At 49.7% G+C, this 119,463-nt stretch overlaps 6 protein-coding genes across 13 annotated transcripts; 3 read left to right on the forward strand and 3 right to left on the reverse strand.

Annotated features, from left to right (window-relative positions):
- Nucleotides 1-3,568: 3,568 nt before the first annotated feature.
- Llgl1 (LLGL scribble cell polarity complex component 1) lies at nucleotides 3,569-18,476 on the forward strand. Of its 4 annotated transcripts, none has more exons than XM_036196582.1 (22): nucleotides 3,569-3,842; nucleotides 6,679-6,776; nucleotides 8,559-8,640; nucleotides 8,741-8,871; nucleotides 9,826-9,981; nucleotides 10,063-10,225; nucleotides 10,312-10,444; nucleotides 10,619-10,673; nucleotides 10,828-10,982; nucleotides 11,057-11,280; nucleotides 11,419-11,486; nucleotides 12,388-12,541; nucleotides 12,626-12,730; nucleotides 13,245-13,537; nucleotides 13,808-13,955; nucleotides 14,106-14,259; nucleotides 15,543-15,838; nucleotides 16,307-16,571; nucleotides 16,702-16,816; nucleotides 16,935-17,041; nucleotides 17,236-17,359; nucleotides 17,449-18,476. In XM_036196582.1, exons 1-22 carry the CDS (start codon nucleotides 3,762-3,764, stop codon nucleotides 17,525-17,527), a joined length of 3,186 nt encoding a protein of 1,061 aa, XP_036052475.1. In that variant the 5' UTR covers nucleotides 3,569-3,761; the 3' UTR covers nucleotides 17,528-18,476. The 4 variants fall into 4 exon arrangements, with proteins under 4 accessions (XP_036052475.1, XP_036052473.1, XP_036052474.1 ...); XM_036196580.1 differs by having other exon boundaries at nucleotides 3,570-3,842; nucleotides 10,309-10,444; XM_036196581.1 differs by having other exon boundaries at nucleotides 3,570-3,842; nucleotides 10,309-10,444; nucleotides 17,239-17,359.
- On the reverse strand, nucleotides 18,461-32,560 carry Flii (FLII actin remodeling protein). Of its 2 annotated transcripts, none has more exons than XM_036196579.1 (30): nucleotides 32,219-32,560; nucleotides 30,726-30,836; nucleotides 30,394-30,465; nucleotides 28,259-28,339; nucleotides 27,888-27,973; nucleotides 27,639-27,800; nucleotides 27,346-27,449; nucleotides 26,743-26,918; nucleotides 26,507-26,664; nucleotides 25,682-25,766; nucleotides 25,253-25,400; nucleotides 25,021-25,154; nucleotides 24,642-24,854; nucleotides 24,292-24,471; nucleotides 23,604-23,686; nucleotides 23,411-23,485; nucleotides 23,150-23,233; nucleotides 22,890-23,061; nucleotides 21,586-21,690; nucleotides 21,280-21,471; nucleotides 20,787-20,975; nucleotides 20,556-20,695; nucleotides 20,245-20,479; nucleotides 19,971-20,125; nucleotides 19,835-19,895; nucleotides 19,628-19,756; nucleotides 19,451-19,557; nucleotides 19,177-19,282; nucleotides 18,915-18,980; nucleotides 18,461-18,776 (listed from the first exon to the last, which is right to left on the reverse strand). In XM_036196579.1, the coding sequence occupies exons 1-30, from the start codon at nucleotides 32,279-32,281 to the stop codon at nucleotides 18,642-18,644; spliced, it is 3,807 nt and encodes a 1,268-aa protein (XP_036052472.1). In that variant the 5' UTR covers nucleotides 32,282-32,560; the 3' UTR covers nucleotides 18,461-18,641. The 2 variants fall into 2 exon arrangements, with proteins under 2 accessions (XP_036052472.1, XP_036052471.1); XM_036196578.1 differs by having other exon boundaries at nucleotides 25,021-25,157.
- Nucleotides 32,561-33,508: 948 nt separating this feature from the next.
- Nucleotides 33,509-39,150, forward strand: Mief2 (mitochondrial elongation factor 2). 2 transcript variants are annotated; one of them, XM_036196585.1, is made up of 4 exons: nucleotides 33,509-33,697; nucleotides 35,686-35,838; nucleotides 36,220-36,382; nucleotides 36,937-39,150. In XM_036196585.1, exons 2-4 carry the CDS (start codon nucleotides 35,692-35,694, stop codon nucleotides 37,989-37,991), a joined length of 1,365 nt encoding a protein of 454 aa, XP_036052478.1. In that variant the 5' UTR covers nucleotides 33,509-33,697; nucleotides 35,686-35,691; the 3' UTR covers nucleotides 37,992-39,150. The 2 variants fall into 2 exon arrangements, with proteins under 2 accessions (XP_036052478.1, XP_036052477.1); XM_036196584.1 differs by lacking the exon at nucleotides 33,509-33,697 and having other exon boundaries at nucleotides 34,295-35,838.
- Nucleotides 39,151-44,250: 5,100 nt separating this feature from the next.
- Top3a (DNA topoisomerase III alpha) lies at nucleotides 44,251-88,057 on the reverse strand. Of its 2 annotated transcripts, none has more exons than XM_036194872.1 (19): nucleotides 88,045-88,057; nucleotides 72,137-72,196; nucleotides 68,855-68,928; nucleotides 67,836-67,911; nucleotides 64,850-64,958; nucleotides 63,722-63,865; nucleotides 63,451-63,621; nucleotides 63,088-63,188; nucleotides 60,748-60,822; nucleotides 59,202-59,284; nucleotides 57,639-57,846; nucleotides 56,243-56,428; nucleotides 55,990-56,119; nucleotides 54,749-54,862; nucleotides 54,485-54,650; nucleotides 51,119-51,262; nucleotides 48,922-49,044; nucleotides 46,958-47,646; nucleotides 44,251-45,261 (listed from the first exon to the last, which is right to left on the reverse strand). In XM_036194872.1, the coding sequence occupies exons 3-19, from the start codon at nucleotides 68,917-68,919 to the stop codon at nucleotides 45,083-45,085; spliced, it is 2,763 nt and encodes a 920-aa protein (XP_036050765.1). In that variant the 5' UTR covers nucleotides 68,920-68,928; nucleotides 72,137-72,196; nucleotides 88,045-88,057; the 3' UTR covers nucleotides 44,251-45,082. The 2 variants fall into 2 exon arrangements, with proteins under 2 accessions (XP_036050765.1, XP_036050764.1); XM_036194871.1 differs by lacking the exon at nucleotides 88,045-88,057 and adding an exon at nucleotides 87,489-88,027.
- Nucleotides 88,058-88,092: 35 nt separating this feature from the next.
- Smcr8 (SMCR8-C9orf72 complex subunit) lies at nucleotides 88,093-97,544 on the forward strand. Of its 2 annotated transcripts, XM_036194874.1 has the most exons (3): nucleotides 88,106-88,266; nucleotides 88,565-90,914; nucleotides 94,715-97,544. In XM_036194874.1, the coding sequence occupies exons 2-3, from the start codon at nucleotides 88,570-88,572 to the stop codon at nucleotides 95,166-95,168; spliced, it is 2,799 nt and encodes a 932-aa protein (XP_036050767.1). In that variant the 5' UTR covers nucleotides 88,106-88,266; nucleotides 88,565-88,569; the 3' UTR covers nucleotides 95,169-97,544. The 2 variants fall into 2 exon arrangements, with proteins under 2 accessions (XP_036050766.1, XP_036050767.1); XM_036194873.1 differs by having other exon boundaries at nucleotides 88,093-90,914.
- Nucleotides 97,545-100,078: 2,534 nt separating this feature from the next.
- On the reverse strand, nucleotides 100,079-112,661 carry LOC118590220 (serine hydroxymethyltransferase, cytosolic). Its single transcript, XM_036198109.1, has 9 exons — nucleotides 112,547-112,661; nucleotides 112,054-112,214; nucleotides 108,465-108,546; nucleotides 107,271-107,483; nucleotides 104,752-104,868; nucleotides 102,815-102,937; nucleotides 101,492-101,608; nucleotides 100,991-101,101; nucleotides 100,079-100,747 (listed from the first exon to the last, which is right to left on the reverse strand). Exons 2-9 carry the CDS (start codon nucleotides 112,156-112,158, stop codon nucleotides 100,575-100,577), a joined length of 1,041 nt encoding a protein of 346 aa, XP_036054002.1. The 5' UTR covers nucleotides 112,159-112,214; nucleotides 112,547-112,661; the 3' UTR covers nucleotides 100,079-100,574.
- Nucleotides 112,662-119,463: the final 6,802 nt, after the last annotated feature.

A 119,463-nucleotide genomic window follows, 5' to 3' on the forward strand; every position in this document is an offset into this window, starting at 1 on the left:
GAAAGCTGAATGAAGGAAATTGGGGAGATTGACCTCTCAGGGCAACCTGCTTGTAGGAATGCAGCACATCCTTTATATAAACAAACATTTTTGTGTTCTTAATTGTTGTTGTTGTTGTTTTTTTCCTTCCTAATTTTTTTTTTCAAGACAAGGTTTCTCTGTGAAACAGCCCTGGCTGTCCTGGAACTTGCTTTGTAGACCAGGCTAGCCTCAAACTCACAGAGATCAACCTGCCTTGGCCTCCAAAGTGCTGGGATTAAAGGCGTGTGCCACCACTGCCCGGCACAGACTTTTTTTTCTTCCTAATTTTTATGTGCATAGGTATTTTGTCTGTGTACCACATTGTGCCCATGGAGGCTGAAAGTGGGTGTCAGATGCCTTAGAACTGGAGTTAGCACATGTGAGCCACCATGTGAGTGCTGGGGATTCAATCCCATCTCTCCAGCCCCAGGTAAAATTTTTGCCTACACATGAGCTGGAGAGATGGTCCAGTGGTTAAGAGCACTGACTGCTCTTCCAGAGGACCTGAATTAAGTTCCCAGCACCCACTTCAGGTGTTAGACAACCACTTGTAACTCTAGTTCCAAAGGATCCCAGGCTGTCTTCTGGCTTTAATGGGCACCCATTATACATGATAGGCACGTGCACATTCATGCATGCAGGCTCACATACAGACACACAAACATACACATAAATAAAAATTAATCTTAAGCCAGACAGTGGTGGTGCATACCTTAAATCCCAATACTCAGGAGGCAGAGGCAGGCAGTTTCTCTGTGAGTTCGAGGGCAGCCTGGTCTACAAAGGGAGTTCCAGGACAGCCAGTACTATACAGAGAAACCCTATCTCAAAAAAACCAAAATAATAATAATAATAACAATAATAATAATAATAATAATAATAATAAATTAAATAAATCTTTAAAAAATTGAATTCCTTTGCATGGAAGCCTTAAAAAGTGGGGGAAGATTTATAGTATATTGGTCCTTGGCTGGCCAGCCAAGTTTATTTTTATTTGTATTCATTTGTCTTGAGTTTGCCAAGGGGGTCAGAAGAGGGTGCTGGACCCCCTGAAATTGTAGTTACAGGTGGCTGTGAGTTTAGCAGGGTGCTAAAACTGAACCTGCTCCAAACTCTCCAGCCAGCTTTGTCAAGAAAGACAACCGTTTCTCATGCCTGGGTTACATGAGATGCTGTGTCATTTAAAAAAGAAAAAAAGAAGAAAGAAGAAAAGAAAAAGAGAAGCCAGGCGGTGGTGGTGCAAGCCCAGCACTCAGGAGGCAGAGGCAAGGTGGGTAAAGACCCTGAGTTTGAGCTCTGGGACCCACAGTGGAAGGAGAGGACCAGCTCCCTAAAATTGTCCTCTGACCACACGATGTGCTGTGGAGTGTAGCCACCCTGGCACTCATGAGCTTGCACCCCAAATACATCTCTCACACACAAATAAATAAACTTTAAATTAAAAAGTAAAAGGGGGAAAAAAAACGTTTAAGCTGTGCCTGGTGCTAAACATCTGTAACAGCAGCATATGAGGAGGCTGAGGAAGGAAACCCAGGAGACCAAGGATAACACGGGATATATAATGGGACCAGTCTCAAAAACAAAACCATAGGCCAGGTATGGTGCCAGGTGTGGTGGCACACATCTTTAATCCCAGAGCTCTGGAGGCCACTCAGAGTGTAAGGCCAGGCTGGTCTAGGTAGTAAATTCCAGGTCAGTCAGGGATACACAGTGAGATCATATCACAAATAAATAAGTAATGAATAGATAAATAGAACATTAAAAAAAATGAAATAAAAGTCATTGATGCCAGGAGGTGGTGGCACACGCCTTTAATTGCAGCAACTCTGTGAGTTCGAGAGGCACAATGCAGCACTGGAGGCAGAGCCAGGTGGATCTCTGTGAGTTCGAGGCCAGCCTGGTCTACAGAGCAAGATCCAGGACAGGCACCAAAATGACACCGAGAAACCCTGTCTCGAAAAACCAAAACCAAAACCAAAAAAAAAAAAAAAAAAAAAAAAGTTATTGGCAATCAAACAACAGAAGTTATTAGGGTTTTGTTTTGGTGTGTGTGTGTGTGTGTGTGTGTGTGTGTGTGTGTGTGTGTGTGTGTGTGAGAGAGAGAGAGAGAGAGAGAGAGAGAGAGAGAGAGACTGTATGTCAAATTCCTGGGGTTTGATTACCCAGGGATCCTGCTAAACTTTCCCCTCAGCATTGAAGGCAGAGAGAGACAGACAGACATTCAGACGACGCTGCTGGTGAGCGTGGCTTGAGCAGCCGCAAGCTGGAAACATAACCTGGGGCATGACAAAGACTTCAGCCTAAGCCTCTGAGTTGCTTCTAATGATGGCTGGTGACCAGTGGGGTCTGCTCTTGGTCTGTGCTGGTTCTTCCAGTTTCATCCTCTGTGAACCTGGGGAGATTGTAAGACGGTGTGATATCTGTGCCTCTCTCAGGGAGCTCTTAAAACCATTAAGCCTGGTGAGAGCCCGAGGGGCCCTTTGCTGTCAAGCCAACCGCTTTAGCAATAGCACGGGAAAGATCTGTGAGTAGTGAGCCCCAACTTACAGGGCGGGCTGAGCAAAGCTGGTCTTGGGCAGTTTGGTGGTAGCCAAATCCCTGTTGCAGCAGAGCAGCTACCTCAGGGTTAGAGGTCAACTCCTCCTCTCTTGACACAGCTGGTGGTGGTGGTAGGGGAAACGGGGCGGGCCGGGGTGGGGGGGGGGGAGGAGATCTCTCCCAGCATTGAGCCCCTCAGTCTGCAGGAAAAGGTTCCGCTTAGAGGCCATTGTCCAGATGAGAAAAGTCTTGGGAGGTGGGTGGGACAGGAAGAAAGTAGAGGCGGGAGCAGCTTTGTTCTTGGTGTTCCCTGTCGAGATGGGAGGGGGGCGGGGGAAAAGCCGGTATCCAGCTCTAGTTCAGCCCATATGCCACCTCCTGCAGCCCTCCGCCCCTTTTCTTTGCCTCACGTCCCTCTCAAGGATCTTCTGAGCTGTGCTAACCGAACCCTTTGTGTTGGGTCATGAAGAATGTGTAAGAGTTCCCCAAGGGATGAGATAATTCTTTTTCCTTTTTCTTTCTTTCTTTTCTTTTTTTTTTTTTTTTTTTTTTTTTTTTTGAGACATAGTTTTACTATGTAGCTCTGGCTGGCCTGTAACTCAGAGAGATCCGCCTGCCTCTGCCTGCCTCCCAAGCGCGGGAATTAAAGGTGAGCAGCATTACACCCGGTTCCTAGAGAGGAATTCTTTACTAATCCACAGCTGAGACAAAAAGCATGGCGTGGGAGACACACGGGGGTGGGTGGGGAATAGACAAAGTAGTGATCCGTGAAAACTGGCCACACAGATTTGGTAATCTCTGGACAAAGGCAAAGACAGTGGATGTGGGGCCCAGAGGGGATAGGTAATTGTCTTCGGCATTATGAGAATGTGCACGTAGCTCAGTCGTGAGTGGAAAACAGCCTTCTCCAAACCACAGCCCAGCTTCCCACGCTGGAGACCCACCTCCGGACTACAAGTCCCAGCAGGCCCTGCACAGCTGCGCATGCGTCCTTGGGGCCCCCTGGCGAGCCCGGCGAGCCCGGGGGCCCGGTCCTTGCCCATTGTCTGGCGAGCAAGGGGCGGCGCGGTACGGCGGGCACGCTCACGTCGTGGGTCGGGCGGGCGTCGGTGGCGTCCCGCGCCTCCGTGCAGGCCCCGCCCCGCGCCTCAGGACCGGCGGGGCCGGGCGCATCCCGCGGGGGTGGCGGCGGCGGGCACAAGATGATGAAGTTTCGGTTCCGGCGGCAGGGCGCCGACCCGCAGCGCGAGAAGCTCAAGCAGGAGCTCTTCGCTTTCCACAAGGTGCGGCGGCGGCGGCGGCGGGGGCGGCGGCGGCCCGGGCGGGCCACGTCGGGCCGCCTCTGCCCTGTGAGCGCCGCGATGCTCGGGCGTGCCTGGCCGGGGTCTCGAGCTGTGCCCCGCGCCGCGCCGTGTTCTTTCTGGCTCCTCTTGTTGCTCTGCCCCTGGGTCTCTGAACCCCTGGTGTCTCTCCGGGGTGTCCCTTGGGCTCAGTGGGGTCCCCCACCTATCTGCCTTTCACTCTTGGTCTCTTATCTTTCATCTTTTGGTGTGTGGCCCTGCTCGGCCGAGGGGCACCCAGGGCCAGGTTTTGTTTTTCTTTAACTCCCGGGCGGGCGAGAGTAGGAGAAGTGGGGGGTGGGGCTGGGAAATCCCAGTGCGGCGCCTCCACCCCTCTCCCCACGCTCGACCCTGCCTTGGGGTTCTAAGTCCAGGGGCTGTGCCGGTCTATGTGCCCAGTTGCATTTCAAACCGTGGTTCCTCAGTTTCCCCCGCCATGAAATGAGGCCAGTTTCCTCTTTGTGGATTCTGGATCTCTCTGCAACCGGGCCGGCCTGACCTTACTAAAGTTGGAAAGACGTGAGGCAGAAGGGGCCCCCGGGAAAGGCCGCAGTCCCCACCTCCCTGGCACTGACCAGTATAGAGCCCTGCAAGATTGCTTCTGATCTGGAGTGATGGGGCTCGGGTTGGATGTTACTTTTATCGCAGAGCTTGTGCGTACCCCCGCCATTGAGGATTCGATTTCTCATTTCCTTTACACACGTGAAAAAATTGAGGTTCAGTAAAGGAGTGGGCCGCTTCTTGCCTTGCTGTGTGATCACAATGGAGTAGGAGCCTGGAGTTTGGAAGTAGCTACTACCGACCTGAGCAGAGCTTAGGGACCTTGGACTTCCCTTAGATAGGTTTCAGGGGAGTTCCTGCCGTGGCTCAGTTCTTCCTGTTGAGGTCCCAGGCAGCACTGATGGGGCTGCCAGGATTCACAGACACAGTGACTGAAAGCCTGCCAAGGACCTGGGAGGAGAGGTTCCCCAGCTGTGAGCCTCTGCCTTTCCTGGTGTGACCATGAGGGTGAGCCCCCGAAGCAAGAAGAAGGATGGGTCTTAGCCAGTGAATGGAGGTGTGTAGGGGACCTGCACAGATGGGGTGAGGCTCTGAATCAGCTTGGCTCACCCCGGCTGGCGCTGCCGTGGCAGGAGTTGAGGGTGAGGCACAATTTGAGTGGGCAGCAGTGATGGGAGATAGGCAAAGGGTTTAGTTGCCAAAGTGGCTGTTAGGTCCCTAGGAAATAGGCCCCAGATTCTTAAGTTTGGGGTTGTGGTCCAAGGGGGAACATGGACTTTTTCCTGGGTGTTGGGTTCAAATCCAGCTCAGACCACAAGTTGCCTGTAGAATGTGCATCTCATGCTAGTTTAATTTGCCTCTTTGGGGCGATGGACACAGTGGAATCCAAAAGGGGTAACTCTTCATTGAAAGGGTGGTTTAGTCATTGGGAAGAGGATGAGAACAAAAAGCCAAAACAGAGAAGTAAAATACAGATTAGTTCACGGGGTTGGCTAATGCTGTGGATAAAATATGGTGTGATGAGGACTGGGATGATGATGTAGGCAGGATCAGCTAGGGAGGCCTTTTGGAGCTGGCCATTTGGGAGTGCCAGGTAAAGCACAGTGTGACGGGGGAGGGGCAGGGGAGTGTTAGGCGGCAAAGCCCTAGCAAGTGCTGCCTAGCAAAAGAGCAAAGAGCTTTGGGGTAGGAGTCAGCTGAACTGAGGTGCCCAGAGAGGCGCCACAGGATGAGGACTTGGCTTTCTTTGGCTGTGGATCAGCGGGGAGCTCCTGGAGGGCCCCAAGTGGAGGAGGTAGTGATGGCTGGCTGGTTTTCCTAGGTGCCTTAGTGAGCACTGGTCCAAGCAAGCAGTGAGTAGGCCTGAAGCGGGGTGTGAGAAGGATGACTTCTTTGTGTCTTAAAGGTAAGACAGTAGGGCTCAGGAACTGATCGGATGTGAGGTGCAAAGGACAGACACTAGATAAGGGATCTAGTCTCTCTTCCACAAGATGAGCCTGATGGTGCCTACTCAGGACAGTGGGGACTTGCCATACTGCCATGCCCTAGTGTCTCTGGACACTAGCCTGCAAGCCTGAGGCCAGCTAAAGGAGGTCAGACTCAGACAGGGCATGGCAAGTGCTTGTGGGGAAGGGAATTCCCTGACCAACAGGGCTGGTTGGTGGCCCTGCTCTCTTGGATGGGCTCCGCTGTCACTGCCAAGTGGAAGCAGGGTGGATGGAGTACTGTGATCAGCCCAAGACTGCATAGTTAGGCCCTGCCCCACAGCTATGCAGATGGCTGTCCCCATGTGGATGACCTCTTTTATTTATGTATTTATTTTCGTGTCGGCATCTCACTGTGTGGCCCATGCTATCTTCTAGCTGAGGATCTTCCTGGCTCAGCCTTCCAAATGCTGAGATTATAGCCGTGTGCTGCCAGGCCATATTTGACATCTCTTGAGGGTATTCATGTCCCAGCCACACTTGGGCATGAGTGGAAGCTGCTTGATTGGTGGGCCAGTGGGAGGAAGCATACCAAAGGACGGAATAGGTAGTGAAGCTTAGTGTGTAGGGAAGGGCACTGGACCTGGCCTCACAAAGAGCAGAGAAGCAGGTAGGGAGCATCAGCATCAACACCAACAGTGCTCAGGACCCCAGACGCTATCCCCACTTCTGATGGCCCTGGGATGCTTGTTCTCTGGCTCTCTCCATGTTGGGAGGCGGACAGTACCTTCAGGGCCAAGTGGAAGCAGAAGTCCCAGGGTGTTTTACCCATGTAGTCCTCTCCTCCCTCACAGACCGTGGAGCATGGCTTCCCCAACCAGCCCAGCGCCTTGGCCTTCGACCCTGAGCTTCGCATCATGGCCATCGGCACCAGGTCTGGGGCTGTCAAGATGTATCCTTTGCCACTGTGGTGCTTGGGGATTGTGAGGATGTGCCACCCACTTCATGCTGGGATCCTGGCATGGCAGGTGCTTCCTGGAGACAGCCTGAAGAGGTTGGCTGTGCCTGTGGTGATTCCTTTCAGAAATGATAAGTCTTTTTGTTTGGAGATGGGTGATTGGAGGGGGTCCCTTGCTGTCTTAGATGACTCTACCATCATCTTGGCAGCTGTGACTGGGGTATTTAGGGGTGGCCTGTGGGCCTGATGAGAGGTGAGCATGTGCACACATACACAGATACACACAAATATGGAGATGCATGTGCTCAACCCAGGGGGTGAAGGCAGTGCCAGGCTCAGCATGGTGAGTGCAACACTGCCCCCATCTGGACCCTGCTGCCATACAATGGACTGAGTAAGCTGTACAAAGCAGGCATTTTCCTGCAGTCCAGGGTGGGGGTGGGGCAACAGGCTGCTGAATGTCTCCTTACTCACCCTGGAAATACCACCCTAACCTGCCTTCAAGAAAACTGAGGTGCAGAGTCTGACTTAAAAGTTGCTTGGTGAAGGTGCCTACCCTCCCTCTCCTCACCCAGAGCTTAGGGGCACTAGTCAGGTTGGGGTGGGAATATGGCCCGAGGTTTCTGAGCCGATAGCTTGTGTTAGGGAATGTGGATGGATGGGGATGTCCTTCCCTCTGTTGGGGGCCATTGGGTGTCTGTTGGGACAGTGGCCAGGCCTCCACTCAGCTTGCCACTCCAAGCCCCTGTTGGTGCTGTGTCCCCACTACACTTGTGTTGCTGCAGCTTTGAACTGTGACCACTGGTGTTGGAGGTGTCCACCTCCGAGTCACCCACAGTCTTGGCTGCCAGGTGTTTGGAGCTGCCCTGGTGGGAATTGGTTCCTCGTGCTAGTACAGATGACGGACGGGGCCAAAGCCTAGATCCCCCCTTCTCTTCCCTCTTTCCTTTAAATTCCCACAGCCTTGAGCTCCTGAAGTTGGGAAACTGAGGCTGGAAAGTGCCACGCTTGGTCTCTGAAGCCTCCCCTCCCCCTGCAGGGCAGGCCCCATCTCCTGGGAGACCCTGCTTCCCGCCAGCCGCCCCTGCCAGCTGCCCCTGCCCTCTCTTTGTCCTCCTTGCCAAGCTCTGCAGGGAGTCCCAGCTCGATATCCAGGCAACAACGCCTGGCTTGTCACTAGGACAACGTCACTGACCCATCTCTTAGTCCGCTTGGGCCCCTTCGGGCTTTGTTGGCCGCCATCAATCCTGGAGTTGTGGGTCTCGGGACACTTGTTCATGCAGGTCACCTGTCTTCTGGTCTGTGTTTGTCTGTAAAGTGGGCAGTGGAAGCTGTTGGCTCTCCGCTCTGGAGGGAGCTGGGGGTTCTTGCCCACAGCTGGAGTTGGCTTGATCTGGTGCTGCTGTGTTCTGGCTAGACCTCTTGGGCCGCTGCTGCAAGGCACTTGGTCTGTGCAGTTGTGTCAGAGGCCTCATTTGTACCATGCTGGAGCCACGGTGCTGAGCAGGTTTTTATTCTTATTCCATCTGCACCAGCTTTGTGCATTTGAGTCATTAGCCTGCTGGAGAGATGAGGGCTGGAATGATCTACGGTAGCACCCTACTTGGGGGGCTGTGTGGAGTCTGTGGGTAACTTGAGGGTGCAGGAGCAGAGTTACTTCAGGAAGGGGCCTCATCAGGAGACCGCTGGACTTGTGGATGGAGAGGTCTTGGGAAAGGCCTGTCTGAACTGTCCTGGCTTGGCTTGCACGTGTTTGTCCTTGACAAGTCATCTCAGCTATGGTGCACCTGGTGTGGAATTTACAGGTCTGCATCGGGATGCAGCCACCGTCACCCAGATGCATTTCCTGCCTGGTCAGGTGAACATCTGCCTTTCTCCACCAGCCCCAGGTGGTCCCCATCCCTGTGCCCTCCTCCTCTCCAGACCAGCCCCATTTTGTTCTCTGTTCCCCCCATCAGGGCCGCCTCCTGACCCTGCTAGATGACAGCAGCCTGCATCTGTGGGAGATCATCCATCATAATGGCTGTGCCCACCTAGAAGAAGGGCTTAGCTTCCAGCCACCCAGCCGGCCCAGTTTTGACAATGCCAGGTACTGGACGACCAGGCTGGGTCTAGCCACTGGGCAGGGGTATTGGAGAGGCCCTATGAGCCTGCTCTGCTGAGGCAGGGCAGAGATAGTCAGTTTATGGTTCACGGTGGGGTGTGTGGAGCCCTGCCTGGGTAGAGCCTTGCTTGACAGCCATGTCCTTTGAAGTTAGGGTTAGAGGTATGGCTAGCTGAGTCTGAGGCCAGTAGGCAGGGTCTGTGCTTCCAGCTGTAGGGGTCCCAGTGAATAAATATGCTATAACCCAACTCCTTAGACCTGCAACCTGGCACTGTGCTCTCTAGGGGTTTGGGACAGTTTTGTGCCAAGATGACATCAGCAGTCTCAGGCTAGCCCTGAATTTTCAGTGATCTCCCAAGTGGTATTACAGGTGTGTGCCAGCATGTCTGGCCTTTTTGCTGGTTTCCTGAGTTGGGATGGGAGATAGGCTACTGGTACATTGGCACACAGCAGGTTGATAGTTAGAGAGTTCTCCGGGATGAGCTTGGTGAGGTTCTAGGAGGATGCTCTAGGTGTACACAGCAGGCCAGGCTGCCCAGGTAAAGGACCTTGCCCACAGGTTAGTTCCTGGGCCATCCAAGTCACTATAGGCAGGGACGGTTTGGGCTCCTGAAGTCTGAGATGCTTGGAAGGCTGGTGTTGGGTACCCTGACTGGGGTAGTGCTCTGATTCTGCCTGAGAGAGCCAGAGTGGTAAGAGAACCTGTGAGTCCTTTGAGACCCAGGGAACTTATTTTTATCCCTTCCTTTGCTGGCATGCTGGGGAATAATTGAGTGGGCTAATTACACTGCACATTGCCTTCCCAGGGTGCCAGCCTATGCTGTGAACAGGCCCTGTGAGTGCAGAGGGGCACAAGAGAGGCCACAGCAAGCGCCCAGCCCATCCCGCCTTTCCCAGCAGTAGATGGGCTTGGCCTCACCCTGTCCCTCTTTCCTGCAGCGCCCCTGCCAGCCTTACCCGCGTCACCGTGGTCCTGCTGGTAGCTGGCAACACAGCGGCCCTGGGAACTGAGAGTGGCGGCATTTTTTTCCTGGATGTTGCCACTCTGACCCTGCTTGAGGGGCAGACTATCAGCCCAGATGAGGTTCTGCGCAGGTGAGCAGCAGGTGAGCAGCAGGCAGGAGGAAGCTCCCATTTCTGGGAAGTTCTCCTGACTCTCTGGGGCACTCTCTGCAGTGTGCCAGATGACTACCGGTGTGGGAAGGCTCTGGGCCCTGTGGAGTCACTCCAGGGACATCTGCAAGACCCCACCAAAATCCTCATAGGCTACAGTCGGGGCTTATTGGTCATCTGGAGCCAGGCCACACAGTGTGTGGACCACATTTTCCTGGGTAACCAGGTAAGCGAGTGAAGCCTGCATGCTCCTCATTCTGGGCCCTTGTACACACCTGTTGGCTCATGCCATCCTATCCTCATCCGTAGCAGCTGGAGAGCCTGTGTTGGGGGCGTGGTGGCAGCACCGTTATCAGCTCACACAGTGATGGCAGCTATGCCATCTGGTCCACAGACACTGGCAGCCCCCCAACGCTGCAGCCCACTGTAGTGACCACACCCTATGGTGAGCACTAGGGAGGCTTGAGCCAAGGGTGGGGACTGAAGGGCTCTCTGGCCTTGATGAGGGTACTGCCTAGCAAATCTACAGGAGACTGGGGGTATTGCTGGGTCTGGGCCATACCTTGGGGAGAGGCACATGGAAGAGGAATGGGAGGTCTGACGCTCTCCCCACCCCCAGGCCCCTTCCCCTGCAAGGCCATCAACAAGATTCTGTGGCGGAGCTGTGAGTCAGGGTAGGTAGAGGGGGCAGTATGGGAGGGGGCTTGTCTGGCTGGGGACTAGAGGATTAGGCTCTGGGCATATAGGGGTAAAGCCCTTACTGAGTTATCCAGCATGTGCCTGGTTCTCCAGGGGCTCCTGGTTCTCATGGCATCTTTCCATTTGCAGAGACCACTTTATCATCTTCAGTGGTGGCATGCCCCGAGCCAGCTATGGTGATCGCCATTGTGTGAGTGTACTGCGAGCAGAGACATTGGTGACCCTGGACTTCACCTCCCGTGTCATTGACTTCTTCACAGTGCACAGCACACAGCCAGAGGATGGTGTGTATTTCGCCTCCCTCATCCCAGCCAGCCCAGTGTGGCTTCAAGCTGAGCTCACTCGCCCAATCCCACAGAATTCGACAACCCTCAGGCCCTAGCTGTGCTTCTGGAGGAGGAGCTGGTGGTGCTGGACCTGCAGACACCGGGCTGGCCAGCTGTGCCTGCCCCTTACCTGGCCCCTCTGCACTCATCCGCTATCACCTGCTCTGCCCATGTTGCCAATGTCCCCAGCAAGCTGTGGGCCCGCATTGTAAGTGCTGGTGAGCGGCAGAGCCCGCAGCCCGCCTCCAGTGCCTTGGTGAGTGGAGATGTCTTGGGACTCAGGTGCTGGGGTAGAGGGCAGGGTCCAGCCCAGATGGGGAATGGGAATGTGGTAGGAGAAGGAGACGGAGACCCTAGTCTTAACTTGAGCTCCCATTTTTGTTGTCTTCCTTAGAGTTGGCCCATTACTGGGGGCCGGAACCTGGCCCAGGAACCCTCACAGCATGGGCTGCTACTGACCGGGTAAGTATGGGGTGTGGGTGCAGACAAGGTCCTGCATCTGTGAGGCCTTATTGGTTTCTTGAATGTCTCAGGTTCTTTGGGTGCTGACGTGCTTGGTGATTCAGGCCTAGTCCTAGCAAATCCAGGTTGTTCCTATAAGGAAGCCTCCCTAGATTCTGGCTCAGAGCCTTAGCTCGCACTTCCTCTTGGCCTGGGACTGAGTTCCAGCACAGCCCAGGCTCCACCCACCTGGCTTGCCATGGACTGGAAAATCTGGGTTGGCCTTTGGTGACTCCGCCAGTCAGGTGCTGGAGACCCAGGCTAGGTCTGGGCACCGGTGACTCAGGCCTTACTAAGTGCCCTGCCCCTCCCTCCTGCCTGTGTTGGGACCCTCCGGCCTCTCAAGGCCACCTCCCCTTTGCTGTTGAGAGCCTGCTGTGACCTCAGGGACGAAGGAGAGTGAAGCATCCAGGCGGCTCACTGGGGACCCCTGGGGCTCTGCAGCTGTGTCCCAAGGTTGTACTCTGGTTTTGTCTGCTCCCCTCCCTCCCTGCTTCCCCCGCTTTTGACACCCAGCCTTCCTGCTGCGCCACCTGGAAGTGCCCCTTGGGCCTCTTGCTCTTCTGGGTTTGTGGCACCTTTTGTGATCTCGGGGAACCCAGTGCTCCCCTCTGTCATCTGGTTATCCAGGTGGTCATTCCTGTACCCTCCAACTTGTTCAGAGGGCTCGGGGCGTGTGGTGAGTGTAGCCTGACATGCAGTTGGCACCAAGTACCTGTTTATACCGTGGAGCAGGTACTTGGTGCTGTACGCAATACATTCTAGTTAAGTGTTCGGCATAAGCCTATAGTGGCCACTGAAAGAATAATTGAGGGGGTGTGGATCTCCCAGTAGGGGGCTCTGACACCAACCCTCTCTACAGCCATGAGGATGGCACTGTGCGCTTCTGGGATGCCTCTGGTGTGGCGCTAAGGCCACTCTACAAACTGAGCACAGCTGGCCTCTTCCAGACGGACTGTGAACACGCTGACAGCCTGGCCCAGGCTGTGGAGGATGACTGGCCACCCTTCCGCAAGGTGCCTCTCCCCCCTTCCCCCAGGCTTGGCCTTTGAACCTGATAGGGTTCTGCCTGGTGTCATCATTCCATCTTGTCCCCTCAGGTGGGCTGTTTTGACCCCTACAGTGATGACCCCCGCCTGGGAATACAGAAGGTTGCACTTTGCAAGTACACAGCCCAGATGGTGGTGGCTGGCACTGCAGGCCAGGTGGGGTTGGTGTCCCCAGATGTGGCTATTGGGGAGGTTTTCTGCAGGAGGTGGCCCTGAAGGGTGGTGGTGAAGTAGAGAAGCTGACATGGGCTGTAGGTCAGAGAGGGAACGGAGCACCAGGAAAGGTTGGCCAGGGTGAGGACAAATGGAAACTGAGGGGTGCTCCCACTTGAGTAAGGCTAGGGGAACCCCAGAGGCCAGAGGCTGGGAGCAGGAGTCTGGGCGTGAGGTGTGCTCAGCAGAGCCTAAGGGGTTTAGTCACAGATTCCCTTTAGTGCTTGACTGTCTGCGGAGGGCTTAGTGTTTGCTCAAGGCTTAGTGGGAGACAGACGCAGGAAAGAGTCAAGGGCTCCAGGAGGGCAGGGCCAGTAGATTATGTCACCACGGTTTCTTGGCGCTCAGTGAAAGCTTTTGTATATAGTAGGTATTCAGAGGTTACTTGCTCTGGCAGTGTCTGGAGAAGGTCCAGAATGCCCCTCTTCATCTGAGTCCTCTGCCTCTTGTGGCCCAGGTGCTTGTGCTGGAGCTCAGTGATGTGCCAGCAGAACAGGCTGTCAGTGTGGCCAGTGTGGATCTCCTTCAGGATCGGGAGGGCTTCACATGGAAGGGCCATGAGCGGCTGAGCCCGCACACGGGGCTGTTGCCTTGGCCTGCCGGATTCCAGCCCCGGATGCTGGTACAGTGCCTACCACCAGCTGCTGTCACCGCTGTCACACTGCATGCTGAGTGGAGCCTTGTGGCCTTTGGCACCAGTCATGGCTTTGGCCTTTTTGACTACCAGCGCAAGAGCCCTGTGCTGGCCAGGTATGTGGTCTGAGGTGAGCAGTTAGGGACCCAAGGCCCTGATAAGATGGTCTGGTATTCAGTTCCTCTCAGAGGTTGGTGTGGCATAGGCAGGCTGATTGGGAAAGCTCTTATAATCTCCTTTCATCTGCGAGACAACTGGTCAGCCCCTCCAGCCTTAGGTCCTAGCACCAAGTTGCTCTGGTTCCCTGACCTGGGCTCTGATACCTGGCTTCAGGCTGGCAGGAGTGCAGTTTAGCTCCATAGCACGGCTGGCCCTGTCATCCCCAGGTGTACCCTTCACCCCAATGACTCTTTGGCCATGGAGGGGCCGTTGTCTCGGGTGAAATCCCTCAAGAAGTCATTGCGACAGTCATTCCGGCGCATCCGCAAGAGCCGTGTCTCAGGCAAAAAACGGGCCCCTACTGCCAGTAGCAAGGTGAGCTGGGACTGGCTCCACGCCTGTGCCCTCAGTTGCCATGCTTCCTGGTAGTTAACTGGGAAGCAGATGCTTGGATGCAATGCCTGCTGGGTACTGGGCAGAAAGGGCTCTTGAGAGAGCATACCTGAGATCCTCTGGCCCTTCCAGTTACAGGAGGCCAACGCACAGCTGGCGGAGCAGCCCTGCCCCCACGATGTGGAGATGACACCTGTGCAGCGCCGCATCGAGCCCCGGTCTGCTGACGACTCCCTTTCCGGTGTCGTGCGCTGCCTCTACTTTGCTGACACGTTCCTTCGAGATGGTGAGACCAGGGTAGGGACGGGATTGGAGAGGCTAGATGGCCTTTGTACTGGTGGGGGAAGTGGTGTTCTGAGCACCTACTGTGTGCTGAGCTATACTTTGGGATACCTTGGCCACCCGTATAGCCCAAAGGGGCATACTTTGAGGGTTTGCTGAGTGGGCTGCACAAGCCTTGTAGAGTTGAACAAGAAGCAAGGGAGTGTGGTGAGGTGGGCAGCGAGGCCAGGATGGCCGAGGCCCTGTGGTGGGCAGGTTGTAGAGGTGTGGGGGCAGATCAGGCAGGGACTCGTCATCGACTCTGGTAAAAAGTCCCCTCTGTGCCTTAGGTTTGTTGGTGGCTCTTTTGGATTTTATGTGTATAATGATAGTTTGAAACACAATAGTGTACAGTCACCCACATACTGTAGTTGCCACCCCCAGGCATCTGCTGCCATGTGTGCCCTCTCCACACCACACTTTACTCTTTTTTTTCCCCCTCTGAGACAGGGTTTCTCTGTTTAACAGTCTTGGCTGTCCTAGAACTCACTCTATAGACCAGGCTAGCCTTGAACTTATGGAGATTCATCTGCCTCTGCGTTCCAAGTACAGAGATTAAAGATGTGTGCCACCATGCCCAGCTCACACTTTACTCTTTTTTTTTTTTTTTTTTTAAGATTGTATTATTTATTTGTTATATATACAGTATTCTGCCTTGCATGTACGCCTGCATGCCAGAAGAGGGCACCAGATCTCATTATAGATGGTTGTGAGCCACGATGTGGTTGCTGGGAGTTGAACTCAGGACTTTGGGAAGAGTAGCCAGTGCTCTAAACCTCTGAGGCATCTCTCCAGCCCCACATGTTACTCTTGTATCTTTGTTTTTGTTTGTTCCTTGCTTTTTAGATAGGGTCTCACCACATAGTCCTGGCTGCCTGGAACATGCTATGTAGATCACGCTGGCCTCAACTCACAGAGCTCTGTCTCTGCCTCCTGAGTGCTGGGATTAAGGAGTGTGCTACCATGCCCAGCCTTGCAGGAGGGAGCTACATTTACTGGATTGAGTTGAGGGTGCAGCTTGATGGGTTGGTGGTATCAGGGACCACCTTGCAGATGTCCTCAAGGTGGCTTATGCCTTTGCATCAGAGCTATTCTGGTGTCTCAGACTGGTGAGTTGAGACCACACAGCAGGCGTGAGATAGGAGTGAGCATGAGTTCCTGAGATCTGGTCCCTGCACACCAGTTAGGAAATGAAGTGAGAGAATGGGGTTCCTTAGGAGGCCCTCCTCACTGCACCTGTCTCCACAGCAACCCACCACGGGCCCACCATGTGGGCAGGGACCAACTCAGGCTCCGTATTTGCCTATGCGCTGGAGGTTCCGGCAGCAACAGCAGGAGGTGAAAAGCGGCCTGAGCAGGCAGTGGAGGCTGTGCTGGGCAAGGAGGTACAGCTCATGCACCGGGCACCTGTGGTGGCCATCGCTGTGTTGGACGGTCGTGGCCGTCCACTGCCTGAGCCCTATGAGGCTTCCCGGGACCTGGCACAGGCCCCCGACATGCAAGGTGGGCATGCTGTGCTCATAGCATCTGAGGAGCAGTTCAAGGTGAGCTTCCATGGGTGATGGAGATCCATCCAGGCTCCATCTTGGACCCTTTAGAACCTCTGCTTTGCCCTTTTCCCCTGCCTGCTGAGACCTAAATCCCTCCTGTTCCTTCAAAGCCTTCAGCCAGTAGAGGCCCTTGAAGGACCTGGGTGTACCCTAGGCCTGCCAGGACCCCCTAAGGCCTTCTACTTCATGGCCTTCTCCAAGAGCCCCGTGTGAAGCCCTTGAACCCAGTCCCCAGGGACTTAGGCTGGAAGGGATACCAGGCATAGAACATATGAATATGTCTAGTTAATCGACCATGGGTAGAGATGAGGCACGCCATGAAGCCTGGGCTGAGGGGGATGGCTGGTTTGGTGTCACTTGGACATGCACGGTTGGGTTGAGGCCTGCAGGGCCAGTTGGGGGTCTGCAGCTGAGGGAGGCATGGATGGGACAAGGCCTAACTCATAGACTGTCTGTCATCAGGTGTTTACACTGCCCAAGGTGAGTGCTAAGACCAAGTTCAAGCTAACAGCCCATGAAGGCTGTCGTGTGCGGAAGGTCGCTCTGGCTACGTTTGCCAGCGTGATGTCTGAGGACTACACTGAGACCTGCCTCGCCTGCCTCACCAACTTGGGCGATGTCCACGTCTTCTCTGTGCCTGGCCTGAGGCCTCAGGTGCACTACTCCTGTATCCGGAAGGAGGACATCAGTGGCATCGCTTCCTGTGTCTTCACACGCCATGGTCAGGGTGAGGTGGGACAGTGGCTGGGAACAGATGCTGGGTAGAGCAGAAGGTGCAGGCTCTGCTGAGGAATGAGGTGGCCAAGGGCTGGGCAGGGACCAGCCCTCCTTACATGCTCCTTTTCTCCTGCTCGCAGGCTTTTACTTGATCTCCCCATCGGAATTTGAACGCTTCTCCCTCAGCGCTCGCAATATCACGGAGCCGCTCTGCTCTCTGGATATCAGCTGGCCTCGAAATGCCACCCGGCCCAGGTGTGGGAGGAGTGGGCTCCATCCACCGTGGCTCCTGCACTCCCTGGTGTTAATGCCTGTTCCTGGTTTGGGGATGGGAGGTAGCTAGTCCCCATCACACTCCCATCTGTTTCTGTAGTCTGCAAGACTCACCCAAGCTGAGCCAGGCTAATGGGACCCGAAACATCACCCTGGCCCCCGAGAGCTGTGAAGGAAGCCCTAACTCTGCCCACAGCAAGCGAGCCGGTGAGAGGTCACAGGGTTGGGGCAGACATTGGCTTGAGGGTACCTTGGGGAGAGGTCAAGACATAAGCTCAGTGCTGCTGAGCCAGGGCTGGAAGCTGCCAGCGGAGGCCAGAGTGCCCGTGTGTGCACATGCATGTCAGCTGCGGGCCAGTCTCTAGATGCAGAGAGTGGGTGCTGAGGGACGCTTCTCCCAGCAGACACCACAGAGCCACCCGAGGCCACACTCTCACCCGTGTCCATTGACTCGACAACTAGTGGGGACACCACACTGGACACAACGGGGGACGTCACAGTGGAATGTGTGAAGGATTTCCTGGGGTGAGGCCAGCTGCTCGTCCCCAAGCCTCCATCCCCAGGGCAGTTGGGGTCTTCCCGCCCCAGCCCTTCTGATTGCTGCCCCTCCCCAGCTCGCCTGAGGACTCCGAGAACCACCTTCGGAACCTGGAAGCAGATGAGGCCCGGGCCTACACCCTTCTGGTTAAATGAGGTGCTGTGAGGCAGCCACGCCTCACCATGCAGCAGCTGCTGTCCCTTGCCCCAGCTAGGGCCCTGGCAGGCCTCTGTGATGGTGTTACTCCTGGAAGCCTAGCTGCCTTCCCTAGCTGTCAGAGGCTGTCAGAGGCTGTCAGAGGGGACCCACAGTCACGATCATCACAGTTCAGTGCTAGAAAGGGGATGGATGTCCTGTCAGCCGTGAGGTCCTGGGCATTTAGAAGGCCACCTCTGACTGGGTGTAGGAACTGAGGCTCATCTGTTCAGTGTGCCCATTTCACAGGACAGTCACTGAGGCTGATAGGTCCTGTCTGTTGAGCCAGCACATGGAGCTTATGTGCCTACCATATCCTGCTATGGACCCACCCTAGCTGGAGCCTGGAGCTATCTGAACCTTGGTAGCTAGTGCCTCTGTACCCCACATTGAGCATAGATTCTCTCCTACTTGGTACCCTCCTAGATCCCCAGCAAGCCCATCTCAGGCTATCACTGAAAGAGCCTGGGTTTGCTCCCCTAGCCATCACCATCTGCTTATCCCAGCCCCACTGTCTGCCTTGCCTAGCTCCTTAACATTGAACCCACACCTGTTAACCTGTGGGATCATCTTACTGATGCTGGGCCCTAAGACGCCCCCAGCTTGAAGGGCAGTTGGAGGGCGTGTGCTAGGATCCTGTCTTGCACTCCATACTGTCCTTTATTTCTCCTCAAGCAGAGTATTTTTCTAACGCCTGGACTGCGCTGGCCAGTCATTTCTAAAGCAGTTTTGGTACATGCTCCTGGCCTGTGTGTATGCTCACGTGACTGGAAACTGCTAGGCACTGTAACTGGAGTCAGGCAGGTGTGTGCATGTGTGGGGCAGTGAGGATGGGCTTCCCTGTAGACTCCACCTTGGGCTTTTCTGTCTTTTTTTAAAAACTAGTTTTAATATTAAAAGTACTGATTTTTTAATACTGAAAATAAAAGCATTTAATATCTTTTAAACTGCGTCTGCTGCACACATGTGGACACACTGGTGGGGCTTGCAGGATGTGGGCAAGACTGGTGGGTAGCTGAAGCAGGTGCTGGGAGGCCTCTTCTTCCTCACCGAGTCTGAGGTCATAGGTACTGCCTAGGCTGGGGCTTGGCGGAAGGTGCTCCAGGCATGGAAGCAGCGGGTAAACGGCCGTTGCTCATTGCCTTTGCGGACCAGGCGCAGGCGGCGTGGCCGCTCATTTTCTTTAGAGCGGGTGTGCTGGATGTATACCTGGTAAGGAAAACAGCGGGCCTGGGTAGTCCTCCGAGTCCTGCTGGACTGCCCAGTGACCCTTCCCATGCTTCTGCCCAGGATGATGGAGGGGGCAGGTGAAGTCATCAGGCTGGCCTTAGTATGTCCCTTTCTTACCTGGCAAGCCTTCAGACTCAGTTTGATCTCCACTTGACTTGTCTGGGTCCCAACCCACATGTAGACCTGAGGATAAGGTGGAGGAAATGGTCACATGGATGTCTTGTCCTTTTTGGTGTTTTATAGTGGTAGAAATTGAATCCAGGGCCTTTGTATATGCTACTCAAATGCTCCACATGTGGCTGGTGGGAATGCTTCCCTCGGGCCCCCCTATTTCCATCTACAACTCTAGCAGGCAGGGTCTGAGGGGGGACTGACTTACTTCCTGGCCATTGTCTAGCAACATGATGTCATCATCTGCCAGGTCATCTTGGCAAAAGTCAGAGCATTTCTCAGTCACTGCGAAGTAGCCCTTCTCATTGGAGCACCTGGAGGGCAACGGTCAAGGTGAAGGTGGGTCAGAACTAAAATAGCCGGAGGGGGGCTGGGGCACCCACCCGAAGAGCCTCGTGAGCTCCAGGTACTCTACGCCATCGTGTCACAGGGCTTGTGCCCCAGTGCCTACACAGAAGCCAGAGGAGGGCTGGGGCACTCACCTGAAGAGCCTCGTGTGCTTCATGTACTCTGCGTCATCGTCATAGGGTTTCTGTGCACCAATGCCTACCCAGAAGAAGTTCTCTGGCTCCTCACCTTCGTTGATGACCTGTGGAGAGGGATGGTCAGCCAGGGCCCTCACCTGTTCCCACCTTCCTGCCTGTCCCCACTTCTGTCACCTGTTTGCTGTAGGAAGCGTCAAACATGGTGTTGAGGATGTCTTCTGCCAGCTTGGCTTCATCAGGGTCTGATGCCCGGCCTACCCAGGCATACACAATACCTTGGTTGTCCTCACTTTCAAAAGGGACCTGTGGTGTGCACAGGGGCTTGGGTCAGGTCTAGATTCTTGCCCACCACCTGCTCTGCTATCCTTCCCACAGCCTCACCTTGAGGATGAAGCAGAACTCAGAGTTGAGAAGGCTGGAGTCAGTGTTGATTTGGATACACCTAGGGAAAGGGGGGACGGATCAGCAGTGTCACCCCACCATGGAATCCTGCGCTCTCCCCAAGCCAGGTACCCACCGAGTGCAGAGGGCGCTGCCATTGGTACGGATCTGATAGAGGCTCGGCTGAAGAGTCCCCTGAACTACCTTCCTCTTGCCCCGGTGGATGATGAACTTCCTTTTAAAATGGGACAGGAACTTGGGGTTCTCCTGCTGCTGTGTCATACGTACTACCTGGGGATCAGAAACAAGTTCTGGGTAGTTCTCTAGATCCTACCTGCTCCTCAAGGGTCAAGACTCCTCAGGTCTGGTTTGCTCACGCTGCCATCCCAACCATAGGCTACGGGGCACACCTCCAGCTTGCCGGGGAAGAGGCTCTCAAACTTCTTCTGAAGGCTGAAGGTGAACGTGAGCCAGCCCATGTTGGAGGCCTCCCGGCCCTGCCAGAAGTAAACGATGCACTGGAAATCCTCCTCTGGCTGCTTCTCCTCTGCCTCGGCTACTGCTTCCGCCCCTTCCGTGCCCTCCGCCTTCCCCTCCTTGTCTTCCGCCTTCTCTTCCTCCTCATACTCCACAGGGACCCAGTACCTGTGAATCAGACAGTGGTGAGCAGGGGGTGCAGAGGAAGGGCAGAGGACAGACGGTGACAGTGGTTCTGTGGTACCTGCAGAGGAAGACATAGCAGTCCTGTGTGTAGAAGTGGCCAAACTCCTCCTCCGGCAGTCGAGTGAACTTCCTGCCTTCCAGCACGAAGCCTTCCATGCCATCCAGGTCCTCGTTCCATTCCTCCATCAGCTGCTCTGCCTGTCATCCCGTCGTCCCCAAGTGAGGTCTGAGCATCATGCCGTGCAGCACCCCCACCTCTCAGACCCCCCCCCCACAGGCTTCCCCCTACCTCAGCCAGTGCCATCGGTGGCTGCCGAGGTAGGAAAAGCGCAGTGAGGTCAGCCTTCATCTGGTCTTTCTTCTCAGTGTCACGCTTCACCTTCCCAGAGAGGCCCTGGCCCTGCAGCACGGCCTCTGCATTCCGAGTGTAGTCTACAGTCAACACGTCGTCCCAGTTTTTGAACTTGGCCTTGAACACCTGTGGAGAACAGTATAATACCGTAACTGGAGAGAGGTACAGCACAGTTAAGGTGGAGGCCGAAGGATTCAATTGAGGTTTGGAAAAGCTGGTCAAAGCTCAAGGGTGGGGTCCAAACAGGAGCTGGAGAGGACTTGGAAAGGTGGAGCGTAGCAAAAAGAAGTGGGGACAGGCTACAGAGTGGACAGTTTTGCAAAGACAGGTGGACTTGGGCCCACCTCTGCAGCACAGTAGCGCCAGTAGAGGGGTTAGGACATGGTGGGCAGTGGGAAGCAAGCCACTGGCTGTGGGTGTGGGGACACACCTGAGCCTCGGTGCCCTCCAGGCTGCGGCTGACCACTGCATGGCGCGGCCGGTGCAGCATCCCACACAGCTCCTGGCCCAGTTTCAGTGCAGCAGCACGCACTAGTCGTGGGGACTTGCGGCCAAGCCAGATGAATACATCAGACCAGCAGTCCAGGATGTACACGCACCGTGTGTCTAGTAGGCTCTGCAGCTGCAGACAGAGGTGAGAGGTCAGCACCCGGCCTACACACAGACTGGACCAGGCCCACCTCTTGCCTCCTCACCAGCCTCACTGACCCATGATGCCCACCTCCTGCCTCCTTACCAGCCTCATTCCTGGCATCAATTCCACCTTGGGCCGTTTCCTGTGTTCCACTGAGAGCTTGTAGTTGATTTGGGGAAGCTCCAGGTAGCCCAGGCCTAGGCCCACCTGGCAGGAGAAAGAGATGGGTATGGCAGACCCCACATTTGCCCTGGTTTGGGGCCTGGCTCCCCACCTTGCTATTTGGACCTGTTTCCCTCCGAACTGAACCATATTTTAAGGACTTCTTACCAGTGGAAGGATCTAGGGTTTGCTAGGCTTTTTTCTTGTATAAGGAGCAGTACCAGGTTTGCCCACACCAGGCAAATGTTCTACTACTGCAAACCAGCAGAAGACTTTAACTTTTTTTTTTTTTTTGGAGCTGAGGATCGAACCCAGGGCCTTGCGCTTGCTAGGCAAGCGCTCTACCACTGAGCTAAATCCCCAACCCCGACTTTAACTTTTTAATTACTATTTTTAAGTAGGCATGTTTTGCCTGTATGTAAATATGTGAATCACATGTATCCTTGGTGCTTATGGAAGGAAGGCAGTGTTGGATCCTGTAACCAGAGCTGCCATGTGGGTCCTGGGACTTGGATCCAGCTTCTTTGGAAGAACAAGTGCTCTTAACCACTAGACCATCTCTGCAGTCCTGGAATTGCTTGTTAGGTTTTTGTCTTTTTGAGACAGGGTTTCTCTGTGTAGCCTTGGCTATCCTGGAACTGGATTTGCAGACCAGGCTGGCCTTGAACCCACAGAGATCTGCCTGCCTCTGCCTCCCGAGTGCTGGGATTACAGGCGTGCACCGCCACTGCCCAGCTGGAAGGGCTTTTATATGCATGTTTTCCTTGCTTGCCCAATTTGGGTCCTTACTGTTGTTTCTGATTTTTTTCTTTTCTTTCTTTCTTTTTTTCCTTCGGTTTTTCAAGACAAGGTATCTCTGTGTAGTTTGGTGCCTCTCCTGGATCTCGCTCTGTAGACCAGGCTGGCCTTGGGCTCACAGAGATCTACCTGGCTCTGCCTCTCGAGTGCTGGTGGGATTAAAGGCGTGTGCTGCCGCCATCCTGCTGTTTCTGATTTCTTAACTTGTCTCTTTCCTGCTCATAAGAACTGTAGTCTCCTACCACTCATAAAACTAAGGCCAAATTCTCAGCTCTGGTACCCAGGAGCTTGTGGCCCACCTTCGAGACGAGTGTGCCAGCTCCATCCTCAAGGCTGGCTTCCAGACTGAGCTCCTTGTCCAGAAGAATGCCCTCTTCTCCCAAAGCCCATAGCACAACCGACCAACTGCAGTCAGGCTTACTCTGTACCCCAGCATCGCGACTCACCTTGTATAGCTTGGGTTGGGGTGGCCAAAAGTCATCAGGCACATGCTTCTTGATCTCAGAGGGCTCCCCACCCAGCACCTCCCAGAACTCTGGGGGCTCTTGGCCCTGCACCAGGAGTGTGATCTCGGCTTTCCCTTTCCGTTCATTCTTGTTAATTTTCTCTGCAAAGAGCCTGAGGACAGATGCAAAGCCCTCAGCAAGGCCATGTTATTCTTAGGAATACCTTCCTTCGCCTGGAACATTCCATAAGACCCACCTACCTGGCCTTGGTGGTGTTGCTCAGTGTGGCCTGGGTCCCCCGCCACACGTAGATGTCCAGTCCTCGGTCCAGGAGGAACACAAATCTGGATAGGACAGCAAGAGCTGTAATGTAACTCCCTGTGCCTGACCCGTAAGGTGGGGCTCTGGCCCTTTTTGGGTAGACCCCAGGCTTTTCTTCCAAGCTCTGAGGGGAAGTTAAGATTGCGTTTTCATAGGTGGGAAGGCAAGTACCCTACTTCCTCCCCTATCAGGGTGCTCACCTTGGATCCAGTGAGGCCCCCTTGAGGGGCACAGGCTCCAATTTGATGTTCTTCTTCCCATATACACGGTACATCCTGGGGGTCAGAGCAAGAAAGAATTGATGTGGGTGCCCAGGGCCCCCTGACCTTATCACCCTTGCCTGCACCCATTCCCAGCGGTGCAGGACAATGACACCCATCTCTCCATGCTTACCTGGTGACATAGTGTGTATCTTCCACAGTATAGAAGCCACTGGCTGTTCCGCCTTCAATGTAGGAGATGTCATTGTCAAACACCTATTGTGAGAGTATGGTTCTTCATCACTGAGTTGTTCCCTGCCCCCACCAACTACCCTGTCAGGCTTGGGAGAGTTCACACAGCTGGAGTGGGGGGTACAGACCCACAGTGATTCTGAACAGGATGGAGCACAGGGCTGAACAAAATGGTATATACAGATGGTGGGCAGTCTGAGAGGTGTTTATGGAAGCTTGCAAACCTGGGTGGCCTGGGGTAAACTCTCCAGCTGCATGCCATTTCTAAAGGTAACCCAACTGACAGAAGGGGGAAGGCCATTTTGCCAACTGGCTTTGCATTTCTTAGGCTGGGCCCTGACCTTAGCCCCAACAGCTATAGGTCCCAGCCCCATCTCTCAGCTACTTTCCTTATCCTGTCCACCAGTTCCCATGCTAATCGGCCAGCCCCTCTCCCTCAGCCATGGATTTCAGGCTCTCACTACCCGAGGCCTCCCCAGACCTCACCTTGCTGTGTGCGGTTTCTTGTTCCCACCTCTCCTCTCGGCTCCCTGCCCCACCTCTGCACATCAGGCCTACGTCCCCCTGTCCGTCCGTCCCTGTCCCTGTCCCCCCCCCCCCCCCCCCCCCCCCGTGTCTGCTGGCTGCACCTGCAGGAACTCCTCGCTTTCATCACCCATCTCCTCTCGCACAGTACGGCACTCAGCACCCAGGTAGTTGCGCAGGTTGACAGCGTGGATGGCAGAACAGGCTTTCTTGTCAAGTGTGGCCTCCCCACCAATCCAGTAGTAGATCTCCCAGTTCAGGGAGCCACTGTCATCCAGGAAGGTCTGAGGAGACCAAGGCATCAGTCCTAAGAGCCTTCATGGAATATTCATGGTTCCCCAGCCCCAGGAAAGCCACATGCATGGTGTCCATTGCCTAACTACCAAACTCAGCCTGCCACCTGCCCCTGGCCTCACTGAGCCACACCATGCAGAACACTAGGAACCAGCCCCACCTTGAGCACAATGTAGCAGTCAGCCTCGTAGAACTTGCCATGGAAGGCTTCCTCCACCAGCACAGGCACAAAGTTCTCAATTTGCCAGATGGTCAAACCAGGCAGCTGGCCCACGTCCTCCGTGAAGAACTCTGAGTAGTCAAGGCGTGGTTTCTCCAGGCCCTGGTCCCAGCGCCTCACCTTCCCCCCAGGTGCTCGGGCATCTACGCTTTCCTGGGGACATAGGAGCAGTACTTGACACTACTGAGACACTAAGGCTGGCCTTTGCCTGCCTTCACCACAGGACCTTGGCATTAATTAGCCACTCTCTCTGCTTGGGGCCCCTCTTACTCTTGGGAGGAGTCCAGACCTGCCCAGCCCCAGCCCTGAGCTGATTTACCTCTTGTTTTTTGTTTTTCTCCTGGGCAACATCTGACATGCCCTTTAGCACTTGCTTGGCCTGGTCATCCTGGGCTGAGTCCTTCCGCCTCCGTAGCCGCATCTTGCGAGCCAAGGGGTCCTTGGGCCCGCTCCCTGCTTATGGGAGGTGCAAGCATATGAGCCCTTGCAGATGGGTAAGCAGAAGTCCAGAGGAGTGCCCTTGCTCCCAGGCCAGACCACAGTCTACTCACCGGCCGCAGCAGCAGCCACCGTGGCAGGGGAGGCACCTGCCAGCCTCAGCTGGTTCTGTAGTGAGAAGTCAATGTTGTACCACTCAGCAGTTCGGTCAGCAGGTTTGGGTGGCATGACCAGGCTGGGGTTTTCTCGCACATCCAGGACCTGTGAGGTGAGCAGAGATGGTGCTGGGCTGGGCACTCAACTCCAAGCCACGTATCTGGCCTCTAACTTTGGTCTATAGCCGGGACCAGGAACTAAGTTCCTATCCTGGCCACCCTGCAGCTGCTTGTGGGGCTTCAGTGACCTTACAGTGTGCTGAGAGAAAATGCTCTCCCCAGTGGCACCTGGGCACTGCCCCTAGAAGGCTATTGCTAGATCTCACTCCAAAACACAGGCACACCCTCTGCTCCATCTCTCTTGATACCCTGTCCCCACTGCCCGACCTCAATCTCCGTCAGGAAGTGGATGGCCTCTGGGAGGGTCACCAGACGGTTCTTGTTCAGGACGAGTTTCTTCAGCTTTGGGCACCTGTAAAGACAGGGCCAGACAGAGCCTTAGGTGATATGGTGTTGCAATCAGGGCCAGGGGAAAGGGGTCTTCCCAATTCAGAGCAAGGCATCCACGTGATCCTGTTGTTGTTTTCTGGCTCTTTTGGGGGGCCCACCACCCAGTTCCCAAATCAATCAGCTTGGTTTAGTTTCTAGCCAGCTTTCCTTTACTTAATTTATCCTGTCTACCTTTTGCTTCTGGGTTTTTCCCATTCTCTTACTTCTGTAAATCTTACTCCATGGCTCGTTGTGTAGCTGGCTGACTGGCCCCTGGAGTCCTCCTCTTTCTCTGGCTACTTCTTCTCTCCTCCCAGAGTTTCCTATCTATGCTCTCTGCCTGCCGGCCCCACCTATCCTTTCTCCTGCCTCAGTATCAGCCATACAGATCTTTATCAGACCATCAGGTGTTTTAGACAGGCACAGTAACACAGCTTCAGAGTTAAACAAATGCAACATAAACAGAAGTAATATACCTTGATATAATATTCTACAACATGATCCACATGAGGGTTAGTGATTTTCAGAAAAGGATAGGAACCACAAACTTCTATGATGCTGGACCCCTCTGACCTAGACCCTAACATTATCCTCCTAAAAGGTGCTCTGGGAAACCCAAGTTGGGTGTGGGATGGGAGGGGTGCCTCATCCCTGAGGGCAGATCACTGAGCTGCAGCATCAACTCCAGCTTGAGTTCCCACCCCGGCCCAGCCTGCCCAGCACCTGCAGAGACTCTCAGGAATCAGCTCCAGGTTGTTGTTAGCAGCCATGAATTCCTCCAGGCTGCTGAGCTTGCCAATGCCAGAAGGCAGCCCGTCAAAGTCCAGCTTGTTGGAGTTCAGGTACAGCTTCTTCAGCTTGGTCAGCTTGCAAATGGCTGACTGGAGAGGCAGGACATCAGTTAGGGCAGAGCACAGCACTTCCGCCCAGCCCACCCTATGTCCCAGGCAAAGGCTCACAGGCAGGGAGGTGAGTTGGTTGCGGGACAGATTCAAGGTCTCCAGGTGCACCCACTGGTCAATGCACAGGGATAGCTCTGCAATCTGGTTGCTACTGAGGTTGAGGCGGCGCAGGCTGGGGAGGGTGTACAGGCACTCTGGTACCCTTGTCAAGTCGTTGCATGAAAGGTCCACATCTGGGGCATTGTGGGGGGCACATCAGTTAGGACCCACACAACAACCACCAGAAGAAGCAAGCCTCACTGTGAATCCCTGTTATCTATTCTAGGACCCGATGTGTGGTCTTAGGCAAACCTCTTTGACCTTTAGTTTCTATGTTTGAGAAACTCCCTCACAGAGGGGGTCTAGTGACAGAAACCCAGTGTAAACCGACCGTGGTGTATGGAACTGTAATGCCAGCACTTGAGAAGCTAAGAGAGGGGACTGCTGTGGATCCAAGGCCAACCTGTCTGCACAGTGAGTAGTAGCCAGGCCAGGCAGCCGGAGTCACACAGCAAGGCCCTACCTAAACAGCGTTTAAACAGGAACCTAGCGTATCTGTGAGAAGTGATTGAAGAGGCAGGAAGTAGACAAGCTCAACGGGGCTCCCCAGACAGTCCAGACCTGAAAGATTGCTCAAGCCCTCCAGGCTAGTGGGGAGGTTGCTCTGGGTTCGCTGAGTGTTCCGAAGGTGCAGGGTCTGCAGGGCCATCATGGCTGGGAGCTGCCTGTGAGGAAAGGAGTGGTTACCCTAAGGCAAGTCCACTCAAGGGGTATAGCTGGGGATGACGTGGACAGAAGGGCGAGACCAAAGAGTGGGGCATGATGTTCAGTAAGCACAAGCCAGTGCTGAGGCCCGAGGCCTAGGGTGGGAAGAGCCAGGACCCCTGGGCTGCAAGGAAAAGCATGGCACCTACCGGAGCTGTGCATGCAACAGCGGGTTTCCATTCAGCACCAGGGTCTGAAGGTGCACTAGGCGGCGCATTTGAGGCGGAAGGCTCTCTAGGCGGTTCTCACTGAGGTCCAGGTACAGCAAGTCCGTAAGATTGATGAACAGCTGGTTGGGGATGGAGTCGATGCTGTAGTCAGAGGGAAAGACTGAAAGTCAGCACTCCATCCCACCTGGCTCCACGGCCCACCTACTGCGCCCTCAATCTCCCCGGCACCTGTTATGGCTGAGGTTGAGCACCAGCATGTTCTTAGCATTCTCCAGCTCCCGTGGGCATTCTGTCAACTGGTTATGGCTCAAGTCCTAGGGAGAAGGGGCAAGGTCAGTCCAGGGTGGTCCCACCTCATGCCTCTGTCATACTCAAGGACCTGGCAGAACCCTGAGCAAGGAGTGACAAGCATTCAAGGCCAGAGGGAAACAGAGACCCTGAGTGGAAGGGGGCGGGGTTAGGGAACTGATTCCATGAGTGATGTTGGCCCAGCACTGTCTATTTAAGGGACGATGATGTCTTAAGACAGAGACTGCTGTCATGAGTGAGGACAGAATGACTGGGCATCCTAGGGGCTAGATGGGCAGGTAACCACTGACCAGAACTGAGAGATCATCCAGCTTGAAGATATCATCAGGGACTCCAGAGTTCTTCAGGCTGTTGGCCCGAGCTACAATGGCCTAGGTATACAGGAAAAATTTGTGATCCTTACTTTTTGCCCTCAGGGAGAAACGGAGGCCAGGTGGGGAGCTTCTTCAGAAACTGGAGGCCAGGTCTGAGGACTCTCCCACCTCTGACCTTTGCTCACACACTCCATCTGGTGGGCTCTTCCTATTCTTCTGGTGAATGTCAAGCTTTAAAACCCAATGCCAATGTGCCTCAGAGCTCACCTTCGGAGTTGTGGTACTGGGATGGAAGCCCAGGGCTTTGCAAGTGACAAGCATGCACACTGTCACTGGACTGCATTCCCATCCACTTCTGTTTCTTTTTTCCAGGGACAGGATCTCACTACATAACTCTCGCTGTCCTGGAACTCACTCTGTAGACCAGGCTGGTTTCTGACTCACAGAGATCCTCCTGCCTCTGTCTCCTGAGTGCTGGGATTAAAGGTGTGTGCCACCTCCTTCATCTCCACTTTTTACTTCGTATTTTGAGTCAGGGTTCCCCTTGCTTGTCCAGCAGAACTTGAACTCTCTCTGTGGCCCAGGAGCGTCTCGAACTCTCCATTGATTACTTTAGCCTCTCATAGCTGGGATTGCAGTTTCTGTGCCACTGGCTCACAAGAATACACATCCTTTCTTTCTTTTTCTTTTATGTGCATGTGTGGATGCCTGCATGGATATATGTGCACCATGTGCAGCTCAAGGCAGTTAGGGCAGGCTAGTCATGGCCCTGACAGACTGGGGCAAGCCTGCTAACTCCGCAGTTATGTGATACTAGACAAGTCACCTCATCACTGTGTACTTCTGAAACCTGACTTCACAGACGTGTGGAAGCTTGAGCAGAAGGCTGGAGCTAGGGGAAGGTGAGATGACAAGAGCCACATCTGCTGTTTTCCTACATGCAACCTACCTGCTGGAGGGAAGACCTGTCCAAAGCTACTCAGCCAGTGTGGTAGTGTGAATGAGAAAGCCCCCATAGGCTCGTATGTAGTGGTATTGCTCTGCCCATGACCCTGGGCTATAGGGCCCAAAGGAGGCGGTGCTTCTTGTCATGGCCCGTGACCTCATAAAAGGAAAGGGAGAGGGGTCATGTGGGTCCTTGCTTCCTTTTTTTTAATAATCCTGGTGTGATTGGACACTGGATGTCCTGGAAATTGAACCTGGGTCCTTTAGGACATCAGTCAGTGCTCTTAACCGCTGAGCCCCCCCTCTCACTCCACATGAGTCTATTTACTGGGTAGTAGGGGTTTATTAAGATGTAAATTGAGGAAATACACTCACGAATACAAAACTGAGGAAACAGCTGAAGTTGTCCTCTGTTCCGAACGGGAGTGAATCCACCTGGCGGTTTGTTCAGACCAGGAAGCAGGCAGCACCCCCTTCTCACTTTCCTTTTAAGAGGTCATGTACCATGGCAAGAAGCACCACCTCCTTCAGGCCCTATAGCCCAGGGTCATAGGTGGAGCAAATACCACTATACTCATACATTTGAATGCTTGGTCCCCTGTTGGTGGAACTGTTTGGGAAGGGTTAGAAGGTGTGGCCTTGTTGGAGGAGGTGTGTCACTGGGGCCAGCTTTGAGAATTCAAAAGCCCACACCATTCCAGTTAGCTCTCTCTGCTTTGTGGTTGTCTCAACATGAGTTCTCAGCTATTGCTCAGCACCATACCTGCCTGTCTGCTGCGTGCTCCCCGCCACTATGGTCATGCACTCTAACCCTTGGAGCCATGAGCTCCCAAATGAAATGCTTTCATGTTTTGTCACAGCAAAAGTAAAGTAACCAAGACAGCTAGTCAGTGGCAAGGCCATGGTTTACCGCCAGGAAGCCCAGGTCAAGAGCCTGGCTCCTTGACATCTAGGGGTTCTGGCCCTGCAAAGATAGCCCTGGCTGAAGCCTGTAAGGCTGGCAGGGGCCGGATTTTCAGGCCACCTTCCAGATCCAGTCATACCAGCTACACTTCTGAAAAGTCACCTGCCTGTGTAGCCAGGGGTCTTTAGACGTTAGAGGAACATGACAAACACACACGGACTAGCACCATGTTCCACCTGCACTGGCTGTGTTCACAACTCACCCGAAGTGAAGGCAGGCTGGACAGCTCCCCATGCAAGGTAGTCAGATGGTTGTGGCTCACAGACAGGTGCTCCTGGACAGGGCAAGAGTCAGAGGCTCAGGTGGGGACCTAAGATGTGCAGTCCCTGTCTGCTGGGAAGGCCATTCCAATAACCCCCTCTCCTTTACACACCCTCACCTTCCTTGTATACCTTCCAGGTCCCGTGCCCATTCCCACGCCACCAGCTTTGCCCACACTTATTCCTGTTTTCTATGTGACTAATCGTTTTGGCAGGGTATGCCCACCTGCCCAGCCCTGGTGACAGGGACCCTCCCTCTGCCCACTGCCCTTACCAGTTTCTGGAGAGCCGCTAGTTCTTCAGGCAGGTAGCAGAGGCCTGTGCGGTTCAGCTTCAGCCACCGCAGACTGGTCATAGCCTTAACATTCTCAGGGAAGTAGCCACCCTGGTGGGAGCAGTCATGGTGAGGACCATCTGGGAGAGGGCTGCCCCTGCTCCCAACACCTCCTGTGGTCCCCGTGGTGTCTAGAGGCCAGAGTCAACTTCTTAGCCGCTTCACTTTCTATTTCCATTTGCTACTCACAAAATGGGACTCATGAGAGCCCCCAAAGGACAAATGTACCCAAATCTGTCTGTCCTGCTGGAGTCTGTGTTCCAGGGAGGCCAGACAGACCTGGTATGGTTAGTGGCACTCCCGTTGCTTTGCCTGGTGTTCCAGGCAGTTTGGGCTGTCTGCGGTGAGGTTCCCACTAACACTCCCCAGACTGCGCCAAGAGCCCAGCTCTCCATCATTCCTGGCACCGTCTCTTCAGTCAGAGATCCACCTGCCTCTGCCTCCTGGGTGTTGGGATTCAAGGCATGCGCCACACCGCCACCCAGCGGCTAACCCTGGCCATTTTGGCAGCTGAGCAGCTTGAAGCTTAATTGCCTTTTGTTACTGTTGCCTCCTCCAGCCACATTACCCAAGGTGACTCAGACATTCCTAGTCCAGAGAGGACACACAGAGACCCCAGGTGAGGATGGTGGGAACGTGGGCAGGGTAAAGCAGTGACAAATGTGTCCACGTGCAGGTTGAGCCCACCTCCTCCTTCTTAGATCCCCAATCTGACATCTACAGGGAAGCCAGGCCTCTGAGCTGCCCACCGTTCCTGTCCAGCTTTCTTCTCCCCTGAGCCCGCGATCAACCTACATTATTATTATTGTTGTTGTTGTTATTAATTTCAAGACAGGGTTTCTCTGTGTAGCTATGGCTGTCCTGGAACTCACTCTGAAGACCAGGCTGGCCTCAACTCAAAAAAGATCCATCTGCCTCTGCCTCCTAAGTGCTGGGATTAAAAGCGTGCTGGACTATCTTGACTTTCAAGAACTTGGGATGCCGGTGGCCAGTCCCCTGGCATGCCCATCAATCAGTCTCGCAGCTGCGCAGACCACACCGCGGAGGACCTCGCACACCTGTCAGACACTACATACTAACAGATCCCTTTCCATTCCACGCCTCCAAACAGGCTGATCCTAAGTCCCCGGGGCACAGGAGAACCCCGGTGCTGCAAGAGAAGTGACTGGCCCGAGACCACAGGGTGGGGCGGTAGCCGGCTAGGGCGTGTTCCCTCGGTGGCTAGGGCTCCGGGCGCGCGACCTGCGCGCGGGCCCCTCTCCTGTGCGGGCCCTGGTCGCCTGAGCCCCGGATCCGGTCTTCCGCTGCGGGCGGGGCCGGCCCGAGAAGACTCCCGGAGGCCCGCCCGCCCCGCCCGCCGGTCCCGGAAGCGGAGAGGGCGCGGCCCAGAGGGACGGCCGCGGGGGTCGCCCTCCCACTACCCCCCTGCTAACCTTGAAGTCGTTGCCGCTGAGGTCCACGCCGCGCACGAACGGCAGCACCCCGGTGGCCTCCATGGTGGCGCAGCTCTCGGGCGGGCAAGGAGGACGCTGGGCGGCCGGGAGCCGCGGGCTGGGTCAGCGCCGGCCCCGCCCCTTTAACCCGCGCGCGCCTCCTCCCGGCCGCGGCGGCTCCGGGAGCTGTAGGCCTCGCCGGGCGCAGACTTCTCGCGAGTTCGGGGACTGGAGAGGCCTGCAGGGGTCCGGGACTCCCGCTGGAGGCGTTCACCACCTCCAGTCTCCAGTTCGCGGCGTCGAGGGTGGGACCCAGGCACTGTCTCTTGGGCTGCTGTAGCCGCCGAAGCTGGCCGTGACCCCGGAGAGAGTATGGTGCCAACGTCAGGGGCACAGGCAGCGGCTTGTGGGTGACAGATCGGTGTTAGTGAGACTTCCGGGTCTTTGGGACCCAGCCCTTCTGCCTCTGGACTCAACTTTGCTTTTGTGTAACATGCTTCCCAAAGTTGTCAGGAGCAAAGGGGTACTCAACCTGTGGCAGCTTAGAGATCAGGGCGCACAGACACGTCAAAAGAATAACAAAGCAATGTTATTATTCTCGCCTGGCACCGGGACTTCCGCCACTGTTCTCTATTGGCTTGTTTCGTGCTCTAGAAGACCTGTGTGTCTCTTGGGCCGGGCTGTTAGTGGCTGGCGAGCCCACGACAGGTTGCCCATAAGCATGTACAGCTGTTCTGTGGAAGTTCAAGGGTCTGGCATCCGGTGTTACAGGAGGGAAGACAGGACTGGTGGAGTTCGTACAGCTCTTTTGCCATAGTGCGCCAGGCGGGCCAAAAGGAAATGAGACCACCGGGCACTCTAGCAGGGGCGAACTCGAGAGACAGAATGTGGGCCTTTGGGCTAAGTGCAGTTCTGTCTGCCTGGGAACGTGGCTCACCAAGGGAACGTGGGCCCAGAGAGCTTTCTCCACATTACAAGTACACACAAGGTCAGATGTGAGGCATAGACAGAAACCTGCCGAGAATCCCAGGTCAGCCTTGGCTTCAGTGTGAGTCCCTTTCTCAAAAAAAAAAAAAAAACAAAAAAACAAAACAAAACAAAACAAAACAAAAAAGTAAATAATCTCGATCAGGCCCTGAACAACTGTCACTCACTTGCCGCCACCCCCAACTTTGCGCAGACAACATGGCCTTGCGCCTTTAAATCCGGAGTGTGTCTGTGGTTTCCGCCCCCGCCGGTCAAGGGGCGTGCCTGGCGCTCATTGGCTGAGCTGCGCAGTTTTGAGCACGTGTGCGCAGGAGTTGTGCTCGCGGATTGGAGCGAGGGCGTGCTTATCCAGCGTGCCTTTCGGGTCACTTGCGGCTCCGGGCCTCGGCGTTCGGTTCCCGGGGCTTGCACGTTCCATTCCCAGGCGGGTCCTGGGGCTCCAGGTTCCTACTTGCTGCGTCCTCGGGTCGGTGCGCTGACGCCGGGACGCAGGTACGGCTGCAGCACGCAGGGAGGCCCGGGGTCTCCCTGACCTGGGCGTGGGGCACGCGTCCCTATGCAGGTGGAGGCGTGGCTTGTGGTCACACCGTGGTGGGAGGGAGGACTTGGGCCTTGAAGACCTGAGTTCGAATACTGCAGTTGGCCCTTCCCGACTTGGGTATTGCGTGATTTCCATGGCCTCAATGACTTCCTCCTTGAATAGAGTATAAGAGCCGTTTGTATGTGGTTACACGTTTCTGCTCAGCCCTGATCCAGGGTAACCAAATCAGTTTTGGCCCAAGGAGAAGGATAGGTAACAACCAGGCTATGAAGAATCGGGTTATTTTGTTATTTTTGTTTGTTTGTTTTGAGCAACGCCTTTATTATGTAGCTCTGGCTGTCCTCCAACTCACTGTATAGATCAGGCTTGCCTCGAACTCCCGTTGATCTGGCTGCTTCTGACTCTTGAGTCCTGTGGTTAAAGGTTTGCATTGGTTTTTTGTTTGTTTGTTTTGTTTTCTTTCGAGACAGGGTAGTTTTGGTGCCTGTCCTGGATCTTGCTCCGTAGATCATGCTGGCCTTGAACTCACAGAGATTCTCCTGCCTCTGCTTCCCGAGTGCTGGGATTAAAGGTGTGGGCCACCACTGCCAGCTCCTGAGTTGGTTATTTTTAATGACCTATTTTATTTCCTCCTTCCTGGAGTTTGAATACAAGACCCCGCCACATGCAGGGCTGAGTCCCACTTTAGACAAGTGATGCCCCCTTCAGTTTGCAAAGTGGACTCCTGGTCTGAGGCAGTGGTAGACAGTAATGAAGAAGCAGAAACTGCTCTGAGCTTGTGATGGGCCCCCTGGCTGGCCTTTGACCTTGCCAGGCCCCAGAACAGGGTCTTATTTTTAGTCTAGGAGAGGAGACAGGTGTCCCAGCTGAGTCACAACGAGCTTCATTTCAGGCTTCAGCTACTCCAGGCATCCTGTCACTTGGCAGCTGGATCCCAAGGCACCCATGGCCCTGAAGGGAGGGCTGAGGTCCTTGGTGCCCAAGCAGGCAATGACCTTCTGGCTTAGTGGACCGGGCCCTGGGAATTTGTTTCCTTTCCCAGGTTCCTGACCGCACCCCCACCCCGTCCAGCTTTTCTTACCTGTGCCATTGTATGGAAAACACAAAAGCCCTTGGCTACTGGCCTTTCTCTTACCGTCTTCCCATTCCCAACGTTGGTCCAAGTCCAAAGGGCCTGGCCCGCCTCTCCTGACTCAGTGGGCTATTTAGGGTTACTTCACTCACCACTGGACCATGGGGCCTTTATCCTTGACTTGTACATGCACTCAGCCTGGCCTCTGATGGGGTTGCCCAGCCTCTGGAAGTTTTCCTGTCAAGATTTGGAGGGGGGGAGCAGTAACTGGATCCCTGAATTTGCTGAGGGTCTGTCAAAGGCCTGACAGGCCCCACCCAGGCAGGCTTCCTGGAAACTGGCATTGCAAATCTTTCTGATGGGTCTGGGTTCCTCCTGACAGGCCACCACAGGGTGGCTGTTGTGAGTGGGTCCAGATTAGAAGTCTGAGAACCTGACCGGGAGGCATGGGGGAAATAAAAGCGCTCAGGCTTTGAGGGTGGAAGAGCCTGAGGCTGTGCTGTGAGGTCCAGACTGCAGTACTTGTTTGTTTGGCAGCTTGTATCTGTGTAGAGTAAGGGTAGTGATGGTGAGCCCTGTTTCTTGAGGTCCTTGGCAGATGTCAGAGTTACCTTGGAGGGTGAAGCCAGGAAAGAGGCTTGGAGCCTTCCTATGTGAGCCCCCTTCCAGAGGTGGGAAGCTTGCGGGTTTCAGGTAGGGGCCTGGCACTTCCCATACTTCCTTCTAAGAGACCCTTTGAGCAGGCCCTTTTTCACGAGTCCTCAGGAAACTGCCCTCTTGATGATGGCTAAGCACCTGCGCTTGTCAGCCCTGCCAGGCTGGCTGCCCTCTCCCTCAGCCGCACACCCCTCCCTGCCTCTCTTGCAGGCAACCATGGCCGAGTTCTCCCAGAAGCAGAGGAAGCAGCATGGCGGAGAGGGCCTGGGCAGCGTGGTGGACTTCCTCCTGGCTAATGCCCGTTTGGTGCTAGGTGTGAGCGGGGCTGCAGTGCTGGGCATTGCCACCCTGGCTGTAAAGCGGGTAAGGCCAGGCGGGCATGGCCTGCCTGAGACCTCCACAAGAGGAGGCAGGACCAAGGAGCTGGGGGATGGTGGGACTTTTTTGTTGTTGAGTTTTGTTGTTGTTTTTGGAGGCAGGGTTTCTCTTTGTAGCCCTGGCTATCTAGAACTCACTCCATAGACCAGGCTGGCCTCGAACTCACAGAAATCCGCCTGCCTCTGCCCCCTGAGTGCTGGGATGAAAGGCGTGAGCCACCACCGCCTGCCCATGGTGGGACATTTTGAGGCTGGACTGGAACAACAGGGCCCCCCTTGCTTTTTCACCCTAGCTTTCTGGTGTGTTCCTCCCCGCCCAGCTTTGCCGTGGCCCCCGATGCTCTGATCTGTGTCACTTTGCCTGTAGCTCCTCGACAGGGCCACTAGCCCTCGGGATGAGGATGACAGCAAGGGGGACGGCTGGAAGGAGCTGAGCCTGCTGAGAGCCACATCACACCGACAGCCCCAACCCCCCCCTGCCGCCCTCAGCCAGCCCATACCTCTTGTGTCCCCCCCACCCTCTGCCCCAGGTGAGCGGCACTTCTTCCCGTCTACTGTGGTGAGTCACGTGCAAGAGATGCAGTCTCCACAAGGGTTTGCTCCTCTTTGGGTTGTGGGCCCCTCAGATGATGAATAGGTATCGTAGGCCCGTGTTTTTCTGTTGTCCTAAGGATAAAACCCCGAGCCTCACCTAGGCCAAGCAGGCTCCACCACGGAGTTCTTCCACAGCCCTGGGATCCTCGATTTTACCTGTCTGCTTTCTACTATAGCAAAGGTTACACCATGTGATGGTGGAGAGCCTCAGATGGGGAAACTGAGACCTGAGGAGGGGCAGGATCTGTCTTCCCCATTCTCTGTAAAGTTGTTTTAGTTGTAGGAGCCAAAGTGTTGGGACTCTGGGCAAGTGAGACTTTCTTTGTCATCATGCCCTCACTGTCCTAAGGACCTGAACTCAGGGCTTTCTCAGTGGCCATCACAGGTGAGGACGAAGCCCAGTGTGGACACACAGCTAGTAACCAGGTAGAGTCTTCCCAAGTTGTTGTGGGACTTCCTGATACATTCCCTTGGATGCTTCCCTCTGCAGTGGAGCCCACTCATTCTCAGAAGACACCGACACCTCAGCTCAGCTCCCCAGCGCCCCTCCGCCTGACGTTCCAGGAGAAGCTGCTGGCATTTGAACGTAACTGCGTGGTTATCCCAGAAGCCCACGTGACTTTGGTGAAACAGCTGGCTGGAGACATTGCCTTGGAGCTGCAGGCCTACTTGAGGAGCAAGTTCCCCGAACTACCCTTTGGTGCGCTTGTACCAGGTGGGCCTCTCTACGAGGGGCTACAGGCAGGGGCTGCCGAGCACGTGCGCCTGCTGGCACCTCTGGAGTTAGAACCAGGTCTGTGGAGCCTGGTCCCTGGTATGGACACTGTGGCCAGGGAACCTCGATGCTGGGCTGTGCGCAGGACCCAGCTGGAGTTCCATCCCCGAGGGCGCAGCCCATGGGACCGCTTCCTGGTGGGGGGTTATCTTTCCTCCCGTGTCTTGTTGGAGCTGCTCCGGAAGGCCCTGGCAGCCTCTGTCAACTGGCCAGCCATTGGCAGCCTGCTGGGATGTCTGATCCGGCCCAGTGTGGCTTCGGAAGAACTGCTGCTGGAGATCCAGCATGAGTGCCTGGAGTTCACGTTAGCTGTGCTCTTGGTGGTCCCTGGGGCCAGCACTGATGATCGTCTCCTGCTGGCTTGGCCCCTGGAGGGGCTGGCCGCCAATCTCTGGCTGCAGGATCTATATCCAGTAGAGGCTGCCTGTTTGCGGGCCCTGGATGACCGGGATGCTGGCACTCGGCGGAGGCTGTTGCTGCTGCTGCGTGGTGTGTTTCGTGGCCATCCTGCTCTGGTGCGGCTGGGCTGGAGTCACCTGACCCAGGTGGTTCTGCATCTGGGGAAAGAGGAAGTGGTCTGGACCGAGGAGGCCTTGGGGGATCGCTTTCTGCAAGCCCTGGAGTTTCTGGTGGGCAGCTTGGAGCAGGCCAGCCTGCCCTGTCACTTCAACACTAATGTGAACCTCTTGGGAAGTTTTCGGGAGGAGGAGATTGATGACATTGGCTACATACTGTACAGTGGTCTCCAGGTCCCTGAGAGCCTACTGTAGGTGGATGACAACTGGGATTGGCTTGTTTTCTGATGCTGAAGAGCAGCAGCCACCTCCCTCCCAGGACACTGTAGAGTGGGGTTTGCTTTATTTTAGCCAGAGTGGAGGGGAGGATCTAGTGCCTAGGCCCATGGGTGGGCATGTGCCTGGGTGGTGGGGACCAGGATTCCCAAATCCAGAGAGTCAGGGTTGCTGTCACCTAACGTGGCTAGCCTGGCCTGGCTTTCGGTACCAGCCACACCGATGCCCCCTGGCCCTCCAGGGTTCACTTAGGATCTTGGGCTCCGTGTATCATCACCAGCAATGAACTCACCTAGAGTGAGATGTGGCTTTTGATTTCCTAGGCTTCACCTAGGCAAAGGCTGATTCCAACTTTTTGCCAAGAAGGAAACCTAATGTTCTTGGTTGGGTAACAGCTCCAGTATCCTGGAGGCACACACAGCTGGTCATTGAGTCTCTGGGGCTGGAATCACCTGGTACCCTGGAAGATAGCTTCTTAGCTGTTGAAAGATGTTTTCCTGATGGTCATGCATTTGTTTTTCTGGTTGAGTCCTCAGGCCTTGAAGTGGAAGTTGTCTCCCTTGCTGCCTGCCTGCCTGCCTTATACCCCAGGGAAGGAAGGTCTTGTTTTCCTCCTGCTTGGTGGGTTTTCTCTGTAGGTCACAAATTACCTCTGGGAGAACCCTTCCTCATTGGGGAGCTGAGATCTATGCTGCCCACACAAGGCTGTCCCATAGTGGCTGCTCCTGGACCTCACTGCAGGGTAGAGGACATGCCCCTCCCAGAGGCCTGTGTGCAGTCCTGGCCTCTGCAGTGTGCCAAAATATTTGATAAATGTCTGTGTCCTGACCTGGCACCCTGGTTAAGGTGGCATGGCTGGAGGAGGGAGATGACTTTCCCTGCCAGGAGGCCTTTCTATTTTAAGTACCACTCCCCCTACACACACACACACACAGAGAAACAAAGCTATGCCTTGACGAGTGTGAATAAAAGGAAAATTTTATGCATGTGTGATTCTTGCTGGCAGAAAATGGTCTTCATATCTTTGTAGGTGGCTGCTTGGAGCTTCACAAGTCTTGTAGCTGCCTTGATGTGGAGGCTTGAGGTCATCATGGAGATGACCAGATTTCTTTTTAGTAGTCTTTTCAGGAGCCAGGCGGTGGTGGTGCACGCCCAGCACTCGGGAGGCGGATCTCTGTGAGTTCGAGGCCAGCCTGCTCTACAGAGTGAGTTCTAGACAGCCAAGGGCTACACAGAGAAACCCTGTCTCAAAAAAAACAAAACAAAAAACCTCCAACAACAACCAAACTCTTTTCAGGCTGAAGAGATGGCTCAGCGAGTGTACCCTCATCCCCTACCCACTATAACCAGGGCTGAAACGCACCGTCTGCACTGGGGGGAAAGTGCTGTTGTGTCTCAGCCTGAGAGGCCCTCAGGTATGTGGCTTCGGTGACAACTGAGGATCCACTTGATATACAGCTGCCTTGGCTCAAGTGCCGCCCGCTCGAGGGACACTTGTTCAGTCTTTGGTTCAGAGCGCCCCTGCCTCTACCCAGCCTTCAACCGTGGTTTTATCTGGCCTCAAGCTCCTGCTGCATCCACTTGCAGACTTCCAGGCCTGTGAGAGATCTGGGACATAAGTGTGCCCCGGTGTCCCCTTCTTTGGAGACAGCGTGGCCAAAGGGTAGACAGCCAGGGTGTGGGAGGAGCGCTCCCTCACTCCTCAGGTCTCTTAAGCCTTCAATTCCATGCATGGCCTTTGACGACTGCACTTTTTTTGCTTTGTTTGTTTTTCAAGACAGGGTCTCTGTAACTTTGGCTGTCCTGGAACTCACTCTACTGTAGATCAGGCTGGCCTTGAACCCAAGAACCCTGCCTCTCTCTGCCTCCTGAGTGCTGGGATGAAAGGTGTGTGCTACCACTGCCCAGTAACGTTTGCACTTTTAATACGACAAGACAATTTTGTTTGTTTGTTTGTTTTTCGAGACAGGGTTTCTCTGTAGCTTTGCGCCTTTCCTGGAACTCGCTTTGGAGACCAGGCTGATCTCGAACTGACAGATCTGCCTGGCTCTGCCTCCTGAGTGCTGGGATTAAAGGCGTGCGCCACCACCGCCCGGCAGACAATTTTCTTTGTAAACAGGTAAATGCCTTTAAAAACAGCCCTTATTTGCTGAGTCAGGTAGTTGCAGCAGAAAAAGACTGGTACATACACCAAGGCAACACCAGTGACTCTGGTGACACATGGATCCTCTACGCTGCTTGACAACTCCCGGGCAAGTCTTTTTAGTTCACTAAGGCTGTGCCTCAGTGGGTGGATGGCCCAATGCCCAGGGCTTTTCACTTTCATGGACTTTAGAAGGAATGTTCCATATTTGGATTGCAGGCAGAGTGAGTATCACTTCCTAGTGTGGAAGCTGGCATTTGAGGTAGGGTTATATGGCCTCACTAACAACTGAGGATGGACCTGTCACCTGGGGCAGATCTTCCATTCCAAGGATGGTGGTAGGAAGTAGCTGTCTTGATTTGCTTTTTATTGTGATAAACACCATAACCAAAAGCAACTTGGGGAGGGAAGGGTTTGTTTAGCTCATGTATCCTGAGTATCAACTGAGGGAAGCCAAGGCAAGACCTTAAGCAGGAAGCAACCTGGTGCAGAGAACCTGCTTACTGTCTCATTTCTGATGGCTTGCTCAGCCTGCTTGCTTTTCCTTCCTTCCTTCCTTCCTTCCTTCCTTCCTTCCTTCCTTCCTTCCTTCCTTCCTTTCCTTCCCTCCTTTCCTTCCCTCCCCTCCCTTCCCTTCCCTTCCCTCCCCTCCCCTTCCCTTCCCTTCCCTTCCCTTCCCTTCCCTTCCCCCCTCCCTCCCTCTGTAGACCAGGCTGGCCTCGAACTCAGAGATCTATCTACCTGGCCACCACTGCCCGGCTCAGCCTGTTTTCTTAACAACTCAGGAACACCTGCCCTGGAGTGGCCCTGCCTGTAGCTGGCTAGAGCTGGCTGGTCCCTCCCACATTAATCACAGATCAAGACCACCTGATACAGGCTTGCTTACAGGCTGATCTGATGGAAACATTTTTTTATTGAAGTCCCCTCTTCCCAGATGACTTTGGCTTGTGTCAAGCTGAAATAAAGCTAGCCAGCGTACTGTCTAAAAGAGACAACTGATGCTCCATGGGCATAAAGGAGTCAGGAGCCAACCTGAGGTCTCGTTCGTCTAGCCTTGTCCTTAGTGCAGCCTGGCCCAGCAGGTCTTGGTCCCAGCAGTATTACCTGTGTAGATTTAAAAACAAAAAAAAAAAAAAAAAGCCAGGCGGAAGTGGCCCACACCTTTAATCTCAGCACTTGGGAGGCAGAGGCAGGCAGATATCTCTCTGAGTTTGAGACCAGCTTGGTATACAACATGAGTTCCAGGACAGCCAGAGCTGTTACACAGAGAAACCCTGTCTCAAAAAAACAAAAACAAAATAGAAAAAATCTTTGGGGCACCTTGGGTCCTGAACCTGTGAATTCTGTGTTATATATACTGATAAATATAAAGTATCTCTAAAAGGCTCATGTGTTGAAGGTTTGGTCTATAGTGGCTGATGGTTCTGTCAAGCTCAAAAGAAAGTATCTGTATTAACACGAATGGGCAGTGGCTGGGGCACAGCTCGGGGGTAGAGCCCGTGCTTAGCATGAGGTCCTGGCTTTATGTCAGCACGAACTAAGGCAACCGAGCTCAGCAGTGGAGGGCCTGTCAACCATCACAAAACCAACAAAGGACTTGCAGGCACTCAGCCTGATGTGATTTGCCCGTCATCCATCAGATTGGCCTATAGGCAGGTTTGTGAGACATTCTCTGGGTTAACAATTGATGTGGGAGGGCTCAGCTCACTGAGCAATGCCACCCTGGGCAGGTGGCCCTGAGCTGTACAAGAAACCAAAACCGAGCAAGCCATGGGGAGCAAGCCAAGTTCCTCCATGGTCTCTGCGTTGGCTCCTGCTGACTTCCCTCCATGATACTCTAAGCTGTGAAATGAAATGATCTCCTTCCTCCTCAAGCTGCCTCTGGTCATGGTGCTCATCACGGCAACAGAGAGCTAACTGGGACAGTGGCTTTGACAAAGAAATCACTTTTAGGGAAAGCCAAGTATGAGTCAAAGTTGGATTATTTAAAAGCAGAAAGAAAGGTGCAGAGGGAGAGAAAGGGGGTGAGACCTCTGAGTGCACACAGGACGGGACGAGTGTGGGCGTACAGCTATAGGGTCATGATCACAGCGGCTCTCTAACCCTACTGAGAAATGTCCCTCCCCCATCCTGGGACTGCTCTGGGTGGCCTAGGTGCTCGTTTTAGCAACACTTACACTGAACAAAGATGAACATGGCCCCTGCTCAAGGATGACATGCAAATTCACCAAGTGTTCCCTAGGTTTGTTGGTTGGTTTGTTTTTTTTTTTTCTTTTGCTTCACACAAGGTTTCTCTGTGTAACAGTCCTGGCTGTCTTGGAACTCACTCTGTAGACCAGGCTGGCCTTGAACTCAGAGATCTGCCTGCCTCTGCCCCCCGAGTGCTAGAATTAAAGTCACACAACACCTCATGGCTTTTTTTTTTTTTGTCTCTTGGATTATACTCATATCTGTAAATTAGTTTGTGATAGAAGAAAAAGTAGAAAGTTTTAAGGAAGGTTTATGAGGGTGCTGTTGAGGTTGAGTGACCAGGTTGTGCTTGAGACTCAATGGGATACATCACCCTAAGTGAAGGCAAGCCTGCTTACTGCCCTGAGTGTCTCTGGAGTACACACCTTGTCTCCACAGGCAATTTTGGTTTTCTTTTCTTTTTTTTTCCTCCCGGAGACAGGGTTTCTCTGTGTAGCTTTGCGCCTTTCCTGGAACTCACTCTGCAGACCAGGCTGGCCTTGAACTCAGAGATCCGCCTGCCTCTGCCTCCCGAGTGCTGGGATTACAGGCGTGCGCCACCACCGCCTGGCTAATTTTGGTTTCTCAGTGCTGTCGGAAAAATTTCAACTCCACTAGCAGGGCCCACAAGCTCCTCCTCCCCCCCCTCCAAGTGACTATAGCAGCACCCCAGGCCCCACAGTTAGCAGAGCGGGTTTGTGAGTGGTGCATGCCAGCAACTCTAGCACCTGGGAGGCTGAGGCAGAAGGATCAGGGGTTCAAGATCATGTTATTTCATACATACTAGCGCAGCTATAGACGAGGAAAGAAAGAACCAGGGTGTGGAAGAAGAGAAACTTCACATGTTAGTGTTGAGACTAAAATGGTGCAGACACTATAAACACTGAAAGTTAGCTAAAGGGTTAACATTTCATTGCTGTGCATATATCCAAAATGACAGAGATGGCCATCCAGATGCCAGTGAGTGGATGTCACAGCGGCAGCACTCACAAACATGGGGTACAGCAGTCCCTCTCATTGGACTGAGTGCTCTGCAGTCTACTGTGGGCACAAAACATCTCAGAGAGGTGAGGAGGCATCGCCTTCTACTTCACCACCATCAGTTCTCAGCCTGCCTGATGTAATGCTGTCACTGTCTGCTCCTGTGAAAAGCGTATATAGTTTGGTACCATCTGAGGCTTCATGCTACTTCAGGATGTGGGAGAATATGGCCCCACATATCAGCAGGACTAGTGTCATACCCATGGGAGTTTATGCAGACATACAGATGGAGTGTGGGGGCTGGAGAGATGAATTAGCAGTTAGGAGTACTTCTCATCCTAGAGGCCTAGAGTTTGGTTTCCAGCACCCATACTGGGTGGCTTACAACTACATGTTACTCCTTGGTGGGCACCTGCATACATGTGGGATCCATCTCGACACACATAATAAAAATAAACCTTTCAAAAAAATGAGCCAGGTGTGGTGGCATATGCCTTTAATCCCAGCATTCAGGAGGCAGAGACAGATGGATCTCTGAGAGTTCAAGGGCAACATGGTCTACAGAGTGAGATCCAGAACAGCCAAAGATACACAGAGAAGCCCTGTCTCAAAAAATAAACAAACAGCCGGTGGTGTGCATGCCTGTAATCCCAGCATTCGGGAGGCAGTGGCAGCTGGATCTCTGTGAGTTCGAGACCAGCCTGGTCTACAGAGCTAGTCCAGGACAGGCTCCAAAAATACAGAGAAACCCTGTCTTGAAAAACCAAAAAAAAAAAAAAAAAAAAAAAAACCAAACAAATAAACAACAAAATATGGAACAATGACTTAGAGTACCATCTCAACAAATCCTGTGAACATTATGCTAAGGGAAAGAAACTAGGCACATAAGGCACATGAGGCTCTTTTTATATGAAATGATCAAACAGGTAAGCCCAGCAGGTGAGGGGTGGACCAGGGACAGGTCCTAAATGGGCTGCGAACTGTCCCCACTGAGCAAGGGTAGGAACTCACTGCTGAAACCCTGCTGCCAGTCAGGCTGAGGGCTACTGGTCTAAGCAAAGGCTGTTGTTCAGACTTGGAAACAACTCAAGGAGCAATTCACCTCTCACCTCTCACCTGTAGGACAAAGCGGCTCTTCTGGCAGCTTCAAGGGACAAGCCACAGCAGGGGTAACTGGGATAGGAGGGCGCTGAGATGGGCCGGGAAGAGTCCCAGGAAGAAGCCCCTTCGGCCTTCACTGGCTCTTGCCGCACCCCCACACCGCACACCATCAGAAAAAGTGGACCAATTTTTTATTAAGGCACATGAGCTACGAGTGTCCTAGACGAGCAGGAACGGAAGCTTCTGCACATACATTAGGAGAGTCACTTCTCAAACAGCTGTGCAGCGTCCCGTCTGGGCTGCCCAGAGCCTGTGTTGGCTGGACGCACAGTCAGGGCTGGGCGGTCACAAGGTCAGTCTGCTTACACACTGACTGACCATCTCCTCTATTTTCAGCAATGCAGCCGCTAGAGTCACCCCTGAGCCAGACATAGGAGCAGTAGCACCCAGCAGAGCCAGCCAGATTCTCCAGAGGTCTCTGATCTTTGTAGTCCTCAACAAAGGAAGGCCAGCTCTAAAACCCAGTGCCTCCTGAGGTTTTCAGGACAGTGGATGGCCACCTGGTCCCAGTGAGCTCATTCCCTGGTCTAAGCGCCTCCCTCCACCTTGCCTGCCCTCATCTGTTCTGAGGACAAAAGGGGCGGGTGTGTCCAGGCTGGTGGCAAAGGCTACATTTCCGGGGCTTTTTTGTTGTAGATCCTGCATCTGAGGAACCAGCTCTTAGTCTTTTGCTTGCAGCCTCTGGTCTCTGGGCTCCTCCTCTGCCTCCTGGCCATGGCGGGGCTGCAAGACTCCCTGTGGGAGGAGACAGGAAAAAGCTGAATTCACAACTGATAACCCTCAAGTAGCAAGGTGCACCGTCAGTTGTGGTGGTGTGCGCCTGTAGTCCTAGTACCTGAGAGGCAGTGGTAGTTCAAGGACAGTGTGGGCTACATAAGACCCTGTCTCTGACGAAACCCAAACAATGTTGGGAAAGATGGCATCTTTTACAAGTCAGGTGAACCCATGGGCTAGACTCACTTTGCTCTGTGAAGGTCAGCTTCATGTCAAGAATATGGTACATCCTACCACCTGTTACCCGCTTTCTCATACTTTTAATCCCAGCACTCGGGAGGCAGAGGTAAGAGGATCTCTGTGAGTTCAAGACCAGCCTGGTCTACAAAGCGAGTTCCAGGACAGCCAAGGCTGTTACATAGAGAAACCCTGTCTCAAACAAACAAAACAAAACCCCAAAAGAAGACCCCTCCCCAATTTTTCATTTTACCTATGTGTGTATATGTAAGCTGATACGATTGCAGGTGTCTGCAGAAGAAGACATGGGACTCCCTGGAGCTGAAGTTACAAGGGGTTGGTTGTGAGCCACCTGATATGCGTGCTAGAACCAAACTCAGGACTTCTGAAAGAAAAGCAGGTGTTTCTAACCACTGAACCTTCTCTCTAGCCCTGCTTTCTTACTCTAAAGAGACTGAAGTTTAGAGACTGTCCTGATGAGGAGGCAGTGGTGGTCACCAGCCAGCTCCCCACTTTACCTTGCCTGCAAGAAACCTTCCAGCCAATAAACAGGCCTCGGTGCTGGCTGCCCTGTCATTGAAGCCATCTAGTCATCTGGCTTGGAGGTCACGTGTCACTTCTGATGAGCCTAGAAAGTCTCAGGTGTGTACAAGGCTGAGGGCTCTGCAGTTATTTCAAATATGGGCATAGCAAAGGATGTACTGACTGGGGGCCTGAGGTCCTATGTTCTTCAGCAGGCCTTCTGGGTACTTCTTGCATCTGGTAGCCCAAATACAAGAACCATGTGAAGTCAGCTATGGTGGCACATGCTTGTTATTTCTGGTACCCAGAAGGCTAAGGCAGGTTTGCAAGACTGAGACCAGCATGGGCTACATACATAACCTGCCTCAAAATGGGCACCCCAGCCACAACTGGGATTGGAAAAATCTGTTTAACTGCAAAGTTGCTGCTTAGCCTTGGGTTTACTGCTGTGCACTGCAGTGGGAAGGACCCATCTGATCCAGTGTCTGGGTGCTAGTCCTTGTGCGTTCTTTCCTGAGACACAGGCCAGGCTGTGTAGCTCTGGCAGGTTACATACCACCACAGTCAGTGTGCCATCAGATAAAATGAGGCTGACATCAATGACCTAGCAAGGGTGACAGTCTGCAGGGGAGGAAGACACTTATTTCTACCTTGGGCCCTGTCACTGTGACACCAAATAAACTCCTTCACTGGCCTGCACCTCACCTCATTAGAAAACTGTGATCTAATTAATGCAGATGAAAGATGCCTGCTTAGGAAAGTGTATTTATCACAGTGCTAGGCACAGTGGCGACTCTTCAATGTGAACCCAAGATCCTCTGGTTCCTACCTGGATGAACAATGAGGAAACAGAGACAAAGCCATGGCCCTACACTCATCTGCCTTCCCTCCTCTCTGGCCTCTGCAGTGGTAGCCACAGTGAGAACCTCTGAAGGGACCTGCTGCCCTGCTCCCTCACCTGGGGCCACATTCTCATCCACCCACTGAAAGAAGCCACACTGCTGCTCTCGTGGCTTGGCACAGGTGTGGAACTGGCGTCCTTTGTTGGGCCCATCCTTCTGCACAGTCCGTGTGACAGCAGGCTGCCCGCACAGGCAGGACGTGGTTCCCTCACTGTCACCGCCAAGGCTGCCAAAGTCATCCACGCTGCTGCCGAAGGCTGATGGGTATCCCATGGAGTTGCCCGAGGGTCTTGATGCAGAGGTAGGGGCTCCCCCTCCGGGGGGATGGCTGCTGTCAGCCCACAGGAAGAAGCTGCAACCACCCCCACTGCACTTATAGAAGTGCCGGCCCTGGTTGGGGCCCTGCTTGCGGACAGTGAGCAGCACAGCCTCCTGGCCACAATTGCAGATCACGGAGTTGCTTTCACCAGCAGCAGTGGATGGTAGGAAAGTTTGAGCCACTGCCTTGGAAGGTCCAGTATGTCTGTTGACCAGAGGTTTAGAGAGGCTATGCTGGCTGCTGTCCATCCTGTTGAGGGCCTGGCTGGCCTGCAGGTGGCCAGAGGGCTGGGAAGCTCTTGGGGCGCCCCGTGAAAATCGCAGGCCGAAGATTTCCTTCAGAGTCTCATCACATCCACCTATGCAGCCAACAAACTCCAGGGGCATGGTTGGGGGAAGGCTACCACGCTTAAACTTCAACTTCAACCTAGGGAGGCCAAGACAAGAAAAGATGTTCATCTTTGCCCTGGTGCTCGGTGGTCACCAGTCACAGCCTCCCTGCACAGCCCAGGAAGTCCATCAGAGTACAGAGCAGGAAGTGTACAGATGAACGTTCAGGCTAATACAGGCACCCTTGAAAAGTTCTACTTCTCTACACCACTGGCCCCCTCAAGGATCCGGGGCTCTTTCAAGGTAAGGGAGTCAAGACAGTAAGAATGCATCTAGTCTACTTTCATGTTTCTATGTGTGCACAATAAAGAGTTTTCCAGAAATGATGAAACACGATGGCTCAGTGGAGTACAGGGACAGAGATGGAAACAAATCCAGTCTTGCCTGAATGAAAAGCAGTATTATTCTCTTCAGTAGTGCTGTGTATCTGCTCTGGAAAGTAAGTATTTGTCCTATAAATCATTTAAAAATACATTAGTAAGAAATGCATGTGCCATGCTGGGCAGTGGTGGTGCATGTCTTTAATCCCAGCACTCAGGAGGCAGAGGCTGGCAGATCTCTGTGAGTTCAAGGCCAGCCTGGTCTACAGAGGAGTTCCAGGACAGGCTTCAAAGCTACACAGAGAAACCCTGTCTTGAAAAAAACAAATAAAAGAAATGCATGTGCCAAGCTGGGCATGGTGGCACATGTCATCTTTTTAAAAAAAGATTTATTTATTTATTTATTTATTTATTTATTTATTTATTATGTATACAGTGTTCTGTATACATGCATGCCTACACACCAGAAGAGGGCATCAGATCTCATTCTAGATGGTTGTGAGCCACCATGTGGCTGCTAGGAATTGAACTCTGGACCTCTAGAAGAGCAACCTATGCTCTTAACCTCTGAGCCATCTCTCCAGCCTGGTGGCACATGCCTTTGATGCCAGCACTCAGGAGGCAGAGGCAGGCAGGTCTCTGTGTGAGTTCCACAGAGCACAGCAGAACTAGACCAGTCAGCTACTGGGGCTGCCACTGAGACAAGCGGAGAAGAGCACTCCCTAGAGCAGCGGTTCTCAACCTTCCTAATGCTGCGACCCTTTAACACAGGTCCTCACGCTGTGGGGACCCCGACCATAACATTATTTTCCTTGCTACTTCATAGCTGTAATTTGCTGCTATTATGAATGGTACTGTAAACATGTTTGGTGACAGAGGTTCGTCAAAGGGGTTAGGACCACAGGTGAGAACACTGCCCTGGACACTCCTGCCTGGGTTCCAGTGAGAGGACAGGAGAGTTCTGCAGTGCACGCCCCAGGCACCCAGCTCACCTGTACACAGTGGGTGGCTGACAAATGGAGCACACACTGCTGTCCCTGCTGGCCTCCAGCACCGAGTCAGGAAACCACACAGCTGACCGACATTCTGGGAACCCTGTGCAGCTAAGGTAGAACCTGGAGAGCAGAGTGGACAGATCAAATCCAGGAATTCAAAAGGCACACTGCTTACATCCATCTGCCAGGAAGATCATTCTTTTCTTTTTGTTTTTTGTTTGTTTGTTTGTTTTTCAAGACAGTTTCTCTGTGTCGTTTTGGTGCCTGTCCTGGATCTCGCTCTGTAGACCAGGCTGGTCTTGAACTCACAGAGATCCGCCTGGCTCTGCCTCCCAAATGCTGAGATTAAAGGCGTGTACCACCACCACCTGGCTCTTTTATTTTCTTGGTTTTCTGAGACAGGGTCTCACTGTGTAGCCCTTGCTGGCCTGGAACTTGCTCTATAGACCAAGTTAGCCTGATCATAGAGACCTGTCTCTGTCTCCTGAGTGCTGGGATTAAAGTTGTGTCCCATCACATCTACCCTAAGAAAACTCTTCTTGCATGCTTCTTATGTGCCTAGAAAAATGCAGCTGCTCCCTCAATTAAATGTTTTCCTTTATAAGAGATGCCGTGGTCATGGTGTCTCTTCACAGCAATAAAAACCCTAACTAAGACACTGGTCTACAGAGCAAGTTCCAGGATAGCCTAGGTTACACAAAGAAACCTGGGTGTGTGTCGGGAGGCGGTGGTGTGTGTGAGCTATGCAGCTATTGCTGAATCTGCTTAGACCTATACCACTAGTGACTAGGTGTGGTGTTTCCCCAGGAAACAAACCTGGGAAGCTGAGGAAGACTTAGCAAGGGTGAGGCAGGCCTAGGCTACATAGTGAGTTTCAGGCTACTTTGTGCTACCTAGTGAAAGAGACCCTGTTTCAAAAATAAAAACAAAAAACACCACTGACTAAGGTGAAGCCATGTATGTAGTACCCTGTGCATACACACAGTATTGTGTTTTTAGTCTTGCCTCTTTAAAAATTGTCACTCTTATGAGGACCTCTGTGAGTTCTAGGCCAGCCTGGTCTGTTTTGTTGTTTTGTGGAATATATGCATACTGGGCTCAGAGAAGGAAATTTTTTTGTTGCTTTGTTTTTTGAGACAGGATTTCTCTGTGTAGCCCTTACTGTCCAAGCACTTGGGAAAGTGAAGCAGGAGGATTTAGAGTTCAAGGTTAGCTTAGGCTACATAAAAAAGACTCTGGCTCAAAGAAAAACAAACAAAACAGAAACCAATTCTGGGTTAGGGGTAGCTAGTAGAAAGCTGCACAATGTATGAGACCCTGGGTTCTACTCCTACACTTCAGATAACAAAAATGAAAATAGACAAACAACAACAACCCCTGGAGCTAGAGAGGTGGCTCCACGGCTAAGAACACTACCCATTCTTGCAGAGGACCCAGGTTCAGTTCCCAGCATTCAAAATGGACAGCTCACAACCACCTGTAACTCCAATTCTAGGAGATCCAAACCCTCTTCTGGATCTGCATGCTCGTGGTGCACATACAGACAAGTGGACACACACACATCCCACCCTCAGTGCAGCAATGTGAAGTAGACATGGACCTTATGCAAGTGGTGTGGGTGTCTGTGTGGGGTTGGCAGCAGTGGTGGATTATCTTTGTTGTTTTTTTTTTTTTTGTTTGTTTTTTTTGGTTTTTGGAGACAGGGTTTCTCTGTGTAGTTTTGTGCCTTTGCTGGCCTCGAACTCACAGAGATCCGCCTGGCTCTGCCTCCCAAGTGCTGGGATTAAAGTCGTGCGTGACCACTGCCCAGCCGATTATCTTATTTTATATGCCTGATGCCCTCAGAGGTCAGAAGAAGGCATCAGATCCCTTGGAACTAGAGTCATAGATGGTTGTGAAATGCCTATAGGTGCTAGGAACCAAACCTGGGTCCTTTGCAAGAGCATCCAGTGCTCATAACTGCTGAGCCATCAATCCACTCTCCCTTGTTTTAATGGAATATAAATTCCTGTAGCACTTGGCACCCAGATGGTACCTTCTACCCTCACAATTCCATCATCTTGCTCAGTGTCCCCCAACAACAGGCCTGCCTCCAAATAATGATATGGATGTAGACTGACAGGGCCTTTGAGAGCTAGCTGGTCAGCCCAGCATATACTGGGTAAATAGAGGTAAGAGGGAGCCAGGTACTAACCCACCACTCTTCTTGGTCTTAAGAACCATATCCTTGTTGCACTGTGGGCACTTTCGGACAGGCTCTGGCATGGCTGGGTAGATCTCTTCTTGCTGGGCCAAATCTGCTCCTTCTCCTAAATACTGAGATAAGGCCTCATCCAATCTGAAAAAAAAAGCAGATATACAAACCAGTTTCACTAAAAGCCTTTATAGCATTCTAGGTATCTCTAATACAGAGGAGACTAGAACCAGTTAGTCAGGGAGCCACAGGCCAATATAGAAACCAGAGGGCAGAGACGAGATACAGCCCCTGGCTCCAGGTTCTTAGCATGATGCTCTAGCACTAGGCAGACACAAATTGTACAAATTTAGCAATGTCCATCTATATTCCTGCCAAAGATCAGAAAAACACACTGGGGCTGGCACAGAGGTCCAGTGGGTAAACTTGCAAGCCTGACAACCTGAGTTTGATTCCCAAACACCCACAGTTTAAGAAGAGAACTGTCCTCTAAAAATTGTCCTCTGACCTGCTTACATTTGCCTTGGCATGTATACACTAATACTCACAGCACACATATACCCCACATGCACGTGCACATGCACACACAGACACAGACAGACATGACAGACACACACACAAATAAAAGAAAGAAAAAAGCCCCAACTTGTAGCTGAAAGTTTTCCTGTGTCCTGCCCAGTCTGCAGCCACTCAAACTCAAGTAAACACACAGAGACTTCTATTAATTAAAACTTCTCAGCCATTAGCTCAGGCTTACAACTGACTATCTCTTACACTTAAACTCAGCCCATTTCTGTTAACCTATATGTTGCCATGTGTTCCATTACATGCTGTTCCCTGGACAGCAGGCTGGTATCTCCTCCCACCTTCTTCCTGTCTCTTTCTTTGAATTTCCTGCCTGCCTCTAAGCTGCCTTGCCATAGGCCAAATGGCTTTATCAACCAATCAGAGCAATGTACAGAAACATTCCCCCATCATTTCCCCTTTTCTGTCTAAATAAAAGGTCTCAACTTTAACCTAGTAAAATTACATATATCAAGCAAGAATTACAGTTACAATATCTAGGCTATTTGTATTTTGTAAAATTAAAGAAAATATTTTATCCTATATTTGTGAGTCTAAAGTTTTATATCTAATTTACCTTTTATAATAACCAAGGAAAATTATAACTATCTAGTTTTCAACTACATCAAAGACCTCAGAAGGATATAATATTACTTAAGTAAACAGGAAGTGCATTGTAAGCAACTTCCAAAAATCTAGAATGATAGAGACAGCTGGCTGCCTGAACAGTCACCTAAAGTTCTTCTGTAATGTTGGGGCTTCCATTTTCAGCCCATAGGCCTAGGGTCTCTCATTTTTCTCTGTGTCCTGAAGAATGTCTGGCATTTTTTTCTGCAAAGCAGGAACCTGAAGGGCCATTTTGCGTTGCAAAGTTCAGTGGTCACCTTCTTGTGGGTCCTGCATGTCCAGTCGACACAACATTTTGTCAAGCAGTCCAGGCAAGAACAGCTTCTTGCCCAAATAGCTATTTTTGCCAAGAAGAAGAAAAACTCCCTATGGAGTGTCTTCGATGCCCATCTTTCTCTATGAAGTTAATCGGTGCAGCCAGGATGAGCAGACGTGTCTCATTGTCCAAGAAAGGCTAAGTTTTTTGGTTTTTGTTTGTTTGTTTGTTTGTTTGTTTGTTTTTGGAGACAGGGTTTTTCTGTGTAGCTTTACACCTTTCCTGGAACTCACTCTGTAGCCCAGACTGGCCTCAAACTCACAGAGATCCGCCTGCTTCTGCCTCCCGAGTGCTGGAATTAAAGGCATGTGCCACCACTGACCCACCCAAGTCTAAGTTTTTAAAACATTTTAAATGCCATATTCTGTGGGTCTTTGAAGTGTTTGGAGATTATCTACCTAATTGAATTATATGTATGTATACCTAGAAAACTTAACATGACCATAAGTTTGACCATCATAGAAAACTAATTATTAATCTGTATTTCTTAATTACCCATTACAATTTAAATGAGCTGCACAAACATAATACCTTAAACAAGAGTAGAAATATACATACAATATAACAAAATTAACTTTAAATTTGTATTAATAAACTAAATCCATAGCATTGTAAAACATTTCAAACATGTTGCTCTTTAAAAGTAGATTCAATAATTTACCTTTTTATCTTATCATATCTATATCCTACATCATACAAACCGGTATTTCCTGCCATCCATATAATATCCATATAGAATATCATCCCTACACACCAAGCAGTTGCCCAGTGGATACTAGCTGGGTATCCTAATTCAAATCAGTCATGCACTACCTGGAGTGAGTCAGACCCCAAAGAATGAGATCAGCACTGTCCCCTTTCAGACACTAGTTACAGATTTCAGGATGTGACCTGTGCTCCTGACTATAAATGGGCCTTTCCCATGGTCTGATTCACTGGGTGGCTTATATAGCTCAGAACAGCCAGACAGGAGACATGCAAAGGGCAAGGTGCACAAGTGAGGTTGTACTGCCATGCTTTCCTTGGGTACACCATTTTCCAGGTACTACCTGTACTGGAAATACTACTGTATTTGAAAGCATAACACACAGCCTTTATGATGTCTTCAATACTTAAACACAACTGGTAAACCATGAGCCAGGGTGACCAATTTAACCTTCAGTACCACCCTAGAGTCGCTGAAAGTACTAACCCTCTAGCCTTACCAAAGTCTCCTCTGGGAACTAATCCTAGCTTGTGGCTCAACAGGTGCTTTCCATCAGCCAGGTGACTGGCAAACAAAGACATTATCATCCTAGAGTCCAAGTGTCATAGGAAATTAAACTAAATATTTTTGTATGCTGATGATCATCATAGCATCGGGGATAGAAAATATTATTTCTTCCTTTTCCTTTTTTTTTTTTTGAAACCGGGTGTCATTTTGTAATCCAGGTAATCTTCCTGCCTCAACCACTCAAGTGCTAAGATGACATGCAGAAGCCACCATCCTTAGCTTGAAAACATATTATTTCTAACAAAACATATACTCTGTTCACTAACTGGCCACTCCAAATGCTCCAGAGAATGAATGGATTCCACACTAGAACTTGGATTAGCTGATTTAAAGGTAGAATCAAAAGCAGAGAATGGCTCAGAACTATTAGACAGTTTCTCTAGAAAGGAATAAACTAAACTCAGAGGGGAAATCCAAGGGACAGCACTGTGGAGCTAGCCCCCCTCTTACAGGGCAACTGGTGAATATGAACCAGTGAGGCCTGTATCACCTCATCCTGTCGAACCTCCCCAGGGGCTCCAGCCCTCTATGGCATGGCTGGGAGCTACAGGACCACTTGGATGGGGGATCAGGGTCTGGCACTCACTTCTTTGCCTTAGCCACTGCTTCAATGAAAACCTGCTTGTATTTCTGCACTTGCTGCCTTAGAACCTGAAACTTATCCTTCCTGCCCTCACAGATCAGCTTGAGATCAGCTTCCAGCTCGGCACGGAGGTCAGGCTTGGACATCTCATAACCCATGGAATCGTAACCTGCAGGGAAAGAGCAGAGCTGGGAGGTCAACACCACCAGCAGGAACTTGGATACCTTGGCCTCCCCACCGTCCACCACAACCCCTCTCCTGTTTTACCTTCCACAAGTCCCATGCCCAGGTGCCCAGGGAGGAACCGCTTGTCTGAGGTGAGTCCCACATACATCCGGGCTTTGATGGTTTCAATGTGTTCTGCATGAGTTGCATCAGTACCTAGAAAGCATTTCCTTATCATCATCATTATTATCATTGACATGGTCTAGTATAGCCCCAACTGGCTTTGAACTTGCTATGCAGCCAAGGCTGTCTTTGAACTATGAATGCTCCTACATCCCAACTACTAGAGTTGCAGGTGTTTGCCACCATGCCCATCTCCAGTCCCCATTGTTCTGAGGTGACACAGGCAGCAGCACCAGCACAGCCTGTGGGCACCTCATTTACCTCTTTTGCCTGGGCAGTTTCGCAGGTAAGATCTCTTCTTCACATCTGACTTACACTAGTAATCTCGCAGGCCACCCTGACTCTCCTCCCTCCTAACACGCAAGGGCCCATCAGAATTGTCAATACCAGCCTCACAACTTCTCATTTAAACCCTTCTCCTAAATGCTGGGATTACAGGCCCATGCTACTCCTTTTTAATTTTGAGGCAGGGGCTTCCTAAATTGCCAGTCTAGCCTTGGAACTTGCCATCTTCTTGCCTCAGCACTTGAGTTACTTGTTCTTTTTTTTCTCAGACAGGGTTTCTCTGTATTGCCCTGGCTAACCTGGAACTCACTCTGTACCAGGCTGGCTTCGAACTCAGAGTGCTGGGATTAAAGGTGTGCGCCACCATCGCCTAGTTGAGTTATTTGTTTTTAATCAAAATGAACAACCAATCCAAAGGACATAAGATGCCCTCAACTGACTCTTGAGTTATAATAAACACTGTATCATTACACACATGGTGCAGTGTGGGGTTCAAGAGCACTGGGAGGACTGGGGTCCCCAGGCTCAGTGTCACAGTGCTTGCCTAGCTTGCACAAGACTCTAGTACTGCAAAAACAAATTAAAAAAGCACATTAGCCATGGGGTTATTTGTATCAGATATTAATTTGCTGAGCTTAGGTAAGTTGTTAACCTTTGCTGGTTTGCTGTCAATGTTTTTTTCTTTGTAAGTTAGGGTTTGGGATAGAATCAGGGCCTCGTGTATGGAAGCCAAGTGCTCTGCCATTTCACTACACTCCAGCCCTTCACTTAAACTGTAGAATCGGGGAAAGGAATATAATGCCTTCCCTGAGAGGAGGTCATGCCTGGCCTACAACATGCCCAGGAGCCATGAGCTCCCCATAGCAGATACTGACCGATACCATGCTTCTCCATGAGGGCAATGAGGTCGGCCTCGGTAAGCAGCTGTGGTGGGCTGGTCTCCCCATCCACCATCTCCACAGTGCTGGGCTGAAAGCAGAAGCCTTGCTCATAGACAGGGAGGAGCTACAGGAGGAGCAGGTGTGGAGTTCAGATGTTTGCCATCACTGAGTTCAGGCCTGCTTCACCAGGCAACACAAGGCTGAAGCACAACTCTGCCCTCCCTGGGTGAGGCCCACCCCTTATCACCTTGTCACTCCAGTGATCATAGGGGTACACATCCAGGTAGTTACGGGCCAGAATCACAAGGCCGTGGGCTACGAAGCGTTCCTGAGCAATGTCAATTTCTACGGTAGTCTCTTGCCCCTGGGCATCCTGGGAGCAGCAAGCCAGGAAATGGCGAACGATGAACTCATATAGTCGCCGTTCATCTCCCTGAGAAAAGAAAGAGCATGAAACTCCTGTCAGAATAGGATGTCTCCAAGAGCACAGTACCACTGGAGTTTCAACTTCGTTTCTGCCACTATGAGCCGGAAGTCTGCACAGAACACGGGACTCCTCAAGCACAGCAACACTGAGAGTCCTTGGGAAGCTACAGTCTTGTAGGGTTTTTTTTTGTTTTTTTGTTTTTTTGTTTTTTTGACATAGGGTCTCCTTATGGAGTTCTGCTTATCCTAGAACTCAGAAATCTGCTTGCCTCTGCCCCTGAGTATCAGGATCAAAGGTATAAGTCACAACCCTAAACAGGCAAAGGTAAGCAACGGATTCTCTGATATGAGCCTCACATAAACAGAAATGAGGTAAAATAATAAGGAGTTAGCAAGATACTTTCTGAATAGAGACAGGCAGCACCAGACACGGTAGCTTTAGGCTACCTTCATGCATGCACTCAAGCAGTGATTTGTGGGGGGTAATATTCCATCAGTCAGGTAAGCAAGATTTAGTGAGGCTCACCTACTAAAAAACCCTAGGAGATACTCATATATATATATAACCTCCTCCCTTTTTTGAGACAAAGTTTCTCTGTGTAGCCCTGGTTGTCCTGGAACTCACTCTGTAGATCAGGTTGGCCTTGAACTCAGATCTACCCGCCTCTGCCCCCCAAGAGCTGGGATTAAAAGTGAGCACCACCACCACCACCACCCAGCCACAATTCCTCTTTTAGGGATCATTTACCCATTCCATCTCCCTAGCCCAAATGTTATAATTTTAAAACAGTAAACGTATAATATACATATAAACACATAGCTATTTGTGTAGATCTCCTGTTACTTCCTCTAAATGAATTCTGACCTCCACACATATGCTGTGGCATGTGCCCCTCCCCCACAATGGATAAAATGTAATAAAAACAACTAAGACCAGGTATGGTGGCACACACTTTTAATCCCAGCACTTGGGGAGTAGAGACAGTTGGATCTCTGAGCTTGAGGTCAGCCTGGTCTACATAGTGAGATCCTGTCTTAATACAAAGGTTGGAAAAATTTAAAACAAAAACAGATTCACTGAAGGCTCCCTCTTGAAAAGACAGACATTTTGGTATCACTGTTTCCAAAACCCAAAGCCCACAGAGCAAAGCCCAGCCTTACCACCCACCCTGTACCCGCACTGTGCCCCAGCAGGATTCACACATGGAGAAACTAACCTGCAAGCCACTGGTGTATTTGGTGGGGTGAATGGGAGGGTGAGCTTGATCAGATTTGTTCCCATTTCGTGGAGAGGGGCCACCTCGCTCTAGAATGTTCTGAGCAAATCCTCCCCAGTGTGGGTCCAGGGTCTGCTGTTCTACCAAGGCAACCAGGTTTAAGTCTTTGGGGAAGATGTTTGTTTCTGTTCGGGGATAGCTGATGTACCTAAAAGAAAGGTACACCAAAGGACATGATTAGGTCTTTTCATTGGTTTGTAACCACTGGAAGTTGTAGCCACCTACCTGACACTGCTGCCAATGTAACTGTAAACTACCTAACCTGGTAGTTGGAGATAAGGCCCCTTAAGGGGTGAAAAGCATTGGGATTTCCTGCTAGATCACCCTGGAAACATACAGACAAGAAAGCAGAAGCATAATGTAGGATGAAGGCCTAAGACTCTGCAGTTCCTTATGATCTGGGCATACCACTGGCCCCTCTTAACAGTCAGTCTGACACAAGGACCCTGGGTAGTGTGAGCCTCAATGGACTTCACTGTTCCAGTAGCACATTCTTCTATAATTTCTTTTGGTTTTTCGAGACAGGGTTTCTCTGTGAAGCTTTGTGCCTTTCCTGGATCTCACTCTGTAGACCAGGCTGGCCTCGAACTCACAGAGATCCACCTGGCTCTGCCTCCAGAGTGCTGGGATTAAAGGCCTGCACCACCACAGCCTGGCTTAAAAGATTTTTTTAGGCTTACTTATGTTTTGTCTGCGTGTATGTATGTGTAACAGGTACATGTCTGGGGCCCTTGGAGGTCAGATGAGGGAGTCAGATCCTCCGGAATTGGAGTTATAGATGGTTTGAACCACCAAGTGGGTACTGGGAATCAAACTTGGGTCTTCTGTTAGAGTAGCTAGTGTTCTTAACTACCAATCCACCTGTCCAGCCCTCTACAGCTTCTTAAAGCATATTAAGAATAATGTTGCCCAAGTGTTGGAAAGATGTCTCAGAGCACTGACTATTCCTCCAGAAGACCTGGGTTCAATTCCCAGCACCCACAAGGAAGCTCATGTCTATCTGTAATTCTGATTCCAGGGGATCTAATTCCTTCTTCTGGCCTCTTTTGGCACTAGGCACAAATGTGGTACACAGACATACTTACAAGCAAAACATTCATATGCATAAAATAAAAATGAATAAAAACAAAACAAAACAAAAAACAAAACAAGAAACAACATAACCCAACAGAACTGTTGACATGGCTCAGTGGTAGAGTGTCTAGCATTCTAGCATTTGTGAGGGATGACCTAAATTTAATCCTTAGTGTTAAAGAAAGAAAGAAATTTGAATGTTTTGTGTTTTATTTTCACATACATCTTTAAAATCTACTATGCATTTTATACTTACAACACTCAGTTTGGACAACCCACCTTTCATCTTCTCATGGCTGAGGGGCCAAGAGTAGGATTTAGCATATTGGTAGTATGCTTACCTACTGTGTGCAAGCCCTGGATTAAGTTCCTAGCATGAAGGGCAGGGGAGGGGTGGTTTCAGATTGCTCTGTGAGCTCTTACACTTACCCTTGTGTATAGAGCTTTTCTGCAATCCTCATTGTTTCTTTAGCATTTATTCTCAATTTCCGGGAAGCCAGCTTCTCCAGCTCCTGTCCACAGAGATAGAAGGATGAAGCTGGTGAGCTAGAGCTCACCACAAGCGCCTAATTCACCTTCAGGCAGGTCTGGCCCTGTCACCTCAGCTACAGCCATCATGCCAAGAGGGGAAACTGCCCAAAGGAAGAGGACTCCTGGGAGTGGTCGGCCAGGCAGATCACAACTGGTAGGGTTCTATTTGTTTACAATGTACTTGTAACAAGAACCACCACCACCACCACAACAAAACAACCAATTAAACAAGGGAACACAAAAAAGAGTGTGGTGGTGCTTGGGACTCAGAGATGGGCAGATCTCTGTGAGATATAGGTTATGTGAGTTCCAGACCTGCCATGGCTACATAATAAAACTTGTTTCAAAAAACTACAAAAACATAAAATAAATAAATAAATAAATAAATATTTTCCTCTTTGGTTTGAAACAGTATATCACATACTCCAAGCTGTCCTTTAACTCCTGACTCTCCTGCCTCTACCTTGCAAATGCTATGACCACAGGCATCCATCACATCTTCCTAAGGAAGCCAGTGAGTGGTTCTTCACGATAATGTGGCAGGTGATACTCACCCAAGGAGTTGGCAAGTTTATAGCACCATGCCCAGATAGTGTGTTGATGTTGATCTCCTCCCTCCCTCCCTCCCTCCCTCCCTCTTTCTTAATATGGTTTCTCTGTGTAGCCCTGGCTGTCCTGGAACTCACTCTGTAGACCAGGCTGGCCTTGAACTCACAGAAATATGCCTGCCTCTGCCTCCCTAGTGCTGGGATTAAAGGCATTCATCACCATTGCCTGGCCCCAGATGGTATTTTTTTTTTTTTTTTTTTAAGACAAGAGCTTTGTATGTAGCATGGGCTAGCCTTAGCTAGCATTGGCTTCCTTGATAGCTAGGATCACAGACAAGTGCTCCCACTGCTATTAAAATCTGCATTTTTAATAAGTAATCTGACAGGAGAATGAGGCTAATAAAGGCGATATGAGAACCACACTTAAGAAAACATGACTCAACTCTCAGAAATTTCCACTAGGCACGGAAAAACATCCTTTGAGGCTTTCTAATACTGTAAGCTGTTCTTTTCTATTGACATCTGACAAAGGCAGGGCATGGTGCTGCATGACTTGAATCCCACACTCAGGAGGCAGAGGCAGGCAGATCTTAGAGGCCTCATCTCAAAAAAAAAAAAAAAATCAAAATAAATAAACCAGTAAGACATCAAAATTATGTGATTATATAAAGATTGCATTATTGATCACTTGTGTTCCTCTTTTGGTTTTAAAACCTTATGTATTAAGAGGCTGAGCTAACTCAGGTCTTCTGAGTGCTTTTCTGTGTGGCCTTGAGATTTGAATGATATTCCTTCCTTCTACTAGGCCATAGTCCATGCAAAACTGTAGCCCCAACAAGAGGAAGTAACTGTTCCTTAGAGCATGGAACAGCAGGAACAACCTATCTGGAACATACCACAGTGTCCAAGGCTTGAGGCCTCCACTTGCTCTTTGGCTTAGACCTGACCTCGACCACGGTTGCCATAGGATCCTAGAAAACCAAGCACACAAAGCCGACATTAGCCTGGAGTTTATCACCTCAAGCCCCCATGCTACAGCCTTTGAGCAGGGGAGCATTCCATATAATATCACGCATAGTTGAAACTGCCATTATTTCCTTCCCACTCAAGCAAAGATTTTGAAAGACATTTTCACAAGTCTGTGAGTAGTTTAGAACTGATGAAATTCCATAGTCTGTGATCTGAGTCAAGTCTTCAACCTACACATGCTCCCTCCTATATTTTTTTTATTTTTTAAATTCAGGATAATAGGGCTGGAGTGTAAGTCAGGGGCAGAGCACTTGCCTAGCATGTATAAGGCCTGAGGTTCCAACTTTAGCATCATATACCTTCATACTTGAGATATAAACAGCGAAAGTTATAAAATACAAACTGCAAAACTTTCAAAGATACTGTGAATGGACATAAATGGTTTGCTAAAGAGATTTGTATATTACAATCCAAATTTCTCTTTCACAAGAGTGGGAACCAGCTGCTCTTCCCAAGAAGCTCAAAGTCTGTCACTTGTCACTTAGTTGGCATAGTAGCCAAACAGAAGTGCAATAGGTGTTTATGATTACACTAATTTATTGTAGGTATGTGGGGGGGAGGCAACTAGTGCATATGTGCACTAAGCATATGTGTAGGTCAGAGAAAAACTTGCAGGAAGCAGTTTCTTCTTTCCACTATGTGGGTCCTAGGGATAGAGTTCAGTTGCTCAAATGTCACCCTCACATCATTTAGAATAAATATCACTACCCCCGGGTCACCTTCTATGACTTTCTCTTATATTTCTGTCCCCACACTACCCCCAGGTCACCTTCTATTACTTTCTCTATAAACAGTCCCCATACTACCCCTGGGTCACCTTCTATGACTTTCTCTTATATTTCTGTCCCCACACTACCCCCAGGTCACCTTCTATTACTTTCTTTATAAACAGTCCCCATACTACCCCTGGGTCACCTTCTATGACTTTTTCTTATATTTCTGTCCTGGCGATATCATTTTCCAAAATTCCCTCCTTCTTGTGTGACTTGTACTTCCTCATGTGACCAGTGGAAGGAGGTTGGGCCAAATGTTTAAATTCTTCCCAGATCCAGGGGTCCAGCTATAAATGGGCTTAGATGACTCATCCTAATCTCTGTTTAAAGTATATATTTCAGTGATCTACTTCTACAATTTCTGACTTTATCTAAAAGTTCTACTTGAAAATATTTTTTGAGACTTGGTTTCATGTAGCCCAGGTTAGACTCAAACTCAGCAGGAGTTGAGCTGATCCTCCTGCTTCTACCCTCCAAGTGCATACACTGTTATACCCAGCTCTCTTTGCTGTTGGATCGGGACCTACCACTGCCTCACAAATCAGGCATGTCTACTGCAGCCTCTCCCTTAGGACAAAGATCTTACAAGTTCCTGCTGTGACTTTAGAACACAGGCCTCAGCTGGGGGTCTATGGGGAGAAATCACAGAATCCTCAGGAACCACCTTTGAATTATGACCCACTTGTGCTGTGGAATACCTCCTCCGTCCAAAACAAAACAAAACACTACTCTGTAAGAATCAGAAACTGATTGCCCTTTGTCTCCAGAATCCAAGGCTTTTCTTGAAGATTCTGTCATGTTGCTTACAGTATGTTACTAAATCTCTTCTAATGCTGTGCCATTTTATGAGCACCATTAAGGCTGGCCATGGTCATAGCCTATAACTCTAATAAAGCTCATTCTAAGGTCATTTCTTGTCAGTATCTGTCTAGGAAGCACCATCAATTTCTAACACTTGCACAACACAGGGTCTCACTAATAGACAATGTTGGCCTTGAACCTGTCTCAGCCTCCTAAGCGCTGGGATTACAAGCATGCACCATCATAACTGACCACTTAACACATTTGATGCTGTTTTCATGGTTTTCTCATCATGCTGGTTCCTAAAACGGTGATGTGTGCACGTTCATGCACGCAAGCATGCAAGCATGCGCGCGCGCGCACACACACACACACACACACACACACACACACACACACACACACAAGCTCACATGTGGAACACAGACAGCAGTCTTGAGGAATTGGTTTTCTCCTTCCACCATCTGTTTCCTGAGGGTTTAATTCAGGTTTTCAGGCTTGGCAGCAGGCACTGAGCCATCTTGCGGGCCCTGAGGGTATAAACTCTAAGCCAACATGCCAGCACCGTCCAGTGGGAAACAGCAGGAAAGAGTTGCTGGGAGTGCATACTGTGCTTCTCAAAGAACTCCTTACCTCCATGCAGAGCTGATAAAGAACAAGACAAGCTGTATGGTTAAAGAGACGGTATCTTTTCCAGTTGAACTCTACGGTCCCATCTTTGTGGTCATGAGTTACTGTATTGGAGAGACAAACAGAGCTGTCTCAGAGAAGCCACCATATGACAGACAGAAAATGATACATTTCAGTGAAAATCAAAGCTTTTCATTCAGGGCGGAGTTCCAGACAGTAAGGGCCTTTTCAGTAGACTCTGACACTATGATGGGGCAGGGTGATGGGCAGCAAGGCTGAATGACAACCAAACCTTCACTAAGCTCTGCAGCCCCCTTGTCTTCCCAGGGCCTGCAGACCCCAGAGCAAAGAACCTCAGGGCTTTACCTTTAATTCTATGGAAGACTTCTGGCACAAAGGCCTGAATGGCTTTGAACCTCTCCACCACAAACCCCAGCGTTGGGAACTGGCAACTGCCATAGCTGATGAGCTGCTCTGCCAGAACCTCAGGGAAAATGCGCTGGAGCCGCAGGGTCTGGAACCGAGTGAAGGCAGCTCCTACCAAAGGAGGGAACAAGAGAGCACGAACCACAACGTTACTTTTGGTCCCAGGACCCAACGCCAAGGTGCCACTCAGGTGCCCCATCTAGCTCCTCACCGATCCTCAGGTCCAGCTCTTGCCTCACGTCCACGGCATCACTTACTCTCTGGTCAGGCTCAGTTAGGTTTTCACAGGCTGCCCTGACAGCACGCGGCGTGATCTCAGAGAAACGGGCTCTCAATACCCGTAGATCGGGCTTTACTGTAGAGAGAAGGAAGCACAGACGCCAAACTTAATCGGAAGTGCAGAGGCACAAAGACAGCTGCGCTTCTTCTTGTTTCTCCAGATGGGTTTCTCTGTGCAGCCCTGGCTGTCCTGGACTAGCTTTGTAGACCAGGCTGGCCTCGAACTCGTAGAGATCCGCCTGCCTCTGCCTCCCGAATGCTGGGATAAAAGGCGTGCACCACCTGGTTTTGCAACTGTTCTTAAACCATCAGGACATCTATTGGTTTAAATTAATGGAATACAAATAGCAAAGAGGGAAAAGGCATTATAGTTCTTTTTAAAAAATTATTTATTTCACATCCCCACTGCAACCACCCCTCCCTCCTCTCCTTCCACTCCCCCTCAACCTACCCCTCCTTCATAATCGCTCAGAAAGGGGCCAGCCTCCCATGGGCTTCAGAAAGGCATGGCATATCAAACTGCCTTAAGACCAAGCACCTCCCCCTGTATTCAGGCTGGGCAAGGTTTTAGATTTTTTTTGTTGTTGTTTTTTGAGACAGGGTTTCTCTGTGGTTTTGGTGCCTCTCCTGGATCTCACTCTGTAGACCAGGCTGGCCTCAAACTCACAGAGATCCTCCTGGCTCTGCCTCCCGAGTGCTGGGATTAAAGGTGTGCCCCACCACTACCTGTCTAGAATTTAATTTAAGTGTTGTCAGAAATGACAGTGGGGTCAATTTCAGCTGAACTAAGATACTTTTGGTATACTTTTTGAGACTTAAATCTTACTTGGATCTTTTGGCTTAAATTTAGAAAAGAGAACAACTAGAACAGTTAAAAGATCTCTTAAAATTTTATTTTAGGAAGCCAGGCAGTGGTGGCTTTAATCCCAGCACTTGGGAAGCAGAGGCAGTTAGATCTCTGAGAGGACAGCCTGGTTTATAGAGCAAGTTCCAGGACTGTTGCACAGAGAAACCCTGTCTCTAAAACCATATATATATAGACATTCAGCAGTAGACTCACCGGCCTTGCATACATGGATAATCTCAAACCCGATGTTTTCACCTTCTCTGTCACAGTCAGTCCAGATCACCAGTGCCTGACAATGCTGTGTCTCTCGTTCCAGAGTCTTCTGAAATTACAAGGCAAAGTGCAGTGAGCATGGAAATTACTTGGCTCCTTTCCACTAAAGAATCTGATTTAGGAGGCTGGAGAGATGGCTCAGTGGCTGTTCTTCCAGGGGAACACATGGCAGCTCACAACCACCTGTTAAAGGGGATGTGACCCCTCCTATAACCTCTGGGGGCACCAGACATGCATGTGGTATACTGACAACCATGCAGGAAAAATACCTATACACATAAAACAAAATTAAGTTAAATTTAAAAGAAAGAAATCTGACTTAGCTAGGCAACATAGCTCATGTCTGTAATCCCAGCACTGGGTTACAGTGAGGTAGACCACTATGAGTTTCAGGTTAGCATGGGCTACAGAGTGAAACCCTGCTTCAAAAGTAAAACAAAACCCAACCAACCAACCAACCAACCAACCTAGAACTCAAACAGAAACAAAACAACAACAGAGTCCATCAAGAAATGGGACTGAGGATCAGCACTGGTCTTGGAGTATTCAAACTTTGGGAGAGGGGGGCACAGAGCCGAGAAAATTGCTCATGATACATATGGTGTCTGCTGCAATCCTCCAGACCTGGGTATATATAGAAGACGGAGGGTTTCATACAACTTCATCAATATGATAAGATCCAAAACTCAGCTGTGAAACAGTTCTGATCAAGTTTCAATCACTGAGTAAGTTCCTTCTTACCCCCACTACCCCCTACAGGGCAGCTTAGGCTGGTCTAGCACTGGCTACATAGTTGAGGATGATCTTCAACTATGGCTCCTTTGTCTTTGTCTCCCTTGCTGGGGTTACAGGTGTGTGCTATCACACCTGGTTTATGGAGCATGAAGATGAACCTAGGACTTCTTACATACTGGGAAAGCATTCTACAAAATGAGCTACAATCTCAGGCCTGTTCCCTAAATTTCATAATAATAAAACTTTCCCAGTTAGAACTAAGTGCCTTGAACTGCTAATTTACCCTCCCACCCTCATTATTATTATTATTATTGTTATTGTGTGGGAGGGCATGTGGATGCCACACAACCACTTTGTGGGATCAGTTCTGTCCTTTCACCTTAACAAATATTTAAAATTTTTTATTATTTTTAATTGTGTGTATATGTGTGTGGATGTGTGTTTTGGTGTGGGGGTTATGTGTATTTGAAGGCCATGCCTGAAGGGGCTGGAAGTATTGGATCTCCTAGAGCTGCAGTTGCCGGTGGTTGTGTGCTGCCTGAAGTGTGAGTTGCGTGTCCTCTTAACCACAGAGCCATCTCTCCAGCCCGGTATTTTTTTAAATATATTTTTCACTTGTGTATATGTGTGTTTCTGTGTGAGTATACACCACAGGTGTGGGGGTGCCTTCAGAAGACTTTAGACCCCTTGGAGCTGGAGTTACAAGCACTGGAGAGCAGCCCACCTGGATGTTGGGGACTGAACTTGGGTCCTTTGGAAGAACAGGAAACACTTTTCAGCACTGAGCCACATCAAGCTCTCTTTCCATCTCTACATTGGTTCCTAGCAGTGAACACAGGCCACCAGGCTTTTGCTGGCCAGACAGTTTTCTTTTCTTTCTTTCTTTCCTTTTTTTTTTTTTTTTTTTAAGACAAGGTTTCTCCACGTATTCTTGGCTGTCCTAGAATTCACTCTGTAGCCCAGGCTGGCCTTGAATTCACAGAGATCCGCCTGCTGGGACTAAAGGTGTGTGCACCACCACCGCCTGGCTGACTGTTTTCATTTTTTTGTTGTTGTTTATTTGTTTGTTTTTTAAAAATTATATTTGTGTTTTTAATTTTATACATCAGCCATGGGTTCCCCTGTCCTCCTCCCTCCCGCCCCCACCCCTGCCTTCCCCTCAGCCCTCCCCTCCATTCCCATCTCCTCCAGGGCCAAGACAGCCCTGGGGATTCATTTAAACCTGGTGGATTCAGCACAGGCCGGTCCAGTCCCCTCCTTCCAGGCTGAGCAAAGTGTCCCTGTGTAAGCCCAAGGTTCCAAACAGCCAGCTCATGCACTAAGGACAGGTCCAGGTCCCACAGCCTGGGTGCCTCCCAAACAGATCAAGCTCTTCAATTGTCTCACTTATCCAGAGGGCCTGATCCAGCTGGGGGCTCCACAACCTTTGGTTCATAATTCAAGTGCTTCCATTCGTTTGGCTACTTGTCCCTGTGCTTTTCCAATCTTGGTCTCAACAATTCACACTCTTACAATCCCTCTTCTTTCTCAGTTTTCGTTTTTTGAGACAGGGTCTCAGTATGGAGTCCTGGTTGACCTGGTACTTGCTATGTAGGCCAGGCTGGTCTCAAACTGCATTGGCTTCATAACAATTTACTTTTTTTTTTTTTTTGTGGAGCTGAGGATCAAACCCAGGGCCTTGTGCTTGCTAGGCAAGCGCTCTACCACTGAGCTAAATCCCCAACCCCAACAATTTACTTTTAAACAACTAATTATACTTTGAATCTCATTTTTAAAGTTCCTTGGGTTCTTCCTTAGGTGGCTCACGCCTGTCATACTAGCACTTTGCGAGGGACAGGAGTATCTGTGCACGATGAGGCCAACCTGGGCTACATGGCAAGACCATGTCTTCAAAACAAAACAAAACAAAACATTTCATTTATACAATAGGTGGAAAAAATTTTAAAGTCATGATACACTTTAATCCCAGCAGAGGCAGGTGGATCCCTAGAAGTTTGGGGCTAGTCTGATCTACATACTGTATTCCAGGCCAGCCAAGGTTACATAGTGAGAACTCTATCTCAAATAAGTCAACAATTAATTATGATACTGAGGTTGGTGGGAGATCCCAGGGCATTGAAAATGAAGAAACCATTCGGTTCAATGACTAGTTGTTTTAATCTCAGTGTCACATATATTCCAAAGATCTTACCTTGATGTCTATAAAATTCTCTGGGCAGTACTTTTCAATTTCTGCTTCAAAGAGGACTAGGGGATTGCAGCTGTGCCTAGAACAGAAACAAAACCACAAAGGCCTTTACCAACATGGACAAAGAACCCTACATTAGGCATGCATAACTACAGCAGGCGCACAGGCTGCCCTCTCCTAGGAAATGGCCTAGAGAGCTGGAGTCAGAGATGCTACTCAGAAGGCCAAAGAGAAGAGTCACTAGATCCCAGGGATTCAAAGCCAGCCTGAGCAGCATAGCAGACCCTGACTCAAAAAAACCAAAAACCAACCAAACCAGAACCAAAAAAATAAGGCTAGGCAAGGTAGCATGTGCCAGACATCCAGCACTTGGGAATATTCGTCAGAAAGACTGGAGATAGACCATGTCTCAAACGAGAGAGAAAGGAAAAGTGGTCAGAGGGTTAAAAGTAAAGCTATGAGTTCCCGTATAACACACTGTCTACTCTCTCAAACGGATTAACAAGAGATGCAGACAAGAAACTCAGGAGTCAGGCTGGACGGTGGTGGCGCACGCCTTTAATCCCAGCACTCGGGAGGCAGAACCAGGCAGATCTCTGTGAGTTCGAAGCCAGCCTGGGCTACAGAGTGAGAGGGACAGGCACCAAAACTATACAGAAAAACCCTGTCTCGAAAACCAAAAAAGAAAGGAAGGAAGGAAGGAAAGGAGGGAGGGAGGGAGGGAGGGAGGGAGGAAGGAAGGAAGGAACGAATGAACGAACTTGGGAGCCCATTCATGCACATTTGCAATGGAATAAATGCAATCCAGACCTCATCGAAAAGAGTACTTAGGTGAACACCTCAAAGTGGATATTTATTCTAAAGGAATGATAAAAATTTATAGCAGGACATATAACCCTAGGAAATTTTAGAATTACAAATTAGTATTTACAAATTATTATAAATGACATGGTAACATCAACATGCTTCAAAATCCCTGTAATATTTTTCACAATTTACTTCCCATAACTAATTTTACTGACCATTTCCGAAACTTCATCTGGAAATCATGAGCCAGCAAATGTCCAGAGACTGAAGTCATTATCATAGTAACATTCTGAGTAACAACAAAAGGAAAGTTAGTCTTTCTGTAGTTACACTTTGCCCAATCATTCAATGAAAAGGAGAAGAACAGACAATGAACAGACCTAAGGACAAACACAGCTGACAAAAGGACCACAAATGTGACTGCAAAGTCACAATCACAACCATGGGGCACAACCACCATGTATATTTCCTCTCACTCACTCATTCATTCATTCTCATTCTCTCTCTCTCTCCCTCCCTCCCTCCCTCCCTCCCTCCCTCCTTGGTCCTCACTGTCCTGGCCCTGCCTATGTGGAACAGGCTGGCCACAAACTTACAGAGATCCACCCACCCCTGTCTCCCAATTGCTGGGATTAAAGGTGCATGTCACAGTGCCCCACTACCATTGTTTATTTTTTTAAAGACATTTACTTATTTATTTATTTATTTATTTATTTATTATGTATGCAGTGTTCTGTCTGCATGTGTCACTGTAGGCCAGAAGAGGGCACCAGATCTCATTACAGATGGTTGTGAGCCACCATGTGGTTGCTGGGAATTGAACTCAGAACCTTTGGAAGAGCAGCCAGTGTTCTTAACCACTGAGCCATCTCTCCAGCCCCTCATTACTTATTTTTTTTTAATGTATTTATTTTTCTTTATGTGTATGGATTATTTTGCCTGTATGTATGCGCACCATGTGCATGCATGGTGTTCATGGAGGTTAGAAGAGGGTATCAGATCGCCTAGAACTAGAGTTTAGAATGGTTGTCTGGGTGCTGGGAACAGAATCTGGGTGCTCTGCAAGAGTACCAAGTGCTCTTAATGGCTGAGTCACCTCTCCAGATGCCTTTTGGATCATTTAAGATTTCCTCAGGAGGCCAGGCATGGTGGCACATGCTTTTGAATCTAGCACTTGGGAAGGTATATCTCTTTGTGGTCCAGGCCACCTACGACTACATAGTAAGATTAAAATATATATATATATATATATCTCAGGGGCAAGAGAGTTGTAACTGTCATTGAGTGGTTGAGTACTTGGTTTGAGGCCCCATGTTCCTTCCCCAACACATTTTGGAATGTGTGTAGTAGACAGATGAGGTCTTTAAAGTACTGTATATTGGCTTCTTTCTTGTTAAACAGTGGAGACAGGACCAAATTCTATAGAAAAGATATCTCCTTATGTTATAAAATTATCAGAAGGGGCTGGAAAGATGGCTCAGTGGTTAAGAGCACTGCCTGCTCTTCCAGAGGTCTTGAGTTCAAGTCCCAGCAAACACATGGTGGCTCACAACCATCTCTAGTGGGATCTGATGCTCTCTTCTGGAATAAAGTTGTACATGTAGATAAAGCACTCATATACATAAACAAATAATAGAATCTTTTCTTAAAAATTCATTAAAATTATCAGAAATGGAGATATATAGCATAGTTGAGAGTGCTAGCCTAGCACACATGAAGCACAGAGAACAGTCTCTAGCACTGTATAAACCAGACATAAAGGTGTACTCTCAGCACTCACGAGGCAGTGGCAGAATGATCAGTAATTCAAGGCAATCTTCAATTACATAGACTACATTATCACCTGTAACCACAGACCATATATAAATATATATGGTTTTTCCAAGACAAGGTTTCTCTGTGCCCTGGAACTCACTTTGTAGACCAGGCTGGCCTCGAACTCACAGAGATCCACCCGCCTCTGTCTCCCGAATGCTGTGATTAAAGGTGTGAGCCACCAACACCACCTGCTGGACCTTTATAACTTAGGTAAAATACAAGCAATTTAGAGAGGATGTAGGGATCTGCAAGGATATATCAGCTTTTTCTCCTTTACTTGTTCATATTTATTTATTTTAATTAACTTATTATTTACTATGTGGAGGTGAAGACAATTGTCAGCAGTTGGTTCTCTCCCTCCACGATGTGGGTTCCAGAAGTTGAATTCAGGTCATCAGGCTCAAAAGCAAGAGTCTTTACCTGCTGAGTCATCTTACTAGCCCCTTTCATTTTTTTTTTTTTTTTTTTAAAGATTTACTTATTTATTATGTATACAGTGAGTGTTCAACTTGCAGGCCAGCAGAGGGCGCCAGATCTCATTACAGATGGTTGTGAGCCACCATGTGGTTGCTGGGAATTGAACTCAGGACCTCTGGAAGAGCAGTCAGTGCTCTTAACCACTGAGCCATCTCTCCAGCCCCCCTTTCATTTTTTTGAAACAGGGTCACTACATAGCCCTAGTGTTGTGACTAGTTTTATGTCAACTTGACACAAGCTAGAGTCATGTGAAAGGAGATAACCTCAATTGAGAGAATGCCTCAATAAGATCCAGCTATTGCCAGGCTGTGGTGGCGCACACCTTTAATCCTACTACTTGGGAGGTAGAGGCAGGCAGATCTCTGAGTTGAGGCTAGCCTGGTCTACAGAGTGAGTTCTAGAATAGCCAGGGCTACATAGAGAAATCCTGTCTCAAAAAAATGAACGAAAAAAAAAAATGATTGAGGGAGGGCCCAGCCCATTGTAGCAGGGCCACCCCTGGGGTAGTAGTCCTGGGTTGTATAAGAAAGCAGGCTGAGCAAAAATCATGGGGAACAAGCCAATGAGCAGCACCCCTCCATGGACACTGCATCAGTTTCTGCCTCCAGGTTCCTGCCCTGTTTTAGTTCCTGCCCTTACTTTTGATGATAAACTGTGATATGGATCTTGGAGGCGATGGATACACCTTAAATTGGATCTCTGTGAGTTTAAGGCCAGCCTGGTCTACAAAGAGAGTTCCAGGACAGCCAAAACTGTTACACAGGGAAACCCTGTCTGGAAAAACCCAAACAACAAGCACAAACCCAAACAACAACAACACACTGATGTGGAAGCAAAACCTGAATAAACTCTTTATCCCCAAGTTGCTTTGGTCATGGTGTTTCATTAGCAATAGATACCCTAAGACTTGGTTGCAACTTAAAAATAACCCTCTTGCCTCAGCTTCCCAAATGCTAGGATGATATTACAGGCTGGCCACCATGCCAGTCTTTTTTTTTTTTTTTCCCCGAGAAAGGGTTTCTCTGTGTAGCTTTGCGCCTTTCTTGGAACTCACTTGGTAGCCCAGGCTGGCCTTGAACTCACAGGGATCTGACTGGCTCTGCCTCCGGAGTGCTGGGATTAAAGGCATGCGCCACCACCTCCAGGCCCCATGCCAGTCTTATATGTCAGCTTTATGATGATGGAAGCATGTTAGTACGTACCTGTCCGTACAGATGATAGTCAAATTCATAAATCTTGTTGAATTTAGAAAGGCCTTCTTTCTGTAAAGCACAAGAAAAATATGTAAAAATTTCAAATCATATTAAAAAAACAAATGACTCCTCAACATAAAGAATGAGTAATACCCACAGAATGGGAGAGGAGGATACTAGAAAGGCCAGTGCAATGTGTCACACTAGCATTCAAGAGGCTACGAGTGAAATGAGCTTGAAGCCTGCCTGGGCTACAGAGAGCAAGTTTAAACAAACAAACAAACATACGACTTCCTAAACATAAAGATTAATAAGCAGGTTGGGCTATAACTCAATAGAAGACAGTTTGCCCGAGTGCACAAAGCCATAGGTTCAATCACCAGTTGTGTGACTTCAATCCCAGCGCTTGGGAGGCGGAGACAGAGGCAGAGGCCAGCCTGGTCTACATAGTGAGTTCTAGGACACCAAGGGCTACATAGAAAGACTCTGTTTCAAATGAAAAAGGAAAAAGAAAACGAAAACTAGGCTAAATAATCAAGATCATTTATTAATATAGCTACCAAGCATTAAATCTATGAGTCTGTATGCTATAAGTTAAATTCTGAATCAAGCCAACAATGCAGATGAGTAAGTAGACTTGTCCAAAGTCACGTGACAAATCAATGGCAATTCTTGTCCATCTGTTCCTTCCTCTCTACATTTTTTTCTATTTCAAGGTTAAACAACCAATAAACAACAACAACAACAACAACAACAACAAACCTTGTAACTCATGTTACTGACTTTCCTGAACCTCAATTTATGCCTAAGTAAAATTGTTTTTGAGGTTCCTTCCGATTCTGAAAACCCATTCCTCAGCTGTAGTTAGGGAGGAACAAGACCCTCTCAGTACCAAACTCCCCTCCTCAGCCATCAAACCAGTCAGGTGCAGCAGCTTACACATGCTGTATGGACACAGAATACAGCAGGAAGGCTGCCTGGAGACTGTGACACACTCATAGGCCCAGAAGGGATACAACAGAGACTGTCCTTCAGCCTCAAAAAGACAACTTTTCTGTGTGGAACACTAGGTAAATTGGTCTTGGAGGCAAGATGGTATGTATTTTTTTTCTTTTTGGTGTGCTGGGAATGGAAGTAGGGCTTGAAGCACACATGGCTATACTCTCATTCCCCCCGCCCCCAGACAGGGTTTCTCTGTGTAGTTTTGGTGCCTGTCCTGGAACTCACTTTGTAGACCAGGCTGGCCTCGATCTCACAGAGATCTGCCTGCCTCTGCCTCCTGAGTGCTTAAAGGTGTGCGCCACCACCGCCTTGCCAGGGCAAATTTTGAAAGGGAAATCACCACTATCTAAAACTACGAGTACAATGTTGACTAACTCTAACTGGGCAGCACAGGCTTATAATCCCAGACACTTAAAAAGCCTAGGTAGTAGGTCTGAAAGTTAAGGCAGTCCTGGGCAACCTGGTGAGCCTGTCTCAAGGTAAAAAGTTTAAAATACTGGGTGTTTGACTGGGTATAATGCAGTCAGTAAAGTGTTTGCCATACCAACCATGAGGAACTGAGTTTGGATCCCAGCACCAATGTCCCCAGCTGGGTGCTGGTGTAGTGCCCCTGCCACCCTGACCCTGGGGAGAGGGGAGCAGAGACAGAAGGATCCCTAGAATTTTCTGGCCAGCTAGCCTAGTCAAGGGTGGGTTCCAGGTTCAATGAGAGACATTTCAAAAACAACAAGGTGAAAAGCAATAAATGAAAACATCAGACATCATCCTCTAGTCTCCATGTACACACACATTTGCACATATAAAATGTAGTGGTTTGAGCGAGAATAGCCGCCATAGACACATATATTTTAATGATTAGTCACCGGGAAGTGGAACTCTTTGAAAAGATCAAGAAGTGTGGCCTTGTTGGGGGAAGTGTGTCACTGGGGGCTTAGAGGGTTTCTGAGGCCCAGTCTCTCTCTCTCTGTCTGCTGCCTATAGCGAAGGATGTAAAGCTCTAAGCTACTGCTTCATGCATGCCTGCCTGTGTGCTATCATGCTCCCAACCATAATGGACTAAATCTCTGAAATTATAAGCAAGCACCCAATTAAATGCTTTCTTTTATAAGAGTTGCCTTGGTCATGGTGTCTCTTCACAGCAATCGAGCAGTGACTAAGACACAAACACACACACACACACACACACACACACACACACACACAAAATGCGCAGGCATGCATTCACACATGTACTCAAACCCCAAACAAAATAAAAATGCTGGGTGGGATGATATACACTTTTAACCCAAACCTTGCGGTGTGGAGATGGAAGGATCATGAATTTAAGGTTATCTTTAACTAGATAATGAGTGCAATGCCAACCTGGTTACGTGTAAGGTGGGCTAAAAATAAAATAAAAACAAAAACAAACAAACTCAAACTAAGAAAAACAACCAAAAAAGGAAATCATGTAATAGAATAGTTTCTGACTCCTCTTTATTGTTTTTCTATAATAATTTGGTCTCATTCATTCGTTCTTTTTTTTTTCTTTTATGTATGTGAATGGAGGAGGAGGAGCAGGAGGGCCAAGTGGTGGTGGTGCACACCTTTAATCCCAGCACTCAGGAGGCAGAGGGATCTCTGAGTTCAAGGCCAGCCTGGACTACAGAGTGAGTTCCGGGACAGCCAGAGCTACCCAGAGAAATCCTGTCTCCAAAAACCAGGAAAAAAATAAAAGAAAAAGAAATAGACTACTACTAGTAGTCAGGTGCTGGAGAGATGGCTCAGCAGTTAAGAGCACTGGCTGCTCTTGCAGGGGACCCAGGTTCAAATCCTAGCACCCACATGGTGGATTAAAACCATCTGTAACTCCAGTTCCAAGGGATCTGACACCTTTATCTGACCTCTGTGGGCACCAAGCACACATGTGGTACAGACATACATGAGGTCAAAACACTTACACATACAGTTTAAAAATCAAAAGAGTAAATCTCCTCTTTAATCGATGAGGTCAAGGTAGCCCTGATATTAAGAGCTATCTAGTAAACTTTGTTTTAAAGAGACTCCTATAACCTGGGTTGGCTCAACTCCTGTAGTCCAGGATGACTTTGAACTTGCCCTCCTGCTTGTCCACCTCCGGGATAACAGGTGTGCATCACCATGCCTTGTCTACTCTAGTAACTAGCATAAAGGATATACTTTATGGCCGGGTGGAAGTGGCGTATTCCTTTATTCCCAGCACTCGAAAAGCAAGAACAAAAAGATATACTTTACAATTCCATTACTAGGTTCTTTTTTTGTTGTTGTTTGTTTGTTTGTTGAGACAGAGTTTCTCTATATAACAGCTTTAGCTGACCTGGAACTTGCTTTGTAGACCAGGCTAGCCTCAAACTCAGAGATCCACCTGCTGCTGCCTTAGGAGTGCTGAGATTAAAGGTATGCAATACCCAGCCCCCCATCTCCCTTTTAAGAATGTCTGTTATAAAGCTGCCATGAGTACAACTTCATTTTGAGTTGTATGTATGCCTAAGTCTTAACTTAGAATTTAAACTCTCTTGAAGACAGGGATTCTGTCCCACGCTGACCATCAACAGGCTGTTCCAAGGAGAAATAAACCGACGAGATTTAGCCAGAGTTCTTAGAGAGGTAGTATACTCTAGAACAGATGGACAAACAGATAGCTAACTAACCTCACTGATGACAGAGAGGTGAGGACAAAAAGAGATTAAAAGGCTGGAAGGAGGAGAGAATAGGCGGGGAGGTGCCTGGGAGACACTCCACAAAAGAGACTACATTTAGGATGTCTTATTTTTTTCTTTTAAAAGATGAATTGGGCTGGAGAGATGGTTCAGTGGCTAAGAGCACTGCCAACTCTTCTGGAGAACCCAGGTTCAATTCCCAGCACCACACAGAGGCTCACAACTGTCTGCAGTTCCAGACTCAGAGGATTTGATGCCCTCTTCTGGCCTCCGTGGGCACTAGGCACACACATGGTACACTTACATACATGCAGGCAGAACACCCATACACATCAAAATTTTAAATTAAAACTAAAAGCCGGGCAGTGGTGGCACATGCCTTTAATCCAGCACTTGGGAGGCAGAGCCAGGTGGATCTCTGTGGTTTCCAGGCCAGCCTGGTCTACAGAGTGAGTTCCAGAAAGGCACCAAAACTACACAGAAAAACCCTGTCTTGAAAAAAACCAAAACAAAAACAAAAAACAACCAAACCAAACCAAATCAAAAACACAAAAAAGCAGGTATAGTGATGCCTTTAACCACAGTCGGGAGGCAGAGCCAGGTGGGTCTCCGTGGGTTCTGAGGCCAGCCTGGTTTTCACAATGAATAAGTTCTAGGTCAGCCAGAGCTATATCCTGAGACTGTCTCAAGAAAAATTTTTAAAAAAGATAAAAAACAAAAGAGAGAGATGACATAACAGGGTCAGTCCCCAGCACCTCCACTGGGCGGCCCACAACAACCTGCATCTCCAGAGGAACTGAACACTCTTCTGAACTCTTCCGAGACAGGGTTTCTCTGTGTAGTTTTGCACCTTTCCTGGAACTCGCTCTGTAGACCAGGAATCCACTTGCCTCTGCCTCCCGAGTGCTGGGATTAAAGGGAGCAGCACCACCGCTCGGCCATCTGAACTCTCCAGGCACCTCCACTCTCACATGCACAAGCTCACATGCAGACACATGTATACACACAAGTCAATCAGCAGAGGGGAACAATGGAAAACACCATTCGCTTAGCCACTGGACAAGGTACATGCACCTTCAAAGTATTCTTTTCTTTATGGTGCATGCTAAGCGTGCTCAGAAGCATTTCTTTCCATCACTTTCACCCTTTATGTACGTTTTATGATTTTGAGCTAAATGCCCAAAATGTGTCTATCTTTTCTTTTTAAAGTATGGCCTTGCCGGGCGGTGGTGGCACACACCTGTAATCCCAGCACTCGGGAGGCAGAGCCAGCCACATCTCTGTGAGTTCAAGGCCAGCCTGGGCTACCAAGTGAGTTCCAGTAAAGGCGCAAAGCTACACAGAGAAACCCTGTCTCAAAAAACGAAAACAAAAACAAACAAAAAGTATGGCCTTAAATTGAGCATGTGAAGTAATACACTCCCTAAGTGAACGTGGTTAAAAATGGGCTGAGGTTCCCTAAGTAAAACCCCACACTTCCTTTGTTTAAGAAGAGCACTGTACTGTGCTCTTGTCTGTTGTAGGCAATAAATTTCTCCACCCCCACCCCGACTATGCTTATTCTCAGCTTCGTGTTCACCAAAATTCAAGATTTCAAACTTGTGTTCAGTTATAATTCTACGAGGAACCCACATTTGCAAAATTATGGTCAACTTTTTACTTTATTTAAAATTTCTTTATAGATTTATTTTTGTTCTATCCATATGTATGTTTTGCCTACATGTATGTCTATATACCATGTACACCCAGTGTCCATGGGAGCCAGAAGAGGACATCCGACTTCCCGGTTGTTGTGAACTGTCATATGGGTACTGGGAATCAAACCCAGGTCCTCTACAAGAGCGGCCAGTGTTGTCAAGTGCTAAGCATCTCTCCAGCCCCACCTTTCTTTAACCCCACCCTGCTTCTCCTCCATCACTACAGAACTACCCAGCATTCAGAACTCCGGCTTCTCCCACAAGAGCTCTGTGTTGTCTTTCCATCTCCTGCTTCTTACTCTTCAAATACTCGGCTGCCAGGGACTTTATGAAACCCAAGAGCTCCAACACTCTTGCCACTTGCTGATCTCCCTGGGGGTGGTGCAAGATGCCTTAGCAGGTTAAAGTGCTTCCATGCAAGCCTCACAACCCAGAGTTTGACACCTGGAACCAACCTACGGATGGAAGGAGAACACCGACTCCACAAAGTCATCCCCAATCCCCATACACTCATCATATACACTCCCCTTTCCTCATCATATACACATACACTAAGAAAAGCAAAATGATACAAAAACCTTTACCAGACTTCTCTTAATTGGTGCAGAAAAAGCACCTTGCTAGAATTCAATACCCTTTCCCAATTCAACTAAGAGTAGAAATATCTTCCACATTCATAAAGCTGACACATGGCTGAGTGGAAGGATGAAAACTCTCCTGTTAAGATCAGTAACAGTTCCAGGACAGCTACACAGACAAACCCTGCCTCAAAAAAAAAGAAGGGAAAAGAAGAAAGAAACGAAGGAAAGAAAAAATCAGTAACAACTCTAGTACCATTCTTGGTCTTGCTTTCCAACACTATCCTAGAATACTGGCAAGACAAAGAAATAGAGGACAAGATTGGAAAAGAAAAATTTACAGACAACATGACTGTTTCACTATGTAGCCTAGCTAGCCTGGAACTCAGAGATCCCCTTTCCTCTGCCTCTTGCGTGCTGGAATTAAAGACATGCACCACTACTCCCAGTTTAACATGATCTTCCTGCAGTCCTGGCTGTCCTGGATCTCGCTCTGTAGACCAGGCTGACCACAAACTCACAGAGATCCACCTGTCTCTGCCTCCTGAGAGCTGGGTTTAAAGGCGTGTGTCACCACCACTCAGCAACACGATCTTTCTCGAGACAGGGTTTCAGGGGCAGCACTGGCTGTCCTCAAACTTACAGAAATCTACTTATCTCTGCCTCTGAGTGCTGGAATTAAAGGCTTCAACCAACACATCTGACTTACATGATCTTTTATATGTGAAAAGGTCCTAAAGAAATAACAAAAAGCTGATTAGTGGAAAATAAACAAACCCAGCAAAGTTGCAGGACACATGTTCAATAGAAAAATCATTACTGTGAACTGGCCATGGGACATACTCCAGCATTTAGAAGACTGAGACAGGAAGATTGCCACAACTTCAAATTCAAGGCCAGCTTACAATTCCCCTGTGCAAACTACGGGACCTTACCTATTTTTAGGTCACCACAGCATGGGAGAGAAACTATATCTTGGAAAAAAAAAAAAAAACACCAACAAAACAAACAAGCCAGGAGGTGGTGGCACACGCCTTTAAACAGGAGGCAGAGGCAGGCGGATCTCTGTGAGCTTTCAAGGCCAGCCTGGTCTACAAAGTGAGTTCCAGGACAGCCAGGGCTGTTACACAGAGAAACCCTGTCTCAAAACAAACAAACAAAAAAGAGGGTGAGGTGGCTGACTGTGTTCATGTATGCATTTTGGGTGCCCCTACTGCCATGTGGTAAGGCTGACACATTTCCTATATCAGACAAGGGGGTATTCCAGACCCTATGACAGGATCTTGGTTTTAGAACAGTTTTAGTTAATGTACCAACTGGGTTCTAAAGAAAACTTAAAAGTTTCCCTTGTACCACCAAAAGGTTGTGCCAAAATAGACAGCTTTCCCCTGACCCCTGATTGCTTCTTGATAAAGTTAACTTGGCAAAATACAGAAGAATTCATCAAGGTCACAGGGTATTAAAGTAAGGTAGAGTATGTTGATGAAAGTGGCTAGTTGGATAGGCCTCCCTTACTAGTGGCCACCAGGAAGGGAGGATGGAATACAGGGAACTCAGGTATCACTGTTGAGTATGGTCTTTGTGCTTTCCTTGTGGTTGCCCATGGAAGGAGAAGGGAAAGTCACAGGAAAATCTGCAGAGGATGCTCTGAAGAAGAGCTATGGAAGAAGTTTCAGTGTATCTTCTTGTCTTACAGAGGGTAACAAGGCACTCCTAAACTGTAGCAGTTTAATCCAGCCCTTCAAAGGAAGAAAGGCCTGCTACTTTTCTGCATTCCATCTTGGCCTAAATTTTGATAATAAAAATGGCTTCTAGAGAAAAATATCAATCATAGTATTTCCTATCCTACAGAAAAGAGCTTTGTACAAAGGACACTCAGAGTTTCTTAGATTGCCCGTTCCCCCTTGCTGGTACATTCTGATAACAGATAAAAGCTTTCAAGGTCCGAAAGGATAGCTAAAAGCTAGCACAGATAAATAAAGTCAGAGGGGTTGGGGATTTAGCTCAGTGGTTGAGCGCTTGCCTAGCAAGCACAAGGCCCTGGGTTCGGTCCTCAGCTCCGACAATAAATAAATAAATAAATAAACAAACAAACAAATAAATAAATAAATAAAGTCAGGCACCTCTGCTAGTTTGATCTGCCTTGATCAGGCGTGCTGGCTGTCACATATACGTGACCTTACAAAATTTAAAGGTGCCTTCTATTGCTGTGATAGAACTTCATGACCAAGACAACTTACAGAAGAAAGCAAGCTTGGCTTATGGTTCCAGAGGGTTAGGGATCATAATGGTGAACACAGCATGGTGGCAGCAGGCCTGATAGCTGGGGCAGCAAGCTGAGAGTATACACAAAGCAGAGATAGAGAGTGGCTTTTAAAAATCTCAAAACCTGGGCTGGAGAGATGGCTTAGCAGTTAAGAACACTGGCTGATCTTCCAGAGGTCCCCAGTTCAATTCCCAGCAACCACATGGTGGCTCACAACCATCTATAATAGGATATGATGGCCTCTTTCTGGCATGCATGTCCATGCAGAGCACTCTTAAAATACAAATAAATAAAAAATTAAACAAACAAACAAAAAACCTCAAAAGCTAGACATGGTGATCCAAGCCTTTATTTAGTCTCAGCACTTGGGAGGCAAACACCAGCCTGCTCTACACAGGGAACTCCAGGACAACATAAAGAGATCCTGCCTTTAAAAAAAAACAACAAACAAACAAACAAAAACACCAAATAAACCCCCAACCCCAAAAAGCAAATAAACAAACAAAACCCCCAAACTGCCCATCCCCCAGCAAGGCTGCACCTCCTAACCTTCCTAAACAGGACCTCAGGATCAAACATCTGAGCTCATGGGGACGTTCACATTCAAACCACTGCCCCCATTTTTGTCTTAAATTTAAGACACAGACTTTATTAAAGATTCATTCTTATGCACTCAGCAGAAGTCATCTGAGGAAGCCCTGTTAAAGCTCATCCTGGAGTAACATGTTGTTAGGTAGGGGATTCCAGGCAGGGTTCTCTCTGTCCTCTCCACTGATAGGGAGGCAGAGCCAGACAGATCTGTGGGTTCCAGGCCAGCCTGGTCTACAGAGCAAGATCCAGGACAGGTACCAAAGCTACAAAGAGAAACCCTGTCTCGGAGAGAAAAAAAAAAGATTTATTTTTATGTGTATGGATACTTTGCTTTCATATATGTCTGTGCACCACATGTGTACAATGTGGGGCCAAAAGAGGGTATTAGAACCCTTGGAACTGGAGTTCCAGCTGGTTGTGAGCTGCCATGTGGGTGCTGAGATTGACACCCATCCTCCAGAAGAGCTGCCAGTTCTCTTAACCACTGAGCATCTCTCCAGCCCCTAAAGGTTACCATTTTTTATCCCATGATATATGGATAACTGGGTATTTATCAGTGGAGAGGACATAGAGAACCCTGCCTGGAATCCCCTACCTAACATGTTACTCCAGGATGAGCTTTAACAGGGCTTCCTCAGATGACTTCTGCTGAGTGCATACACATTGGATTTGGTGATGGTTTGCTATACCGACTGCTTCTCTATCTGCTACCTGCTGCTCATTCAAAAGCACCGTTATAGATGGATTTTCTGTTCTGTAGAAAATACAAAAAGGCTTTCGACTGGTGTGTGTTTTCTTTCTTTTCTCCCACCCCCAAACCTTAGGAAAATCAGTTTACTGAGCACACTGAACAATCTAGAATCCCACTGCAGGCCGGCTTGTGTTTTCTATGAACTTCGCCTGGGTGCTTAGAAAACTTCAGAGTTTAACAATATTCATACAGGCAGTCTTCATCTATTGCATGCCTTACATATAGTTTGGATTTAATTGTTCTTTAATAAGATGGTACACTTATTTGCTAATATAATATGTCTCATGATATTAAGAAAAGAAATAAAAGGGGGCAGTAAATAGAAAAAGCAAATGTTAGAAGGATGTAAGAAAAAGATTATTAGCAGAAAAGGATTTCTGTATGGTATATGGTAAGACTTTGCCTGGGTTAAGATAGCTATGTATTAGCTGGGCAGAAGTGGCTCACGCCTTTAATCCCAGCACTCGGGAGGCAACGGCAGGTGGGTCTCTGTGAGTTTGAGCCCAGCCTGGTCTACAGAGTTCCAGGACAGCTAGGGCTGTTACACAGAGGAACCCGTCTCAAAAAACAAACAAACAAACAAACAAAAAACAAAGAACAAACCAAAACAAAAGATAGCTGTGGATAGCTATGTATTTACAGAGTGAGAAAGATTGAGACAAAGTTCAGAAGCCCCAAACAAGTCGGGAAAGCCTGAGTAAGGTATAGAAAGTATACAGAAGATTAAACTGTGGAATAATATACAATATTAAATTTCTACAGTCAAAGTTCAGTCAAACCTCTACTTAAACCAATAGAGCTCTCTTAAATATTGATTTCTCTTCATAGCATTCACAAGGACTGGCTTAAAGAACAAAAATGTATGCTTAATCAGAATTTATTTAAAAGTGTTTACTTTTTCCCAACCTTTATCTAAATATTACATAAAAGTTAAACACACACCCTTCTCCCTCTCCCTCCCCCTCCAGGCCCTCTCTCTCGGTTTTTCTGAGACAGGGTTTCTCTGTGTAGCTTTGCACCTTTCCTGGAACTTGCTTTGTAGACCAGGCTGGCCTCAAATTCACAGAGATCCACCTGCCTCTGCCTCCCGAGTGTTGGGAGTAAAGGCGTGCGCCACCACCGCCTGGTTGGAACATTTCTGAAAGGGTCCTGCAGCTCTGAGAGTCACCACCCTCTTGATCAGAGAGGCCATGGAAACTTCACAGACCCTCTAAAGAAAGGACTCAGAGAGGAAAGTACCCTCAAGGCTTTCATAGAGAAGTCATAGTCAAGAAGGCCTTGATTCATCCCAGCAGACAGTACAACTGGTAAAAGGTTAAAAACCAGCAGCTCCTCCCAAGGCCAAGTAACCCCCGAATACAGACACTCAATAGGCCTTGATAGTAAGTAAAAAGGAAAACAGTTAATTTTTCTTATTATTGTTGTTTCGAGACAGGGTCTTTCTATCTAGCCTTGGCTGGTCTGGAACTTGTTATGTAGACCAGGTTGGCCTCCAACTCATAGTGATATGCCTGCATCTGCCTCCTGAGTACTATGATTAAAGACATGTGTCACCACACCTGGCTTAAAAATAGTTTTGGTCAACAGCATGGTCTTAAATACCTGTTTTAGTTTCCTTTCTGTTGCTGAGATAAAATGTTATTACCAGAGCTGGAGAGATGGCTCAGAAGTTAAGAACACTGGCTGCTCTTCCAGAGGTCCTGAGTTCAAGTCCCAGCAACCACATGGTGGCTCACAACCATCTATCATGAGATCTGGTGCCCTCTTCTGGTCTTCAGGCATACATGCAGGCAGAGAACTGTGTACACACTAAATAAATACATCTTTTAAAAAAATGTTCTTACCAAAAGAAACTTGGGGAAGGAAATGGTATTTTACTGACAGTCTCCCCCACCCATTTTGTGGTTTTCCCCTTAAATTAAAAACTGAAGGGTTAGGGATTTAGCTCAGTGGTAGAGCGCTTGCCTAGCAAGCACAAGGCCCTGGGTTGGATCCTCAGCTCAAAAAAAAAAAAAAAAAGAAAAGAAAAGAAAAAAACTGAAATACAATGTGTACCACATGTGTATGGGTACCCATGGAGTCTAGAAAAGAGTGCTGGATGCCCTGGGGCTGGAGTTATAGGTGGTTGTGAGCCATCTGACATGGGTGCTGTGAACAGAACAGTGGCTCTTAACCACTGAGCCATCTCTCTAGCCCCTCATGTTGTGTTTTTTGAAATAGAGCCTTACTATACAGCCCAGATTGGCTTCAAACTTGCTTTCCTGATTAGTTTCCTGAATCCTGGGATTAAGGCTTTTCCTTGCTAATTGATCTCTGACAAGGGTACCAAGTCCATTCAAAGGACAGACTTCATCAAACGATGCTGGGACAAATAGATCGCCATATACCAAAAGGATGAGGTTGGACATACAAAAATATGAACTAAAAAAGTGGATCGAGGGTTGGGGATTTAGCTCAGTAGTAGAGTGTTTGCCTAGCAAGTGCAAGGCCCTGGGTTCGATCCTCAACTCAAAAAAAAAAAAAAGTGGATCAAAGACAATTAAAACTTAGAGTGAGCAAGATAGTTCAGAGGGTAAGGGTGATTGCCGCCAAGCTTGATGATCTGAGTTCGATTCCTGAAAACCACATGGTAAAAGAGAGAACTGACTCCCCCAAGTGTTCTTCTGACCTCTATACACAAGCTGTGGCACATGTGTACCTATACAAGCACAAACACAATACATGAATGAATAAAAACTTAAACTCTAAGACTCTCAAGAAAAAAAAAAATGTACAGCTGGGTGGTGGTGGTTGCACATGCCTTTACTCCCAGCACTTGGTAGGCAGAGCCAGGTGGATCGATCTCTGTGAGTTCGAGGCCTGCCTGGTCTACATAGCGAGATCTAGGACAGGCACCAAAATTCCACAGAGAAACCCTGTCTAGAAAAAAAACTAAAAAACCAAAAAAACATGAAAAGTAACTCCGTATCATTGGTCAGTAAGCCCTTAGGAAAATGTAAATTAAAAACACAGTATCTTTTCACACCTGCTAGGATGGTGACAAAGTAAAAACAAGGAGAAAAGCAAGCATTTCTAAAGCATGTGGAAAAGTGTGGTGGTTCCTGAAAAAGGTAAATATCTCAACAAACCCACTTTTGGGACTCCCAGAGTTCAAGAGAATGACATTATTTGCTTTAGGCTGAGGTTTTTGTAGCTAAGCACAGGGAGCAGGGGAGAGATTTACTTGAGGAAAAATGAGGAAGTTAGCTGTTTTCCTTAGATAAACGTTTTGTCTGTGGTCTTTTTTGCCATCACTGGGTGTCTGGAGTCGGGCCAGCCGCCTTCTGCAATCCTCAAATACCTGCTTCCTGGAACTCTGAGGTCAGTTTCAGGACCTTACTTTTTTTAGGGGGTGGGGGTAGGGGGAATTCATGTTTCAATTTGAAGAAAATGTCTCACAGCAAGCTTAAGTGTGTAAGTATAGGTAGTATAACCATTATACTATCTGGTTCCAGAAGGTAAGTTCACCTCTTTAAAGGAGTACCATTGTTTGCTCTGTCACACTCACCACCATTAACCTGCTGTTGTTACTGAAAGGAAAAGTATTGGCTCAGGACCCCCAAAAGCCATGCTCACTATGCTCGAGCTGACCAGAGTCCCTTCAGTTACTGTTATTGTTGGGCGGGGGTGAGGGGGTGTTGGATTTTTAAGTACGGTTTCACTCAGGTAGCTGAGGCTGACCATAAAGTTGCTAGGTAGTGGAGGCTGGCCATAAATTCTTTTTTCTTTCTCTCCTTCAGTGCCTAGGTCCTATGCCCTGATGATGCATAATCAGAACCACAAACCCACCTCTTTGGCATTAAATAATGACTGCTCTAGCTGTCTGAGGTCATCAAATTCTCATCTTTTATTTCCTCCTACAAACTTATAAAAATTCTCCAAATGTGGCTGACCAGGGAACAAGACTGAGCTCCGTAATGACTGATCCACTTTCTTTCTCTACCTCACCTCCATTCTCCTACATAATCTGCCAGCTGGAGATGAGACGCAAGACTGTCTTCTAAGATTGCCAGCTCTCTGAATAAAGCACTGTTTTAAAGATTCAGTTCCTATGTACACACTGGTATCTGCAAAGAGGCAACAAACTGTTATTCCAGCTTTGGCATTCTGGTTACAGTAGATGCCTTCTACATGCCATGATGTTACATTATTAAGAATCCCTGGCTCAAGCTGGGTGGTGGTGGCACATGCCTTTAATCCCAGCACTTGGAAGGTAGCGGCAGGTGGATCTCTGTGAGTTCTAGGACAGCTAGGACTGTTACACAGAGAAACCCTGTCTTGAAAAATCAGAAAAAAAGACAATCCCTGTCTCAGAGGTTAAGAGCACTCATTGCTCTTCCAGAGGTTCTGAGTTTAATTCCCAGCAACCACATGGTGGCTCACAACCATCTGTAATGAGATCTGGCGCCCTCTATACTGGCATGCAGGCAGAACACTGAATACATAATAAATAAATAAATAAATAAATAAAATAAAAAAGAAAGAAAAAAAGAAAAAGAATCCCTGGTTTGGTCTACATAGTGAGTTCCAGGACAGCCAGGACTACACCTCAGAGACACCTGTCTTGAAAACACAAAACAAAAACAAACAAACAAACAAAAAATAAAGAAAACAAAGACAGAGACAGGGAGAAGAGCATCCCAGGCCTAGTGGGGAGAAGTACGTGTGTGTGTTTGTGTGTGTGTTTGGGGGGGGGATTACTTAAAATAGATATTTAAGGGGCTGGAGAGATGGCTCAGAGGTTAAGAGCACTTGTTGCTCTTCCAGAGGACCTGAGTTTGACTCCCAGCACCCACATGGTGGCTCACAACCGTTTGTACTTTCAGTTCTAGGGGATCTGATGCCTACTTCTGGCCTCCATGGGCATACATGTGGTACATAGGCATACATGCAGGCAAAACACTCATAGACAGTCCCCCCTCACCCCCACCCAAAAAAAAGAAAGAAAAAGAAAAAAAAAAAAAGCACGACATTTAAGCAGTAGCTAGGCTGGTTGTGAAACATAACCGCAGTACTTGGAAGGCAGAGACAAACAGATCTGCTTGTTCAAGGCCAGCCTGGTCTACTTAGCCAGAGCTACAATGGTGAGACCCTGTCTCAAAAAGCGAGGAAATTACTACTCAGGGATATTCCACACTTTGAGGAGGTGAAGTTGGGGGCCAGCACCCACACAACCTTGGCCCCCCCCTCCCACTATTTCAGAACTGGGGGCAGAGGTCAAGAGAAAGGAACAGCCCTCCAACTGAGTGATAATGCAACACTTCTTGGGGCTCTACCCCTTTTCCCTCTGTCAAGAGACAGTTGTATCTCTTGTGCATCTTGGAATCAGTCTACAGGAGTCGTAAATGACTTTCCCTTAGCGTTACCCCTAGGGTGCCACCGAAACATAAAGTAAGGATCGATAAGTAAGGTTGGAACGCCCAGTTTAAGGAGTTTGGCACGGGTTTCCAACTCAGCTGAACTTCAGACTCACCAAGAAAGAATGCTAAAATACATGTTTGCTCATAATCGCTCCGGAACCAAAGAAGAGACATCGTCCACAGGTATCTGAGCCGATCAGACAGAGACGATGGGCAAAGATCCAGTAAGTGCCCTTAAAGGCCTACATTGAAAGCGCCGGCAGCCCAGGGGAGGGCGGAGGGGAGGGGGCCTCCGCCAGGCTGTAGGCGGAGTCGCTTTCGCCTCGGATTTGGGTACCCAACGACAAGGTCTCACTTTGGGGGCGTTCCTCAAGGAAGCCGGACCGAAGTGCTTCTTACCCGCCGCAGACGACCATTAGACAGCAAGTCGGCGATGCCCTTGGCAGCGTCGTTTTTCTCCGCCACACAGAGAACTTTTCGTACTCCTCGGAAGGCCACTTCCATGGCAGCGCGGGACAAGGCACGGCCTCCAGGCCGTCGCTGCCACTGGAACGCTAAGAGAGTGACTGGGAAGATCATTACCTAGGCCCTGCGCCAGCAGCCACTCCACGGTGCCCCGCACATACTGGGCAACCTAGAGGAGACTCTGCGAGGAACCCCTCCGAAAGCCCCCTTGATAATGCACCTTTCCCAGGCCACTGCTGCCGCTGCGTGAAATCTACACCCCAGAGTCCCGCTTAAACTCGCGCTCACAGGCAACTTCCGCTAACCCAGCAGTCTCAAACTACAACTCCCAGAATGCTTCCTGCCCCGGCACGCTCGCCCAACACCGTTTCTCCTCCTTCCTTAAACTCTACGGTATCCTACTTTCCCTTTCTTTAGGACAGTGGTTGGTTAATGGGACTTGTCCTCAAGAAGGACTGATTGATAGTGCCTCTTAAAAGGGGCCACTTACTCGGAAGTCAGTGTGAGCGTTTCCGGGTCATGCGACGCTGACGCTTGGGAGTCATGTGATACCAAGATGGTGGTGCCGCGGTAGCTTCCCAGCGACAGTACAGCCCTAGGAGCCGCGACAGTTTCTGCCCTTAGGTCGTGGGGAGGCCCATTTAACTGACTTTTCGGCCGCCCGTGACTAGGACTAAGGACCTGATCAGAGCTGGGGCTGTTGATGTCACTGGTAGGTTCCGGGGAGTGCGGGTGACCTCGGTTCAGAAGCCTTGCGCCGGCCGGAGAAACAGTGGCTCGCCTCCTCCGTCATCTGGGCTTGCAGCTTAGGATTGGAGTTCATGAGGCTTCCCAGGGCTTCCCAGGTCCCAAACCCTGATAATCATCTGGAATTTGAATTTTTGGGTATGTGAGAGGGAAGTGCAAAGAAGGCCGCAAGAGCTTCGCTTCCTCATCCAGAGGCCGGACTTCCCCGCCGACTAACCCCGCATTATTTTCTATTTCCTCTCAATGTCCTCTCCGTATTTCAGGAAATATGATCAGCGCCCCTGATGTGGTGGCCTTCACCAAGGAAGACGAGTACGAGGAGGAGCCTTATAATGAGCCCGCCTTGCCGGAGGAGTACTCAGTACCTCTCTTCCCCTATGCCAGCCAGGGGGCCAACCCCTGGTCTAAACTGTCCGGGGCCAAGTTCTCCAGGGACTTCATTCTTATTTCCGAGTTCTCTGAGCAGGTGGGACCCCAGCCCTTGCTGACTATCCCCAATGATACCAAAGTTTTTGGCACTTTTGATCTCAATTACTTCTCCTTGCGGATCATGTCAGTGGATTACCAGGCTTCATTCGTGGGTCATCCTCCTGGTTCTGCCTACCCCAAGTTGAACTTTGTGGAGGACTCCCAGGTGGTACTGGGAGACTCTAAGGAAGGGGCCTTTGCATATGTGCACCACCTTACTTTGTATGACCTGGAAGCCCGTGGCTTTGTGAGGCCCTTCTGTATGGCTTATATCTCTGCAGACCAGCATAAAATCATGCAGCAATTCCAGGAGCTTTCAGCTGAATTTTCCAAAGCATCTGAGTGCTTGAAGATGGGTAACAGGAAGGCATTTGCCGGGGAACTTGAAAAAAAGCTCAAAGACTTGGATTACACGAGGACAGTGCTGCACACAGAAACTGAGATCCAAAAAAAAGCCAATGACAAAGGTTTTTATACATCTCAGGCAATTGAGAAAGCCAATGAACTGGCCAATGTGGAAAAGTCCATCATTGAGCATCAAGATTTGTTGAGGCAGATCCGCTCATACCCTCGTCAGAAGATGAAGATGCCTGATTTGCATCCTGGTGATGTGGAGCATACCCAAGACCAGGCTGAGCAGGTATCTACTACCTCTTACCCTGAGGAGCCAGCTAATGCAGACCTCTATACCTGCAGACCGGCATACACTCCCAAACTCATCAAAGCAAAATCCACCAAGTGTTTTGACAAGAAGTTGAAGACCTTAGAGGAGCTCTGTGTTAGGGAGTATTTCACTCAGACCCTGGCCCAGCTTAGCCACATTGAACACATGTTCAGAGGAGACCTGTGCTACCTCCTGACCAGTCAGATTGACAGAGCACTTCGGAAACAACAGTACATCACAAACTTCCTCTTTGAAGACTTCATGGAGGTTGATGACAGGGTGGAGAAACAAGAAAATGTGCCCTCCCAGCCCAGTCAGGACAGGCTGCCATCCAGGCCTGTGGAAGAATGCCCCATTCCTAAAGTGTTGATTAGTGTTGGTTCTTACAAGTCCAGTGTGGAGTCTGTGCTGATCAAGATGGAGCAGGGCCTTGGCGATGGAGAGTACAGGGAGGCGGAGGCAACAGAGTCAAGCAGTTTTGAGCCCCCAGACAACCTGGACTACCTGGATATGGATATGAAAGGGAGTGTCAGCAGTGGGGAGAGCATCGAGGTCCTGGGCACCGAGAAGTCATCTTCTGTGCTGTCTAAATCTGACAGCCAGGCCAGCCTCACAGTGCCACTGAGCCCCCATGTAGTCCGTAGCAAGGCAGTCAGCCACAGGACAATCAGTGAGGACAGTATTGAAGTCTTAAGCACCTGCCCATCTGAGGCCCTCATTCCCGATGACTTTAAGGCCAGCTACCCAAGTGCCATTAATGAAGAGGAAACCTATGCAGGTAATGAGGGGGCCATCCATTTCGAGGCAAGTGTCAGCCCACCAGAACTGGGTGAGACTCAGGAGGGCAGCTTGGAAAATACCCCATCCCAAATAGACTCCAGCTGCGGTATTGGAAAGGAGAGTGAAGGTCAGCTGGCTCCTCTACCCACCCCAGCTTATACTCTCTCTGATGAGGATGGTGTGGTGAGCATCCCCCCACAGCGCTGCGGGCAGAAGGATCAAGGGTTCCATGTGGACGCCGTGATGGAAAACACTGACCCTTCACTCCGAGACAACAGTTGTGAAATGTTCCCAGCTTATGAGCTGGATCCAAGCTGCCTTCTGGCTAGCCGAGATGTCAGTAAGACAAGCCTGGATAACTACTCGGATACCACTAGCTACATGAGCAGTGTGGCCTCTACCAGCTCGGACAGAACCCCCTCTGCTAGCCTATCCTCTGACAGACACAAAAAGAGAGCTGGCCAGAATGCCTTAAAATTCATCCGCCAGTACCCTTTTGCCCACCCAGCCATCTACTCCCTGCTTAGTGGGAGGACACTTGTGGTCCTGGGCGAAGATGAAACCATAGTCAGGAAGCTTGTAACTGCACTGTCCATCTTTGTTCCCAGCTATGGCTACTATGCCAAGCCGGTGAAGCACTGGATTTCTTCCCCTTTGCATATTGTGGATTTTCAGAAGTGGAAGCTTATTGGCCTACAGAGGTAACTGGCTCCAGGTGGTGGGAAAGGGCGCTAGACATTAAGAGATGAAGAGGTGGTTCTGTGGACCTCAGGAAAGGGAAGCTTGCTTTCTGGACAATGGATAATCCAACTCACTGCTCTCACCTTTGGCAAATCACTCTTGATTCCGTTGCCTTCTCTATCATGGGGAGGGGTTCACAGTTGCTAAGTGATTGCAAATGCTGGCACCTTCCTGTTTCCCTGTCAGAATTGTTTGGGAGAATTATTCTTTGTGTATGTGTTTGGTGCTAGCGATAGAACCCAGGGCTTGCATATGCTAGGCAGACATACTACTTCTGAATTATATTCCTGTTCCTGGGGGAACTTTTTAAATCGTGAATTCCCAGTCAGATTCTAAATCGGTTAGTCTGTCTGAGATAAGAACTGGAGTCTTGGTCCAGTGAAATCAGAGAGCGATTGGATTTGGAGGTCTTATGTTCGTTCTGACTCCAGTTCACACTGGCCTAAAGATAGAGAGCCCCAGTAGCCTGTATCCTGCTACTGGATTTGCTCCGGAAGTCAAGGGGTCCCAAGAGCTTGTCCTCCCCCATTTGAAGTTATGGTGTTTCCTTTCCATGGCTCATTCACACAAGTATTTGGGCAGGTTACTCCTGTGTTCCAAGAAAATAGGAAAATAGAGTGCACTTATTGGTCATTTGCCAAGTATTGTGAGGCTAGTGAAGGGCCAGCCTCTGCCCAGTGCCTGAATTACAAGGAAATCCAGCCATGTGGACTCTGGCCCCCATCCTGTCACCATGCCACCAGCTTAACCCCTCTGCTAGTTCCTTCACTGTAGTCAGCTGGCAAGTCTCTTATGAGAGCAGATGCCTAATCATTGACTAGTCTCTACAAGTGCACGCTCTAAAAGTGAAGGAGTCAGGCAGGGCATGGAATCTCAAGCGGGGAGTATCGGTAGCAATTGAGATGCGATGTGAGCATCCTACTGAGGGGCACAACTGGTGGGAATGCTCCTACACGGTGTCAGTGCCTACACAGTACCTGTGCTCCAAGGGATGATTTCCCTGGGCAGGAGCCAGGAATGGCATGGCCAATGGGTAGGTCACAGCTAACCCAGAGAAGCCCTGGGGGAAGTGAGCAGTAACCATGGCACTGAACACCCAGAAGTGAAACCGTCAGAGGGGCGTGACGGTTGCAGAGAGCGCAGTCTCAGTCACTGCTGACATTGCCACCCTCATGTGGTGGGTGTGGACTCCTCAAATTGTGTTGTGTACCTCTGCTTCTGTGCGGGAGCTCCCAGTGCTCACCTTCCAGAGCTGCAGAAGGGCCCAGACTGGGACAGTGTTACTTTAGAACAGTACCTGGCCTTAGTGATTAGCTATGTGGAGGCCAGTCTAGGCTGTATTAGCAAGACATTTGGCTTGAAAAAGAAAAAGAAAAAAAATGATGCAGAAGACATTGGCTTGAAAAAGGAAAAATAAGTGATGCAGAAAGGTGTGTTTGTGTAGTGGCGCTCTTGTCCACAGAGCTGTGAGCAGCCACAGGACTATTTCTGAGAGCAGGGTTCATCTGGCTCCTCAAGTCCTGGCTTCTTCACATAGAACTGCTCAAATACAGTTTTTAAAGAATTTCACTTGAATCCAGGCGGTGGTGGCGCACACCTTTAGTCCCAGCACTTGGGAGGCAGAGCCAGGCAGATCTCTATGAGTTCCAGGCCAGCCTGGTCTACAGAGTGAGTTCCAGGACAGGCACCAAAGCTACACAGAGAAACCCTGTCTCGAAAAACCAAAAAAACAAACAAAAAACATCACTTGAACCACCAGCTTCCCTGGCCCTTGATTCTTTTCCCACACAGGCCTTCTGCCTGGTAACAGCCACGGGTGACTCTCCCATCACTTTAAATGAACACCAGAGACAAGTGTGTGGCTTGCTAAAGCAGTGACAAGATCAGAACTGGTGGGTAAACAGTGCATGGGAGTTAGGCTTAGGCAGGGTCCTGGCTGGGTGACCTCAGACTCCTTGGTCCTGGTGGCCTCCCTGGTTGGATGGTGGCAGTGGCTGAGGGAATAGGCTGTATTCACTGTAATGGAGCACACGGTCTGGGACCTGGTTGTGTATTTGGCTTCCTGAGGAAGAATTTTATGGGGAACAGAAATGGAAGAGGTTGGATGGAGACATCATCTGGGAGGAAGGGAGTGCCAAAGCCGAGTTTCAGGAAATGACGTAGGCTGGGACGTCACAACAGAGATGAGGGTCAGACAGGCAGAACTGTGCCGAGTGGGGGAGAGGAGCTCTACATTGCTGAGCTCTGGGTTTGCCTGGGCCCCCCAGTGGAGGGAAAGCAAACTAAAGATGACAGAGAAGCTGGTATGGAGTCAGTCTCACACACACACACACACACACACACACACACACACACACAAGATGACAGAGAAGCTGGTATGGAGTCAGTCACACACACACACACACCCAGGGTGGGGGTGGGAAAGGCAGGCCACTGAGGACTAAGATTGGCAGAGGGTGAGGGACCCTCTCTTCAAACCTCTTACTGTCCTCGTGGACTGTTTCTATCTGCAGGCCCCAATTCTCCCTTGCTCATGGGGTGTGCTGTCTACCCACTGCCAGGGTTTAGGGCCTGTGTGTGTTCTGCCATTTGAATTCTGAGCTGACCTCGCCATGGTCCTCAGGCCTTCCTTCACAAGCCCCAGGTCCCACTTTGCTTTCAAGTCCAGTGCTCCCATGAACAAGACGAGACTCAGGCCGCTCTTTACTGCAACCTCAGCTCCCAGGTCAATGCCTGGTTAGGTAGTAGATGCTTAACACATAATTATGAAGTGCACCAAGAAGAAAACAACAGTGCGGTCACAGTGGGGTTTCTTTTTCTATAGTGTCACGTCTTACATAAGCCCTGAATGTTAGAGGAAGGTCGTTCGTCTGCAAAATCTTGTCAGGTGTTTGCTACAGGAGAGCTTGTTTGTCTTCATGTGGTGCTGGGATGAAAACCCTGGCCAGTGCATGGCAGGCCAATGCTCTACCTCCTTTACCCTCCCCTGCTTGAGGAGGCCATGTTTTGTTTGTTTGTTTTGTTTTGTTTTACTTTTACAAGTTTACTACAGGTTCAGAGGTGGGAATTTAAAAGGGAGAGACTCAGAGCACCATGCTGTCTGAACTAAGCGTGACTGACGGTCAGCCACATGGTGGACAAGAAGCCAGCTGGCAGGGAGGGGAGCATTACAGAGCAAAGGTCAGTATTAGGGAATGCATGCTCAGAACAGAGGTGGGGAGAAAAGGATCTTAGGCTTTTCTGAGCAGCCGGGGAGATTTTTAGGGACAGCGTCAGAGGCGGAGCACTCGGCCTGTGCCTCTTCACCATTGAGACACATACTGCTGGGCAGTAGGGACGGACCACCAGGGGAGAGGCAGCCCTGGCTTGAGGATGGAGAATTCCTTAGCAGCACCCCCTGAGGACCAGACCCCATCCTAATGTGACTTAGTTTGTCACTCTGGTGACTCCATGGAGAATTAACAGTGAGAAGTATCTCCATCTCAGCGATGAGGCTCACAAAGGGTAAAGGAGATTGACAAAGCTAATAGTCCAGAGATGAGGGAGGCCTGAAAGTGCTTCAGTCTGGTGTGAGGAATTTTCAGAGGCCATCAGGAAATTGCCCAGGGCCTCAGGAACCAAAGCATCTGAACTTCCTCCAGGGCCAATGTATGCTAGTTGGGTGCAAGCAGTTTGGGGGCGGTGAGCCTCATCTCTTAACTATCGGCCTCCATTTTTCTAAACCTTGCCTTTTTTTCTGACCTTGGCCTATCTCTTCCAGGGTGGCCTCCCCTGCCAGTATGGGTACCCTCCATACCCTGAGCCGTTACAGCCGCTATACAAGCATCCTGGACCTGGACAGCAAGACCCTACGCTGTCCCCTGTACAGGGGTACACTGGTACCCCGCCTGGCTGACCATCGAACTCAGATCAAGCGAGGCAGCACGTACTACCTGCACGTCCAGAGCATGCTCACCCAGCTCTGCTCCAAGGCGTTCCTCTACACCTTCTGCCACCCCCTGCATCTGCCTGCCCATAGTGAGGAGACACAGGAAGCAGTGGCCAGCAGACAAACCAGCTTCCTAAAGCTCAACCTGGGGCTAGTGAATGAGGACATCAGAGTGGTGCAGTACCTGGCTGAGCTGTTGAAACTGCACTACATGCAGGAGTCACCTGGGACCACCCACCCCTTGCTCAGGTTTGACTACGTCCCCAGCTTTCTGTACAAAATCTAAGAGTTCCAGCCACTGTGACCAAGACCTGTGACTTGGGATGGGGAGGGAGAAGGGTCGGTGTGACTAAATACTTGCCTGAGCTGGAGTGTTGAGCTTCCTGGTGTCAGCGGAAGGAAACAGGTGGCAGTTGTGGTTCCCATCTAGTCCTGGGCAGTGCGTGAAGTGGGCCGAGTAGAGGTGGAGCCTGGCTCCCCAGAGGTGGCTGGAAGAACAGCAGCTCCTCTTGGTTCCATGGGGAAGTGGCCACCAAATAAGGGGGTGTCCTTCATTTCCCAAGGATCAGCAGTCTGGGCAGGAAGAGAAAGCTCTAGACCCTGTGGGGCTGGAGCAGATGAGGCTAAGTAGCCAAAGCCCAGATGACATCTGAGTGGCAGAATCAGCCTGGGATCTGGTGTAGGACACAGGACAGCCATCGTCTCCATCTACCTCTACCTGGACCCCAGCAACTGAGGGGAGGCTCCCAAACAAGGACTCGGAGGAACCAGTGCTCTGGTCAGTTGGAGAAAGACACATCTGGGCTGTGGGGGATGCACACCACAAGTGGCCCCTTGACCTATCTTCCCCTGTCAAGGAAGTGCTCACTGAGTCCCCAGGGGTCATTCCTTACAGTGGTCCTGGATGTGAAGATGTCACACAGCTACAGCCAGTTTGAGAACTACACTGGGAGCTGTAGATAAAGCAGGCCATAGGCCATTCCCCACTGTCTATGACAGGAGCTGCCTATTGCCTCTTCTCAGCCAGGACATTAACTCGGACGCTCCTGGAAAGGTCTGCAGCACTATATTACCTCTCCTGGTGGCTGCGGGCTTGGTGACAACTGAGGTCTGGTTGGCTAGCTTGTGTTCTGACCGGAACTTAGAAGCAAGGATATCCTGTACCAGCTCCTGGGTGGCTATCATTAGACCTCCATCTGGGAGGCAGTGTGCACCTCCATCCTCACAATCGTCCACGTGTGAGTGAGTCCCTTTCCCCTTGAAAGAACAATGAGCCTGGGTGAGGCCCCTCCTGGTCCCCACCTGACCCACTGGTGGCCTTCATCATGACCTCCCCAGGACTTCAATTGCAGCTGCTCCTGTTGTGCTCCACATGCTACGTGGAGTGAATGCTCCTCATAGTTCTGAAAATGTGAGACCTGTTGAAAACGTGTTCTCCCTAAATAGGAGAAGCTCTGGTCATTACTGCTTTTTAATTAGCTAAAGACAAAACAAAACCCTGCAGTGAATGGGACCCAGATCGGCCCCGTGCATGCATCTGTTAGATGCTGTGTCCCCTGCACAGGTCTGTCAGCTGGTCACACCACTGAGGTCTCCCACAAGAAGGAACCCTGCAGAAGTCAAGTAACCAAAGATGGCTTGCAGCATGTCACTCCTGTGTCACATGTCTTGCCCAGGTCTTTGACACAAAGTTGCAATCTGTTGGTTCTGGTCCATGGCTTTAGGTCATGATCCCCATTTCACTCTAGACAGTAGTATGTGGTTTTGCTTCTGAGGCTGACAGAGAACGAGGATTTTGTCACTGTCTGTTACAGGTATTTACAGACACCTTAGCAGCTGTGGTTCCCCTTGTGGCCTCCCCCATCTGCTACTGCTTCTTAGATGCCACTTTGACTGGTTGGCTAGGTGCCGTTTCCTCAGGAGCAGGGCTGGGAGGTGGTCAGTTGCTGTTGCTACTGCCTCAGCATGGGGACTCAAAGGTGAACACTGTGTTCCCTGCACTGAGAAAGGTGAATGAGCTGCAGCCACACTTGGCCTTCTGGATACTAAAAGCACAGACTTGAGTCAAGGTCTCAAGTGGAGCTCCTTGGATCTCCTTGGCATTCATCCACAGGGTGACTCAGAAGACAAAGCCAAGACTGGTGTGGAGTGGGCAGAACAGACTTGCAGAGCAGCCGTGGAATGGCAAACAGGTGTCTGTCTTGAATGGCTCCTCACTAAGTACACACTGACAAGGGATCCAACTCCAGGATTTACTTTTTTGTTTTGTTTTTGAGACAGGATCTCATGTAACTCAGGTTGGATTCATAATCAGTATGTGCCAGGGATAACCCTGAAGTCTTGATCCTTCTGACTCCACGTCCTGATCCCTGAGACTATAGGCATGCTACCAGACCCGGTATCTGCATTTAAACTTGGTTTTAAAACTTTCTTGTGGTGATTTGAAAGGATTGCTTAATGCTGTAAGCATGCTTCCTCTCAGAGGGTACTAGTCATTGGGACTGAGTTTGGACAGAGGAGGACTGGGATCTTCTAGAAGTAGTGTATCTGTACACCTTGATGCTGTGGAGACCTATGCAGCAGGACTCAACTCCTGAAATTTTCATCGGGTCGTTGGGCAGTGGTGGCACACACTAATCCCAGCATTCAAGAGGCAGAGGCACATGGATCTCTGTGAGCTAGAGGTCACCCTGATCTACAGGATGAGTTCCAGGCCAGCCAGGGCTACATGATGACACCCTTTCTCAAGTACTAGGCTAGTAAGGCTTTTGTTTGTTTTGTTCTTTTGAGACAGTGTCATAGCCCAGGCTAAGGATGACTTTGAACTTCTGATCCTCCTGCCTCCACGTGCTGAGATTGCAGGACTGTCATGCCTAGATTGAACAGTTTTGGGGAATGAACCCAGGGCTTTATAAATACTAGGCAAGCACCCTACCAGCTGAGCTACATCCCTAGTCTGGCTAATTTAAATTATACTATTAAAAACACCTCACAGAAAGATAATAGAGCCCCTTCTTTATTCCTATCATTTTGATTCCTGACACTAAAACTGCTAAGTCAGGTTTATTTCAACTTGACTACCAAGCAATTACTTCCCTTCCTGTTTTTAAAGCTGTTTAGTTTAAGAACCATCCAACTGAGCTGGTATATTACACTTCTAGCATTGTATAAGTAATGCTTGTTCAATTCTGACATTCACATGGTCCATTGTCGAGGTCAGTCCACGGTCTTCTGTACAGTGTGGGGGTATGTGGAATATACTGGCTTGAGTTGGCACCTTCTGCCTCACTGTTTTCCTTCAGTAGAACCTTGAATTAGAAATGTTTTAACTTGCCGGGTGGTGGTGGCGCACGCCTTTAATCCTAGCACTCGGGAAGCAGAGGCAGGCAGATCTCTGGATTTGAGACCAGACTGGTCTACACAGACCCTGTCTCAAAAACAAATACTTTAACCCTCCATGATTTTGCTACTGAGGTGGCTGAGTTACTCTGAAACTTGGAACTGGACTTCATTCGTGACCTGTCATTCATGATTGGATCATTAACTCCTCCTTTACTTTAGGATGTCCACCTCATCTGAATTAGTTCCCATCTCATAACCCTAGGAAAGCCAGGAGACCCTTCTCCCTTGCCAAGTATCAAAGCCAGCAGTGCTGTGTGGTACCAGAGGCAGAGCTTCTATCTTGTGTGCATCTTGGCCACCGGCCTGTTTTGCTCAGTCCATGCCACCACCCAGCCTGAGTGCTACATATTGGACCACTGTCCTGTGCTACAGCCACCATGGTTTATCTCCCAAATGGTTGAGTTGGGTAGCAGTAGCTCACCCAGTTGGGGATGACACATCATCAGGTATGCAAGGTCTCTGGAGGTCCCAAACCTTCATGGCAGTAGGCCATGTGGGATACTTTCCACTTCTCCCTAGAAAGCTCCTGAGAAAGTGCCTTGGCTTGTACTTTGAAACAAATTAGCCAGCTTTCTGGCTTTACCCTAATACTGTGATCAAATTGGAATTTTTAAGGGACATACTTATACTTAGGCTGCAGAAAGGAAAGATTAGATTTCTTTTGCTCTGAAAACAAAGCCTTGCTTGAGCTTAAACAGTCTCCCCAATCCCTTGGCCCACTATGGTTTGGTTAAGTTAAAGCTTTGGGAAGGAACAGCAGGAACAGATGAGCTGTAGCCGTGGGGAAAAGCATCCCACAGTGTTGATCTACGGGTTTACAGCAGAGGTCCTACTAGGAGCTGTGTGTAGCTGTCTTCAGCTGGGCAGGAAGATTTAAGATTGCTAAGGTAGTGCAGTAGCCCCACAGTCGGAGATGAGGGGACCGGTATGCCACCACACCCCATGGAAATGGACCAGCTCCCAAGGAGCCTTGGCCAAACTATCTCCTGGACAGCTGGAGCTGCGGGCTGGACTGAGGCATGCAGCAGTTAGCGAGCGGCACGGTGTGCGATGAACTCTTGTTATTTTCTAAGAGGTTATTTTATTACTGCATGTCCCGCCGTGTCTGTGAATATGTGTCCAATCTGCAAGCTGCAGTCAGTACTGGAACAGGGTACTGCACTGCTGATGTGACTGTCCCACAGGCATTATGCACAAAAGTTTAACCAGAGTAAATGCCAAACAAATAGTATGAGGAGTGTACTTTTTAAGATATTAATTTATTTGAGTTCAGATATTTTTAAAATATAAAAACTGGTTGTATTTTCTAAAGCTATAATTCTTGTAGACATTCTGTGGGTAAAAATTTGATTGTGTGTATTAAAAAGTCCCCAATGGTTTGCAATTCAGCTATGTAAAAATAAAGATTCTTTGGGAAGGGAGCACTTGGGCTCCTAATTATAAGAAGCTGGTTATCTCAGAAAGGTGGAACACAAAGCCTTTGGCCTCTGCTGATTCCCAAACTAGAAAGGGCTTTGCACATCATAGAAATAGCCAGTTCTATAAGGCTGTTTGTGTGGTAGGCATGAACCCAGGGCATCATATATACTGAATATGTGCAATGCCGCTAAGTGACACCCCTTGTCTTCTGTAACATACTTCAAGCTGCTGACAGTCACTATTTTACCTGTACATAGGTCTGCACCTCATGTTTGCCTGGTGCCCTCAGAAGCCAGAAGAAGTATTAGATCCTCTGGAACTGGAGTTACAGGTGATTGTGATCCATCATGTGGGTGCTGGGGATCAAACCGGGGTCCTCTAGAAGAGCAGCCAGAGTTGAGCCATCTTTCCAGCCCCTGACATTAACCCTTGCTTATACATCTGTCTAGTTGTATAACCCAGAGCAGAAAACTCAGTACTCCTCTGGCATCCTACTGGGCAACAGAATAGGAATAATAGGAAACACAGGCCTGAACCTGGACATTTCCTTACCTGCCACAGGGCCCACTGAGAAAGGAGAAAGGAGCATTCTGGGATCTTTAATAGCTCTGCCTCATACTGCAGTCAGTGAGATCAAATGGCTACACAGTGCTTTTCCCCCAAACAATGAATTATATAAAGCTGCTGAGAAGTGAAGTTTCAAATTTATAGTCCTTAATAACCTGCCCCAGAATTTCTGAAACGAGAACAGCCTGTCAGAAACACCCTCCAAAGCACAGTGCAGGCTCAGGTGTCCACTGAGAGGGTACAGGGTTCACGGGGTCCTGGAGCAGTCCTACCCTCGTGGTAGACGCTGGCTGTGCTGGCTCTGTCAGAAGTCGGGCAGGCCAGGTATGGAGAAGTTGGAAGCAAAACTCTCCACATCTTCCCGGAGAGTTCTCACAGCACTCTGGTACTTCTCATCCCCTGCCAGCTTCTCCTTGAACTCCTTGAGTGTCGCCCTCACAGCCATGTCGTTCTGAATCTGCAGCGTAAGCTCTATCCCTGTGCAAAAGACAGTGAGTGCCATGTGTGGTTTCCTTCACTACACATCCTGCGTTAACTCCTAGGCGTCAGTGTCCTCAGGTGACTCTAGAATGTGTCCCTTGGCAACAGACATTACAAACCTCATACAAGAGGGAGTGGTAGAGCAGCTTTCACCAATGGCTGGGTCTTAGCTACGAAAACACTTGAGAAACTCCATACACACGAGTAAGGCATTCGAACTTCCAACACCTTACCCCTTACCTCTGTGGATAAAGCGTGCAACTTTTCGGAAGTCTTCTTCCAAAAGTCCACGGGATGTCAGTGCTGGGGTCCCCAGTCGCAGTCCACTGGGTCGTAATGCGCTCCTGTCACCTTTGAGACATACAGGGTCTTGATTGTACCAAACACACCACTGTGCCCACTGTATTTTAAAAAACAGTTGGACACAGATCCTGGTCTGTGGATCCCAGCTTGATCTAGCAAGGAGGCAACTGACTTAAAAACTGGGGTCTGAAGATAAAGACGCGTATGGACCACTGTATTAACCCATGAAAGCAGTCCGTGGTATGGCTCTGGACTACAGAGGTTAACATCTGTCTGGGCCTGACAGGAGAAGTGCTGCTTGTTTTAGAGAGTCCCTGCCTCTTTACAGTCAATGCCCTTCCCCTGCTCTGGTCTGTCTCCTAAGCTGAAAACTTCCAACTCCAACACTGACTGCAAGAATCGCAGATAGGGCTGGAGGAAAAACCACAGCTGTCTCACCTGGACAGGTATTCTTGTTGCAGGCAATAGAACAGGCTTCTAGTACCTTCTCAGCCCTTCCACCATCGGTGCCCATGGGACGGAGATCCACTAGGATCAGATGATTATCAGAACCACCTGGAAACAGTTGGATACAATGGACTATAGAAGGTTGGCCACACAAGGGGAAGAAGCTGCTGTTCTGGGGAGGTGGGCAGGGATGCAACATAACTGGCCACACAAAGGGGTGTGGAGCTTCTGGCTGAAACATCCATCAGCTTCTATAGCCCAGACTGCCTGTGCCATGGTGGAGACCCACACAGGCTGAAGAGCTCTTGGTTCTTCATATTCTGGGACATTGAAATGACTGTAGGTAAGTAAATGTTCTACCGCTGAGCCAAACCCCAGCCTTTCTGAAGCCAGTTTTAAGAGGCTCCTCCTGGGACAGGCATGGTGTTATATGCTTTCAATCAATCCCAGAGTCATATGGATCTCATGAGTTCAAGGCCAGCCAAGACTACATAGTGAGACTTTTATCTCAAAAACCCAAAACCAGGGGGCTAGAGAGATGGCTCAGAGGTTAAGAGCACTGCTCTTCCAGAGGTTCTGAGTTCAATTCCCAGCAACCACATGGTGGCTCACAACCATCTGTAATGAGATCTGGTGCCCTCTTCTGGCCTGCAGTCACACATGCTATATACATAATAAGAAATAAATAAATCTTAAAAAAACAAAACAAAACAAAACAAAAACCAATAACAAAAAGATTTCCTTTTAAGTAGCACCAGAGTAGTTAGCAGAGGTTCAATTCCTCACGCAGATGAGGTAATGATGGCATGTTCAGGAGGCTCTGTGCTTTTGTTCCAAACCCCATGAGGCTTGTAAAACAGACTGAATACCCTTCATTCAAAATGCTCAAGCCCAGAAGCCTGGATCAAAAAATGACTGGTGCGTCACAAGGCTGTTAAGACGATCGTATTTGATACTCAGTACTTGACAGGAACCAGGGATAGCCTACTGTGCCCTGGCCTCGTGGATGGTGTGAGCTGTCACCAAATGGAAGGATGCTGGCTCTGCCACCTGCAAATGCGTGACAGCTACAACCTGCCATCTCTCAGGTGAGTCTCAGCTATTCTCAGAACGTGCAGAGTCTCCGTACTGGGTGTCGCGTGGCAGCACACAGAAGGATAAGACCTGCAGCCAAGGGTATGCTCAGCCACCTGAGGTGCCAGGAGTCACTGCAGTGATGGCACACCCCACCCAGACCAGATGAACCAGGAGGCAAGACTTTACCATGCCGCCCACCAGAGAAGGTCTGCCCAGCACTGTGTGCATTCGGTGTACCTGTGACTACTTTGTAGCCTAGCTCGGTGAGGGCCTCGGACAGAGCCCTGCAGTTGGCCACCACCTGGAGCTGGTAGATTTTGAATTCTGTTGTCATGGCTTGCTTCAGGGCCACAGCAACACCTGGAGGAGGAGACAGATTTAAAGACAGTGGTGGCTCAGGAGCAGTCCTTGCTTTCAAGGAACCCAGTGTCTGTGAGTTATTACACCCCTCCCCCACGTGCCCAATTATACATTTCTGGGTTTTTTGTTTTTTGTTTTTTTCAAAACAGGGTTTCTCTGTGTAGCTTTGCGCCTTTCCTGGAATTCACTTGGTAGCCCAGGCTGGCCTCGAACTCACAGAGATCCTCCTGGCTCTGCCTCCCGAGTGCTGGGATTAAAGGTGTGCGCCACCACCGCCTGGCCACATTTCTGTTCTTTTACAGTGCTAGGGATAGAACTCAGGACCGTGATTGTGCTACACCCCCATATTCATTGTTTTAGCCCTATAATTACCCTGCCACCCTTGCAGAAGTCACTGAAGCCACTCTCCCCAGGACTGCTTTGGATGAAAGCCCAGTGGTAATCTGATTGCCACAGGATGGCTTTTAGTCCCTTTTATGCTTGATATATGGAAATGAATCTCTGGATGAACAAAGTCAGTCAGTGCCTTGTGTGACGTAATGCAGCATTCTGAGCTGTACTCCCAGAAGGGATGGCCCGTTTGCCCCTCACCACTTAGGTGCACTGACACCCATGTAATTATTCCTGAGGGCTGTTTGACTACAAGGGAGAAGAAACAGAGCACCACGCAAAATGCACTTAAGTCCTGGTATGGAGCCACCTGTCTGCTTGTGGAAACCAGCAAGCCCAGCATCTTCGGTAGCAGGAGCCATGAGAGCTAAGCATACAAGCACAGTGGGGAAATCTGAAAACCTGCCCAGGGCCTGCTACATCCCATGCCCCACGACTCAGGCATCCTCTGTGCTCCACCAATAAGCTGTGTTAAGCCAAACTAGTTTCAAACTCCGAGATCTCTTCCTCTCCAATGCTGGGTTTAAAGGCATGTGTCACCATTTTAAATTTTCTTTTAATTTTATGTGTATGGGTATTTGGCTTGCGTGTGTGTGTGTGTGTGCGTGTGTGTGCGTGTGTGTGCGCGCGTGCGCGCGTGCGTGCGTATGTGAGCACATCACTTGCATGCCTGGTGCCTGCCGAGACCAGAAGTGGGTATTGGAGTTCCTGGAACTGGAGTTATAGATGACCGTGAACCCCCTGTGGATGCTGGGAATTGAGCCAGGTCCTCTGGGAGAGCAGCCACTCCACCTAACTGCTAAGCCATCCCTCCAGCCCCCACGTGCTGTTCAGTATCAGTGTGTACACTGATGTCTTGCCTGAGAAACCCCACCTTGTCCCAAGTGCCTCAATACCAGCAAGGGCCACAATCTCTGCCAAAATGACAGTGAGGTGATCGAGACTGTTACAGGTTATCTATAAGCCATGTGTCCAAATAGAGGGGAAAGGAGGGGAGAGCCTGGAGGGCTCCCATGGAACCCAGGAGGTACTACTCTAGCCAGGGCTCAAGGTGCAGGGGTCGTAAAATGGGAGCCTACAGCCCCACGGGTGTGGGGGAAGAAAAGCAGCCCGTCCCGCAGAACTGGGCCGTACTTCTCCTCACTGCCAACTGCACTCATCTCTCAGGTATCTTCCCTGCTGCAGAGTGCTGCCTAAGGATGGCCATCTGCGTGGAACAGACACTTCTCTCCTGTCCTCACCTTGTACCACTTTTAACTGCCTCCCCCCCTCCTGTACAGACATTTTCTCCCAAGTTCCTTCTCCAGTGTGGAAGTCCAGGAACATCCTTTGGAGGAGGACAGGCAGGATGAGTTATAGACTCCATGGGGCTATGCCAGCTAGGGTACAACCCAAGGGCTCTACAGTAGACTTGGTAATGTTACCAGCAATGGCATGGTTGTGGGGGCCCCCCTGGAGGCCTGGGAACACAGCAGAGTTGATGAGTGATTCCAGCTCATAATGAATCTCTTTGCCAGTCTTGGGATCCACACTGCGCACACCTGGTAAAGAAACGAGACTGTTAACAGACCAGTTTCCTTTGACTCACAGCCAAATTGATATGTGTAGGCAGTCCCACCTCAGTCTGATCTGGGGTGCAAGGAAGCTGTTTTACAATACCAGAGCAAAGGGCCCCTGCCGATGGCTGCATTGCTGGTTTCAGTTGTACACCACCCTGCTTTTTGAGACAGTCTTGCTTTGCAGCTTTGGCCAGCCTGGAACTTGACTGGAACCTCCCAAGTGCTGGGATTAAAGGAGTGTGCCACCATGCTTGGCCCCCTTTTTTCTTTTTTTATATTCTGGAAAACTAATGAGTTTAGAGCACAGGCGATCTTAAGACAGAAACACTAGAGGAGTCTGCACTCAGTCTGGATGACGACTCTCCCATGGCTAACTAGATAGATTGCCCTTCCCTATCCTTTACCAGCCTATATAGTCTGGTCACATGCTATTAGGGCAGAATTGCATGCAACTGGTTAAATGAATGGCTGGACACTCAGATGTAAGTTCCCAGACCCTCTCTCCCTCACCTCCTCCCTTTTTACCTTAATTAAAAAACCACAACTCTAGCAAGGGTGTGAGGTGCACACCTTTAATCCCAACACTCAAGAGGCAGAGGCAGGAGGACCTCAGAGTTTGAGGTCAGGCTGTTCTGCAGAGCAAGTTCCAGGACAGCCAGGGCTGTTACACAGAAACCACGTTTCAAAAATAAAAAACAAAAACCCCACAAATCTATTACTGTGTATGGGCATGATATGTGTGTGGACACACATGTACTGTGTATGGCAAGTCCCATGGAAAAGGTCAGAGGGCCACTGTAGAGTTGGTTCTTTACTTGCGTCTTGATGTGGATTCTGGGGATTGAACTCAGTCACTGGCTTGTGTGGAATGTGACCTAGTGACAGTATGATGGTAGTAAAGCTCAGATGACTCTTGGTGAGGAGAAGCAGATAGTGTAGATAATTCCTACTCAACGGTCAGTATCAGTAACACCTACATGTTCTTGTAAGACAGGACTGCTGGAGAAGTCACTGAATCCCCAAACAGTCTAGAGGCATAAGCGCTACTGAGGCACTCTCTGCTCTAGAGATGGAGAAGCCAGGCTCAGAGAAGCTGATGGTGGCCCAAGATGACACAGCAGCAAGAGAGGCCAGATCCACTCTGACTGGCTGAGGACCAACAAATCCCCCTGCACACAGCAGACACACCAAAGGTCTCCTTGGCAAGGAAAACAGCTACCAACGTGTGCCTCACCTATAATCTGATCACTTGAGAGACTGAGACAGGAGGCTCGTGCTACAGAGTGAGACCCTGTTTCCAAACAAACACCAACAACAAGCAACCAACAACACCACTCCAAGCAAGCTGACAAAGGCCCTCAGGGGCCAGAGGACGGGGAGACTGAGGAGGCACTTGACTGGGGCTTGCCCTCAATAGGGTAGGGTGGGCTAAGGCAGGAAGAGCCTGCCAGGGGAAGACACACTGGAGGGCTAGTTTCTCGCTTCCCCAAGGCTACCTAACTGTTGACAGGACTTTCACCACTGTGGCAACTCCAGAATAAGGGGAGCATATGCAGAGGTGGGGTGTAAGGTAATAGGAAGAGAAACACCTTACTAAAATGATGGACCTCATACAGAGGCTATTGTATGTTTTATGCATGAAGCGTGAGTCTGAACTACCTAGTCCTGGCTGGCCTAGAACTTAACTATGACAACCAGGCTGCCCCAAATTTGCAGCTGTCTCCTGCCTACACCTTCCAAGGGCTGGGATTACAGATGTGCACCACCACACCACTCCTGTATCCATGTTTTATAGCTTAATTATTGTTGCGTGTCAGTGTGTTAGTCTCACTGTTACCCCCACCCCCCTTCTGAGACAAAGTCTCAGGCTGGCTTCGAATTCCTGACCCTCCCGCTTCAGCTTAAGAGCTGCGATTATAGGTATGTACCACCACACCCAGCCCACACCATTCTTTATGAGGGCCATCGAGGCGTCTCAGCAGATAAAGGTGCTCGCTGTACAAACCTGTCACCCCGAGTTCAATCCCCGGATCCCACGATGGAAGGAGAGAACTAACTTCCAAAAGTTGCCCTCTGTCATGTGGCATGTGAGTACTCTACCAATAACAGTATTTTAAAAAATCATTCTCTGACCAATATACTAGTTCATCAATATATTGCTGCATTCTGGAGCCCTGTGGATACCCCAACCTTCCTCCTATGGGGAGGGTCAGGTGAGCAGGACACTGCCTAAGCCCCTTCCTGTCATACACATCCAGGTCAGAACTGTGGCTTGGGGCTTCCTTCAGGGCACAGAATCCTGATCTTCAGAGTTTTCCCGGTTTCTTCTTCCACACAGGAAATATTAACCCACCCTCTGCCTGTCCCAGCATGTGGGAACTTACCCTTTCTGTAGAATATCATACCAGCACGGCAGCCTCTCAGGGTTTTGTGGGTTGTGGTGGTCACCACATGGCAGTGTTCAAAAGGGGAGGGCACCACACCAGCTGCTACCAGCCCACTGATGTGTGCCATGTCTGCCATGAGATATGCCCCGTTATCGTCTGCGATCTTTCGCAGACGTGCATAGTCCAGGTTCCGGGAGTAGCAGCTGGTGCCTGAGACACAGAGGTGACAGAGGAGTGTCAAAGATGTCCAGGGCAGTGAGCCAGCCTCTGATGGACAGCTCTGCAAGGAGATCCCCGCTCCCCCCCATCTTTAAGGACAGATGTGCAGTATGCCCTCAAAACCATCTGTGAGCTGAGGGTGGCGGTACACACACACACACACACACACACACACACACACACACACACGACACACAGCACTTCGATCCTGGCACTTGGAAAGCCAGCAGATCTCTGAGTTTGAGACCAGACACAATCAGGCGTCAACCACTGATCTACTACGCACTATTGATGACAAGCTGTTAAAATTTGTCTGAGAGGGATGTAAACAAGGTCTACCTTCCCCTCACATGATCCCAATAACAAACCAAAGTACAAGCTCACCATGGGAAACCAGAGCTTATTGGGCTTACTTATGGGTGAGAGAATAGTGACAGAAGGGTAGGTGGCCCTGATGCAGTTGTCCTGGAAGTCCTCACCAGCATGGATGGCCTCTCCATAACAGTGTAAAGAAAGCTCCCTTCCCAGTCTTCCCCAGCCGAGATTCTCTAGCCCCTCATGGAGGCCACTCACACTTAGGGCAGAAGGGCACAGATGGCTGGGAGACGTGGCCTGACACTCGGGTGAGGGTTCAATAACTCTTCTAGCTCCCTCCTGTCAACTTTCCACAGACCCAATCAAGATGGACCCTTAGGGTTGGGGATTTAGCTCCTAGCAAGCACAAGGCCCTGGGTTCGATCCTCAGCTCAAAAAAAAAAAAAAAAAAGATGGACCCTTGTCAGCAGGCACAGCTGACCTCATGAAGATGGCAGCCTGGCTCCAAGAATAGCTTTTTACAGTCCAAGTCAGAATAAGTCTCAAGTCACCAGCTCTGCACAGTGAGCTGGAGGATGGGATATCTTTCCATCCTTCCCTGGAGGAGGCAGAAGAGGCCCTGCCCAGGAACCAGGCTGTGTCCCACTTGCAGCTCACCTGCGATGATCAGCTTCGGGTGAAAGAGGCTGGCGTTCTCCTCCAGCTGGTCATAGTTGATGTAGCCAGTGTCTGGGTACACCTGGTGGGAGCAGGAAGACACAGGCTTGGCTGCTTCCTCTGGCCACACAGTGCTGCTTGCACACCTACCTGAGCCCATTCAACCTGCCACGACATGGACCAGGACCTGAGGCAGGGCACTGCATTCAGCTTGCACAAGGGCATAAAAGGGCAAATATCACACAGACTTGGGAGTCCTCACAGGGGCCTCAGGATAGAGGGGAGACTCAGCCCTGGGTATTACACCATGTTATAGAACAAAAAGCCCAGGAAATGAGAAAGGCACAGCCAAGCCTAGAATCTCAGCTACTGGCTAAGGCAGAAGGATTGTCAAGAGTTCAAAGTCAGCCTTGGTTACAGTGTAAGACACTGGCTAATCAATAAAGACAAGAGCTGGAGAAATGGCTCAGCAGTTAGGAACACTTGTTGTTCTTGCAGAGGACCCAGGTTCAACTCCCAGCACCCACACAGATGCACACCAACTGTAACACCAGTTCCAGGAAATCTGACGTCCTTTTCTGACCTCTTCAGGTACCAGATACACATACATGTTTTATATATGTACACACACACACACAGAGACACATACACACACATACACGTGCGCATATGCTCGCGCACACACAGGCAAATACTCATACACATAAATCTTTAAACAAACACCCAACAACAACCAAGACACACACCTGGAAGCATCCGAGCACTCACAGGCTAGCGAGCTTCTTTCTGGCAGGGTAGCACAGAGGCCACCAAGTAGGAGACCAGAGAGAGGGAGCGAGTCTCCATTTTCAGGAGGGAATGGAAGCAGGTGTGAGGTGTGAACCAGAAACAGTAATAGAAGGTCAGGGTTGCTGTCACTGCAGAGAAAGAAACCCCTGGCCCTGCGCCGGGTAGCTGATGAGAGTCCAGGAGAGATGGGCAGGGGCTGAAGTGAGAGACAAATGGTCTGAGGAAAGTGGACAGAGGAGAGCTGTGTCTCCTGGACCCAAGCAGCTCATTCTGGCCACACCTGACAGGCCACCACAGGCGCTATCATGGTCAAGGGCCACAACAAGTACAGTGCTGGAGAAAAACTGGCATTGGAACAGAGGAACGGGCTTCATGGCAAATTTAGACAGCAGGAAGCTGGCCAACAACGCATCACAGGTTACAGAGAAAACGCCCGCAGTTACTCCCTACCACAATTCTTTCTCTGTCCTAACAGTACAAACCAGCTTGTATGCTCTAGTGTAGTAAGACCAAAGAGACAGGACTTGGTTACTGTTGTCCCATGTTTCCAAGCTGGGCCTGGGGGCACCCGCCTTTAATCCTACACTCGGGAGGCAGAGGCAGGTGGATCTCTTGAGCTCTAGGCCAGCCTGGTCAATAAAACAAGTTCCAGGCCAGCTAGGGCCATACATAACAGAGAGACTTTATCCTAAATAAAGGAAGGAAGGAAGGAAGGAAGGAAGGAAGGAAGGAAGGAAGGAAGGAAGGAAGGAAGGTAGATAGATTTAGTTTCTAGGCTGGCCAATAAGGATCTGTGACGAGAAATCCTCAAGCTGTCCACAAAAGTCACTCACACCCACATATAGCTATTACAACTGAGACTCGGCTGATTTTACAGCAAATAGGATGCTATGAAGATGACAGCATTTTGTGTGTGTGTGTGTGTGTGTGTGTGTGTGTGTGTGTGTGTGTGTGTGTGTGTACGTGCCACCCATGAGTACCATGGAGGCACATGTGGAGGTCAGAGAGACAACCTTAGGGGAGTTGGTCTCTTATTTACCATGTGGGTCCTTGAACTCAGGTCACCAGGCCTGGCAGCCAAGCATTTTTATCTACTTACTTAGCTATCTTGCCAACCCTCAAATTTCTTAAAAGAATAGAAATCGCATCTAATAGTTGAGTAGAAAGATTCACTGTCACCTTTTCATTGGTAGCAAACAGAAAAACAACCAGAGACAGCATATAAATACCAAATAATCCAAAAAGAAGGTCACCAGAAAGGACACACTACCACACAATAGAAAAAATATGCATGTTTCTTCTTCTATCCAGGCACCCTTAGTTGTTTTTTAGGATTTATTATATGTGTATGGCGGCTTTGCCTGCATGTATGTGTGTGCACTATATGCATTGCCTGGTACCAGTGAGAGGCCAGAAAGTGTTGGATCCCCTGGAACTGAGTTAAAGATAGTTGTGAGTCACCAGGTAGGTGTGGGGGGGAACTGAACCCAGGCCCCGCAGTCCTCACATCTCCAGCTCCCGCTGGTTGGTCAAACAGACAAATTATAAACGGTACATATAAGTCCTGGGATTTTTCTTTATTTTTTAAACATAAGGTCTCACTGACTTGAAAACTCATGTAGCATCATCTGGCCTCAAAATTCTTGATCCTTCTGCCTTAGCCTCCCGTGTCTTAGGACAGAGAGCAAGTGTTGCCACCTCTGGGGAGGCCTCAAACCTATTTTCCACTTTCTTTCTTTCTTTCTTTCTTTCTTTCTTCTTTCTTTCTTTTCTTTCTCCACTTTCTTTCTTTCTTTCTTTCTTCCTTTCTTTCTTTTTTGGTTTGGTTTTTCGAGACAGGGTGTATCTGTGTGGCTTTGCACCTGTCCTGGAACTCGCTTTGTAGACCAGGCTGGCCTCGACTCACAGAGATCCACCTGCCTCTGCCTCCCAAGTGCTGCGATTACAGGCGTGCGCCACCACCGCCCGGCTCCTCCTTCCCTTTCTTTAGACAGGGCTTTATGTACCTCACGGTGGTCTTGAACTTTTGAACCCACTGTATCCACCTTCTAAGGGCTGGGATTACATTAGGTGAAAGTACCATCTTGCAGAGCTAGGGCTGGAACCTAGGGTTTTGCACATAATAGGCAAGTACTTTTATCACCTGAGCCACATCCCCAACCCCCTATATTCATTTTCTGGGTTCATCTGATAATGCAGAAAAAGAAGAGGCACACAACACATACTGCCCCCTACACACACACACACACACACACACACACACACACACACCCCACATACCGCCCCTGCCCCCTCCCCCACATATTTGCTGTGGGCACTCGCTCTAATGTAACAGATTCCACTGGTGGGTACATGGCCATAATAACGGCTGAGAAAAGACTGTGACATAGGGTAGTGGTGGCTGCAGGGCTGCAGGCTGCTGCAGGCAAGGGCTGGCTCTAATTGGGCTGTAGAGGCCTATGGCTATTTAATGGTGAAGCTGCTAGTATTGGTGTTAGAGATGGGGACATTGCCATCTTTGCACTTGCTGACCTTGGTGAAGGCAGACCTGTGCCAGCAGCTGTTGCTAGGGATCTGGCTATCTGATCCTTTCTCAGTCATAGCTTCCATCATGTCATGACCTTGGCCCAAACCTTAACACCCCTTCCATGTTGTACGCAGTGTGCCAAGAGCCTGAGGGTGTCCTCGGGGCAAGGAAGTGAGGTCTAGTAGGAGGAACTGCGGCAGTGCTGTGCAAATGAAATTACTTATCCCCATGGGTGCTATCGCATAAGAACTGAGGAGACACACACCCCCCTACCTTATAAGGCATAGATTCAAAGAAGATAGATGTAGCAGAGACTTTCTTCTTGTCTGTCATGAAGCCATGAGTCAAATGACCTCCATCTGGCAGGTCCAAGCCCATGATACGCCCATGGGGCTCTACCAGGGCAGTATACACAGCAAAGTTTGCAGGGGAGCCTGAAACAGGGAGAACAGAGAGGCTATGAATATTCCTACCCATGAGACACAAAATGGCACCGGGAGCTTGGCTATTAGACAATCTCTCGGCAGGCTGTCACCATGATTTTCCTGACCCTTAGAATGTACCCTTGTCCTAGTTCCAGGGCAGAATGCTACTTGGGAGGGGCGTGTAGAGCTAAGTCAGTCCAATGGAGATAGATACACATATTCCCTGGCTTGTCTCTGTTATTTATGGAAGCCTTTTGTAGGACTTGACCTGATGGCTGTAACACCATGGAGCTAGCTAGGCCTAAGGAGCTACCCAGGGTCTATGTGGATGCAACAATCACCTGAATAAGGCTGGACATTGACTCCCCAGCACTGAGGATCCAGATGATAGGCTTGCAATGCACGCTTCTGACACAGTGTCTCCAGCTCATCAATGAACTCATTCCCACCATAATACCTGTGAAGAGAAGGAGGGGACAGGGCAGATGAGTATATGACTCCATGGGGCATGCCAGCCTAGGGTACCCCCAAGGCTCTACAGTTAGACTTGGTAATGTACCAGCATGGCATGGTTGTGGGGGCCCCCCTGGAGGCCTGGGAACACAGCAGAGTTGATTGAGTGATTCCAGGCGCTCATAATGAATCTCTTTGCCAGTCTTTGGGATCCACCTGCGCACACGGGTAAAGGAAACGAGACTGTTAACAGGACCAGTTTCCTTTGACTCACAGCCAAATTGCATATGTGTAGGGCGTCCCACCTCAGTCTGATCTGGGGTGCAAGGAAAGCTGTTTTACAATACCAGAGCAAAGGGCCCCTGCCGATGGCGCATTGCTGGTTCAGTTGTTACACCACCCCTGCTTTTTGAGACCAGTCGCTTGCAGCCGTTGGCAAGCCTGGAACTTGACTGGAACCTCCCAAGTGCTGGGATAAAGGAGTGTGCCACCATTGCTTTGGCCCCCTTTTTTCTTTTTTATATTCTGAAAACTAATGAGTTTAGAGCACAGCGATCTTAGGACAGAAACACTAGAGGAGTCTGCACTCATCTTGGATGACGACTCCTTCCCATGGCGAACTAGATAGATTGCCGTTCCCTATCCTTTACCAGCCTATATAGCTGGTCACATGCTATCTAGGGCAGAATTGCATGCAACGGTTAATGAAATCGGCTGGACACTCAGATGTAAGTTTCAACCGGACCTCTCTCCTCACCTCCTCCCTTTTACCTTAATTAAAAAAGCCACAACTCTAGCAAGGTGTGAGGTGCACACCTTTAATCCCAACACTCAAGAGTTCAGAGGCAGGAGGACCTCGAGTTTGAGGTCAGCCTGTTTCTGCAGACAAGTTCCAGGACAGCCAGGGGGCTGTTACACAGAAACCACGTTTCAAAAATAAAAAACAAAAACCCACAAATCTTTTACAGTGATGGCTGATAGTTGTGTGGACACACATTGTACTGTGTAGGGGCAAGTCCCATGGAAAAAGGTCAGAGGGCCACGTTAAGAGTTTGTTCTTTACTTGCGTCTTGATGTTGGATTCTGGGGATTGAAACTCAGTCACTGGCTTGTGTGGAATGTGACCTAGGACAGTTATGGATGGTAGTAATGCTCAGATGACTCTGTGAGGACAAAGGCAGATAGTGAGATAATTCCTACTCAACGGTCAGTATCAGTAACAACCTACATGTTCTTGTTAAGACAGGGACTGTGGAGAAAGTCACTGAATCCCAAACAGTGTCTAGAGGCATAAGGCCCTACTGAGCACTCTCTTGCTCTAGAGATGGGGAAGCCAGGCTCAGAGGAAGGCTGATGGTGGCCAAGATGGACACAGCAGCAAGAGAGGCCAGATCCATCTGACTGGCTGAGAGACCAACAATCCCCTGCACACAGCAGACACACCAAAGTCTCCTTGGCAAGGAAAAAACACTACCAACGTGTGCCTCACTATAATCTGATCACTTGAGGGAGGACTGGACAGGAGGCTCGTTGCTACAGAGTGAGACCCTGTTTTCAAACAAAACACCAACAACAGCAACCAAAACAACACCACTCCAAGCAAGCTGACAAAAGCCAGGGGCCAGAGGACGGGGGAGGACTGAGGAGGCACTTATGGGGCTTGCCCTCAATAGGGTAGGGTGGGCTAAAGGCAGGAGAGCCTGCCAGGGCAAGCACACTGGAGGGCTATTTCTCGCTTCCCAAGGCTACCTAACTGGTTGACCAGGCTTTCCACCACTGTGGCAATCCAGAATAAGGGGAGCATATGCAGAGGTGGGTGTAAGGTAATAGGAAGAGAAACACCTTACTAAAAAATGATGGACTCATACAGAGGCTATTGAATGTTTTATGCATGAAGCGGCTGAGTCTGAATACCCTAGTCCTGGCTGGCCTAAACTTAACTATGACAACCAGGCTGCCCCAAATTTGCAGAGCTGTCTCCTGCCTACCCTTCCAAGGGCTGGGATTACAGTGTGCACCACCACACCACTCCCTGTATCCATGTTTTATAGCTGGAATTATTGTTGCGTGTCAGGTGTGTTAGTCTCACTGTTACCCCCACCCCCCTTTCTGAGAACAAAGTCTCAGGTGGCTTCGAATTCCTGACCCTCCCGCTCAGCTTAAAGGAGCTCGCGATTTATAGGTATTACCACCCACACCCACCCACACCAGTCTTTAGGAGGGGCCATCGAGGCGTCTCAGCAGATAAAGGTCTCGCTGTAACAAACCTGTTAACCCCGAGTTCCAATCCCCGGATCCCACGATGGAGGAGAGAACTAATTTCCAAAAGTTGCCCCTCTGTCATGTGGCATGTGAGTACTCTACCAAGTAACAGTAGTTTTAAAAAATCATTCTGACCAATATACGGGAAGTATCATCAAAACCGGCGAACTACACACCATCTGACCAACTCCCAAGCGGGCGAAATGGATCTGGGAACCACCCAGCCAGCCTAGTACCAAAACGCGAACCTGCCCAACAACCTCCTCACCATGGGCGCCAGCGAGGTCAGGGTACCGAGCAAGAGACAACTACGACCTCACCAAAGACCCTTCCTGTCCCATATACACATACCGGAGGTCCAGCGCCAACACTCAGTGACTGGGGGCTATTCACCATCTACAAGGACCACAACCTCCTCATAAACTCCAAGAGTTTTCGCCGGTTTCTTCTCCACCACACAGAAATAATGTAACCCCACCCTCTTAAGACCTGGTACCCAACGCATGGTGGGAAAAACTTACCCTTTCGTGCGGATAAGAAACACTCCATAACACAGGACACCGGCGAAGCCTCTCGAGAGGTTTGCGTCGCGTTTTGCCGTCACGACGATCACCGACCAATGGCAGATGCTTTCACAACCGAACGCCCGACAACCACCCCGCACCCCCAGAGCAGCACACCACACGAGGCGCACACAGAAAGAGAAAGAGAGAAGCCGAGCGGAACACCACAGCAGACTGAACGTAACCAGCCCCACATCGGATGACACCACACAACAAGAATGCGGTGCATTGTCGCATGAGAATATCCGCAACCGTTATCGTCTGCGATCTTGTCGGCGGAGTGCATAGACCAGGTCCGGGAATAGCAAGCTGGTGCCTGAGGACACAGAAGTACGACAGAGGACCACACAGACAAAAGCCAAAAACGAAAAACCCCAAAAAAAAAACACAAACCCACCGCAGGAGCAGTGTCAAAGATGTCAGGGCAGTTGAGCAGCCTGGCTGAGGACAGCTCTGCAAGGAGATCCCGCTCCCCCCCATCTTTAAGGACAGATGTGCAGTATGCCTCAAACCATCTGTGAGTGAGTGTGCGGTACACACAAACGACACACGACACAAAACACACACACACAACACAGCACCGAACGGGGACCACCCCGCAAACTGTTGATTCCCAGGCACTTGGAAAGCGCAGCGATCTCTGAGTTTGGACCCAGACACAATCAGGCGTCAACCACTGATTCTACCTACGACTATTGATGACAAGCTGTTAAAATTGTCTGGGAGGGATGTAACAAGGTCTTACCTTCCCCTCACATGATCCAATAACAAACCAAAGTACAGCTCACCATGGGAAACCAGAGCTTATTGGGCTTACTTATGGGGTGATGAGAATAGTGAAAAGGGTAGGTGGCCCTGATGCAGTTGTCCTGGAAGTCTCTCACCAGCATGGATGGCCTCGCTCATAACAGTGTAAAGAAAGCTCCCTTCCCAGTCTTCCCCAGGAGATTTTAGGGCCCTCATGAGGCACTCACACTCCCAGAGACCGGAGAAACAGCCAAAAGGCGGCACAGACACGCCACAGGCTGGGAGAATGACCGAGCCAGGACCTGACACGTCCGGAAAGAAAAAACGGTGCAGCGGCAAAATTCAAAACTCTTCATACGCCTCCTCCTAGCGCATACATTCCACCAGACCACCCAAATTCACGATGCAGAAACCTACCATAGGTTAGCAAAGAAGGATTTCCAGTCCCGTAGGCAGCGGCAAGGAGGCCCTAAGGTCCATCAAGAATCACCTCAGCCCAAAAAAAAACTCAAAAAAAAAAAAAAAAAAGATAGAACCCATGTCAGGCAGGGCACAGCTGTACCTCAGAAGATGGCAGGCCTGGGCTCCGAAAGGGAATAGCTCTTTTACACCATCCTAAGTCAAAAGAATAAAGCATCTCAAGTTCACCAGACCGCTGACAAACAAGTGAGCAATGACAGAGGATAGGGATTCACTTCCATCTTCCCTGAACGCAAAGGAGGACAGAAAGAGAGCCCACGGGCCCGGAGAGAAGAACCAGGCTGTGTCCACTTGCAGCTCACCGCGAAGATGGATCAGCTTCGGGATGAAAGAGGCTGGAACAAATTCCCACATCCAAGCGGCTGGTCATAGACTTAGAAATGTAAGCCGGTCCATGGCGAATACACCTGGAAGTGGCGGGCCAGCAGGACGACACAAGGCTGTGGCTGACTAATACACCTCAATGGCACAGCAGACAGCTATATAGCCCCCACCTCACCCACTGAGCCCATTCAACCTTGCCCAACGACCATAGACCAGGAACCTGAGAACCGGGAACCACGGAGGAGGCACTGCACCTTACCAGCCACGTATGCCGAGCCCCCGCCAAGGGCATGAGACAAGGGCCGACATATACACACCACGAAGACCCTTGGGCCGTCCTCACAGGGCCTCAAGGACCGAGGGCCAAAGAGACTCAGCCCTGGGCCTCATACTCAACCCATTCACAATCGATTAGAAAACAAAGAAGCCCCAGAAGCAACATGGTAGAACAGCCACAAGCCAAGCCGATAGAATCGATCAGCTCCACGCGGCTCGAAGCCGGAGAAAGGACCTCGTACGACAGAGCTTACCAAGTCAGCGCTATGGTTACAGGTGATAAGAACACTGGAAGCTACATCAATAAAGACGGAAAGCATGGAGAAAGAATGGCTCGAGCCAGTTAGGAACACTTGTGTCCTCTAATGCGAGGACCAGGTTCAACTCCCAGCACACCACAAACAGATGACACAAAGCTCGCCATAACACCGAAATTCCAGGAAAATACCTGACTCCTTTATCTGACCTACTTCAACCGGGTACCAGATCACATAATGTTTTATAATATGTATCACACCACACCACACAGAGCACATACACCACACATACACGTGGCGGCCAATGATGCGAAAAACACGCACGCACGCAGGCAAACATGAAATAGACATTAAATCTTTAAACAAACACCCACAACAACGCAAGACACCACCACCTACGGAAGCATCCGGCACTCACAGGCGTAGCCCGAGTTCTTCAATAAGCCGCCGGGTAGCAACAAGAGGGCCACCAAGTAGGGAGACCAGAGAGAGGAAGCCGAGTCTCCATTTTCAGGGAGGGAATGGAAGCAGCGTGAATGACCAGGGCTCGTCGAACCAGAAAGAAAGTAAATAGAACGGTCCAGGGTTGCTGTCACTGCAGAGGCAAGAAAGACCCCTGGCTCCTGCAGAGACCGGACGCAGCCTGATCGAGAGTCCCAGGAGAGCATGCAGGGCTGAAGTGGAGACAAATGGTCCTCGAGGGGCCAAAGTGGACAAAGAGGGAGCGTGTGTCTACCCAGAGACGCCAAGCGAGAACTTCACCTCCTCGGCAACCACATGACAGGCCACCACAGGCAGCTATCATTCAAGGGCCACAAACAAGTACAGTTGCTGGAGGAGAAAAACTGGCATGGAACGAAGGAAGGACAAAACGCAAGACGCGGCCTTCACCTGGACACACATCTCCTAAACAAGCACGGAAGCTGCCACGCCAACAACTCATCACAGGTTTACAGAGGGAAAACGCGCCCGCAGTTACTCCACTAGCCAGCAAATATCTTTCTCTGTCCTAACATGTACAAACCAGTGTATCTCTAAAGTGTAGTAAGGACCAAAGAGACAGGACTTTGGTTACTGTTGTCCATGTTATTCGCAAGCTGGGCCGGGGGCACCCGCCTTAAAGCCTACGACTCCAAGAAGCCGAGACAGGACCAAGGCAGGGTCGGATCTCTTCCGAGCATCATAGGCCAGCCTGGCAACTATAACAAGATTCCAGGCAGCCTAGGGCCAATACATAACAAGAGCAGACTTGTATCCTAAATAAGCGCAAGGAAGGAAGGAGGAAGGAAAGGAAGGAAGAAGGAAGGAAGGAAGGGGTAGATAGATTTAGTTCGTAGGCTGGCCAATAAGGATCTGTGGACGAGAAATCCTAACAAGCTGTCCCCAAAAAGTCACTCACACCCACATATAGCTATTACACTGAGCTCGGCTGATTTACAGCAAATAGGATGCTATGAAGATGACAGCTTTTTTGGGTGTTGTGTGTGTGTGTGTGATGTCGTGTGTGTGTGTGTGTGGTGTTGTACGTGCACCCATGAGGATCTGGTGCCCTCTTCTGGCCTGCAGTCACACATGCTATATACATAATAAGAAATAAATAAATCTTAAAAAAACAAAACAAAACAAAAACCAATAACAAAAAGATTTCCTTTTAAGTAGCACCAGAGTAGTTAGCAGAGGTTCAATTCCTCACGCAGATGAGGTAATGATGGCATGTTCAGGAGGCTCTGTGCTTTTGTTCCAAACCCCATGAGGCTTGTAAAACAGACTGAATACCCTTCATTCAAAATGCTCAAGCCCAGAAGCCTGGATCAAAAAATGACTGGTGCGTCACAAGGCTGTTAAGACGATCGTATTTGATACTCAGTACTTGACAGGAACCAGGGATAGCCTACT

This window comes from Onychomys torridus, chromosome 8 (assembly GCF_903995425.1).
Source record: "Onychomys torridus chromosome 8, mOncTor1.1, whole genome shotgun sequence".
NCBI lineage: Eukaryota > Metazoa > Chordata > Mammalia > Rodentia > Cricetidae > Onychomys > Onychomys torridus.

Excerpts from the sequence above, each read along its gene's own strand:
- LOC118590220 (XM_036198109.1), bottom strand. The coding sequence starts at position 112,158 with ATGGGCTTGGACCTGCCAGATGGAGGTCATTTGACTCATGGCTTCATG. Across the intron at positions 108,547-112,053 it reads TTGAATCTATGCCTTATAAG|GTGTACCCAGACACTGGCTA; the intron begins GTAGGGGGGTGT and ends TGCTCCCACCAG. Across the intron at positions 102,938-104,751 it reads CCACAACCATGCCATTGCTG|GTGTTGCTGTGGCCCTGAAG; the intron begins GTAACATTACCA and ends CTCCTCCTCCAG.
- Mief2 (XM_036196584.1), top strand. The coding sequence starts at position 35,599 with ATGATGGCTAAGCACCTGCGCTTGTCAGCCCTGCCAGGCTGGCTGCCC. Across the intron at positions 35,839-36,219 it reads CCACCCTGGCTGTAAAGCGG|CTCCTCGACAGGGCCACTAG; the intron begins GTAAGGCCAGGC and ends CTTTGCCTGTAG. Across the intron at positions 36,383-36,936 it reads CCCCCCACCCTCTGCCCCAG|TGGAGCCCACTCATTCTCAG; the intron begins GTGAGCGGCACT and ends TTCCCTCTGCAG.
- Smcr8 (XM_036194873.1), top strand. The coding sequence starts at position 88,570 with ATGATCAGCGCCCCTGATGTGGTGGCCTTCACCAAGGAAGACGAGTAC. Across the intron at positions 90,915-94,714 it reads AAGCTTATTGGCCTACAGAG|GGTGGCCTCCCCTGCCAGTA; the intron begins GTAACTGGCTCC and ends TATCTCTTCCAG.
- Flii (XM_036196578.1), bottom strand. The coding sequence starts at position 32,281 with ATGGAGGCCACCGGGGTGCTGCCGTTCGTGCGCGGCGTGGACCTCAGC. Across the intron at positions 27,450-27,638 it reads CTGTTGCATGCACAGCTCCG|GCAGCTCCCAGCCATGATGG; the intron begins GTAGGTGCCATG and ends CTTTCCTCACAG. Across the intron at positions 20,126-20,244 it reads TCTTCCCCGGCAAGCTGGAG|GTAGTACGTATGACACAGCA; the intron begins GTGTGCCCCGTA and ends TCTGATCCCCAG.
- Llgl1 (XM_036196580.1), top strand. The coding sequence starts at position 3,762 with ATGATGAAGTTTCGGTTCCGGCGGCAGGGCGCCGACCCGCAGCGCGAG. Across the intron at positions 11,487-12,387 it reads CATGGGCTGCTACTGACCGG|CCATGAGGATGGCACTGTGC; the intron begins GTAAGTATGGGG and ends CCCTCTCTACAG. Across the intron at positions 15,839-16,306 it reads CATCTGAGGAGCAGTTCAAG|GTGTTTACACTGCCCAAGGT; the intron begins GTGAGCTTCCAT and ends GTCTGTCATCAG.
- Top3a (XM_036194871.1), bottom strand. The coding sequence starts at position 87,668 with ATGATCTTCCCAGTCACTCTCTTAGCGTTCCAGTGGCAGCGACGGCCT. Across the intron at positions 67,912-68,854 it reads CAGATGAAGTTTCGGAAATG|GCACAGCTGCAATCCCCTAG; the intron begins GTCAGTAAAATT and ends TTTCTGTTCTAG. Across the intron at positions 59,285-60,747 it reads CTCAAGCCTTGGACACTGTG|GAGCTGGAGAAGCTGGCTTC; the intron begins GTATGTTCCAGA and ends CTCTGTGGACAG.